Source organism: Pistacia vera, unplaced genomic scaffold (assembly GCF_008641045.1).
Source record: "Pistacia vera cultivar Batoury unplaced genomic scaffold, PisVer_v2 Contig359, whole genome shotgun sequence".
Classification (NCBI taxonomy): Eukaryota; Viridiplantae; Streptophyta; class Magnoliopsida; order Sapindales; family Anacardiaceae; genus Pistacia; species Pistacia vera.
In genome coordinates, this window is record NW_022196178.1 from 229,657 (window position 1) to 372,600 (window position 142,944).

Below are 142,944 nucleotides of genomic sequence, written 5' to 3' on the forward strand. Positions count from 1 at the left end.
GATAAATACTATCCGTCTCTACAATTTTGAAATCTAGCAAACAACCCTTGATTTGTGGTTTGAAATCTAGCAAAAACATCCCTTGATCTAGATTGACTTGACTTAGCCCTTGGGTCCTAGTTGAATCGACAGAGCCGGGTCGGTGTTTAAAACATTGGTTTTAATATTTTTTCTGAGTAAGAGGTTTAACCATAACTAACTTTACATACATAAAAGACCAATACACCAAACTGAGCCAGACTTATTATTTTTTTTTTCTTTTCTCAAAACGTTTAGTTAATGAAGAACGAAATAGCTTAATGGGATGTTTTAAGTAATAAAGATTTCGGTTATGACATAAATAAAGCACCCCTAAATGTGTCATAACTGATAACAACAATAATAATAATTTGAGCTCAGTATGCTTACATGAATTCAATAAACTAATTATTATTTTGTACTCGTTCTGTTTACTAACGATAAGAGGTTCCTCTTAGTGAGGATGTATCTAAAATGGTTTTGCTATGGTCATGATTTGGATTTTGGACCCTCCCTCTAAGATTCTAAAATTCCTCAACCGTATAGAACATATATCTGATGCTTTTGGTTGCCATCAATACTTGATACAGTACATCTAAAAGCACAAATATACAATTTTTTATACATGACTATCACTTAAAAAAAAATAATAAATAAAGATATGAAAAAGACGTTCTATCCCAAATAATATTTAATTATCAGTCTGATTTTTTTTTTTTTTTTTTTTTTATCTTATACTGATATACTTAATTTCTTGATAACAGAGTTCGAGGATGGAAGTTGTTGTGCTATTGCATCAAAGGTGGGAATACTTGGTGAAGCCGACAGTAAACCAAGTCCGTTATCTATTTTGTTTCAACACAATGTTGAAGAACTAAAGAACAGAAATCAATTTGAAATTGGCAAGAGACAACGTGAATAAGATGTTGAAACAGCCAAAATATACTGTGAAATCAAGGGAGATGTAAAAGTGGCTAACTGATCCAACAAATCCTGGCTGATGTTGAGGGTTGAAAGAAGAGACAGCAGTGAAAAAGACTTGCCATAATGGATGGTGTCCTAATTGGTTGGCGATATTGTTGGTAGGAAAGCAGCAAGAAGACAACACCATTATGTTGAAGCAACAGACAATGGCAAATTCGATGGAGTGGGTCATCCTACCACTCTACCAGGCGAATTTTTAAAGCCTAATCAATTCAGATTTTCGGGTCTCAAAATCTGCTATTGTGATATTATTGAGGCACTGAAAAATGATAAGATCTGTATGGTTGGATTGTATGGGATGGCGGGGCTGGTAAGACAACCTTGGCAAAAGAAGTAGGTACAGAGTGAAGGAGATCTTTAATGAGGTTGTGATGGTTACCTATTCTCAGACTCCAACTTCAAATATTCAAGGTCAACTAGCAAGTGAGCTACGGTTGTCACTGTTGGAGCAATGGAAGAAGAAGAGCACGGCGATTATTCAGAGATTCACAGAGCCAAGAAGAAGATCCTCGTAATCTTGGACGATGTTTGGAGAAAATTTGAGTTAAAATCGATATTAGGAATTCCACTTGATGATGATAACAAGAATTGCAAAATTCTTCTTACTCTCGACAAAAATTTGTATCGATATGGGGTCAGTCACGAATTCAACAAATGTTCTAAATGATGATGAAGCTGTGGCTCTACTCAAGGCATGCAGCATAGGTGATGCCTCCACTTTGAATCCTCTGGCATTAAAATGCTAAGGAATGTGATGGCTTGCCTTAGCACTTGTGCTATTGGATTGCTCTAAGAGAAAGGATTCTGACGAATGGAAAGTTTTGCATGACAAACAAGAGATTCAAAACTTGAAGATATGATTAGTGTTACAGGGGAGGACAGCATTGTTGCTGGAAAAGGTATTTATGCCACTCTTAAGTTGAGCTATGATTATTTGAGGGGTGAGCAAATCCAGTTTTGTTTCTTGTTGTGTTCACTGTTTCCTGAAGATTATGAAATCTCTACACGAATTGGTTAGATTGGAAAGGGTTAGACTTGTACCATGTTAACTCTATTGAAGACTTAAGGAAACAATTTGCGTTATGGTTAATAATCTGAAGGCTTCGGGTTTGCTAATTGATGCTGCGAAGAGGTCGTAAAAATGCATGACATGGTTCGTGATGTGCCTAATGGATATCATCGGGAAAACATGTATTCATGAATAAATCTACATGGGATTGACAGAGAGGCGTAAAAAGAACATGCCTGAACAATGCACAGCAATTTCCTTGATGGACAATGGTATTGACATAAATTTGCTTCCTCAATGCTTGGTCTGCCTAGGCTTGAAATTTTACTACTGAATTTTGGAATCGATGGTGATCCAGGTAAAATCAAGGGTTTCCAGGTGAATTTTTTAAAGACATGAAGGCACTTCAAGTTGTAACTTTAATTGATGGTGATCCGTTCATTTAAATCACTTGAATTTTGACGAATCTTCAAAGTCTAAAACTGAAAGGCTGCAAATGGCGAGACATCTCTTTTCTCGGAAAGTTGACAAGACTTAAGTTCTGGAGTTGGAAGTTCTTCTTTGGCTGGAGAATGGCCCAAAGAATTGGGGATCAACTAAGTCAATTGAGGGTACTGGACGTGCGTCATTCTGAACTGAGGATTCCACGAGATGGTTACGAAGATTTTCTCAACTAGAATTATACGCTGACAATTCTTTCCTTTGGCACTCAGATGAGATTACTAGTGTAGAAAGTTGTGCCACCGTCTGTGAGTTAAATTCACTTTCATGCTTGGTCTCACTGTCACTAAGAATTGATCAGAAATGCCTTCCAACGGATTTGCTTTCCCAAAACTGAAAAGGTATGAGAATGTTGTCAGAAAGTGGTTTTTTGTTTATCCAGCTGGATATATAAGGGCTTAAGTATATTGGTATCGAAGCGGCCTCACTGATTGCATTTGAGAATTGTTGCGAATCTACATCTCTTTATTTATGTAAATAAAAGGTTTGCAAAATATTTCCCAAGCGTTGATCAAACTTGCTTCAGTGAGTTGATTTATCTTAAATCTCGAAAATGTGAGGAGTTGAATGCATCATAGATACGTCGCAACGGCAGGCACCACCGCTGCATTCTCAAATCTGAAGACATTGATTTTATCTAATGAGCCATCTAGAAGGATATACAAAGGTGCAGAGCCTCCAAATACGTTTCTTGAAAACTGGAAAGAGTGAAATTTCAAATGCCACAGTATGTGTAACGTATATCCCCCCAATGTTGCTTCAGAGACTCCATCAATTGAAAAAGGCTGAGATCATTTCCGGCAAAACTATCTGAAGTTTCAAACTTGAAGCTTATCCAGACTAAGGGAGAAAATAGTGCAGTGCTTTCAAGTTTAGAATCATTAAAGTTGAGGGATTTACCAGAATTGAGTTTTATATGGAAGGGACCCATCCGACTTGTAACCTTCAAAAATCTTGCACATGTTGAAGTGCATGGCTGCAGTAACTTGAAAAATCTCTTCACATTGTCAATTGTGCGACGTCTGGTGCAGTTGAAGAACTCATAATAAGGGATTGTGAGAGGCTGGAGCATATTGTCTCAGATTATAACCAGGGCGACGAAATTGCAGGATAGAAATGGAAAAAATATCGTGCTCCCACCTAGTAAAGTTCACATTACAACTCCCAAAACTCATCAGCTTCTGTTCTGAAAATTATATCAACTTGTCCAATGTTGCAACTGTTAGAGTTGATGGTTGCCCCAATTGGACTACGCCATTATTGTTGAAGCTAATATGCAGGATCCGCCAGAGGTATGTTTTTCTTTTTTCAGAAATTACGAGTTTATCTGATGCCTTAAATCAAGTAAGAATAGATCTTGTTTTTATTTTTTGTTTCTCAAAATTTACAGTTTCTGCATTTGCAGATGCAATGATGATATAATCCGGTCACGTTGGTTCATGGCTTCACAAATTTGGAAGACGTGGAACTTATAGTTGTGTGCTGTACAAGTGGTTTCCAGCTTGAAGGTGTTGTTGCTGAGGAGCGAAAACACAAATTTCGTTCCCGATTTGAAGATTGAAATTAATTTTTTAGAGAATTTGAAGGCTTATGTATGGGTCTCAGTCTCACGAGCCTTCAAACCTTACCAATCTAGAAGTATTCATGCAGTAGGCTTAGATTTATCTTCTCGCTACTCTTGCTCGAAATATGATGCAACAATATCTACATATCACAGGTGCTGAATTGGAGCAAATCAATTTTGGGGAGGAGAAGAGTACCAGCCTTCTTGAACATAATCTCCACCCGAAACCTTTCGGAATCTTTTAAGATTGCGGTCGAAAGTTGTAGCAAATTAAATGTCTGTTTGCAACCACCATAGCCGAGGTCTTCAACAACTGGAAAACTTATATGTAGGAGACAACGTCCAATTAGAAGAAGTATTTGGACATAAAGATGTAGCTGGCATCATGGAAGCGAAAAATTGTGCCTCAGCTAAACTACTTGTCTCGGAGAATTACCAAGCCTCACTAACTTCTGTCCTGAGGGATGTCACTTCATATTTCCACTTTGCGAACATTGGTATTTGAGTTTTGGTGCACAGTTTCAATATTTCCTTACCAGAGATGAATGTGTGCAGGCTGATGAAAAGGTACAAAAACTACTTCAGATCCTTGACTCAATAGACATTAGCTCAGTTATTGTTTTCAAGATAAAGAGGTTAACATATTTTGACGTGAAATGGGACATAAAGGATAATGATTCATCTTATCTAATTAAATTATTTAGAGGCTATTTAGTTAATAATATTCAAAATCTAAGAAGTTTACTCAAAATTTCTAGTATTTTATTTATCAAAAGAAAATTTAAAAATTGTCAATAAGTAAATAGATTTAAAAATTTGGCTCTTTTTGCTTCCATGATGACCAAGGTTATGCATTGTTTTATGCTGGAATTTTCTAAACAAATTTTTGTGTCTTTCATGTGACTGGCATTAATAATAATATAATAACACGTCTGACTAGATAATACTTATATATTTATATGTATCCTATAATCTTATTATGCCTAAAAATTGAATTTAGATCTGATATTGAGAATATCTCTTTAGCTGAAGGCCTAGAATTTTCAAGTGTCACCATGGTATCAAGAATTAAAGAATGAAACTTGATTTTAATTTTGTAATTTTAATTCATAAATTTGTGAAAGTAATTATCTTAATCAAGGGCGTTTGGAATTTCTTTATCTAGCTATTTTTTTTTTTAGTGATACAACACTATTGATTAGTGACCTTTTTGAGCAAAACGTCACAATAGAAATTTTAATTGAAAACAAAAATGTGCATCTAGTCAGAGACATCATAAATGTTATTTCTCAAAATGCATTTGTTATACAAAAATATGTCTAATTAAAAATTACTGAGTTTTGGTTGAAAGTGGACAAACCAATTTCATAAATCATTGGAGTTGGAGTTCTTTCTCTAAAGAGATATTATAAATTTAAAACATAAAATATAATAACATTAAAAAAAATATAAATTATTGATTAAAGAACAATGACTTTAATAGTCAAATAAGTCAAATGAATGTAATAGCAAATGTCTCTTGTGTGCTTACCATATTAGATGATTAATTACTTTTTCACTTAAATAAATATATGCACAAAGTCTAGAATAAATATTCAATTTCAAACCAAATGGTAGTATTATCTCAGAAAATGCTTTAGTTTGACTAAAATCTAAATAGATTTAATTACAGAAGGTTTAATTATATAAGTTTGCTTTGTAAAATCAACTAAATCTCTTGCTGAAAGCATAATTTAAAGGTAAATACATTCGTTACCTAATTTAGTCTATTCTAATATGTTTTGTTTACTTGACACATTCTGGTATACAGACCATTGTAAATCGGTGAATATCCTAGGAATATTAGCTCCTAAGTAGAACTCTAATTGAAGGTTAAATTATCAACTGTAATTGGCTACAATCTAAATATCTCATTACACATTTTTTATTAATAAAAGTGAAAAAAGCTGATGGTGAATGTTAACATACAATAATTTTGATAAGATGTGTGATTTGTTTTCCCAGAAGTTACGAGATTTACGAATTGGGACTACAACAACTGTGTGGTGGAATTTCTCTGTTCAGTTGCGGCTTCAATAATTGGAATATTTAGAATTTTTTTCCTGTCATAAGCTGACGCATATCTTTTCAACTACTTTTGCTCGAAATATGCTGCAATTGAAAATTCTGTCAGTTGAAGATTGTATGGAATTGCAGCAAATCGTGGTTGAAGATGATGATGATGATCATCCCAATCTCTCTTTCCAAATCTCTCAGAAATTGATGTCAAATGGTGCGACAAATTAAAGTGTGTCCTCCTATCACCATGGCCAGGTCTTCAACAATTGGAATGGTAAAGGTGGCACGGCGAATCAACTGGAAGAAGTATTTGCCATACTGATAGAGTTGATGTCTGACTGACAATGAAATCCAGCTACCCCAACTTGATGGTTGTGTTTAAGATTTACCAAATCTTCTAACTCTTCCCATCGGATATCACTTCATATTTCCATCTTTGAATACATTGATAGTGAGGATGTCCGAGATGAATACAGCATTTTCCTCAAGTCAACAAAATGAATTTGTGCACGCGGAAGCCAAGGTACTTTGTGAGTCTTCTTAGCTCAATAGAATTTGGTTTATATTGTTAATCATCATAAGTCAATTTGATCATTTTTTTTATAAAAATTATGAAATATAAAAAATAAAAAATAAATTGTTTTTTTCCTTAACCAGAGATGAATGTGTGCATGCTGATGAAAGGTACAAAAACTTCTTAGATCCTTGACCATAGACATTAGCTCAAGTTTATTTATCAGATAAAGCGGTTACATGTTGTGACGTGAAATGGCATAAATGGATATGATTCATCTATCTAATTAAATTATTTAAGGGCTATTTAGTTATAAACCTTTGATTTAACTAACTAGTCCAAAATCTAAGAAGTTACTCAAATTTCAGTATTTTATTTATCAAAAGAAAATTTTATAAACTTTTCAATAAGTAATAGATATTAAAATTTGGCTCTTTTTGCTTCCAGTTATGACTCAAAGTTATGCATTGTTTTATGCATGGAAATTTTCTAAACAAATTTTGTGTCTTTCATGTTGACTGCATTATTAATATAAACAACGTCTTGACTAGATAATAACTTTATTATTTAATATCCTATAATCTTAATTAATGCCTAAAAATTGAATTTAGATTGATATTGAGAAATCTCTTTAGCGAAGGCCTAGAATTTTCAAGTGTCACCGTGGTATCAAGATTAAAGAATGAAACTGGATTTTTTATATCCTTGTATTTGTTTTACATTTTGTTATTTTAAATTCAATAATTGTGGACTAATTATCTTAGGCTCATGGCGTAGTGTTTAGAATTTTTCTTTATCTAGCTAGTATTTTTTTAGTGCTACACACTTATTGATTAGTGACCTTTTTAAGACAACGTCACAATAGAAAATTTTAATTGAAAAAAAAAAAAAAAAAATGTGCATCTAGTCATAAGACATCAAATGTTATTTCTCAAAATCTTTGTTTATATAAAAATTGTCTAATTTAAATTAACGGAGTTTGGGTTGAAGTGGACAAACCATTTCATAATCCATTGGAGTTGAGTTCTTTCTCTAAAGAGATATCAAAATTAAAATAAAATAAATAATATAACATTAAAAAAAATATATATAAGTATTGATTAAAAGCACATGACTTTAAATAGTCAAATAAGTCAATTGAATATAAATAAGCAAATGCCTCTTGTGTGCTTACCAAATTAGAATGATTAATTACTTTTTCACTTAAATAAATATATGCCCAAGTCTAGATAAACATTCAATTTCAAACAATATGGTGTTATGTTTTCTCAGAAAATGCTTTAGTTTGACTAATCTAATGATTTAATAGTGTAGGTTTATTTATAAGTGTGCTTGTTGTAAAATCAACTAAAATATTAATTCATTGATTTTTTTTATTAGACACCAATCTCTTGCTGAATAGCCTAATTTAAAGGTAAATACATTTCGGTTACCTAATGATAAGTCATTCTAATAGTTTAGTTTTACTTCCACATTCTGGTATACAGACCATTGTAATCGGTGAATATGACTAGGAATATATAGCTCCTAATAGAATCTAATTGAAGGTTAAGTTACCAACTGTAATTGACTACAATCTAATATCTCATTACCTTACCACATTTTTTATTAATAAACTGAAAACAGCCACAGGTGAATGTTAACATCCATAGATTTTGATAAGTTGTAGTGATTTGTTTTCCCAGAAGTTACTAGTTTAAGCATTGGAGACTGCAACAACCTGTGTGCCGGAATTCTCTGTTCATTGTGGCTTCAATAATTTGGAAGATTTAGTATTTGGTATTGCGGAGTAAAAGTGGTATTCAGCAACGGATGTTGCAGTTGATGGACAATCACATCATTTATCATTCCCAAGTTTGAAAAAAATTGGACTTGGGCTGTCTAAAGATAGAAGGTTTATGTACGGTTCCAAGCATGTTTTAACCTGCAAAATCTTCCACTTTAAGTATTTTTTCTGTCATAGGCTACACATATCTTTTCACTACTTTTGCCGAAATATGCTGCAATTGAAAATTCTGTCAGTTGCAGATTGTATGGAATGGCAGCAAATCGTGGTTGAAGAGATGATGATGATGATCATCCCCAATCTCTCTTTCCAAATCTCTCAGAAATTAATGTCAAATGGTGCGACAAATTAATGTCCTCTATCACCATGCCAGAGTCTTCAACAATTGAAAGTGGTAACTGTGGCTGGCAATCAACTGGAAGAAGTATTTGGACATACTGATAGGTTGATGTCATGACTGACAATGAATCCGCTACCCCAACTTGAAATGGTTGTATTTAAAGATTTACCAATTCTTGCTACTTCTGCCCCTCGTATTCACTTCATATTTCCATCTTTGAATCATTGATAGTTGAGAGAGTCCCGAGATGAATAAGCATTTTCCTCAAATCACAATGAATTTGTGCACGCGGATCACAGGTACTTTTGAGTCTCTTAGCTCATAGAATTTGGTTTATACATTGTTAACCATCATAAGTCAGAATTTGATCAATTTTTTTATAACATTATGAATAGAAAAATAAAATTAAAAATTGTTTTTTTTACTTAACCAGAGATGAATGTGTGCTGCTGATGAAAAGGTACAAAAACTACTTCAGATCCTGCCTCAATAGAACTATTTTGACGTGAAATGGCATACTGGATACTGTTCATCTCATCTAATAAATTTTAGAGGGCTATTAGTAATAATATTTCAATAATACCTTTTGATTATACTATGTCAAACACTAGAACTAACAGTATTTTATTTCAAAGTCACTAATATTAATAGTCCGAAGACATGTAATTTGTTTGTTTTTTTAAATTATATATATAAAAAAAGTTCTTAAATTCTTAATATAATATATCCTTATTATTGATTATAGTCTTGTACTCTATAATTATATTGTTAAATTATGATTGATTATGTCTAATGTATACATAATATTTTAATAACTAGAAATTGCTGAAAAAAATTATAGGTTAGATAGATGTTGCACAGCTGAACTTTAATACTAATATTTTTAAAATGTCATACTGAAAAAGTTTTTGTAATCAATTATGGCAGCGAGCTGCATTTCCACCCATTTTATCTCACCATACCTGAAGTCTTTTTTTTAACAATAAAATTGAAACTTATTTATTAGTTTTATATTAAATTAGTTTATCATGATAAGGTTATAGTAATTTATTATGTGCTTCTTAAAATTTTCAGTGTTTAAATTAAGTTAAGGAATTTGACTTGTTCTAATAAGTGATTTTATCAGAAATAGTAGTAATTTATGAAACAATAAACAATAAACGAATGAAACTATTTGGATTTAAGTGAAAAGGGATAAAACAACAACCTTAGCAGTCTAACTCCTGTTAATTCCATTAGCTAATCAAAGTTTCATAAGATTTCGTTTGAATCTCAAATATTGCAGGTTGAGGCAGATGCCGTATGATCTCATCTCTCTCATTTTTGAATCCACATACGTATTTAAATTGTGGATAAAGTGGTATTTAAGCAGGGAGATCTTGCAATTGATGAACAACCACAACAGATATCATTCCAGTTTGAAAATTCGGACTTGCACGGTCTAGAAGAACTAGAAGATTTATGTAAAGGTTCCCAGTGTGTTTTAAGCCTGCAAATCTTACCACTTTAATATAAGCTGCTATCGTAGCTGACAATATCTTTTCAGCTCTTTTTGCTCAAAATATGTTTGCAATTGAAAAGTCTCTCAGTTGAATTTGTAAGGACTTGGAGCAATATGGTTTGAAGTGATGTGTCATCTCCAAGTTCTCTTTCCAAATCTCTCACAATTCATGCAAAGGGTGCGACAAGTTAAATGTATCCTTCCGATCAGCGTGCCCGAGGTCTTCAACTGCAGAAAGGGATGTAGACAGACTTTCAATTAAAAGATATAATTTTGCCAACCATTTGATCTCACCTATGGGTTATGGATGTGAAGAATAATAAGGTTTTGGCTGAATCCTGCCAAATCTTGAACACGACTAGATCTTTAGACGGTTCTTATTTAGACGGTTCTTATTCTAAGTATTGTTCAAAAAGATTTAGTTTGAGATATTTCTGCAGTAGTATAGTCATTTAGAAATACCACTCAAATAAAGTGTATGAATACACTAAGGGTACGTTTGGTTCAGGGAATGTTAGATTACTAGAAATGCTGGATTACTGGAAAGTTAGATTACCTTGAAGATTACTGGGAATCTTTAGGAAAATGTGTTTGGTTAGTTGGTGAGTATGTTGTATTAATATGTTTGGTTGGTAGGAATAAATTGGTCTGGGGAATAAATGGCTAGATCTGTCGATCTAGCCATCACCGGCCAGATCAATGGCCTTTAATGGAGTCTGTGGCCGTTAATGGCCATTAATCTGGCCGGATTTGACCATTTTTGGCCATATCTCTGGCCCGAAATGGCCATATTGGCGCACAACGATGGTTACCGGCAGCCGGTGGGTGGGGTGGTGGCTTGGGTGGGTTGTAATTTGTTTTGAATTCAAGGGTAATTTTTTCAAAAAAGTTAATTAACTGGGGTGAAATAATAAAAGCCATAGTCAAGTAAATTAATTTAAAAATTAGGGTATTATTGTCCTAAAATTTTATTAATAAGGGATTGAATTGTAACAAAAAAAAAGATTTCCTTGGTAATCTTACAATATCTAAGAAAATAGAGGTAATCATCTCCAATTGGTATTTGAAGATAATCGGAATCCTATATTACTTGACAACCAAATGTGGTAATCAAGTAATATAAGATGACATTACCCCAATAATCCCACATTACCCCCAACCAAACGTCCCCTAAGAATTATCAGATATAATTCTATAAAATAAAGAAAAACCCACATTTGCTATTTTGACATATTCAAAAATATTTTCTCTCAATTTATTCAATTTTTTTTTAATGATTGGGGTGTTTGAACCAGTTTACGCACACCTCAACTAATTTCTTGAAACTATCAGTCAAATAAAAATTCTAATAGCTATCTCTATTAACTATCGATGAAAAAATATTCGAACTCAATACCTCTTAAGTAATTTACCTAAAAATCCATCTCAAACCGCTGTACCATCTAGATTTCCTTCTTATTTTTTTCCTTTTACTTCCTCTCTCGTCCTTTACCCTGACCCAACACGATACATATCCCCATAAAACATTTCCGTGCTTTTTCATTCTTTCTTTTTCTCTCATTTGTTATTTTTTTTTTTCCCTCTCTCTTAAGTTAGTATGTCACTGTCACCAACACGAACATATGGTCCAAGGGATGCCAACACATCACAAAATGATAAATTTATCACTTTTACAAGAATTTTTGGACCAACCATTAAGCAATTTGAGCTTAAAGGAGAATGATAATGATGAATGGTTGCCTTTTTCCTGTGATTCTTTCACCCAAAATCACCCTTGTCACCACTCACCACCATTTGAACCCCCATCCTTTTTTTTACAAAACCTTACCCTTCACAACCCCTCATCATTCGCCAACAGCCAGCCACAGCAACCGTATTGTGCGACTGCTTTTTGCCAGTTTCCGATCATTTTTAGCAATGAAAACCCCAACCACCACCATCGTTTGACTCCTCGCATTCCCCCCTACAAAACCCCTTAACCATCTCAGCCACGACAGCTCACTATTTGTCAGCCTCTGAAAAACGCGATGAACACGAACCTCTTGGCCAACAAATGATGACTAAACAGTTGCTAGAGACATAGGGGTTTTGTAAAGTTGGAAACACTGGTTGTAGTGGTGGTGTCCAATTGGATTTTTGCTCGTTAGAATCAACTGGAACCCGACGAAGAACAGTGTAACCCTAAACCTAATAGTGCCAACAATCAGAGAGGCCAATGAGTCAAGAACCAGAGGGGTTTTGGATGACATACTATGGGGAAGGTGATGGAGGTGACCAGGGGGTTCAACGCCATCAAAAACAGCCAAGATTGAGCAAAAACCTATAGGGTGCATAGTCGCCGAGGGTGTTGTTGAAAAAAATTTGAAAATAAGATGATTAATATAATTCTACTAATTTAGGGGTTAATAAGTAATTTATTAATTTACTTTTTAAGGGTATTATGATAATAATATCCTCTGTAACCTAAAAATTGTTAATAATAAGAGCATGAATTTAGAATAAATGTAATTAGAGATACCAATTTAGAATTTTGTTGAACCTTGGGTGGGAATACGTCGTTTACTCCTGATGTTAAGATGAAGTTTTTGATGGTAGTTGAATAATTTGAAATGTGAGTTAGTTATAAAAGTATGATCATGTGGTTAAAAATGAATGATTAAATTGAGTAAGAGTAATTATGGTTGCGTTTTCACACACGCTATTCAAGACAACCAACGCAACGCGTTTTCAACAACATCCATATCCATTTTATTATCATTCTGCTTTTTCACACCTACTTTTCTTTTCTCATTTGAGAAAAAAAACTTGCATTATTGAGTTCTTTATACTCATTTGAAGCTTGTCTCAAATTTCAGTGGGCGACGGTGGCCTAGTAAAGTTCCAACCAGTGATTGCGGCCGTCTTCGTCAACTTTTTTTAACTTTATTTCAAAAAAAAAATTCCTAAAAATGCAAATATGTAAACCAAACGAAGCCATTTTCTTCACTTTTCTCTCAATTTATTCTATTTTTTTTTAATGATTAGATTGTTCGAATTAATTTATATATACTTTAACTAATTTCTTAAAACTATTAATCGGATAAAAATTATAATGAGCATTCCTATTAACCATAGAAGATAACTCAAACTCAAGATCGGTCAACTAATTCACCCAAAAATCCATCTGAAACCACTCTATCATCCAGATTTCCTTCAATTTTTTTTCCTTTTACTTCCTCTCTCATCCTTTACCCTGACCCAACACGACACATATCCCCATAAAACATTTTCCTGCTTTTTCGTTCTTTCTTTTTCCCTCATTTGGTTTTTTTTTTTTTTTTTTTTTTTTTTTNTTTTTTTTTTTTTCCTTCTCTCTTAAATTAGTTATGTCACTGTCACCTACACCAACATATGGTCCAAGGGATGCCAACGCATCACAAAATGATAAATTTATCACTTTTACAAGAATTTTTGGACCAGCCATTAAGCAATTTGCGCTTTCTTTTTTCTTTTCTTTGAATGTGAAAAAAACCTGGATAATTAGACTCCTCGTAAGCTGGGAAGAAAGTCATTTCCACTTTCTCATCCCAATTTATTTTCACTCATCTTCTTGCTCTTAGGTCATAAAGATTTGAAGTTACAGAGTTCGGTGCATTTCGAAGTTACAAACTCTCGTTTAGGTATGATTTCATTTTTATTTTTTACTACTGTCAATTTTCTTCTGATTTTTTGCTAGATTAGATCTGGTGTTTCTCCACATTCCACATCCAATTATTTCAATTTGCTTTCGTATGAAAAAAAGAAAAAAGAAATCCAAAGATTAATGATGAGAAAAATACTTACGTTATTGAGTTCTTTATACTCATTTGAAGCTTGTCTCAAATTTTTGTGGGCGACGGTAGTCAGTCTAGTGAAGTTCCAAGCAGTGATTGCGGCCGTCTCCTTCACAAAAAGTAAATAATTTTTTTTTTTCGTTAGATATAATAATAATGAATAACAAACAAAATAATAATATTAAATTCTTCAATCATGTTATATAAACACAAAATTTTGATCCCATCGTTTTTTAAATATTTTAGCCAAAAGTTTCGGAAATAGCACTAAAAATTTCTCAAGATCTAAAGATTCAAGTTGAGAGTAGCATTGGGTCTTTATTTGATTATGATTAGTTATGATTTTTAAATATTATTTGATTATGATTAGTTACTGTATATCAATCACATTTTTAAATATTAAAAATACAAAAATATAATTCCAAATTTTACATCATATTTTAGTTTTTAGGAATTATTTTCTGATCAAAAAGCACCTGTTGCTAATTATCTCGTTTTCCACAATATATCTCTTTTCATGTTCATGGCAAAATACAACGGGTAGGATTTTTAAGGGGAATTTCAAAAAATAATTAAAAAAAGAGAGAATACAAAAAATAATAATAATAATAATAAATCATAGTTAAGGAGGGTTAGATTTAACATTTGGATTTTGGGTAAAAATTTAATTTGACAATTTTATAATATTTCACAATTATTTACAAATTTAAAAATATTTATTTTTAAATTTTTTTTCAATAAACTAATAATAGTTAAATATTAAAAAATTAGGAAATTTTCTAAATAAAGAAAAATAAATAAATAAATAAAGGGGGGCCAGGCCGAGCCACATAATGCTACCATCGACGAAGACTAAGTGAAGTTTTTCCACATATGAGGCCAAAGACTTATGCCCTGAAAATTCTACTTGAGCACTCTTTTTTCTAGGAAAAATTCTTTTAATGTAAAATAATCTGGAAAATTATTTAGAACATTTAGGCGACAATTGGTAAGAAATTAGGTGTTGGAGTGAGAGAGGTTTTGTAAAAAGGAGATTGGAGGTTCAAATGATGGTGATGTAAATAATTCTCGACACCGAATCGGGTTTGGTAGTAAGGAAATATTAACTTTGGGCGAGAAAGTGGTATTTGAAACTTTTTAGGTGGGAAAGTGTCATTAAGGCAAACCTGGGGTGGCCAAAAATATTTACTCTTATCTTTACTACTGTTAATTTTCTTCTGATTTTTGCCGGATTAGTTCTAGTGTTTCTACATATTCTACTTCCAATTATTTCAATTTGCTTTCGTATGAAAAAAGAAAAAGGATATTGGAAGATTAAAGATGAGAAAAAACATAGATTACTAAGTTCTTTCTACTCATTTGCAGCTTGTCTCAAATTTGTGCGGCGACGGTGATCTCTTGAAGTTCCAAGCAGTGATTGCAGCCATCCACTTCATAGAAAAGTAATTATTATTATTATTATTTTTTTTTTTTTGTGCTTTAGATATAATAATAATGAATAACAAACAAAATAATAATAATAATAATAAATTTTTCAATCATGTTATATAAACACAAAATTTTAATCACATCGTTTTTTAAATATTTTAGCCAATAATTTGGGAAATAGCACTAAAATATTTTCTAGATCTAAAGATGCATGTTGAGAGTAGCATCGGGTTTTTATTTGATTATGATTAGTTATGATTTTGAAAGTCTTATCATTTCCTTAGTTATTACTCTAAAAGTTACCAGTAATTTGATTTATATGTTTTGCAACTCTATTAGTACCAAAAAACAAAAACAAAAATAAACAAAAAAAAAAAATTTACAAAAATACCTTCAGTAGAAATTAGTTAAAGGCTCTGTTTGGTTCACTTTTTTGTATTTTTTAGAAATTTTTTTTGAAAAAAGTTAAAAAAAGTTGAATTGGGCGGGTATTACGATGTAGGATTTGGAAATTAATAAAAATACCCCCTATATTTGTTTATTTACTGAACACCCCTATAATAAAACTTTAAAAGTTAACAAAAACACCTCCAACCCACCCATTGAATAATCACAGCTGGCCACCACTGCCGGAGGGTGGCCGAAGTCGCCGTATCGACGCATGATCGGCTGGATCTTGCCGATCGTGCGCCGATATGGCCTTTGCCGGTCAGATCTGGCCGCATTTGCTAGTCAATAACGGCCAAAGATACGACCGTCGTTGATGGTCAATGACGACCATATGTTGGTCGTCGTTGACGTCTGGTTACGGCCAAAGATCTAGTCTTTTTCGGCCAGATCCATTGACGCACTACCGGCCATATTCAGCCGGTAGTGAGCCATGATATCAGATTCCAGTCAACTTCTAACAGTGGTGGTCGGAATCTGGTATAATGTGGGTTTAGGGGTGTTTTTGCAATTTAAAAAAATATTTAGGGGTATTTAATTAAATTAACAAATTTAGGGGATTTAAAAAAAATTGAATAATATTGGATAATATTATGAGTTTTTGGGTATTTTACTGTTTAACTTTTTTGGGAATACTCATAATAGTATTCTCAAAAACCAACCAAACGGAGCCAAAATGTTTTTGAAAACAATTTTTGGATACAATCCCAAAAACTATCTTAAAACTAGAGAAGATTGAAATTGTTTTTATAGTTTTTAATCTAAAATCTGTTTTCGAATTTTAGATCAAGCATTTTCAAATATTAAAAATACAAAAAATATAATTCAAAATTTTACATCATATTTTAGTTTTTAAAAATTATTTTCGGATCACAAACCACCTATTACTAATTATTTTGTTTTCCTCAATATAACTCTTTTCAAGTTCATGGCAAAATATAACGTGTAGGATTTTTAAGGGGAATTTCAAAATGCGAATAATTTTGTTCAGAAAATCATTAAAAAAACAGAGAATACAAATAAATAAATCATAGTTAAGCGGGGTTAGATTTAACATTTGGATTTTGAGTAAAATTTTAATTTAAAAATTTGATAATATGTCACAATTGTTTAAAAATTTAAAAATATTTTTTATTAAATAATAATAGTTAAATAATAAAAAATTAGAAAAATTCCAAAATACAAAAAAAAAATAATAATAAATAAATAAATAAAGGGGGTGCCAGCGGCCCAGGCCAAGCCACATGTTGACTTGACAATGCTGTTTACCACTGTTATTATTGTATTACCTTTTTTTATTTTTATCTTTCGGCTTTTTTAAAGTAATAAAAATAAAAGAGTTACAGAAACAGTAAGAACAATCTTCTGATTCAAGAGTGGGGTTTTACACCTCCAGTTTCTAAACAATTTCAAGATACTTATAATTATTTTATCTTTTTATGTTTTAATATTTGTTGTCAATGTTGCCTGCATGTGCAGTTTCAATGTTAATAGCTAACAGAGTCTCTATCCTTAATTAACAGGTTTTTAAATATTAACTATTAGCTACTCCCACCAATGATCTTAAAAAGCCCCAGTTTTAATCAATGTTTTTAAAACCAAACCGGTCAATGATCGGGCAGGCAATTGGGTCCCAAGTTGATTGGTCTGACCTATTAGACTGACAGTATCACCGGTCAACCAATAGGTTTGAAATTTAGTAAACACACTTTTGATAAATACTATCCGTCTCTACAAGTTTGAAATCTAGCAAAAACACCCTTGATTTGTGGTTTGAAATCTAGCAAAAACATCCCTGTGATCTAGATTGACTTGACTTAGCCCTTGGGTCCTAGTTGAATCGACAGAGCCGGGTCGGGTTTTAAAACATTGGTTTTAATATTTTTTCTGAGTAAGAGGTTTAACCATAACTAACTTTACATTACATAAAAGACCAAATACAACAAAACTGAGCCAGACTATTTTTTTTTTTTTTTCTTTTCTCTAAATGCCGTTTAGTTAATGAAGAACGAAATAGCTTAATGGGAGTGTTTAAGTAATAAAGATTTCGGTTATTGACATAAATAAAGCACCCCTAAATGTGTCATAAACTGATAACAACAATAATAATAATTTGAGCTTCAGTATGCTTACATGAATTCAATAAACTAATTATTATTTTGTACTCGTTCTGTTTACTACGATAAGAGGGTTCACTCTTAGTTGAGGATGTATCTAAAATGGTTTTGCTATGGTCATGATTTGGATTTTGGACCCTCCCTCTAAGGATTCTAAAATTCCTCAAACCGTATAGAAGCATATATCTGATGCTTTTGGTTGCCATCAATACTTGATACAGTACTATCTAAAAGCACAAAATATACAAATTTTTTATACATGACTATCACTTAAAAAAAAATAATAAATAAAGATATGAAAAAGACGTTCTATCCCAAATAATATTTAATTATCAGTCAATGATTTTTTTTTTTTTTTTTTTTTTATCTTATACTGATATACTTAATTTCTTGATAACAGAGTTCGAGGATGGAAGTTGTTGTGGCTATTGCATCAAAGGTTGGAGAATACTTGGTGAAGCCGACAGTAAACCAAGTCCGTTATCTATTTTGTTTCAACACAATTGTTGAAGAACTTAAAGAACAAGAAATCAATTTGAAATTGGCAAGAGACAACGTGAATAAAGATGTTGAAACAGCCAAAAATAATACTGATGAAATCAAGGGAGATGTAGAAAAGTGGCTAACTGATGCCAACAAGATCCTGGCTGATGGTGCGGGATTGAAAGAAGAGACAGCAGTGAAAAAGACTTGCCCTAATGGATGGTGTCCTAATTGGGGTTGGCGATATTGGTTAGGTAGGAGGCAAAGCAGCAAAGAAGACAACCATTATGTTGAAGCTAACAGAACATGGCAAATTCGATGGAGTGGGTCATCCTACCACTCTACCAGGCAGAATTTTAAAGCCTAATCAATTTCAGATTTTGGGTCTTCAAATCTGCTATTGATGATATTATTGAGGCACTGAAATGATAAGACTGTATGGTGGATTGTATGGGATGGGCGGGGCTGGTAAGACAACCTTGGCAAAAGAAGTAGGTAACAGAGTGAAGGAGATCTTTATGAGGTTGTGTGGTTACCATATCTAGACTCCAAACTTCAAAAATATCAAGGTCAACTAGCAAGTGGACTACGGTTGTCCATGTTGGAGCAGGTAGAAGAAGAAAGAGCACGGCGATTATTCAAGAGATTCACAGAGCCAGAGAAGAAGATCCTCGTAATCTTGGACGATGTTTGGAGAAAATTTGAGTTAAAATCGATATTAGGAATTCCACTTGATGATGATACAAGAATTGCAAAATTCTCTTACTACTCGTCGACAACAAGTTTGTATCGATATGGGGGGTCAGTCACGAATTCAACTAAATGTTCTAAAAGATGATGAAGCTGTGGCTCTCTCAAAAGGCATGCAGGCATAGGTGATGCCTCCACTTTGAATCCTCTGGCAATTAAAATTGCTAAGGAATGTGATGGCTTGCCTTTAGCCATTGTAGCTTGGGAGGTGCCTAAGAGAAAAGGATTGACGAATGGAAAGTTTTGCATGACAAACTAGAGATTCAAAACTTGAAGATATGATTAGGGTTACAGGGGGGGACAGCTTGTTGCTGGAGAAAAAGGTATTTATGCCATCTTAAGTTGAGCTATGATTATTGAGGGGTGAGCAAATCCAGTTTTGTTTGTTGTGTGTCACTGTTTCCTGAAGATTATGAAATCTCTTTACACGAATTGGTTAGAATTGGAATAGGGTTAGAATTGTACCAGTTAACTCTATTGAAGACTTAAGGAACATTTTGCGTTATGGTTAATAATCTGAAGGTTCGGGTTTGCTAATTGATGCTGGCGAAGAGGTCGTTAAAATGCATGACATGGTTCGTGATGTTGCCATATGGATATCATCGGGAAAACATATTCAGAATAAATAAGCATGGGATTGACAGAGAGGGGTAAAAAAGAACATGCTGAACAATGCACAGCAATTTCCTTGATGGACAATGGTATTGACATAAATTTGCTTCCTCAATGCTTGGTCTGTCATGGCTTGAATTTTACTACTGAATTTTGGAAACGATGGTGATCCAGGTAAAATCAAGGGTTCCAGGTGAATTTTTTAAAGACATGAAGGCACTTCAAGTTGTAACTTTAATTGATGTGGATCGAGTCATAAATCACTTGAATATTGACGAATCTTCAAAGTCTTCTAAACTGAAAGGCTGCAAATTGCGAGACATCTCTTTTCTCGGAAAGTTGACAAGACTTAAAGTTCTGGAGTTGGAAGGTTTTCTTTGGCTGGAGAATGGCCAAAGAATTGGGGGATCAACTAAGTCAATTGGGGTACTGGACGTGCGTCATTCTGAACTGAGGATTCACGAGATGGGTTACGAGATTTTCTCACAACTGAAGAATTATACGCTGACAATTCTTCCTTTGGCACTCAGATGAGATTACTAGTGTAGAGGAAAGTTGTGCCACCGTCTGTGAGTTAAATTCATTCATGCTTGGTCTCACTGTCACTAAGAATGATCAGAAATGCCTTCCAAACGGATTTGCTTTCCCAAAACTGAAAAGGTAGAGAGTGGTGTCAGAAAGTGGGATTTTGTTTATCCAGCTGGATATATAAGGAGTTAAGTATATATGGTATCGAAGCGGCCTCATGATTGCATTTGAAGAATTGTTGCAGAAAACTACAATCTCTTTATTATGTAAAATAAAAGGTTTGCAAAATTATTTCCAAGCGTTGATCAAACGTGCTTCAGTGAGTGATTTATCTTAAATCTCGAAAAGTGAGGAGTTGAAATGCATCATAGATACGTCGCAACGGCAGGCACCAGCCGCTGCATTCTCAAATCTGAAGACATTGATTTATCTAATATGAGCCATCTAGAAGGGATATACAAAGGTGCAGAGCCTCCAAAACGTTCTTGAAAAACTGGAAAGAGTGAGAATTTAAAATGCCACAGTATGTGTAACGTATATCCACCAATGTTGCTTCAGAGACTCCATCAATTGAAAAAGGTGAGATTTTCCTGCAATAAACTATCTGAAGTATTCAAACTTGAAGGCTTATGCCAGACTAAGGGAGAAAATAGTGCAGTGCTTTCAAGTTAGAATCATTAAGTTGAGGGATTTACCAGAATTGAGGTTTATATGGAAGGACCCATCCGACTTGTAAGCTTCAAAATATTGCATGTTGAAGTGCATGGCGCAGTAACTTGAAAAATCTCTTCACATTGTCAATTGTGCGACGTCTGGTGCAGTTGGAAGAACTCATAATAAGTGATTGTGAGAGGCTGGAGGATATGTCTCAGATTAAACCGGGCGACGAAATTGCAGAGATAGAAAATGGAAAAAATATCGTGCTCCCTACGCTAGTAAAGTTAGACTTACACCCTCCAAAACTCATCAGCTTCTGTTCTGAAAATATTATTCAACTTGTCCAATGTTGCAACTGTTAGAAGTTGATGGTTGCCCCAATTGGACTAGCCTATATTGTTGAAGCTAATATGCAGGATCCGCCAGAGTTGTTTTCTTTTTTCAGAAATTACGAGTTATATGATGCCTAAATCAAAGTAAGATAATAGATCTTAATGTTTTTTATTTTGTTTCTCAAAATTTACAGTTTTCGCATTTGCAAGTGGCAATGATGTATAATTCCGGTCACGTTGGTTCATGGCTTACAAAATTTGGAAGACGTGGAACTTATAGGTTGTGCTGTACAAGTGGTATTCCAGCTTGAAGGTGTTGTTGCTGAGAGACGAAAACCAAATTATCGTCCCACGTTTGAAGAATTGAAATTGAATTTTTTAGGAAGATTTGAAGGCTATGTATGGGTCTCAGTCTCACGAGCCTTCAAAACCTTACCAATCTAGAAGTGGATTCATGCAGTAGGCTTAGATTTATCTTCTCTGCTACTCTTGTCGAAATATGATGCAACTTAAAATACTACATATCAGCAAGTGTGCTGAATTGGAGCAAATCAATTTTGTGGAGGAGGAAGAGTACCAAGCCTTCTTGAACAATAATCTCCAACCCGAACACTCGGAACTTTTAGAAGTTGCGGTCGAAAGTTGTAGCAAATTAAAATGTCTGTTTGCAACCACCCTAGCCGAGGGCTCAACAACTGGAAAACTATATGTAGGAGACAAACGTCCAATTAGAAGAAAGTATTTGGACAAAAGATGTAGCTGGCATCATGGAAGACGAAGAAATTGGCTGCCTCAGCTAAACTACTTGAGTCTCGGAGAATTACCAAGCCTCACTAACTTCTGTCCTGAGGGATGTCACTTCATATTTCCATCTTTGCGAACATTGGTAGTTGAAGATTGTGGTGCGACAGTTTCATATTTCCTTAACCAGAGATGAAGTGTGCATGCTGATGAAAGGTAAAAAAACTACTTCAGATCCTTGACTCAATAGACATTAGCTCAAGTTATTGTTTATCAAGAAAAGAGGTTAACATATTTTGACGTGAAAGGGACATAAATGGATAATGATTCATCTTATCTAATTAAATTATTTAGAGGGCTATTAGTTAATAATATTCAAAATCTAAGAAGTTTACTCAAATTTCTAGTATTTTTATTTATCAAAAGAAAATTTTAAAATTGTCATAAGTAATAGATTTAAAAATTTGGCTCTTTTTGCTTCCATGTGACTCCAAGGTTATGCATGTTTTTATGCATGGAAATTTTCTAAACAAATTTGTGTCTTTCATGTGAATGGCATTAATAATAATAATAATAACAACACGTCTGACTAGATTTACTTTATATATTTATATGTATCCCTATAATCTAATTAATGGCCTAAAAATTGAATTTAGATCGATGATATTGAGAATATCTCTTAGCTGAAGGCAGAATTTTCAAGTGTCACCATGGTATCAAGAATTAAAGAATGAAATTGATTTTAATTTTGTAATTTTAATCTCATAAATTTGTGAAAGTAATTATCTAGGATCAAGGGCGTAGTTAGGAATGTTTCTTTATCTAGCTAGTTTTTTTTTAGTGATACAACACTATTGATTAGTGACCTTTTTGAGAAAACGTCACAATAGAAAATTTAATTGAAAACAAAAATGTGCATCTAGTCATGGACATCATAAATGTTATTTCTCAAAATGCATTTGTTATACAAAATATGTCAATTATAAATTAACTGGAGTTTTGGGTTGAAAGTGGACAAACCAATTTATAACATCATGGAGTTGGAGTTCTTCTCTAAAGAGATATTATAATTAAATACATAAAATAAATAATATAACATTAAAAAAAAATATAAATTATTGATTAAAGAACAATGACTTTAAATAGCAAATAAGTCAAATGAATGATAAATAAGCAAATGTCTCTTGTGTGCTTACCAATATTAGAATGATAATTACTTTTTCACTTAAATAAATATATGCACAAAGTCTAGAATAAATATTCAATTTCAAACCAAATGTAGTATTATCTCAGAAAATGCTTTAGTTTGACTAAATCTAAATAGATTAATTACAGAAGGTTTATATAAAGTTTGCTTGTAAAATCAACTAAATCTCTTGCTGAAAGCATAATTTAAAGGTAAATACATGGTTTACCTAATGATAGTCTATTCTAATATGTTTTGCTTTACTGACACATTCTGGTATACAGACCATTGTAAATCGGTGAATATGACTAGGAATATATAGCTCCTAAATAGAATTCTAATTGAAGGTTAAGTTACCAACTGTAATTTGACTACAATCTAAATATCTCATTACCCACATTTTTTATTAATAAAACTGAAAACAGCCACAGGTGAATGTTAACATCCAATAGATTTTGATAAGTTGTAGTGATTTGTTTTCCCAGAAGTTACTAGTTTTAAGCATTGGAGACTGCAACAACCTGTGTGCCGGAATTTCTCTGTTCAGTTGTGGCTTCAATAATTTGGAAGATTTGAGTATTTGGTATTGCGGAGTAAAAGTGGTATTTCAGCAACGAGATGTTGCAGTTGATGGACAATCACATCATTTATCATTCCCAAGTTTGAAAAAATTGGACTTGGGCTGTCTAAATGAATTAGAAGGTTTATGTAACGGTTCCAAGCATGTTTTAACCCTGCAAAATCTTACCACTTTAAGTATTTTTTCCTGTCATAGGCTGACACATATCTTTTCACCTACTTTTGCTCGAAATATGCTGCAATTGAAAATTCTGTCAGTTGCAGATTGTATGGAATTGCAGCAAATCGTGGTTGAAGATGATGATGATGATGATCATCCCCAATCTCTCTTTCCAAATCTCTCAGAAATTAATGTCAAATGGTGCGACAAATTAAAGTGTGTCATTCCTATCACCATGGCCAGAGATCTTCAACAATTGAAAGTGGTAACTGTGGCATGGGCGAATCAACTGGAAGAAGTATTTGGACATACTGATAGAGTTGATGTCATGACTGACAATGAAATCCAGCTACCCCAACTTGATAGGTTGTATTTAAAGGATTTACCAAATCTTGCTAACTTCTGCCCCATCGGATATCACTTCATATTTCCATCTTTGAATACATTGATAGTTGAGAGATGTCCCGAGATGAATACAGCATTTTCCTCAAGTCAACAAAATGAATTTGTGCACGCGGAAGCCAAGGTACTTTTTTGAGTCTTCTTAGCTCAATAGAATTTGGTTTATACATTGTTAATCATCATAAGTCAAGAATTTGATCATTTTTTTTATAAAAATTATGAAATATAAAAAATAAAAAATAAAAATTGTTTTTTTCCTTAACCAGAGATGAATGTGTGCATGCTGATGAAAAGGTACAAAAACTTCTTTAGATCCTTGACTCAATAGACATTAGCTCAAGTTATTGTTTATCAAGATAAAGCGGTTACATGTTGTGACGTGAAATGGGACATAAATGGATAATGATTCATCTTATCTAATTAAATTATTTAGAGGGCTATTTAGTTAATAATACCTTTTGATTTAACTAACTAGTCAAAATCTAAGAAGTTTACTCAAAATTTCTAGTATTTTTATTTATCAAAAGAAAATTTTAAAAATTGTCAATAAGTAAATAGATTTAAAAATTTGGCTCTTTTTGCTTCCATTATGACTCAAAAGTTATGCATTGTTTTTATGCATGGAAATTTTCTAAAACAAATTTTGTGTCTTTCATGTGACTGGCATTATTAATAATAAACAACGTCTTGACTAGATAATAACTTTATATATTTATATGTATCCCTATAATCTTAATTAATGGCCTAAAAATTGAATTTAGATTTGATATTGAGAATATCTCTTTAGCTGAAGGCCTAGAATTTTCAAGTGTCACCGTGGTATCAAGAATTAAAGAATGAAACTGGATTTTTTATATCCCTTTGTAGTTGTTTTACATTTTGTTATTTTAATTCAATAAATTTGTGGAACTAATTATCTTAGGCTCAAGGGCGTAGTTAGGAATGTTTCTTTATCTAGCTAGTATTTTTTTTAGTGATACAACACTTATTGATTAGTGACCTTTTTGAGCAAAACGTCACAATAGAAAATTTTAATTGAAAAAAAAAATGTGCATCTAGTCATAGGACATCATAAATGTTATTTCTCAAAATGCATTTGTTATATAAAAATATGTCTAATTATAAATTAACTGGAGTTTTGGGTTGAAAGTGGACAAACCAATTTCATAAATCATTGGAGTTGGAGTTCTTTCTCTAAAGAGATATCATAAATTTAAAAAATAAAATAAATAATATAACATTAAAAAAAATATATATAAATTATTGATTAAAGAACAATGACTTTAAATAGTCAAATAAGTCAAATGAATGATAAATAAGCAAATGTCTCTTGTGTGCTTACCAATATTAGAATGATTAATTACTTTTTCACTTAAATAAATATATGCACAAAGTCTAGAATAAACATTCAATTTCAAACCAAATGGTAGTATTATCTCAGAAAATGCTTTAGTTTGACTAAAATCTAAATAGATTTAATTACAGAAGGTTTAATTATATAAGTTTGCTTTGTAAAATCAACTAAAATATTAATTCATTGAAATTTTTTTATTAGACACAAATCTCTTGCTGAAAGCATAATTTAAAGGTAAATACATTTCGGTTACCTAATGATAAGTCCATTCTAATATGTTTAGTTTTACTTGACACATTCTGGTATACAGACCATTGTAAATCGGTGAATATGACTAGGAATATATAGCTCCTAAATAGAATTCTAATTGAAGGTTAAGTTACCAACTGTAATTTGACTACAATCTAAATATCTCATTACCCACATTTTTTATTAATAAAACTGAAAACAGCCACAGGTGAATGTTAACATCCAATAGATTTTGATAAGTTGTAGTGATTTGTTTTCCCAGAAGTTACTAGTTTTAAGCATTGGAGACTGCAACAACCTGTGTGCCGGAATTTCTCTGTTCAGTTGTGGCTTCAATAATTTGGAAGATTTGAGTATTTGGTATTGCGGAGTAAAAGTGGTATTTCAGCAACGAGATGTTGCAGTTGATGGACAATCACATCATTTATCATTCCCAAGTTTGAAAAAATTGGACTTGGGCTGTCTAAATGAATTAGAAGGTTTATGTAACGGTTCCAAGCATGTTTTAAGCCTGCAAAATCTTACCACTTTAAGTATTTGTTCCTGTCATAGGCTGACACATATCTTTTCAACTACTTTTGCTCGAAATATGCTGCAATTGGAAACTCTGTCAGTTGAAGGTTGTACGGAATTGCAGCAAATCGTGGTTGAAGATGATGATGATCATCTCCAATCTCTCTTTCCAAATCTCTCAAAAATTCATGTCAAATGGTGCGACAAATTAAAGTGTGTCCTTCCTATCACCATGGCCAGAGGTCTTCAACAATTGAAAGTGGTAACTGTGGCATGGGCGAATCAACTGGAAGAAATATTTGGACATACTGATAGAGTTGATGTCATGACTGACAAAGAAATCCGGCTACCCCAACTTGATGAGTTGTTATTTCAAGATTTACCAAATTTTGCTAACTTCTGTCCTGTCGGATATCACTTCATATTTCCATCTTTGAATACATTGATAGTTGAAAGATGTCCCGAGATGAATACAGCATTTTCCTTAAATCGACAAAATAAATTTGTGTACGCGGAAGCAAAGGTTCTTTTTTGAGTCTTCTTAGCTCCATAGAATTTGGTTTATACATTGTTAACCATCACAAGTCAAAAATTTGCTCTTTTATTTACACTAATATAGTTGGACCGAAATTTTAAATTTTTTTCCTTTGTAGCTAATTCATGTTTTCTGCAAACCTTGAAAAGCTTAATGATATTATTCGTCTTTCATGTTTCCATTAATTGGTTTTCCAGGCACCAAAAATAAGCTTGAAAAATAAAGGAGTAGAGTTCACTCTAGAGCCACCGGTTGAGATCAAGTGCTGGAAGTCTGATCACTTCCCAAAAGTATTACCGCTACGTGATGAGCAAACTGTCACCCAGCAAAATGATATTGAAAACTGACAAGCAAATTTGAAATAAACTCATGACTGTTAACCAGGTAATGTGGCTCTATTTTAGATTCTTTTTATTCTTTCTCTTGTCAGTTTTAGTGGTTCAGTTCTGTAACACCCTAATGGATTTTACTGTATATTTGAACAACTCAAGACCACTCAGTTTTAGCTACAAGATATAAAATAATACCACCCCTGGTTTCCCTAACTAACATGTTGTTGATGCTCAGTTTATGCACCAACGAATTTTCACGTGTATTATGCTGATTGGCCGTTCAATACACACAAAAATGAAATATATATAAAAGCGGTAGTAATTTAGAAACAATAAACAATAAAAAGAATGAAACTATTTGGATTTAAGTGAAAAGGGATAAAAACAAACAACCTTAAGAGTCTAACTTCCTGATTAATTCCATTAGCTAATCAAAGTTTCATAAGATTTCGTTGAATCTTCAAATATTTCAGGTTGAGGCAGAATGCCGTATGATCTCATCTCTCTCATTTCTTGAATCCACAATAACGTATTTAAATTGTGGAGTAAAAGTGGTATTTAAGCAGGGAGATCTTGCAATTGATGTACAACCACAACAGATATCATTCCCAAGTTTGAAAATCTCGGACTTGCACGGTCTAGAAGAACTAGAAGATTTATGTAAAGGTTCCCAGTTTGTTTTAAGCCTGCAAAATCTTACCACTTTAAATATAAGCTGCTGTCGTAAGCTGACACATATCTTTTCAGCTTCTTTTGCTCAAAATATGTTGCAATTGAAAAGTCTCTCAGTTGAAGGTTGTAAGGACTTGGAGCAAATAGTGGTTGAAGATGATGATGTTCATCTCCAAGTTCTCTTTCCAAATCTCTCACAAATTCATGTCAAAGGGTGCGACAAGTTAAAATGTATCCTTCCGATCAGCGTGGCCCGAGGTCTTCAACTGCAAGAAAGGGATGTAAGACAGAACTTTCAATTAAAAGAAGTATTTGGACATGAAGAGAAAGCAAACCTCATGGATGAAAATGTAATCATGCTTCCTCAACTTGAAGAGCTCACCATAGTTGATGCCCCTCAGCTGAAGTCAATCTTTTATTTTGAAAATGTTACTGAATGGTATGGAAAAGATATCCAGCTCCCTAAGCTAAGAAAATTGTTATTTTCTGGATTAGCAAACCTGATCAGCTTCTGTCCAGAAAATTGTCCTTCGACTTGGCCAGCTTTGGAAGAGTTCAGGATATATCATTGTCCCAATTTAACGATGCCTTTCCTGGATCAAGTTAGAGTTCAAAATCTGATGAAAGAGGTGTGTATATGTTTTATCATCTTTAAATATCTGAAGAAAAGTAGCAAGTCAAGTTTAACTTAAGGTTATAATTTATATTTTTTCAAAGAAGTAATGCCTTAGTTTGGCTAAAATCTAAATAGATTTAATTACAGAAGGTTTAATTATATAAGTTTGCTATAATTATAATATTAATTCATCGAAATTTTTTTATTAGACACAAATCTCTTGCTGTAAGCATAATTTAAAGGCAAATACATTTCGGTTACTTAATGATAGGTCTATTCTAATATGTTTAGTTTTACTTGACACATTCTGTTATACAGACCATTGTAAATTGGTAATTCGACCAAAATCTAATTATCTCATTACACATTTTTTATTAATAAAACTGAAAACAGTCACAGGTGAATGTTAACATCCAATAGATTTTGATAAGATGTATGTGATTTGTTTTCCCAGAAGTTACGAGTTTTACGCATTGGAGACTGCAACAACTTGTGTGGCGGAATTTCTCCGTTCAGTTGTGGCTTCAATAATTTGGAAGATTTGAGAATTTGGAATTGCGGAGTAAAAGTGGTATTTCAGCTAGGAGATCTTGCGGTTGATGGACAATCACATCACTTATCATTCCCAAGTTTGAAAAAATTGGACTTGGCTGGTCTAAAAGGATTAGAAGGTTTATGTAACGGTTCCAAGCATGTTTTAAGCCTGCAAAATCTTACCACTTTAAGTATTTGTTCCTGTCATAGGCTGACACATATCTTTTCAACTACTTTTGCTCGAAATATGCTGCAATTGGAAACTCTGTCAGTTGAAGGTTGTACGGAATTGCAGCAAATCGTGGTTGAAGATGATGATGATCATCTCCAATCTCTCTTTCCAAATCTCTCAAAAATTCATGTCAAATGGTGCGACAAATTAAAGTGTGTCCTTCCTATCACCATGGCCAGAGGTCTTCAACAATTGAAAGTGGTAACTGTGGCATGGGCGAAACAACTGGCAGAAGTATTTGGACATACTGATAGAGTTGATGTCATAACTGACAATGAAATCCAGCTACCCCAACTTGATGAGTTGTTAGTTCAAGATTTACCAAATCTTGCTAACTTCTGCCCCATCGGATATCACTTCATATTTCCATCTTTGAATACATTGATAGTTGAGAGATGTCCCGAGATGAATACAGCATTTTCCTTAAATCAACAAGATAAATTTGTGCACGCGGAAGCCAAGGTACGTTTTTTGAGTCTTCTTAGCTCAATAGAATTTGGTTTATACATTGTTAACCATCATAAGTCAAGAATTTGCTCTTTTTATTTACACTAATGGAGTTGGACGGAAAATTAAATTTTTTTTTCTTTTATAGCTGATTCATGTTTTCTGTAAAACCTTGAAAAGCTTAATGTTATTATTCGTCTTTCATGTTTCCATTGATTGGTTTTGCAGGCACCAAAAATAAGCATGAAAAATGAAGGAGAAGAGTTCAATCTAGAGCCACCGATTGAGATCGTGTGCTGGAAATCTGATCAGTTCCCAAAAGTATTACCGCTACGTGATGAGCAAGCTGTCACCCAGCAAAATGATATTGACAACTGACAAGCAAACCTGAAACAAACTCATGACTGTTAACCAGGTAATGTGACTCTATTTTAGATTCTTTTTATTCTTTCTCTTGTCAGTTTTAGTGATTCAGTTCATGTAACACCCTAATAGATTTTACTGTATACTTGAAAAACTCAAGACCACTCAGTTTTAGCTACAAGATATAAAATAATACCACCCCTGGTTTCCCTAACTAGCATGTCTTCAAGTTCAAAACAGAGAATGGTGACCATTAAAACTTTCGAAGGGATCTATCATGCCACAATTACAGGCTTTTTTGTTAACTAGGCTGTATAAATCTTACTCAAACTCTCATATATCAGATAATGATTCTGTGTTTTAAATTTCTTTTTCTGTTTTCAGAATTAAATCAGAAGATGAAAGGTGTTTACGTCAATTTGAACTTTCAGATGTGTTTTACACTAACTCTAATTGACCTCTGCTAGCAAGTATACAATGAAAGGTGAACCTGAAGATCGCTTGGCTCTTAGATCTAGCACATTCCCATGTGTATTCATTGAATTTGAACAATGCAGCAGATACTGATGAAATTCTCCTCCAACCTAGACTTTTTTTTTTTTTTTTGGACTCCTGTTATTATGCTTCTTGTTGGTTTTGTTTGAGTTTTAAGGCATTATGGTTGTTCTTAATTGTATTGCATTTTGAATTTCGTGGCACATAATCTCTAGACTTTTTCTCTAATACCAATATTTTATAAGTTGTTTTATTAAATTTTATTTTGTGATTTTTTGGGGAGTAAAGTGAAATAATTAGAAACTTGTTAGGGAGTAAAGTAATATCTAAAACAAGTGAGGACTAAAGTAAATATGTCAGATATTTTCGATGAACAGTGTTCCCCAAATAAGTGGTGGAAAGAGAGAAGAAGATGGGGGAAAAAGAAGAAAAGAAAAAGGAGAAGCGAACGAGAAACGGGTTTCAGCCGAGAAGAAGAGTGAAAGAGTGAAGAAAGGAAAAAACAAAATATGGAAGAGAGAGAGAGAAATAGGCGCCGACTAAGTGAAGAAGAAAAGGAGATCACTCAATTTTTGTAAGATTTGGTGAAAAGGAAGGAGGAAATCCGTGAGGAAGTGCTGGGCTTTTGGGTGGAGCACCGAAATTGTGAGTGGAATAGTATTGCATAAAAATTGGGTTGATTATGAATTGTGCTTGGTTGACTTATTTGATGATATTTGAGTTTATGAGGAATATTATCTATTTTCTGTACATAATTATTTAACATGCAAATGAGTGATATGAAGACTTTGATTTTCGGCCAAATAAGGGTGTATATATATATTGGGTAATTTGTATTGACTGTATTGATTTATGTGTAGAATCCTTTTGCTTGAATAGGGAAACCAAATTGTTGAGTGGTGAAATGGATTTTCTTCAGTTGTAGTGTCGGCAGTCATTTGGTTTTTCTTTTAATTTTTGGTTAATACTTCATTTTCATGCATGTTTATATGATGATTACATGTGCTGTGCTGGTGGTAAAAATATATGATGGGTTTTGTGAAATAATTTTGTTGGTGAGATGGTAAGGCGAAATGCCTTTGTTTGACTCTAAAATAATAAGTTTTATCTCCTTGGCATGGTATAATTATATATAAAATAAAATGGCTTTATATTTTAAATGAAATGTGGGTTGGTAGATTTGGGAGCAGTTTCATTATGGGTTGTTGTTTGAGCTCGGCCAATGGAAGAGTAAAGGAGGGAGAATGATTAAAAATGGGTCCAGACTTTGGTAATGGGAAGTGGTAGTTGGGTTGATATATTGGATTGGTCACAACTTTGTTCTTTTAGCAGGGGGTATATATGTTTATGTATATATATATTAGCTTATAACTTCATGTTATAGTAAAGTTACCTTATGAGAATTAGTGTGTTGGCTGCTGGAAAATTGTTGATAAATTAGTGAACTTGTGATGTTGAATTAATGGGTGGAGTCGGTCATGTGTAGTGAGTTGCAATGTTGAGGAAATTCCAAATCTGGGTTAAACTGTCAGTTTTGAAACATGTTTAGAAGTTTGTTTTTTTACCCCTGAATGACCATAATTCAATGTCCAGTGGACAGACGAAAGCTTGAGATTTCTGGCAGAATTTCCTGATACTAACTATAACGCGGATTACCAGCCCTTTGATCTCAACTCAACATTTGTCATCAAAGGGTCATGGGATGTGAATAATAATCAGCTTATTGCTATTGCCTGCCGAATCTTGAACAAAACCTAGATCTGTAGATAATTCTTATGTTGAGGATTGTTCAATAAGGTTTAGCTTGAGATTTCCTGCAGTATGGTCAATCAGAAATACTAGTAGTGTTTTAGGGCAGCTTTGGAGTAAGAAAACCGAAAATGATTCAGGCTACTTTGATGGGATTGCATTTCAAAGCACTGAGACTCAGGATCTCAGAATTCCAGGTTTGAAGTATATGTATGCTGAAATGGCGAAAGTAAGAAAGTTGTGCCCAAAGAAGAAGCATCAAGTTAGGAAAAGAAGAGGGTATTATCCAAATGGCTCTCTTAAAGAAATGTTGTTCCATGCATCGGTCAAAAGTTCTCCAGGAAAAATTGTAGAGTGCTATTCAAGTCCTCTCTTTCTTGGTGATCAGATGATTTCTCCCTGGTTTCAACCTTCCATTCCATCGTCAAGCTCAAAAACAGAAAAATCTTCTCTCGATGAATATCGCTACAAATTGAGCTTCACTTACAGTCTGCTGTAATTCAATGGTAACAGTCACTATTTCAGTTTTCTTCAGCCTCGCAAATGAGAGTAATATTGCGGATGAGGTGTTTTGATACTGAAACAGCTGTAGAGATATCGGCGCAAGCGATCAGATTGTAAAAATGATTATATGGCTGTGAGATCTTTGTGAATCTTCAATTTCCTCCACTCGAAGCAAAAAAAAATGCAGGTTACTAACGGGCCCATTCAAGTACAGGGGAAAAATCCGACCATCTTTACTTTGAACCCCTGCATTTGTCCTCTGCTGCACTTTATGCAGGAAGCTCAATACGGAAAATGGATTGACATCGTCATGGTCCTGACTCCACACTCTTGCAAGAAGCCCCTTTGCGCTTCTTTAATTTCAGCAATCATGCTTAGGGCTCATGGTTCCACTTGTTCATAAAATTCTCAATCACCAAAATGTCTTTGCTCAATGAAGGAGGATGGCTAGAAGTGAATAGTTGATCGCCTCACCAAATCCGCCTCAACAAGTTCCAGACCTCAAAGAATACCTCTGTTTTCTCTCTTTATTTGACATTATAATATGTTTCACCTGTTCCAAATGCATATGATCTTTACGGGGCAAATAGTTATCCCGAACCACTTTGATGGATCATACATATATGCAAATCCTGGTGCAGATTTAAAAGCAGCTCCGGAATTCCAATTCTTTGTTCAGCTTAAATCTAAAAAGGAGAAAAAACAGAACAACGAATCATATTGATAGAAACAGGTCCAGATTCCAATGTAGGACAAAAATAAGTCCAGGTTTCCCACTGTAAGACCCAAAGTATCTATCTCTTAACATTCCCAAATGATATAGAATGTCATACAATTTCTTTTCTTTTTTTTTTTTTTTTTTTTTTTTTCCAATGGTTTTTTTTTATTTATCAAAGGTAAATGGAAGTATTAACTATGACATTCATTGAAATGACATCAATCTATTCTTGAAAACTTGATGAATTGTTTTAACAATAGAAAATGATACAGTCACCAAAGGTAGTGCATCGAATGATATGGTAAAATTTTAATCATCGTTAATATTAAATTAAAATTAATCAACAGTAAGATTTTATCACATCATTCAATACATGAATTCGGTAACACAACTTTAATGGCTATAGCATTACTCTTTACCGATATCATAGAACTCCGCAAGGCACATTCTTGCCAAGTCTTCTGATCAGCCCGTTTCCTCAACGTGTCCTACTTTCTCTGGCCGCTAAAAACCCTAAACCCTTCCTATATTAACCCCCCAACCTCCTGTTCGCCTCCAGAGAAACACAACGAACTATTCTCAGTAACTTGAACTCAGCGCAAATGGTGTTACTCAAAAACGGCAGGTCTTTTCCCAACTTCTCCGTAGCCGACTTGTACGCCATTCGAGCGTCGACATTTGCATTAAAGAACAGCAACTTTTCAGTCTTTAATCAATCCAAAACGAAAGATATTCGAGCAAGAACCCATTTTGGGAGATGGGTTTAATTTCGTTGATTTCGTAATGGGGAAAGATCAGGCCTTGTGCACAGAGCAGATATAAATGCCGACTGGGGCTGCGCGTGGTGAGTGATAAAATTTAAGGAACTAGCATCCAGGTTTTGGATTGAAAGTGGTATTTGAATTTAGGTCGTGAAGCTGATGAACAACACAATTGTCATTCCCAAATTTAAATAGATTGGAGTTGCTTTATCTGGAAGAACTAGAGCATGTATGTAAGGGTCACATGCATGCTTTAAGCTGCAAATCTTACCCATTAACTATAGTATCCTGCTGTACAAATTGAGACATATCTTCTCATCTCTGCTATGCTCGAAATTTTTTGCACTTGCAAGATTTGAAAATTGCCTGGTGTTATAATAGAACAAGTCATACTTGAAGTGATGAAGAGGATCAAAACTTGCAATTCCAACTTATTTTCTTTGCAAATCTCCACAAATTGCAATCGAAGCTGCAGCGAATTAAAATGTCTATTTCCTATCACTGGCCCAGAGGCTTCAACAACTGAAAGAGATACGCTGATGTTATGGATGACAAGAAATCCTTACCTACCTCAGCTAAACCATTGTCACTCGGAGATTTAGAAAATCTCATGAATTCTGCCCCTGGGGTTATCACTTCATATTTCCATCTTTGAAGAAGCGGTCCCAAGATACTTACTACTTTTCCTTTGATCAACGAAATGATTTGTTCATGCTGAAGCAGAAGTATTTGCAGATTTTTTGATTTAGCAGAAGTTGAGTATGTGTATGTTTTGAGTCATAAGTTTGCTAATTCTTTACTTTAATGGAGTACTGGGGCCAAAAATTATAATTTACTTGTTTTTTGTAAAATCATGACAGGCTTAATACTATGCTTCCATTAATTGCTTCTGCAGGCACTCAAAATAGCCAAGGAACATGAAAGCGCACAGCCTACCATTGAGATCAATACCAAAGGGGATTCTTCTCAATCCGAATCTGCCATTGAGATTGATATTAAAGGAGGGGATTCTTCTCAATTCCAAGAAATATTACTGCCGTACAAGGAAAATGATGAGCATAGTGCCACATAGCAAAAGGAAGAAAAGAAATAAGAAGGATGCATGAAACATGCTCATGCTAACCAGGCAATGTGACTATTAATATTATTTTAGCTTGTAATGGTTCAGTTTCATGTAATACCCTAATAGACTTTTTTGTGTACCTGGAGAACGCTGACAACAGACAAGACCGATTCATTCTTAGCCACAAGATAACATCATCTCACCACCAGCTGCTGATCATTACTACTGAAGGCACCTATGATGCCGAGAAAAGAGGGTTCGTGCTAAGTAGGCTGCCTTCAAACTCTTTTTCGATTTCCAGAACGAAATCTGAAGAAGAAAGGGGTTTGTTTCTATTTGAACATTGATAGAACCAATGAAGTGCTGGTCTACAATAGGAAGGGTAAAGGTGCGAAATAGAGGATTGCAAGCTAGGACATGGGAGGGTGACAGAATAGTACAGGACAGATGGCATTTTTAGATAGGGAGAGTACAACATTTTGTTATGTGGGAGTGCTGGAGGAATTAAATAGGGAGAATGACAGGAGATACGGGATATTCAGAAAAGTTAGGAAAAAGGGGAAGGGGAGGAAGCTGGCCCTCGAAGCTCAGCGGTGTCTTTATTTTTCTTGAGTCTTTTATTTTATCTTTAAGCTGGCCCTCGAAGCTCAGCGGTGTCTTTATTTTTCTTGAGTCTTTTATTTTATCTTTGAGCATTGTGTGAGTTGGATAGGTAGTAGATTTGCATTCCAAAAGTGTAGTACTCTGATTTCTGTTGTCAATATACACATTTCCTTTGAATCTTGTTTTGAGTTATTGTTTGAGTTGCTTTAGATATAATTGGTTGCTTGAGTGTGTGAGTTACAGGGAAAGAGTTCTATCAAACATTCAGATGTGTATTTTTTTTTTGCTTAATTTGTTTGATTGGCGTCTGCTGACAAAGCATGTTTTTTGATTGAATTCGAATAGGTTGGAATTCTCCTAGATTATGCTAGCTTTTGATTCTTAATTCTTTTAGGCGACACGAACACCTCTCTTGTGCTAAAGTAAGAACTCCTTTCGTATTGCAGAATCAAGATAACTGTAATTGAAGTTTATTGTTGCTAATTATAATTTACAATATGGTGCTTGTTATGGTTAAACCCAGACAAATTTTGATACTCTGCTTCTCTTTCTCCCCTTCCTTTGCATCTTCATTTTGATTATGAGATGAATTTATGGATGCAATTTAGAAACTACAAGTGTCCTGTTTCTTTAAAGTAGCTGACTCATGAAATTTTTATTAATAAACCAGTTCTACTGCATTACTGAAGCTAAAATTACAAAGTTATCAGATAAAAGAAAGAGGATTCTTATCTGAAGCCATAGGAAAACTGGAAAACAAATCAGGCGATAATGGGAACTCTAAGCCCAGCTCATTTTTTTTTTTTTTTTTTTGGTTTTCTCACCTTCTTAAACTTCCTTTCAGCAGTCTACTGAGAATCTACATTGTAATAAAATTACAGCTGCTTACCTCTGTTAATTGGACCATCTCACACAACTACTTCAGTTCAATTGCTTAAGTAATAAAAAAATATATATTTAACTTAATCATCCGATGACCATTTCAATTAATAGATACAAGCATCATCCTGAATGGAGCTTATGATTTCTTATGCCACCAAGAAGATGAAGATTTGACTACATAATTACGGGTAGCGAAAACCTGCTATTTTTAGAAAGATTCGGGAAATAGTTGATGGTGGAGGCCGGGTAAATTACTCTTTCAAAACCTTATTCTCTTTTCCTAGAAGAAGAAGAAGAAGAAGAAACCCTGCTCAGCTGATATCGTTGACCCCATCTAAGTAAATTCTCTTTCAGTACTAGCATAAAAATTTGAAAGGCCTCAAAAGAAAACAATTTCTGAGAAGGAAGGGAGAATCCAAGTGAACTCTCTCTTCTCCTCCTCCATTTCTTTTCTCGAAGAAATACATGGTCATGGCTTTGAATTCTTCAACAGTCTCCACCTTCACAGAGAGGCCTGACACAGGGGTTGCTTAAGAATACATCAACTTCCCATTTACTCGATTGCAACATGGTTTCTACACTGGTAACAGATTTTTCAAATCAAAATTTATCGAATATCTCAAGAGGCCTGTTTTTTAGCACTAGACATTTCTACAGAACTGATTTTGAAGGCGTTTTCAAGGTTAACGGTGGCGTTTTGACACTCCGAAGCTTGAGCTTGTACGAACCTAGGCCCTTTGAGGGTAGGCCCTCAAATAAGTAAATAAAAATTTAAAAATTTTTACTTTTCATTGTATGGGATAGCCAAATAATGAGTGTGAAGAATCCAAGGATTCATTTTCGACAAGAATTCTCTTGAAGTTTTGCAGATTATCATAAAGTTCTCTGAAAATTTATGAAGAGTAAACTTTATAACATTAATCAAAAACCACTTCTACAAGTAACCTTTACCAATTTTCTAAAATAAAAAAAAGACAAAAACTCATACAGATAATTGAAAGAATGATCATTCTTTTAAAACCAATAATTGTCAATTTTATATAACTATATAAGACTTAACCTTTGAACACAAACTCACGCTCACTCTTCTCTTCAACTTCAATCTCTGAATTCTAAGGTATTCGCTCTTTTCAACTGTTTCTTGCATGTTTGGTTACTGAAAAAATGAGGTTGATTTTTCTACTTTTTTTTTTTTAATTGTTAGGTTATTTTATTTTATTTTTGTGCTTTGAATTAGTAGTTATTTTTTGTTTGACTTTTGTTATGTGTTTCTTTGATGAGAAAATGAGGCAAAGCTTTGTTCATTATTTTTTTTTTACTGTCTTATCTTTCGTAATTTTCTCTTAATTCTACGGTTTTTATTTTATTTTATTAAATTATTTTTAGTTTGTTAGGTTGATGACAAAATGATGCTAAATTTTGTTCACTTTTTTTACAGTCCTTTTGTTTTGTATTTTGCTCAGAATCCTACAGTTTCTTTTTTTTTTTTTTTTTTTTTTTTAATTTATTAAGTGTTTTTAGTCGGTTAGATTGATGAGAAATGATGGCAAACTTTGTTGTTTTTTTACCTCCTTTTCGTTTAGTAATATTGCTCTAAATTCTAATTTTTTTTATTTAAGTATATTTTTTGTAGTATGTTTGGCTGATGAGCAAATGAGGCAAAGTTTTGTTAAATTTTTAATCTCGATGGTTGAGTTTTGATTTTAATAGTTGGATTTGGAGTTATATAGCTTAAAGTTTGATTGGATTTTAATTTTTTTCTTTGTAAACATTTATGTATTTTACTTATGTTAGAGTTGTGTGATTGGACTCCAAATTTGTATGAAATATTTTTGGTGGATTGTGGTTGCTGTGAAGTCTTCTGATTATATTGAATTTAAGTAGATTGTTAGATTCTCATGGTTTTTTTTGCTCTCTTCACATTTAAGAGGTTTTTCCACATCAAAATTTTCTTGTGTTTCCTTGTGAGTTGGATGTGATTTTTAATATATTTACTCATGGTTTTGCTTCTCATAAATTTATTTAAGTATGATAGTATTGTGCTCTGCATCATTTCCTTTCAGCTTCTTGATATTGTATTATTTTCTTTGCTTAAGGTTTGGTGGTTTTTTTTTTAAGTGTTTACTAGTTGGTTAACAAAAAATGATGAAGCCGCAGAGGCCCCCCTCAACAAAAATCCTAGGTCCGTTACTGTGTACGATGCTGCACATAATTTTACTTATGACAGAATATCATATCTAGTACGTGTCGTCGCAAATCACTGAGTCTCAAATTTCAGGGATTTGGGTGAACCTTTTTTCTTTTTTTTTTTTTTGGGTGGTTGAAAGCTTTGCATGGTGGGATCAGATTGTAGGTTTAGTTTAGCTTGTCCCATAATCATTTATGGATCTATTTTCAAAATAATTAACTTTAGAAATAATTTATTAGGGTGTTTATTTTTGTTAATTTTAAAATTACTTTTATTTTTGGGGATTGATATATTAGTAATGTAAAATAACCAAAATAGATATATTCTGAATTAGTTTTTTTTTTTTTTTCCCTCTATTAGTAAACTATATTAAAATTAAGTTCTTAATAAAAGAGTTGGAAATTTAAAAAAATAAATAAATAAGAGAATTGAATTAGCTGGCAGTGGCAAGCTGTTGTCACCGATGAACCTGCATGCGGCGAGTGGATACACACGATCGACGTCATTGAGATCTTTTGCCGGCAAATTATGCAATAATGTCGTCATTTTGTCAAAATCCGGTAGCTTTATCCATAGAAAGTCGGAAAAGTTTGGCTGAAACTTTTTTAGCTTGTTGCAACTTAATACCACCAAATTTCAACAAACCTGCAACAACATTGCGTAGATTGTCGGACGGCGATTCCAACGATGCCGGAGGTGTTTCTTACTTGCCAGATCTGGTCAGCAGAGTTTATGCAATTTGTGTTTTCAAATTTTTTATTATTTTAATAATTTGATTTTACTATTTATTTAAATAAAAATTAGAATTTGTATTGAATAAAATTAGAATTAATGCTTAATATTAGGGCATTTTAGTAATTGACATTTGTAAAAGCTGATTTTGAAATTTAAAAGCTAGAAATAATTACTTTTGAAATCCTTCAATAAAATGGATTATTTCATAATCACTTTTAAAATGTGTTAACCAAACACATTTTAGATTATTACTTAACGTAGTCACATAAGAGAAACTACAGCAATCTCAAACTATTTCACGATACTCATTATTATTATTCTCTTAATTCATGAAGATCTTCAAAGATAACTAAATCTTATTCATTGTAAAGAAGGTAATTTGCTTAAACTATATGTTGTACTTACGCTTCTTGGTGTAAAGGATTCCAGTACTAGTTTGATTAGTGGAACTTTGGACAGCTTTAGACACCACTAGATGGTTCTTATTTTGAGTATTGTTCAATAAGGAATGTCTCGGCAGCAGTATATTCATTTAGAAATACCACTCAAATAAGGTGTATGACTACACTAAGAATTATCAGATATAATTCTCTCCTTATTATGTCAATATTATTTTAATTTTCAACTTTTTCTTTGTCATAATTCTATTTGTTTGTATGTGTATTTTCCTTATTATGTCAAAATAATTAACTTTTGAAATAATATTGTTAGGTGAGTTTAGAGATGGGCACAAAGCCCGCCCCGCGGGGATCCGCCCGACCCACCCTGAACGGGGCGGATTTTCCTCGAAAATTTCGGCCTATAGGCTGGGATCGGGCCCAATATTGGCCCCCGAATTCGGGGACGGGCCGGGGTCGGGATTGGCTTTGCCCCGTCCCCGGCCCCCATATTTTATATATATATATACATTATAAATATTTGAAAATTAATTATACATTATACAATAACAAATTATAATTGTGTAAGTATTTTATGAAACTATATACAAATAAGTAATAAATAAAACTAGATTAAATATAATAAATTATTATAAATATTTGTAATATATATATATAATACTATGAAACAAAAGTTATACATTTGACATTATATATTATACATTATATATGGTATACATTTAACGTTATACATTATATATTTAATATGATCAATTTAGTATGATGATTTTTATATTTAATATGTACATTATAGATTTAATTTTTTTATTTTTTTTTGATGATATATGGTCTTTATGTTTAATATGTATATTATATATTTAATTTCTTTTTGGTTGGTATATATAATTGGGAGAAAAGAATAATAAAAGTATAAAATTAAGGATTAAAAAAAAAAAAAACCCAAACGGGGAATTCGGGGAATCCCCGAATTCCCCGAACAGGCTTCGGGTCGGGATTGGGGAATTCCCTCAGGCTTTTAGGCCAGGGCCGGAGACAGTGGTCCCTGACCTCGCCCCGGCCCATGCCCATCCCTAGGTGAGTTAGGTGGTTATTACGAGGTATGATTTAAAAGTAAAAAATGAAATAATGTAGGATAAGATTTTGAGAATAGGAAAACAAATATGCATTTTGATTTGGAATAAGAATAGAATAATTAAACAAACGCACAATTCTATAATTTTTTTTTTTTTTTTTTTAAAGGGGCATTTGCTATTGTGACAATATTGAAAAATATTTTTTTCATTTTTCTCTCTATTTATTATTATTGTTTTTGTTTTTATGATTGGAGATATTCATACTAATTTATACACACCTCAACTAATCCTTAAAACTATCAATCGAATAAAAATACTAATGATTATCTTTATTAGCAACCAAATGAAGAATTTGAATTTAAAATCTTTTAAATAATAACAAAATATAACACATATAATATTTTTATATAATATAATATAATATAATAAAAGGTAATTAACTAAAAATTTATTTTTAATTTAAAATTTGTGAATAATTTTTATCATATCATATTATAATTGAAATGTTGTATAAACGAGATGTTATGTTACTGTCACCGACAGGAACATACGATCCAAAGGATGCCAACACATCACAAAATGAAAAATTTATCACAACACATATCCCTATAAAACATTTTCTCACTTTTTCATTCTTTCTTTTTCTCTTATTTATTTTTTTTATTTTCCTCCTCTCTTAAGTGAGTTATGTCACTGTCACCGACACGAACATATGGTCCAAGGGATGCCAACACATCACAAAATCAAAAATTTATCAGTTTTACAAGATTTTTTCGACCAGCCATTAAGCAATTTGAGCTTTAAGGAAAATTAACATTGACTTTTTTCTTTTAATGTGAAAAAAGCCTGGATAATTAGACTCCTCGTAAGCTGGGAAGAAAGTCCTTTCCGCTTTCCCATGTGCAGTTTCATCCTTGTCTTTCAAAGTGTGCGACTGTGTAAGTAATAGCTCATAGAGAAGTTAGCCGTGTGGTTTAACCGTGTGGTGAGGCTTGTGGTTTGCTAGTTAAAGTCTTAAAGGTATCTCCCAACGAAAAAAGGTATGAGAAATTAACTTTTGTTAAACTTACGTATATGAAATAATAATAATTCTTCGTTTTGTTAGTTATATAGTATTAATTCTTCAGTATTTATTTGACCAAATAAGTTAACGTGATTACAATATTGGCATTTTTCTTATGGAAAAGGTTTATTCATTGAAAACTTGTGGTTATACTCTGGAAATTCAAGTCTAAAAAGAACAAATGCACCCTTACCTACGATGAGAGGGTTCACTCTTAGTTGAGGATGTATCTAAAATGGTTTTGCTATGGTCATGATTTGGATTTTGGACGCTTACCTTTAAGGATTGTAAAATTCCTCAAAACGTATAGAAGCATATATTTGATGCTTTTGGTTGCCATCAATATATGATACAGCACTATCTAAAAGCACAAAATATACAAATTTTTTGTATATGACTATCACTTTAAAAAAAAATAAAGATATAAAAAAGACGTTCTATCCCAATTTATATTTAATTATCAGTGAATGATTATTTTTTTTATCTTATACTGATGTACTTAATTTCTTGATAACAGAGTTCGAGGATGGAAGTTGTTGTGGCTATTGCATCAAAGGTTGGAGAATACTTGGTGAAGCCGACAGTAAACCAAGTCCGTTATCTATTTTGTTTCAACACAATTGTTGAAGAACTTAAAGAACAAGAAATCAATTTGAAATTGGCAAGAGACAACGTGAATAAGGATGTTGAAATAGCCAAAAATAATACTGATAAAATCAAGGGACATGTAGAAAAGTGGCTAACTGATGCCAACGAGATCCTGGCTGATGTTGAGGGATTGAAAGAAGAGACAGGAGTGAAAAAGAATAGGGGTTGGCGGTATTGGTTAGGTAGGAAAGCAGTAAAGAAGACAACCAGTATGTTGAAGCTAACAGACAATGGCAAATTCGATGGAGTGGGTGATCGTACCACTCTACAAGGCATAGAATTTTTAAAGCCTAATCAATTTCAGATTTTCGGGTCTTCAAAATCTGCTATTGATGATATTATTGAGGCACTGAAAAATGATAAGATCTATATGGTTGGATTGTATGGGATGGGCGGGTCGTGTAAGACAACCTTGGCAAAAGAAGTAGGTAATAGAGTGAAGGAGATCTTTAATGAGGTTGTGATGGTTACCATATCTCAGACTCCAAACTTTAAAAATATTCAAGGTCAGCTGGTTGTCACTGGAGGAGCAAGGTGAAGAAGAAAGAGCGCAACGATTATTCAAGAGACTCACAGAGACAGAGAAGAAGATCCTCGTAATCTTGGACGATGTTTGGGGAAAATTTGAGTTAAAATCGATATTAGGAATTCCATTTGGTGATAATAACAAGAATTGCAAAATTCTTCTAACCACTCGTCGACTACAAGTTTGTATCAATATGGAGTGTCAGTCATGAATTCAACTAAATGTTCTAAATGATGATGAAGCTGTGGTTTTACTCAAAAGGCATGCAGGCATAGGTGATGCATCCACTTTGAATCCTGTGGCAATTAAAATTGCTAAGGAATGTGATGGCTTGCCTTTAGCACTTGTAGTTATTGGGAGTGCTCTAAGAGAAAAGGTTAGTGAGGAATGAAAATTTTGCATAAAAAACTAGGAGATTCAAAACTTGAGGATATGAGTAGTGTTACAGGGGAGGAGAACATAGTTGCTGGAGAAAGAGGTATTTATGCCACTCTTAAGTTGAGTTATGATTATTTGAAGGGTGAGCAAATCCAGTTTTGTTTCTTGTTATGTGCATTGTTTCCTGAAGATTCTGAAATCTCTTTAGACGAATTGGTTAGAATTGGAATAGGGTTAGACTTATACCAAGATGTTAGCTCTATTGAAGAGTTAAGGAAACAATTTCGCGTAATGGTTAATAACCTGAAGGCTTCGGGTTTGCTACCTGATGCTGGTGAAGAGGTCGTGAAAATGCATGATATGGTTCGTGATGTTGCCATATGGATAGCATCCAAGGGAAAACATGTATTCATGAATAAAGCTAGCATGGGATTGACGGAGAGGCCTAAAAGGAAAATGCTTGAACAATGCACAGCAATTTCCTTGATGGACAATGGTAGTGACATAAATTTGCTTCCTCAAAGCTTGGTCTGTCCTAGGCTTGAAATTTTACTACTGAATTTTGGAATCGATGGTGACCCAGGTGAATTTTTTAAAGACATGAAGGCACTTCAAGTTGTAACTATAATGAATGTGGATCCAGTGTCATTTAAATCACTTGAATTATTGACGAATCTTCAAAGTCTAAAACTGAAACACTGCCGATTGCATGACATCTCTTTTCTCGGAAAGTTGACAACATTTAAAGTTCTGGATTTGGAAGGTTCTTATTTGGCTGTAGAATGGCCCAAAGGATTGGGGGATCAACTAACTGAATTGAGAGTACTGGACGTGCGTCGGTTTCAACTGAGGATTCCACAAGATGGGTTACGAAGATTTTCTCAGCTAGAAGAATTATACGCTGACCTTTCTTTCTTTTGGCACTCAGATGAGATTACTAGGGCAGAGGAAAGTTGTGCGATAGTCAGTGAGTTAAATTCACTTTCATGCTTGGTCACACTGTCACTACAAATTGAACATAGATGCCTTCCAAATGGATTTGCTTTCCGAAAACTGGAAAGGTATGAGATAAAGGTGCCTCCACATGTTGGGATTTTACCAACTGGAAATAAAAGAAGCTTAAGTATATATGGTATCGAAGCGGCCTCACTGATTACATTTGAAGAATTGTTGCAGAATGTACAATATCTTTCTTAATTTATCTGACATAAAAGGTTTGCAAAATTGTTTCCTAATCGTTGATCAAACGTGCTTCAGTGAGTTGATTTGTCTTCAATCTGGATATTGTGAGGAGTTGAAATGCATCATAGATACGTCGCAACGGCAGGCACCAGCTGCTGCATTCTCAAAACTGAAAACATTGATTTTATTTAAAATGAGTCATCTAGAAGAGATATGCAAAGGGGCAGAGCCTCCAAATACGTTTCTTGAAAAACTGGAAACTGTGGAAATTTCAGAATGCCACAGTATGTGTAACGTATATCCACCAGTGTTGCTTCAAAGACTCCATCGATTACAAAAGGCTGAGATCATTTCCTGCAATAAACTATCTGAAATATTCAAACTTGAAGGCTTATGCCAGACTGAGGGAGAAAATAGTGCGGTGCTTTCAAGTATGGAATCATTAGAGCTGTGGAATTTACCAGGATTGAGGTTTATATGGAAGGGACCCATCCGACTTGTAAGCAGCAAAAATCTTGCACATGTTGAAGTGCATGGCTGCAGTAACTTGAAAAATATCTTCGCATTGTCAATTGTGCGACTTTTGGTGCAGTTAGTTGAACTCATAATAAGTGATTGTGAGAGGCTGGAGCATATTGTCTCAGATTATAACCAGGGCGACGAAATTGCAGAGATAGAAAATGGAAAAAATATCGTGCTCCCTACGCTAGTAAAGATACGACTTTAAAGGCTCCCAAAACTCATCAGCTTCTGTTCTGAAAATTATTATTCAACTTGTCCTATGTTGCAACTGTTAGAAGTTGATGGTTGCCCCAATTGGACTACGCCTATTATTGTTGAAGCTAATATGCAGAATCCACCAGAGGTATGTTTTTCTTTTTTCAGAAATTACGAGTTTATCTGATGCCTTAAATCAAAATAAAAAAGTTTTTATGTTTTGTTTTTCAAAATTTACAGTTTCGGCATTTGCAAGATTGCAATGATGATGTAATTCCCGGCACGTTGGTTCATAGCTTCCAAAATTTGGAAGACCTTAAACTTATAGATTGTGCTGTATAAGTGGTTGTTAGACCTCCCATGCATAAGGTCTATAAATCCAAGGGCAGGGGAAGGAATATGAATAATGGAACGTTGAGTGTGAGTTTGTTAACAAGTGGTGAGGTGTGCAATAAAGGTTGTTAGGATTGTTGAGGCTGTTATGAGGAACGACACGTGGCTGTCAACACTGTTACAGAAGCGAATAGTTAGCTTATAAAAGAGAGAGAGTGTGTGGAGAGTAGAAAACAAGAAATATATTCAGGAATTGTGTGGGAGGTCCCCAGCTTCTCAAACTGCTGGGCACTATCTATTATTTTCCTTTGGTCTTGTTTCATATTTACTCAGTATCCATTAATACAGTATGTTATTGTCTGTTTTGTGCATATTATTGCTGTTTGTGTGTGTTGTTTTGCTGTGAATCCCTGAATTGTAGGAGGGTTCCAACAGTTGGTATTAGAGTGGGGAATGGTCAAATCGAAGATGGAAGGTAGGATGGAAAATATGGAAAAAGAAATTAAGTCTGTGCAGGAGGATATGAGTGCAGTTAAAAACGATGTGGGTAGCCTTAAGGAGTACTTGACCGAGATGAGGGAATTAATGAGATTAAGAGAAGAGAGGGATGAGAAACCATACCGCGAAAAAGAGAAATATCAGTCAACTCCCGAGAATACAGAATTTGGGAATGACCGAGAACAGGGAAAAGAAACAAGCGGGGAAAGTGGGAAGGAAGAGAAGAAAGGCCGAAAGCTGGAACTTCCAATCTTCAGTGGAGAAGATCCCTTTGGATGGACTTTTCGTGTTGATCTTACTTCATTATCAACAAATTTGGATCGTCGGAGATGGTTGAGGTCGCGACAGTTTGCATGGAGGGTAGGGCATTGAACTGGTATCAATGGATGGAAGGGAGAGAACCTTTCAAATCTTGGGATGAGTTCAAGGCTGCTCTTATCGCCAGATTCCGGCCGTCATTCTAGGGTTTTGCGTATGAGGCGTTGGTGGCGCTGAAGCAACACTCCACCGTGACTGAATATAGAGAAGATTTTGAATCCCATATGGCATCGTTGAAGGACTTAGGTGAAGAGATATTGATGGGAGTCTTTATTAATGGGCTTAGAGAGGAAATACGGGCTGAGTTGAGAGTGTTAAGGCCCAACTCCTTGTAAGAAGTGATTGAGCAGGCCCATCGCATGGAGGAGAAAAACTGGGTCATGGATAAGTGTCGGTCAAACCATTCAAAGCCTAGGGATCCAGGGAAAGCTACTCACGGGTTTCCAGCAGCCCAGACCCAAACCGACCCACATGGTGATCCAATCCAGCGAAAGTACCTAGTAGCCCCGACCCGACCTGACCCGCCCCGTGGCCCAACTCAACAAAACCACCAGATCCAAGCCAGATCGCGTCTTCTCGCGCACCTGATAGGAAAGAGAGAACGCCAGAAAATGCAAGCGCAAGTTTCTAAGGGGGATCAGGAGGCAACTTTCGGCGGTTGTCCGAAGCCGATCTCTATTACAAAAGAGAAAGAGGCCTCTGTTTTCGATGTGACGAAAAGTTTGGCCCCAATCATCGTTGTTGGAGCAAATCCTTGTAGATCCTGTTGGTATTTGATGACGATGAGTCTGAGAAGAGTGAAACTCCACCGGAAAATGACGAAAATTACAGCCCAGAGGGAAACGACTTAGCTCTGTCCATGAACTCCATCATGGGTATAACGTCAGATAAAACCTTGAAGGTAAAAGGTCAAATTGGGGGTGCCGATGTGGTGGTGTTGGTTGACAGTAGAGCGTCGCATAATTTAGTTTCTCTGGAGTTAGTTGAGAAGCTTGGTATTGCAGTGGAAAAAGGGAAAGTGTTTGGAGTGATGGTGGGAAATGGTGTCACTGTGAAAGGAGGAGGGGTGTGTTGTCAGGTTACTCTAGATGTGCAAGGGATTCAGATTAGGCAAGATTTCTTTCCCTTTGAGTTCGGGGGAGCTGACATTGTTCTAGGTATCACGTGGTTGAGCTCCTTAAGGGACGTCTGTGCTAACTGGAAGAAGTTGACTATGAGTTTTGAAGTTTATGGGGTCAGAGTTAGTTTACAAGGGGACCCTTCTCTGGTGAAGTCAGTTGTCTCCCTGAAATCCATTTTACGGACCATCAACAACCATGGGGGAGGATTCTTGGTGGAATGTTATTCGCTAGGGGAAAAACTCACGACCACTGGAGACGAAATCAACCCACGAGTTCAGGCCACGACCACGCCATAAACCTTAAAGAAGGAGCACCAGTCCCTAACATCCGACCCTATAGGTATTCGTATTATCAAAAAAATGAAATTGAGAAGTTGGTGGAAGAAATGTTAGCTGCCCATATTATCCAGCCTAGTACCAGTCCATTTGCCAGCCCGGTGTTGTTAGTCAAGAAAAAGGATGGAAGTTGGAGGTTTTGTGTGGATTACAAGGCCCTCAACGAAATAACAATTCCCGACAAATTTCCAATCCCTACCATTGAAGAGCTGTTGGATGAATTGGCAGGGGCAACTATTTTCTCTAAGCTCGACCTTCGATCCGGATACCATCAGATCAGAATCAAGGACGAAGATATCCCTAAAACAGCCTTTCGAACACATGAAGGGCATTACGAGTTCTTGGTTATACCGTTCGGCTTGGAATCCCACATCAGACACCTACGACAAACTTTTAGGATTCTGGATGACAACAAATTGGTTGGGAATTTAAAAAAATGTTTATTCGGGCAGCAGAAGCTGGAATATCTGGGGCATCTAATTTCAGCCAATGGGGTTGAGGCAGATCTGCAGAAAATTGCTGCTATGGTTTTTTGGCCCACACCCACCAATGTGAAGAGTCTTCGCAGTTTTTTGGGATTAACGGGGTACTATCGCAGGTTTGTAAAGGGGTACGGAAGCATAGCCCAGCCACTCACAAGACTACTGAACAAAAATTCTTTTAGTTGGGACCAAGAGGCACAACAGGCCTTAAAAGAGGCCATGACCTCAGTTCCTATCCTGGCAGCCCCGGATTTCAACTCCCCATTCGAGATTCACACAGACGCCTCGGGTTATGGTATGGGGGCTGTATTAGTTCAGAACAAACGACCCATAGCTTACTTAAGTAAGGCCTTCTCCCCTCAAGCTAAACAGAAATCAGTTTATGAAATAGAGTTGATGGCTGTGGTTTTCGCGGTGCACAAATGGAGTCCGTACTTATTGGGTAGGAAGTTTATCACACGCGCGGAGCAGCGCAGCCTCCAATTCCTCAAGGATCAGCAGATTAAAACCCCGGAATAGTAGAAATAGGTGTCCAAATTAATGGGGTATTCCTTTGATATTCACTATTGGCCAGGAACCACTAATAAGGTCGCCGATGCCTTATCCCGGCGTGAGGAGGAACCAGAATTATCATCATTGTCAGTGAGTCAGTTTGCAGAGTACGAGGATTTGGCAACTGAAGCCCATCAGCACCCCAAGCTTAGACAGCTGATTCAAGATCTGGTTGTGGCACCCACCAGCCGACCAAACTACAAACTTCGCCATGGCTATTTATTGTACAAGGACAGATTGGTCTTGCCTAAAGGTTCTCGATTCATTCCGGCTTCTTCAGGACGTATAAAAGAGTAGCCAATGTAGCTTATTGGGTAGGAATGAAGAAGGATATTCAGAACTTTGTCAAGAGCTGTACCATATGTCAAGTTAATAAACACTCAGCCTTGAAGCTGACATGACTTCTATAGCCACTGCCTATACCCACTCAAGCATTCGATGACTTGACAATGGACTTCATTGGAGGACTCCCAAGGGCCAAGGGGTTCGATACCATTTTGGTGGTAGTTGACCAATTGACTAAATATGGCCATTTTCTACTCTTGTCACACCTAAAGGTGGAAAAGTAACCCGGCCCGCAGCAGGTTACTTTGTTTGGCGGGTCGGGCCTAACCCGCCCGCCAGCAAAGGCAAGCCGGGTTAGACCCGCCATTTTCTCCAAAATGGCTGGCCCAGCCCGGCCCGCCAGCCCTAACCCGCCGGGTTAGGTGGCGGGCTAGGCCGGGTTAGCTTGATTTTCCTTTTTTTTTTTGTTTTTTGTTTTTTAATTTAACTTTTCAAATAAATAATTATAAATATAATTGTTTTTAATTAACTTTTCAAATATCAATAATTCAATTCAATTTTTTTGTGTGTTAACATTTCAAATATTAATTCAATTTGATACAATAAATTATAATATACGAAAAATTATTCATTTATAAAAAAAAATAAGAAATTACAACATATTGCCTCGTTAAAAACTACCAAGAAAAACTCAATGGGAGAAAAACTTGGTAAAGAAAAAGAGTGCAATAATTGACAATTAATTTACAAATACATTTTACAAAACAACTAATTTGGGGTGGTCACTGGACCTCCCTATCTGTATCATCTACATTACAAAATTGAAACGATTCTACAAAGTATTGTCAATAACCTCGTATTGATCTTGATGGCGCGATCGTTCCCAATTCGAAGACATGTGAGGACTTCAATCATTTTTGGAGCAAGTTTAGTCCTCCTTTCATTAAAATCCTCCACTTGCACTAAATGTTTGTTGGATGAGACGGTTGAGACAGGAACAGCGAAAACATCCAAGGCAAGTCTTGATAATACCGGAAAAATACATTTTCTGGCTCTCCAATACTCTAAGTATCAAGGTGACCTGTTGAAAACGTTTCGGGGATTGTCAATATTGTTGAAGTTCATTACTCTGCGACTCCATGGAGGACAATATATTAGTTGTTGTTGTTGTTGTTGTTGGTGGTGGTGCTTCTGAAGAGGAGGTGCGGTTGTGCTTCGGATTGGGTCCTCTGGCCTATTCAGTGCATTCACGAGTATAAGTTTCATTTGTTGTTTCTTCTGCTACAACTTCTCTGGATATTTCGTTCTTTGCTACTGCGGGTTACATACCTGTTTTTATTTGGAAATAACTTCGAAAATATTATTTTTTACCTCTCATATTTGATTGACAAATGATGCGTTTGTAAATTTTCACTTAAATTGTCAAAACCATTTTCTAAACGTGCTAATTTAATTCAGGATCAAATATAGGACTGAACAATAAAGAAAAGGAATGGGTTCCCAATATTTCAAAAAAAAAATTTCTGCATTTAAAATTTCATTGTTTCTGTTTTTGTAAATAACTCGGAAATTTTAAATGTATGTTATACCAATGGACTAGTAGGATAATACACACTGAAAGTTGTAAAGTGGATTGGTAAAAACATTTGAGAAAGATGAAATACTTTAGCTATCTTCCAATCATTTTCAACCAAATAATGAGGACCTCTATTATTTGCTACAAAATAACTAATTATATTAGCATAAGGTAAACTGAATCAAGCATTAAATAAGTACTATTCCATCTAACAGGCATATCTAATGCAAAGTTCTAAGAGACATATTTGATTTTATACAAGCTTCTTGAAATTCAGCATTCTTTTATTACTACCAGTAATCCAAGCTAAAGATTCCCTAATCTATAATATTTTTTTTAATTGTTTTCATACCATTTTCACAATTAAATTAATAACATGATATGCACTAGTTGGTGAAAAAACTTCAAATTATATATAAAGGATAATTAGTTGAAAAAAATCTATAGCTTTACTATTTGAACTTGCATTATTTAAAGTTAAATTATCACTTTATCAATATACATAATCTTTAAAACTTCAACAATTTTATTATAGATTTCTAAACCAATATGATCCCATCCATTAATCTAAATCCTAATAAAGATTATTTAATTTAAATTCATTATCAAAATAATGACTAAACATAATATAATCTTGTTTAGCTTACCACTCAAATATCGACAGTTAGAGCCACACTAATATGACAAGTATGAAATTTATTTTTTAATTCTAATTTCATTTTTTTAAACAATTTTATTAAATCATTTCTAGTTGCAGTTTTAGAAAACTTTTAAATCATGAAAAAAATGAATTTGAACAAATCTTTCAAAATATTTATCTTAACCATATAATAGGTTGATCAGCTGCAGCAATATAAAGCTAACTATTCCCTATATACATCGAAATAACGCCAAGTAGTACCAATATGTTATTTGAGTTTGATTACTTTCTCTATTTCCATGTTGATTAATATGTTATTAGCATGCCTTTTTAAAGTACTAGTACCATACTGAATCAGCTTTATAAACATTTGCACAATATTTGCATCTTGCTTTTTGACTTGAACGCATTTTCTGCTCGTAAAACTTGTCGAAATGCGCCCAAACGTTTGATGTGTGTTTGTCTTCGCTTTCGACGGTAGTTGATGATCCCGCCTCAGCTTGAGATGAAGTTGGACGAGGAGACTTCTAGAACCACCGGGAGCTGTTGGAATCGAAGGCATATTTTGAGGTGTATCGGATTCTGAGACTGGGAGTGGACAGGGGACATTTGAATCTCTGCATTCATAGTAAAATCAGCGGGATAGGACTAGGATAGTAGTTTCTTCATCATTGAAATGAGGGGAGAGAAATATCTATCCATTGTAGTTGAAAAAAAAATTGATGTAGAAGAAATAAAAATTAAAGAAAGAGAATTGGCATAGGAAATTGGAATTGGAAAATTGGAAATATGAATTGAAAATTGCAAAATCTATAAAAATTAAATAAGAGCAAATTGATAACAAAAGATTAAGAGAATAAATGAATAAGAGAGAGAATATGAGAGAATGAGAGAATTTGAGTTGTGAGAAAATTAAGAGTTTAGGGCAATTTATAGAAAAAAATGGGGTAAGAAAATGACGAAAAAGACCCCTCCAACGGCTATAAAATGGCTATATTTCAAGGGTAAAGTGTAATTTAAAAAACTAAATAAATTTTGCATTTTTATTTTATTTTTTTTGGCCAACCCGGGGGTTGGCCAAACCAACCCGCCTGCAACCCACGGGTTGCGGCTCCTGCAGAGAGGACAAAATAGCAACCCGCGGGCCGGCGGGTTGCCATTTTGCAACCCGACCCGCCCGGGGGTTGCTGGCAGGTTGGGCTCAACCAATGGCGGGCTGGGCTGAACCTCTTCTTAAGGGTCGGGTTAGGGTTGACCTGCCTAACCGACCCATTTTCCACCTCTAGTCACACTTTATATCGCCAAAGAGGTGGCCCTAATATTCATGAAAGAAATAGTGAAGCTTCACGGTTTTGCTCAGTCCATCATTGCCGACAGAGACAGACTCTTCATGAGTCATTTTTGGTAAGAGTTTCAGGGTATCGGGGACAGCTTTGAAGTTTAGGCCGCGTATCACCCATAAACGGATAGCCAATCTGAAGTGGTAAACAGGTGCTTGGAGGCATACCTTCGCTGCTTTTGTAGCTCACAGCCCGTCAATGGCCGAATTGGCTGCCAGGGTTGAATTTGGACAACACGACATATCATCGATCCACCAAGATGACACCTTCAAGGCCTTGTACGGTCGTGACCCCCCAATTCTCTGAAGTTCACAGACTACCCTCTCAGGTTGATGAAGTAAACCACTAGATCTGTGAGTGAAATGCCATCCTTCAAGACCTCAAACACAAATGGAAGTAGTACAAGTTCACATGAAAGCCCAAGCAGACCGTCGTCGAAGGAATGTGCAGTTTTCTCCAGGAGATCATGTGTATCTTCGACTATAGCCTTACAAATTTAAATCTTTGGCCACGAATGAATGAAAAACTAAGTCCTGTTTTGTGACATTTCCGGGTTTGGAGAAAATCGGTAGGTGGATACAAGTTAGAACTACCCCCGCAGCTGTATTCACCTTGTTTTTCAAGTATCCTAGTTGAAGCACAACCTGCATAGCTCAGTTCCTGTACAGCCTCTGCCTACCTGTCTTACCGATGACCTGGAACTGCAGGTTCAACTGCTGAAGTGCTGGATGTGAGGTTTCTTGGATGGATCCACAGAGGTTCTAATTCGATGGCTCGGTTTGCCTACTTTCGATGCCACATGGGAACCCTTTGATGTCATCAACAGCCAATTTCTCAATTTTACCTTGAGGACAAGGTGGCACTTCGACGGCGGGTATTGTTAGACCTCCCATAATAAGGTCTATAAATCTAAGGGCAGGAATATAAATAATGGGACGTTGAGGTGAGGTTGTTAACAAGTGGTGAGGTGTGCATAAGGGTTGTTAGGATGTTGAGGCTGTTATGAGGAACGACACGTGGCTGTCAATACTATTACAGAAGTGAATAGTTAGGTATAAAAGAGAGAGTGTGGAGAGTAGAAAACAAGAAATATATTCAGGAATTGTGTGGAGGTCCCCAGCTCCTCGAATGCTGGGCACTATCTGTTATTTTCCTTTGGTCTGGTTCATATTTACTCAGTATCCATTAATACAGTCTGTTATTGTCTGTTACGTGCATATTGTTGCTGTTTGTGTGTGTTGTTTTGCTGTGAATCCCTCAATTGCAGGAGGGTTCCAACAGTGGTATTCCAGCTTGAAGGTGTTGTTGCTGAGAGACGAAAACACAAATTATCGTTCCCAAGTTTGAGGAATTTGAAATTGAAGTTTTTAGAGAAGTTAGAAGGCTTATGTATGGGTCTCAGTCTCACGCATGTTCCAAGCCTTCAAAACCTTACCTATCTAGAAGTGGATTCATGCAGTAGGCTTAGATATATCTTCTCTGCTACTCTTGCTCGAAATATGATGCAACTTAAATATCTACATATCAGCAATTGTGCTGAATTGGAGCAAATCATTGTTGTGGAGGAGGAAGAGTATCAAGCCTTCTTGAACAATAATCTCCAACCTGAAACCTTTCGGAATCTTTCAGAAGTTGTGGTCGAAAGTTGTAGCAAATTAAAATGTCTGTTTCCAACCACCATGGCCCGAGGTCTTCAACAACTGGAAGAATTATATGTAGAAGACAACTTCCAATTAGAAGAATTATTTGGACATAAAGATGTAGCTGGCATCATGGATGACGAAGAAATTGTGCTGCCTCAACTAAACTACTTGACACTCAAAGCATTACCAAGCCTCACTAACTTCTTCTGTCCTGGGGGATGTCACTTCATATTTCCATCTTTGCGAAAATTGGTAGTTGAAGATTGTGGTGCGACAGTTTCAATATTTTCCTTAACCAGAGATGAATGTGTGCATGCTGATGAAAAGGTACAAAAACTACTTCAGATCCTTGACTCAATAGACATTAGCTCAAGTTATTGTTTATCAAGATAAAGAGGTTAACATATTTTGACGTGAAATGGGACATAAATGGATAATGATTCATCTTATCTAATTAAATTATTTAGTTAATAATATTCACTAATACCTTTTGATTTAACTAACTATTCAAAATCTAAGAAGTTTACTCAAAATTTCTAGTATTTGTATTTATCAAAAGAAAATTTTATAAATTGTCAATGAATAAATAGATTTTAAACCTTTTGATTTAACTAACTATTCAAAATCTAAGAAGTTTACTCAAAATTTCTAGTATTTTTATTTATCAAAAGAAAATTTTATAAATTGTCAATGAGTAAATAGATTTTAAACCTTTTGATTTAACTAACTATTCAAAATCTAAGAAGTTTACTCAAAATTTCTAGTATTTTTATTTATCAAAAGAAAATTTTATAAATTGTCAATGAATAAATAGATTTTAAACCTTTTGATTTAACTAACTATTCAAAATCTAAGAAGTTTACTCAAAATTTCTAGTATTTTTATTTATCAAAAGAAAATTTTATAAATTGTCAATGAGTAAATAGATTTTAAACCTTTTGATTTAACTAACTATTCAAAATCTAAGAAGTTTACTCAAAATTTCTAGTATTTTTATTTATCAAAAGAAAATTTTATAAATTGTCAATGAATAAATAGATTTTAAACCTTTTGATTTAACTAACTATTCAAAATCTAAGAAGTTTACTCAAAATTTCTAGTATTTTTATTTATCAAAAGAAAATTTTATAAATTGTCAATGAGTAAATAGATTTTAAANAATTTGGAAAATTGGAAATATGAATTGAAAATTGCAAAAACTAATAAAAATTAAAATAAGAGCAAATTGATAACAAAAAGATTAAGAGAATAAATGAATAATTGAGAGAATAGAGATTAGAGAATATGAGAGAATGAGAGAATTTGAATTGTGAGAAAAATATGAGAGTTTAGAGCCAATTTATAGAAAAAAATGGGGAAAGAAAATGACGAAAAAGACCCCTCCAACGGCTATAAAACGGCTATATTTTAAGGGTAAAAGTGTAATTTAAAAAACTAAATTAATTTTGCATTTTTTTTTTTAATTTTTTTTTTTGGCCAACCCGGCAGGTTGGCACACCCAACCCGCCTGCAACCCGCCGGGTTGCGGTCCTCCTGCAGAGAGGACAAAATAGCAACCCGCGGGCCGGCGGGTTGCCATTTTGCAACCCGCCCCGCCCGGGGGTTGCTGGCGGGTTGGGCTCAACGGCGGGCCGGGCTAAACCCTCTTTATTACGGGCCGGGTTAGGGTTGACCCGCCTAACCCGGCCCATTTTTTCCACCTCTAACAGAGACCAATATACACCTCTGAATGCATCTGTATCAGCTATTCTTGATAAATCAGAAGAAGCCAGCCTGCTCGGAGAGCTCGAGCCCAAGAAAACTCCTGCGTCAGCCAGAAATAATAAAAAGTACTGTCACTTCCATCGGGATAATGGGCATCACACCGATGAGTGCCGAGCTCTCAAGCAGGCAATCAAAGAACTATCAAGAAGGGGCATTTCAAGGAGTATATTGACGACTCCACTCCCGTACAAGAGAAAAGTCAAGGGGAGCAAGGAAAGAAGTGTCGTGATCGCAAAGGATATTGCAGTGTCAACCTGATCTTTGGGGGGCTACACCTCTTGGGGAACACGCGAGGTGCCCAGGAAAGATATGCTCGCGCGGCTCATCATGACCGAATCAGTGTGATGAACACGTCGCAACGACCACAAAGGGTTCGCAAAGAGGAGCCAATCACCTTCTCCGAAAAGGATGCAGCCCATTTGCATCATCCCCACGACGACGCTCTTGTGATCACGCCCCTCATAGGGCACCATAACGTCCGCAGGATACTAGTAGACAATGGAAGTGCTGTGAACATCCTTTTCCAGACTGCTTTCGAAAGAATGAACTTAGACGAGGCTGACCTAAAGCCCGCCTCGATCCCTCTTTATGGTTTTACGGGGGACCACCTGATCCCCAAAGGAACGATCCAACTTCCAGTCACGTTGGGTGACTTTGACGAAGTGACCAAGGTTACTGAATTCTTGGTAGTGGATTGCCCATCTGCTTTTAATGGAATTCTGGGGCGACCTCTACTAAGAAACTTCAAGGCAGTCATTTTGGTATACCATCTCAAGATGAAGTTCCCCACCCAGACGGGGATAGGGGAAGTTAGCGCATCTCGCGACTGTTACATAAAAGTAGTGCAGATGGTATGCAAAGGGAAGGGTATCTCGCGTGGCATTCCCCGGCAGACTATGACGATCAGTCGGATCGAGCCCTAGCCAGGTCCAACCAAGGATAATATGGATCCTCGAATCTAGGAAAGCCCTTCCAGTGGGCCAGTTAAGGATTTATCCGAGGTATCGGTTGACCAGGGAGAGCCGAGCCGAATGCTAAGAATTGGGAGCAATCTCAACCCCCAGCTCGCCTCCGAGCTGATTAGCTCCCTCAAGGAAAACATCGATATGTTCGTCTGGTCGCACACAGATATGGCAGGGATCAGCCCAGATATCATCTGCCATGCGTTAAACATCGACAGCGAAGCCAAGGCAGTTCGCCAAAAAAGAAGGGCGATGGATCCGGAACGATATGCCGCCTTAAAGCTAGAAGTGGATAACCTCCTCCGAAACGGGTCCATCCGGGAAGCATTCTACCCAACCTGGGTTGTCAACCCAGTTCTGGTAAAAAAGCCCAATGGCAAGTGGCGAACCTGTGTCAACTTCAGCGACCTCAACAAAGCATGCCCGAAAGATAGCTTCCCCTTACCCAGAATCGACCAGTTTGTGGATGCCACCTCGGGGCACGAGCTGCTAAGTTTTATGGACGCGTACTCTAGATATAATCAAATTTTGATATATGCGCCGGACGAAGAGCATACATCTTTTATTACATATCAGGGACTGTACTGCTACATAGTTATGCCTTTCGGCCTCAAGAATGATGGTGCGACCTACCAACGATTGGTTAACCGGATGTTCTCCGACCAGATCGGTAAATCAATGGAGGTCTATGTAGATGACATGTTGGTCAAATCCCATGTCGCCTCAGATCACATAGCGCATCTCGCTGAGATGTTTGATATCCTCCGACTATACAGAATGAAACTGAATCCCCTCAAGTGCTCATTCGGAGTATCCTCGGAAAAATTCCTAGGATACATGGTTAACCAACGAGGAATAGAGATCAACCCCAAGAAGATCCAAGCTCTCCTCGATATGGAAAGTCCGACCAGCAAAAAGCAGGCCATAAGCCTTAGTGGGCGAATAGCGGTGCTAAGTCGCTTCATATCGAGGCTAACAGGTCGCTGTTTGCCATTCTTCAATGTTCTGAAGGCCAATAAGAAGTTCGAGTGGACTCCCGAGTGTGAACAGGCATTCCAAAGTATAAAAGAACACCTCGGGAAGCCACCTCTCTTGTCCAAGCCACTTCCACAAGAGATCCTGCTCCTGTACTTGTCCGTCTCTCAATTTACGGTCAGTGCAGCCTTAGTTTAGGAAAAGGAAAAGATCCAATGGCCAGTATACTATGCGAGCAAGAGTCTGTTGGATGCCGAGATGCGGTATCTAGAAATGGAACGATTAGCCTATGCCCTGCTGATCGCTTCCAGAAAGCTGCAACCTTACTTCCATGCCCATACAATTTATGTAATGACTAATTACCCCCTCAGGCAGGTCCTCCAAAAGCCATAAGCATCGGGTAAATTGCTTAAATGGGTCATGGAATTAAGTCAGTTCGATCTAAAGTACAAGCCAAGATCGACTATCAAAGGGCAGGCTGTTGCTGACTTCATCTCAGAATTCTCCTATCTTCCAAGTGAGTAGGAGCAACAGCCCAGCAAAGCCATTCAGGAAACTGCTCAGAATCTGTCGACCTGGAGCCTCTACGTCGATGGATCATCGAATAAAAAGAGGGCCGGTGCAGGTCTTCTCCTTTTAAGTCTCAAAGGGGCTCGCGTTCACGGTAACCTCTGGTTCAGATATAAGGCAACCAACAATGAGGCCGAGTAAGAAGCTCTGCTCGTCGGATTGCGGTTGGCCAGAGAAATGGGCGCAACCGTGATTAGCATCCACAGCGACTCCATGCTGGTCGTTAACCAGATCTTAGGAGAGTACCAAGCCAAGGAAGAAAATATGATCCGCTACCTGAAGGAAGCTAATGCCGCACTCAAGCCGTTCAAGCACTTTGCGATCACCCAGATTCCTAGAGATAGCAACTCTATGGCAGACGCCTTGGCAAGGATAGCCTCATCGCTGGACTCAGAAGCATCGGATAACATTCCTGTTCGATTCATTAAGACCCCCAGTATCAGCCCGATCGAACAGGCCGTGAATGTAACAGAATCAAATTCCTAGATGACTCTCATTTTCCAATACCTCAAGGATGGGATCTTGCCTGACGACAAGGTCGAGGTGAGGGTTCTGCAAATAAGATCAGCTCGTTACACACTCATCAGAGACCAACTGTATAGGTGACGGTTTATCGCCCCTCTCCTCTGATGTGTAACCAGCGAGGAAGCAGATTACATCATGAAGGAAATACATGACGGGATTTGCGGTAATCACACTGCCGCACGATCTCTTGTGAACAAGGTTGTTCGTCAAAGGTACTATTGGCCCCGAATCCAAGAAGACACCTACAACTTTGTGAAAAGGTGTGACAAGTGTTAGCGGTTAGCGAACATACCGCGAGCTTCTTCTCACGAACTGATAACAATGACTATCCCCTGGCCATTTTCCATGTGGGGAATCGATCTCATCGATCCCATGCCAGTCGGTAGAGGGGGAGTCAAATATGTTGTAGTCGTGGTAGATTACTTCACCAAATGGGTAGAAGCCGAACCGCTAGCCGCGATCACGACCAAGAAACTCAAAGATTTCATTTTTAAGAATATTGTGTGCCGCTATGGAATTCCTCATACTCTTATCTCGGATAACGAAAAACAGTTCGACAACGAGGAGTTCCAGCAGTTTTGCGACGAGCTGGGCATCCATAAAAAATTCGCCTCAATCGCAAGACCACAAGCAAATGGTCAAGTTGAAGCTGTCAACAAAACCATCAAGCACACTCTAAAGGCCAAACTTGGCGCAGCTAAGGGGAATTGGGTCGACGACCTCCCCGAAGTCCTATGGGCGCACAGGACAACTCCGAGAATTTCTACCTCAGAAACCCCTTTTTCGCTAGCATACGGTTGCGAAGCGATGATCCCTGTAGAGGTAGGGATCGGTTCGCTATGGAGGAACTTGTACAACGAAGCCGCCAATGAAGCACTTATGCGAGCAAGTCTAGACCTTGTTGAAGAACATCGCAGCAAGGCATCGCTAAGAATAGCAGCCTATCAGCAACGCGCGAAGAGGTTCTTTGATTCGAAGGTCAGACGAAGAGACTTCCAGGTCGACGACCTTGTATTAAAGGAAGTTCTTCTCAGTACTAGGGAATCAAGTGCGAGAGTGTTATGACCGAACTGGGAAGGTCCGTACCGCATCGACAAGGTGATAAGACCGGGGAGTTATCATCTGAAAAGGCTAAATGGTTCCAAAGTACCTCAAGCTTGGAATGTTGAGCATCTTCGACCTTATTATCAGTAATTTCGAACTCAGTTTTCCTTGCAAAATGGTACAACTGTTAGCCCTAATCTGACTTCTGGGGGACCGACCTCATCATCCTAAGGCTGGTCGGCTGGGGGCTTCTCTAAGGCGTGTCCCAAACCCTCTATCTGATCGGATTTTTGGGCGGTCGCCGCTTCATCATCCTGCCACGCCATGGACCTGAGAGTTTCCTGCCAATCCTCCGGGAGGTCAGAAATATCGATGTGCGGATTCTTCGGCCATAAGGTATAGATAGACTCGATCGCCCATTCGGCTACCTTTTCCTCGACCTCCGCTACCTGATTCTGCATCTCTTCGGTCAAGGAAGCAACTTTTCCCTGACTAGTGGAGTTCGGCCTCGAGAGCTTGTCTTTGCTTCTCAAAGGCATCCCTCTCTTGTTCTGCTCGCGAGGCCCGCAGAGAGGTCGTTTTCAGCTCCCGGTCCCTCTCTCCGATCTATTTGGAGAGTCTGGCTATAGTCCTTTGGAGTTCCTTTATTTCTTCCCCATGTTTCACAAGCTCAGCTTTTTGGAAGTCCACTGTACGAAGAGCTGTGTCTCTTTCGCTCAGGTACCAGTTCGTCGACTCAGAGGATAGGTTCCTTTCTGCTTCGGCGGCTTCCAGGCTTTGCTTGAGTTATGCGTTCTCTTCCTTCAGTGCGACATCCCCCTTTGCAGCTCCCAGCCGAACCTTCTCCAAGGACAGTTGCATGGAAAGCAAGGCCTGCGAACAAGAAAAGATATCAAGTTAGCTTATCAAAAAGAACTAAGGAAGTCCTCGCCGAGGACAGTTCGTTTACCTTGCTTAAATGCTGGAGCGATGTGGACATTAGATCCACATCGCTAGAACCTACGAACTCCTCGAATGCCTCCGAGAGTCTACAGTCCAATAAAGTGTAGGCTATCGGCTGTAGGTACTCCGGCAGGTTCCCCAGCGAGTCCAGCACTGGAGTTTCCTTCTTCGCACCTTCAGCAGAGATCGTGTCGCCCGTCGGTTCCTTACCCGACCTTTTCCCTACGTCTAGCTCCGACCTCCCGAGTTGATCGCCCTCGGATTCGGTCTCTGACTCTTTGACCTGAATTTGCCTTCTCTTTTTCTTCGCTCACTGAGCCGTTGTCTTTAGCCTCGAGCGAACAGCCGATGCCTGGGAAGTTTTCATAGGACGGATTGGTGCATCCTCCGAAGGCTGATGCTGAGAAGCTCCAGCAGGTCGCACCGGGGGGCCCGATGTGGCACTTCAGCCGGGGGATCGGTAGGACCAACATCGATCGCCTTGGAAGTCCTTAACCGTAAAAAATTGAATTGCCTTCGTCGCAGCGGCTCTGACTCCTTCGGAGGCATGGTTGCTGCATGCAAGCATTGTTAGCAAAAGTACTTCATTTCACGACCAGAAAGGAACCAATTAGCAATACTTAATGGGGGCTCTAAAGACACGTTTGCGTTGAAGAAACCGTATTTTCGCATATCCGCGGTCGTCACGAGCTTCTTCGCATCACGACTGGCTTCAGGCAGGAATCCGAAAGATACTATCCTATCTGAATCGAAGAGCAGCCCTAAGTCGGTCGTCTTGTTAACTGCTAGAACAGAAACAGGTCGTCAGAAAGAAAACGCATTCCAAATTTAATGAGTTCGCCAAGGGAAAAGAGCCTACTCGGGTCCTGAAAGCGACAATGGCCGTCGTAACGAAAGAAGAAAAACTTCGTTTCGTAGGCCCCCGCGTTGCTAGGGTAGCTGTGTATCCCCTCAGCTATGGAAGGTCGCCTAGACAAATAATAAGAATCCTTGTCCTTGCTCTTTTTTAAGAAATACGAGCAGCCGAGCTCCGTCGCAGTTAGCTCGTCCAGCCCGTTCTCACGACACACGATGTACATAGCAATAGCAATAACATACGCGTTGGAGTGAGCTGCATCGGTGCTATCCCGAAGTGATCCAAGATCGACCTGATAAAAGAGTGGAAGGGGATCAACCCCCCACCCTTGATGATCTCCTCGGAGATTGCGGCCATCCCGTTTGATGGGTATCGCGATGAGTGGGCCACATCGCGAAAAACATCCACCTCGATACCGTACTGTTTTATCACCCTCTCGAGCTCTTCCCCGGTAAGTACCGAGTAGACCTCAGGAGTGACTAGACCTAGCAAAATGGGCGGGTGGGCCGGGTACGGGTCGGGTCTCGCGGGTACAGGTCTCACGGGTACAGGCCCAAATCGGGTCGATTTAAACGGGCCCAATATTTTGGACCCACACCCTACCCTATACAGGTATGGGTGGACCCGCGGGTGCCCGTACTGTTCACACCAGTTTTAGATTTTTGCAGTTACACCCCCAAATCTTCCTAAAATCTTTATTTTTGAGCAAAATTTGTCACCAACCAAACAGAAAAAAGAGACCCACGTTTTCTCCCAAGTTTTCTCACCAGCCAAACAGAAACCCAGAACCTAACAAAGAAAAAGATTAAAAAACTTTATTGATTGTCCTTTCATTCCTCATCAACCAAATAAACCCACATAAAAAAATCTGAAAAAAGAAAAAAATTACAGAAGAAAAGCAACAGTTTGAGAATGAATTGACTCTGCAAACAAGCAAAATTGAACAGATTTGAGTATCCTCTTTTACTGTTTAGTTTTTGAAACTTCTACCGCAAATTCTCCACTCTCCAGTCTTCATCCCAACCAAAACCTAACTTTGACTTTAATCACTTCCACTTCCACCCACTTCCACTCCATATGTCCCACATGCCACCTGCTGCCCCTGCCTCATCACTGATCACTGCCCCTGCCTTATCACTGTTCACTACCACGAATATCAACTTTTAAGTTTCGCCTCTCTCTTCACAGATATAATACAAGAGACTTACAAAAATACACCTCAGATTATACACAACTATCGAAGATGTCTGAAGGTAAAAGAACGGAGCCAGAGAAGAGGAAACTGGGGCAAAACGACGACGACGAATCTGGGTCACAAAAAAAGGTGCGAGAAGTTAATAGAGAAGGGACGACTGTGACAGAGGAGAAGTGAAACGAAGACATGAGAAATGGCGACGATGAGTTTGAGAGGAGAAGCGGCGACGATGAGTTTGAGAGAGTTAGGGATTTTGTGATTTAGGGCAAAAACATGGCCAAACCCCAATTTAAAATTTAGGTATCCCTACAAAATGAAAAGGGTAAAAAGAAACGGGTGCTCGCGGGCACCCGTGGGTGTACCTGTTTAACCCGTTGGAAAACGGGTTGGGCCGGGTACGGGTAGAAGAAAAATGGGTCTAATATTAAAGACCCACACCCTATATTTTTTACCCGGGTTTAGGGTCGACCCGCGGGTCCAGACCCATTTTGCCAGGTCTAGGAGTGACACTCAGAGCACCCTGCGAGGACGAACCGGTTCCTTCCTCGGATCTGGTCGTTGAGGGGTCCATTCTACTGGTCTGCAAAAGCGACAAGCAGGGGGGTCATTTAGCCATTGTACGCTACTCCGTACGATGACATGGAAGGAAACAAACTCCCTAAAGCCTAAAGAAAACCCTAACAGAATGATTCAAGCCGCCACTCATGGCTCGAACCCGACATGAGGGACTCGTCTCCGATTAGCTACCGGAAGACTAACGCCATTTATCAACCACGGGAATAGAAAACAAAAACAAAGAAAGATTCTTACCTCTCGGAGTACAAAAATAGCCTCTGCTTCAAATATCAGAAAAACGCTGGTTTGGAAGGCAAAGGTTCCAAGCTTGCTAAAATCTCTTGCTCTCTGTGAAAAAAACGAGTGTGGTGACATTGCCTGAGAAAGATCTGAGTTTTTATAGCACATGAAACGACGCTTGTTTTCTCGGAATCAAAACGACGTTTGGGCGGCAAAAATTTCTCACCGTTGATCACGACCACGTGTCGCAGATCAGTGAGGAAGAGTGAGCGTCACGATTATAGAAAATCAAACCATCATCGTTTTCCGTTGAAAAAACTCAAGCGACGGCACTCTTTCCCTCAGCATTAATTGCGCCCCAATCTGCATTTAATGCACTGATAAGGGGTGTCGTTTCAGCATGTCACACATTTAATGTTCTGATAAGGGATACCGTGTCAGCATACAACGTATTTAATACGCCTAGCTAGCACTTATCACACACAGGACACATCTGTCAGCGCAGAGACTGCTTCATTAAATGCATCCATACCTAAAGTACAACAGATAATGCCTGACGAAGTCAAGTCGCTCATCCTCTGCAAACAATGACCATACGAGGTCGTGTTCGCAAAAAGTGCTACCCCGACCTATTTTCAAGCAGGTCGAAGTCACCGGAATTTCCAGAAATCATCCAATCGCAGCATGACTTATAGTTTCCAAGGTTCGATCCTCAAACCTTAAAAACTGGGGGACTTCTGTTATGCCTGAAAAATATAGGGCTGACGTAAGGTCCAGTCAGCGTGCAAAAGTCAGAGCATGGGTACACTCACAGTCGAGTCACGTGAGGAAAGTGGCAGCCTGCTTCTGTCAGAATAGTAGGTGCGCGTCAGACTAGCTAGAAGCTGTGGTGATTCCACGTGTCCAATCCCTGCTCCAAATCGCGTAAATCACTCTAGAAGATGGGCAATGTGACATAAAGAAGGATTTGTACACTTAATCCCACCAACTCATAGATTCAGTAATCATTAGCCCAATGTATCCCACTATAAATAGAGAGCTCATCTCCCATTCAAAGGATTCGCTCATTTTTACTCTTAATTAGCTACCCTCTGTCTCTATAATATAGCTCTCTCTCTCTCTTGTACTATCATTGGTAAGTCAATCCGCTAACGCGACCTGACCCTTATCATTAATATAAACATCAGTGGACGTAGGACTTGCTATCTTAGCATCCGAACCACTTTAAAAGCTATCCCCATTGCATTTATTCTCATTTTTCTTGCATTCATGTGTGTCTTCTGAGCCAGCTCAACATTGCACACGTGCATTTAGTTGGTGTAAAAATCACGCATCAACAGTTTGTAACAAAAAATGCTACAAATTTTTAAGGTTTCAGCAAAAACTTGTTCTATGAATTGAAGGAATACAATGTTTAATCTAACTGAGAATCTTTAAGATTAAACACAAAAAACAAACAATAGGTGGTCACTAAAATATTCCATGAACCACCTCTAAGTGGTCAAGTGATTCAATAGGGACTTTTGGATGTACTCAAGAGGTCTTGAGTTTAAGTCCCTTCTCAGTTGTTAATAGGGATAACCACTGGAGTTATTATAGGGTCGGTAGTTCTAGGATACCAGGGGATTCGTTGAGGTGTGCGTAAGCTGACCTGGATACCCCCGATTATAACAATATATATATTCCATGTACCTAAGAATTTTATTTCACATCCTTTGACTAGATCACCTAAAGTAGGAAAAGCATATTTTATTTGTTAAGAATTTAAAAAAAAAAAAAAAAAAACCAGAAAAGAATCAAATTCTTAATGACGCTTGGTCATGTCATTTGGCTACATATTAAATTTGGTTCAAATGTTTAATGATATATACGCTTTTGAGGTTTTAAAAGAAACTTGAAGCTCATTCCTGGGCACTAAGGCCAATTCAATTGGTTGTTGAAAAATTGTGCAAATAGCTTATCAAACGTGATGTCTTCTGTACTATTTCTTAATTTCTCTGCATATGATGCAACCATGCGCTATTTAAAGCCTTGGAGAAAAAAAAGTGCTTTTAATTGTTCTGCGAATCAAGGCCTAAGAAAAATAAGAGCTCAGGAATGCGCAGAGTAGAATAATCACCATGTTATCAGTATAGTTTTCTTTTTTTCAGTTGAAAGAACTATTCCAAATAAGATTGATTCTGTNTGGCGCTTGGTCATGTCATTTGGCTACATATTAAATTTGGTTCAAATGTTTAATGATATATACGCTTTTGAGGTTTTAAAAGAAACTTGAAGCTCATTCGTGGGCACTAAGGCCAATTCAATTGGTTGTTGAAAAATTGTGCAAATAGCTTATCAAACGTGATGTCTTCTGTACTATTTCTTAATTTCTCTGCATATGATGCAACCATGCGCTATTTAAAGCCTTGGAGAAAAAAAAGTGCTTTTAATTGTTCTGCGAATCAAGGCCTAAGAAAAATAAGAGCTCAGGAATGCGCAGAGTAGAATAATCACCATGTTATCAGTATAGTTTTCTTTTTTTCAGTTGAAAGAACTATTCCAAATAAGATTGATTCTGTGGAATTTCCCAAAAGCACCAAACCTTTTTCTTTTATCTCAACAGGAGTAGCCACTATAACTCTTCTGTGGTTCTGGCCCCTACCATAAAAATAAAAAAAGCCTATCTGGGTTTACAGCTGATGAGAAACTTGCCCATAGACAAAACAAAGAGGCCTTAAAATTTCAGACGTTTCCCTCCAAATGATTCGTTTAGTTTAAGTTGGACAAGTTATTGGTGCTCTTATAATTATATGGTGTCCAAAATACAATCTGAGAAAGAGTGAAGGGAAATAATTCAGGGGGAATCAGAATAATCCCATGAAGATATGATTCAAAATAATCAATTTGAAAAGCAATGGAAGTAAACAGTATCATAAGACAAAAGGTCCAAAAATGAGTTAGATTAGAAGCCAGTTCAATATCTGAATCCAATATCTTTTAGAAATTAATGCTGTCCACTCTGTATGCCATTGACATTGAACTCTTAATTTGTATCATTTTATGGTCATTCAATGAACCTGCTGCCATTTTTATAAAGGTTCACTTTCGTTTGAGGATCATTAAGTTGCTTGTCAGTAACATCTAACATGTTTAGATTCGTGTAAATCATTGGATTTTGAAAATTAAAAGTAATGTTGTACTATAAACAAATTCAAAAAAGAAATTCCAAAAGGGAGGAAAATGTAATAATAGAATGCAGGAGAGATTAAAACTTGAATAGAAGAAGAATAGAAAAAATTTATCGGTGCTTTCTTCTATAGCTTATTCACATGGGATATCAAATGCAATTCGGCCAAATGAATAAAAGAGAAAATTTGACAAATATATAGTGACACATAATATTATATTATTAGATGATCTTATCATGTCAACAAAGTAAGGTGATACTGTCTTAAATAAGTTTTGTCAAATAAAAGAATACCATTTAAAGTCTTGTCCACATGTAAAATAGGTGGAAAGACATATCACAATTAACTATATATACTCTCTTTTACATTCAATTCAACTGTTGAAATGAGCTGTTACAGTACATTATGAATATCACATCAATAATATAACAGTTCATCAGTTAGTCTATAAAAGAGGACATTTCTCAAGTCTCATTGGATATATCGTTGACAGCCATTGTAAAGCTTGAGAGAGTGTGGCTGTGAGTAAGAGACAGAAGGAAAGAGAGATGGGAGGAAATCAAAGGACGAGCAGTAAGATATCAAAATGGTTGCAGGAGATTAAAAAAGTGAGAGCATATTTGTTGGAAGTGTCCATTCAGTGTGGCTACGCAGGGATGTTTGTAATCACCATGGTTTCTTTGAATCATGGAATGAGTCACTACGTGCTTGCAGTCTATCGCCATGTGGTTGCTGCACTTGTTATTGCACCCTTCGCTCTTGTCCTCGAAAGGTCTGTACACCATTTTGTTTCTGTTCCTGCTTAATATCCTTCTTTTTTGGCTCAAATTTGATGATAAAAATGGCTGCATCATTGAGTGATAACGTTGATGATAATGTTTTGGCGCTTTATGCAGAGGAAGAAGGCCAAAGGTGACACTCCCCATCTTCCTTCAAATAATGCTGCTTGGTTTTCTGGAGTAATACTCTTAACAACTTGTTTATAATTATAAAAACTTTTAATTACATGTTTAGCTGACCAATCAATGTTTAAACGGGTATGATGTAAATCACTAAATTAATCTTGGTGATGTTTGGATTATGTATAGGCCAGTGCTTGACCAGAATTTATACTATCTGGGAATGAAGTATACCACTGCAACATTTGCATCTGCAACTGTCAATCTTGCTCCTGCATTCACCTTCATCATGGCAGTTCTTCTCAGGTTAATTTAAGTTTTAAATTATTAGTTCATTATTATCTTAGATCTTCAGCAAAAATGCTAAGGCATAAGATCCCAGAAAGAGCAACTTTTCAGAAAGGCTCGTTGTGCGCAGATGCCAGCACAGTGGGAATAATAGCTCTAGACTTTCAGTAGTCAAATCATACTGCAACATCTTAATCAGTGCTATATTAATATTCAAATCTAGTTTATTAGGACTATATCATCATATTAAAATGCAAATGGACGCATTATATATATGCATTACCAAATAATTCCCACTTTTTATATGTTATTATTTTTTCATAGTAATGTTATCTTTTTCTTAATTTCTATATTTTAACATTATATAAGATATAACTCACTTTTGCTTCTGCTGTTAGTACGATAATAATAGAAGTGGGAGACAGAATCATCTTACTACTTAGAAAAAGAATGGCTTCAAACAACTTGCTGCACAACAAAGATCCCCCACAAATAAAAAAATATCATATATATGTATAAAAGCGTGTAACCACTCTTTATGATCAAAATGCTCACCATATATACATGCTTGCAAAATTGAATATATAATAAATCAAGTGATCTTATCCCTCATAATTTTAACTTTTTGGTAATGTTTCCCCGATTGATATGCCAGTAACAGGCAATAAATCGAGAGAATCTGAGAGAATTAGTAAATGAACAAAAGAAAATGTCAGTATGAGAACCATAACTGAGATGAACTATATGCATTAATTTTATCAGTGGATTTTACAGCATAGTAATTTGTTGATGAACAGGTTAGAAAGTGTTAATATTAAGAAAATTCAAAGTCTAGCCAAGGTGATTGGAACTGCAATAACGATCATAGGAGCCATGGTGATGACATTATACAAAGGTCCCATCATTGATTTTATAAAATCAGGAGGAGGAAGCCACCACAGTGCCAGCAATGAATCAGCTACAGGCAAGCATTGGATCAGCGGAACCATAATGCTCCTAATCGGTTGCTGCGGCTTTTCAGGCTTCTTCATACTGCAAGTGAGTAGGAGACTCAAAAAATATATATTCTTATTAGGTGTTTATTTATATATTAATGAATACGTTTTCTTTTTCCCAGTCAATCACGATAAAGAAGTATCCGGCGGAGCTGTCTCTTACAGCTTTGGTATGTTTAATGGGAGTGGTGGAAGGCGCTGCTTTGACACTTGCGATGGAACGTGACATGAATGCCTGGAAAATAGGCTGTGACTCCAGGCTCCTCGCCGTTACTTACTCGGTCAGTAACAAATATATATTCAATTATTATATGTTGCAATTGAATCTGATCTCTTTTTTCTTGTTCTTGTTGGTTTATAATTAAATTACTGGGAAGGTGAATGATTAATGAATTTTAACATGAGATTAATCAATTAATCAGGGGCTGGTATGTTCTGGAATTGGATATTATGTACAAGGTGTAGTGAACAAAGATCAAGGACCAGTGTTTATAGCGGCTTTCAGCCCTTTAGCCATGGTTGTCACTGCAGCTTTAGGGGCCATATTTTTGGCTGAGCAACTCTATCTGGGAAGGTGAAAATGTATTTTTATTATTACCAGAATTTGATTATGGATCAGTACTATTACTTACAACTTGTACATGTGGTTATATAATTATTTTCAGCATAATTGGAGCCATTTTCGTAACTTTGGGACTTTACACTTACGTGTGGGGCAAAAGCAAAGATCTTCCAAGCTCAGCAGCACCATTCACAGTTGAGAAAGGCGATCATCAACAATGTGAACTTCCTGTTACAAACAATGATACGTCAATCAAAGTTGAAAATTCAATCGATGGGGCCTGCCACAATTCCACCAAATAACACTTCAGTGCTTCACTTTATATATATATATATGTTCTCAACAGGAACCAATTTTTACTTTGTTGGTTTCGGCATTGGTAACAAATCAGTTATTTTTCTTCGTTTATCCAAAGAGTATAAGTGGATGAAATTTGATGTATAATTTTCATGTGTAATCGGGAAGATAATAATTGAACAATTACCTTTTGGTATGGCTTGAACATTAATTATATTTCATCATATACAATAGCAGTAGGCAAGATTCTCTGTCATTTATGGATTATAAAGAAGGCGTAAGCCAGAAAAGAATCAAGTTCTTTCCTTGTATTTGACCATGAATAGAAAAGAAAATAACCTACTTTAATCTTACTAGTGAAGAATTTGAATCAAATTCTACTGAGAAGCAATTGTGAGAAACTGAGAATAAAGAATGTCACATGCGCATAACCTCTATCAAAAACACCTGAGAGAAACTTTTTATTCTAATCACCCTTGGATGGTCGGATGAGACAATAGAGACTCTTGAGTATGAGAAGTCTTGAGTCTGATTTTTTTCAATTGTTCATAGGAATAGTCATTAAAGGGTTTATCTGGTTATTAATTTTATGGTCCTGAGAGATTAGTTAAAATATGCATAAACTAGACTAGACACCCCCTATCACCAAAAAAAAAAAAAAAAAAAATTGTTCTTTTTGGCGACCAAACATAATCAATAGTTCAATACCAATCAAATTTTTTCTAATAAAAATTATTATCTTTTCACGCTCTTTCGGTAAAAGACGAAGCCCACTTCATAATTTACAAGAACAAGCCCATTCAAGTCACAAAAACAGACCTGGCCATGTTTATTAAAAGATAAAATAAAATAATACAAACAGCGTCAGCGATACTGATTGGCCTCTTTCTTGTTTTTTGTCATCGTTCTGGTATATTATAAGCGAAACAATACATTTGATTTGAGTGAGGAGACAAAAAATGGTGATGTGGGTATTTGGGTACGGGTCTCTAATATGGAAAGTTGGGTTTAACTATGATGTTCGTCTTGTCGGTTTCATCAAAGGATATCGCCGTGTCTTCTACCAAGGTACTTTTTTTTTCCCTTCAATATCTGTGTACGTGAACGCTGAGTTAACTCTTTTTTATGATTAGGCAGTACTGACCACAGAGGCACCCCCGAGAATCCTGGAAGAACAGTCACTTTGGAACCTGCCGACGGTGAAATCTGTGTTAGTTTTTTCACTTTTGAACCTTTCCTTGTTACTGTTGTTAACGTCAGAAGATTACATCATATTACTTACAAGTGGCAAACACCATGCAATTGATCCCCAACAATGTGGGACTTTTCATTTCATTCGATCGTGTATTGTCTACATGGTGTATTGCACAATTGTGGGGTGGTTTTGATGCATTGAATTTATGTTTTGATGATTTTGATTTATGTTTATAGTCTTATAGGATGCTTGACTGCAATGATTGTTAAGTGTTGAATGATTTTTATTTGATGGGTCAAAAATTTGCAATGTTGTTGTTCCTACATAGAAATGAGGGGCAACATCAAAGATACAGGTGATTCAATTATGTGCGAATGCTTTGCTGTATCAAATGAGACCAATTTGTGACATAGTTCTTTTGTTTTGCGAGGTGATAGTGGGGAGCTGCATACAAGATTTCCAGGGAAGAGGACAAAGAAATTGCAATAAATGTATGGTTCATTATTTAAAATTTCAGGAATTTCTTTGTTGCCTTAGTAATCATATGCCTTATTATGTTAAGAACGAAAGATGCCATTTGTCATACTCAATATAAACCAGTGTGATTGTGCTCTACAGTTTATTGTATAATTGCTTTGTTGATTTTGCAACTATCAATTGTGAGTGGCAAACCAGAGATTTTTTCAGATCGAGAAGTACTTTCAGTAGAACTAAGATAATTTTCATATACCGATAGCCTCAAAAAGTGTTTTTGTTGATTTGCTCATCCTGGTAGTGGTATACTGAAGAATTTGTTGCCTATGTTTTTTGATTTGATTCTTGATTATGGAAGAGTTTGTATTATTCTCAGCATTGCCTCTCTATGATGAACATAATTGTTGCTCGTCTTTTAAATCCAAATTTATCAATTTTGCTTGCCTATTATTAGTGCAAGATGCAATATTAATTTTGAAGATCTTACTGATCCCCAGACTAATTACATAATACATTGGACCACTGCCAATAAGTACTATGAGTATGACGAATGAAGCCAAATTTTGGTTGAGAGGCTAGAAAAATTATTTTTTAGTTATTGCATACATCATTGTCAGTTTGTGTAGCACTTCATCCTCCATAAATTCTTTACTATGCCTGATATGTTGCAACTATACAGGAATCGGTGTTTTATTTTAACTGGGAGCTTGTAACTGTTTGTTGATGCAATTAATAATTTGTTCCCTTCTTTCTCTTTATGGCACAGCATTTAGAAGTGAGGGAGAAACAATATGACCAGAAAGCTTACATTGATTTCTTTACCGTGAGTTCCAAATGTGAAACTCTATTAGCTTTAAATGCAGATATTGTTTTAAGTTTAATCAGTAATGTAATATCAACTGAGTTTGTTTTTTCAGGACCCCACAGCCACAACTCCTGTTGTCACTGGAGTAATGGTGTAAGTGGAAGAAACATCATTAAACTGTCAAACTTATACATGTTAGATTTCCAAAATTAACCAGATTATAATTACACCATCATTCTCTAGATACATTGCGTCTGCAGACAAGAAGCAGAACCAAAACTATTTGGGGCCTGCATCTATTGAAGATATTGCCAAGTATGTCTCTTCTGCCTCTTTACCTTTGCTTAACTTTATGCAGTTACATGCTTCTTATTCAATTCATTGAGCAATTTTTGAACCTCAGTTCCACTTGTATGAATGTCACTTGAGAGACATTGGTTTAAGTCATTCTTGACCTTTTTTTTTTTTTTTTTTTTTTTTTTTTTTTTTTTTTTTGGGTTCAATTTGCAGACAAATTGTGAATGCTGAAGGCCCCTCAGGACCCAACAGAGACTACCTTTTCCAACTTGAAAAGGCTCTTCTTGAATTTGGTAAGTTTCTTCATGACCCCCCTTTGGATTTGTGTATGACCAAAAGTAACATTATTAGTGTTTGTTTTACCTGAAAATACCGTATTTGTATGCACAGGATGCAAAGACGAACATGTAATTAATCTTGCAAATGAAGTGAGGCGCATTCTTTCAGAGTCAGAACAACTTTCGAATTAATCTAAAGTCCGCTTGCTGTTGAGTTTCCAATTGTCCATCATTTGCATCATTATCCATTCTGAGGCTGACCGCATTATTTTTTTTCTTATTTATAAGGTCATATCAATAATGCTCCTGATAATGGCCCTGCTTTCTTATGCCATTTGGCAGTGACTTCTACGCGGTTTCATTCATGTATCTCTACTCGTTTATTGTTCAAAGCATCTTATTGATAAATAGCACCTACCATAAATGATATATCATATCTGTTTCCTTTATATTAGATAATGATATAATAAATCTGTCTCATCTAAGATATTTTGGTTTTGGAGAATATCACTTTTCATAAATAATTGTTCAAAAAAGCAACCCCTTTTCACTAATTAATTATTTCATGTTTTCTTTTCAATCTTTAAAAAACCATGTAATGTTATAAATGAATCAGCAGAAGTAAGCTCATCTTTTACACATAATAGTGCAGTCCACCCCGGCAAATAGAAACCAAAATAAACAAGTATTTCATATTATAGGAAGAACATTCAAGAGGGCCTCGACGTCTTTTATACATTTATAACTAAATATAAGTCATGACTGAAATGTTAACATACAACAATCTACGCTTAAATCTACTCTACCTTCTATAGGGAAGATAGCCTTAAAAATTACTAAATTGACTATAGTCTAAAATTCCTAATAGGCAAAGGTGTCAACAGGTTCTCCATCAAAGGTCGCATGTTGCCACACCCAGTACAAAGTAAAATCAAATTAAAAGGATTAATACATGATACATCATTATTCTCCATAAAAAATTGAAGCTCCTCTCATCAATCATCTACCAACTCCTACCGCACGCAATATTTAATCACTGTCCTCGGCCTCCTCTGCAACTATTGGGTAAATATGATGTTAGGGAACAAACAAGTATAAGCCAAACCAGCAATCACAGGATCCAAGTCCTTGTATCCATTGAGTGTGTTGATAATCCATTGTTCCTGATGTAAATAACAAACAAAATAAAGTGGGCAGAATAGATCCTTAAGACTTACCCTCATTTCCTTCTTCACTCTTGCTACCGTGATCACCGCCATCATTATTGTCATCATCATCATTGTCACTGTCATCATCACCATCATTGTTGCTGTGTTCAGTATCACTACTATCGCTTACCTCTGGTATTTTGGGCTTTGGTGGAGGTATGAAACTGGTTGTGGACCTTCTTCGTGAACTTGTCACAATGTTACTCATGTCAATGCCTTCAAGTTCTCTTGCTCTTTCCTTTCTCTTTTTGACTTCCTTGATTTCTACGGATATATTGTTCCAAAAACAAAAGAACACAACTTATCAATCTTAATGCATCGAACATGCTGCATACATGTTAGGGTCTGTGCAATCCCATTAGTAAAACAAGGACCAGTTTCAGACCAATATTAACCTTCATAACAACAAGACTCTAAAATCTGACCAGTAATGACCATTTTTCTACTCATGGACCAAGGTCCTGCAACCTCAAAGACCCTAGATGCCTTAAGCATCCATATGAAGATGCCATAGATCTTATGAGAACACAAGGACAGGGTTGGCCCACAAATCTTCTTTCAATGCCCAGGAGAGGATGCATATCAAGCAATTAACAAGAAAGAAGAAGATTCCACCCAACTTCAGCTCTAATGGAAGAGGAAAGAAACACTGTTTCAGTTTGTAAGACAAAATCTGATCCTATTTACCTTGGGGATTATAAAGAGAAACCTGCAAACTTCAAATCTTCTCATGTGACCATTTATTACTACACAAGTTATTCTTTGAAAGACAGTTAACCCTTCAATGCTTTTCAAAAATCCTAGCTCTGTTTGTGGAAATGTGAGAACAAATGTTACTCAACCTAAATCATACTTAGCTTGGGTGAGTGAAGATTGAGAAAGTAAATAGGCCTGTATCTGACTTTTTTTTTCCCCTTTATTTTTGCTTGAAACAAGTGACAAGATAACAAACACTTAACTCTCATTCTGAATGTCTGCCATCAGCAAACATAGTACCTCAGACTGACAGTTTGCATGTAAAGCTAGGAAATACAATAGGAATGCGTACCTTTTTCAGAAGGATTTGAAGACAGTCCTTCCCTAGAAAGTATGTCCTCCAATTCCTTTATTAGTTGAGTTTCACGTTTATTCTCAGGAACCTGCTTGACCTTCTTGTAAATTGAGGGAGGAACACTGTAAAAGAAGTAAACAATGTGAAGGCATCAATCTAGACAACAATGTAAGCTCACAAATTATGAGTTTAAAGTAGAACCTCATCCCACATGATTTGATTACTGTTTTTAGATGCTCTACGCGTTTCCCGTATGCTGGAGTTGAAACTTCTTTTTTCTGCATTTGCAAACAAGATGAAAATAGTAAGATGGGTCTGATCAGCCTTCAGATTTTGGAGAGATCTTAGAAAAATAAAAAGGACGACCTTCACAGGTTTCTCAGCAGATGATTGTGATGGATCATCTTCAGACACAATCTCACTCTCTTCTGCATCACTATTATCCTTTGACACTGTTTTTGTAGCCTTGATATGCTTCTTGCCAGATACCTTGGTTTCCTTTTCCAGTCTTTTCCGTTTTTTAAGCCCTTCAGAATTCTGCAACTTTCCTTTTGAAACAATTTTCTTTCTGGGTTTTACATCATCTTCTTCCTCTCTGGTCTCACTTTCTGATGAATCAGAACTTCCTTGACTAGTGACCTTTTTCGATGCTTTGTTATGAGAATTGTTCTTGAGGTTTTTCTTCTTTTCCACAGTTGAAGGTTTCAAAACTTCATCGGATCTCAGTACCTGATAAATACCAGAGGTAATTACTGGATAGTGAATTATATAAAGTACCTCTAATAGATATATGATGCATCTTCAACAACTCACCTCATCTAATTTCTCACTAATCAACTTCTTATATGGATCAAGAGCATATTTATCAAGTTTAAAATCTTCCTCCAACAATCGACGAAGTCCAGCCATTGTAATTGTCCTGAGAGAAAGCAAGAGATAGGTATTTGTTTCAATCACCTGAACCCCAGGAAAATATACAGCAAAAAAATGATTCGACTGAAAACTTATATGTTTCATAAGCATAGGGAAAATGAACATAAATGCATATTATGATCAAAGAGGCTGTATACAAATGAAGCAATAGTAATACAATTAATGACATTTCAAGTGATGAAGTAGCATACTCAGAATTAGCTTTGATGTAAGCAGCTCTTTTTCTGATGGCTATCTTTATTGCGCTCTCACTTGGAGGTTCTTTATCATGGCCTTGAGTTTCCTCAGCTTCAGATTTAGGTGTTTTATTTCCGGTCAGAAGGCCCAATACAGGAGAGTCTTCCATTTTCTCTGCATCTTCGGAGCAAGGTTCCTTTACATCTTTTGTTGACTGACGACTTTCAGGCGATTTTTCTCCTTCTCCTCCTTTTGTTGAACAAACATTTGGTTTAGCAGTTTCCCCAGAAGTATTTGAGGCATTGTTGTCACCAGCAACATTCATGCACTAAAATTAAGAATTTATCCAACACAAGCAAACATGAGATATAAATAATACTTTGGACACCTTTTATCAACAGTCAGAACTCAAGAATGAAAAATTGGTTAGCATGTAAAGTCTAGTATAATGATGATGATGAAATATTTGTGATAAGAACAACAGGAATGGCAACTTAATACAAGTCATAACAACGAAATGATGATGATAATATAACCTACCAGAGATTTTTATAAGACTAAAAGAACTATTTGCAAGCAACATTAAGTTGCACCAAATTGCCAAAACCCAACAAGAGTATGCACATCTTTTCCAAATCTCTAAGATTCAATGTTCACGTATTGGAAGGTCAAATAAAAGAGATTTTAAGTTTCACTAGACTGTACCCACAAACAAGCAATTAACAATTTCCAATAAACTGAAGACTACCAAAATTTATTTTCTATGATAAATGATAAGTAATTACCAAATCACTTTACTCAAAAACAAGCAATTAGAAGAGATATTTAAAGCATAACTGAATGTGCAAGAAAACAAAAAATGAACATCATGACACATGCTTTCTAATATAACCACTAATATAATACATGGATAAAGACTGAAGAAGTATTTGGATATAAAAAGGGTACCTCCGCCAAACATTGCTTTATAAATTTCTTATACACATCCAGAGCATATGTCTCTACCCCGAGGTCCTTCTCTAACAATCTCCGAACCCCCTCAAGAGTCAAAGAACTGCAATTGGGAACAAATTGTGACAACTATTCAACCGCTCTCATTTTTGGTACATAGAGTAACAATTCAAGCTAAGGTATTAATTAAGATACCATGGAATAAATTGAATCAGGATCACCACATATATTGTAATGACTACACGATAATCATAAAATATTAAGCACAACCCAAAAGAAAAAAAAAAACATGAGATTACATAGCAAGGACCATTTGCATGCAAAACTATATTTGGCCACAAAAGAATGAGGAAATCAAGGAAGCTAAACAGAAAGTAGTAAGTGAATCACCAAGAAGGCAACAATCTTCAATCAACATTTAACGTTATCACACACAATGGATTTTCTCATCCTCATTTCTTTATTTAGACATTGAATTGAACTTCGGCACATCCTATAACCTAGAAAGAGGAACCAGAGGAATATCATTTAGAACACAAGACTAAAAGAAATAGGGAGGTCAAAAGCATTTATTAACTCCTTTAACTCTATTTTTCCATATCATATAGAAGACAAAACTAAATAACATACTTTTCATCACCAATTGACAAGAGACCATATTCAAACAAGAGTCTTTCTTTCACTTCTTCCAAAAACTCTTTTTAATTTCCATCAAGTTTATTTCCAACAATTTTTTCTTTCCATACATCCGTAGTGGATTTCACCCCAAAAAAAAATGGCAGTTGGAATATCAATGGCGGCTCCATTGTCAATAAGGCAAAAGCCAAAAAGATACCAATGCTCTTTTTCTAATCTGCTGCGTACAATCTTCTACCCTCTGCTTATGTGCAAAGTGGATTAAACATAGTACTTGTAGTGAACCATCAACGCAACATTCAACATCAAAATATCATCCATGGCCGGTCCCAGGACCCTCCCTTGTTCAACTATCCTACAACCCACAAACTTCTGTAACAAATAGAATATAACAATTATTCACCCTTAAACCCCCTTGAGAAAGCTTACACCAGCAAAATCACCTTTCAGTCATTAACACAAAAGTCCAGACAAGGATCCATTTCCACTTCGAACCAAATTCAATCATAGGAAGTGAAAATCTTACACACATAATGCTAGCTCAAAACACCTATAGCACACTTGAGCAGCACCGTCCACAAGATAAAAACGATTCACGGCCTTAATTTTGTGAACAAGGTCAATTTTTTTTTTTTAATCAAAAGTAGGATTATACTCAGCCTTGCATTGTTTCTCTTTCACGTTTTTTATTGCTTCTCTTTTAATTAATCAATGTCTCAGAATTAAATTAAACATAATCCCCTAGCAGTCCCCAACTTTCTCCAACAATCCCCGTTCAATAGTAAAACAAATTAAACCACAAAAATCAATTTTCTAAACACGATATGCACATAATTGAGCAAACAAATCACTCAAAAAAAAAAAAATTTGACTTTCTACTCCTTCATTGAACAACTAAACATAGATATGTACAGAGAGTGAGAGTTTATAAGTGTGTACTCGGCTTGTTCTTTGAAGTGAGAAATGCGAGAGTGCATGGCACCCTTAATTTGGGACTCCATGTTATCGTGCGCGTCGTTCTTCACAGTCTCGCTATCTTGCGCTTCTTCGGTCATTCTCAGTCGGCTTCGAGTGTGTGCGAGTGTTCTCTTCTAAGTACTCAGAAAAAAGTCTAATGGAGCATGAAGGGAAGAAATACTGAGAGGAAAGTTTACTGTGTATCAACCGTATGTAACCAGAGTTTCTTTAAGATCCGGACCGTTGATTTTGTTGTGTTTTTTGATTGACTGGAGTACGATGCCAATTGCGTACGTCACGTTTACTTCAAGTGATATTATTACTGTACATCACAGCAGTCCAACTTAAAGTCGTAAATATTTCAACCCCATAACTTAAGAGTGTTCATTCCGGGAGCCTTGTATTTTTTGAAGGAATCAGAATCAGAATCGAAATTGACGGTTTCAGTTCTTGGATACCTAGAACCAGAACATATAACAATGGTTTCGCTTCCAAGTACCTTGTAAATTCAGTTACCCCCAAAAGTTTTTAAAATGATAAAAAACTCTTAAAAATATACAAATATCCCCCTCCCCCCTCCCCGCGGCACTTGTTAGTAAAAATAAAATTACAATTACAAATTCTATTATTTTGAAAAGGTAGATTCTCAAAAGTCAAACTAACTTTTTTAAATATTATGAAATATAAATACAAATGTATTCACGTTACTTTTTCTATAAAATTTTTTATTAACCCCCCTCTCTTTAATTTTATTTTATATTAGTCTCGGTTTCCAATTTCCGTTCCTGACTGTAACCGGAATCGGAACCGTACAGTGACGATTCCAAAAATTTAGAATCGAAATCTACCCGTTGACGAAGAATTCCGGGTAGGAACAGGAACCAAACCCCGGATACCCATCGGTTCCAGTTCCAATCAGTTCTTTTGAACACCTGGCATAACTAGTTAGCAATCATTAAGAAAAATAAAGGGTGAAGTATAAATTTATAACTAAACCTTATGGGAAAATTATATATTACAGGACTTGAGGGGTCACTTTAAAAATACAGACTTTATCCCCAAAGGCAGCAAAATACATTACTATTTATAATCGCCTCCCTGCCGTACGCTGTTCCAAATTTTACTTTCAGACACGCAACGACAACCATCACGAACTTAAAACGACATCAAGAACAAACTCGAACGGCTTAGGGTTCCTACAAACATTTCTCCGGATCAAAAATCATGGGAGGCCACGAGGCGATAGAGGTAGCGAAAACCGTCATTGAGGTGGCTGACGTGGCATGGAAAGCCGTCGAATGTTGCCACCACCACCACGAGGAGACGGAAACCAAGGCCGTCTGTAGAGGAGAATTGGAGTCTCTTAAATCGGAGAATCTCCGTTTAAGAAACTTGCTGGAGCAGAACCTTAAGTTACTTGAAAATTTGTCAGAATCGCCTTGTTTGTCAAACGACTGTCCTCCTGATGTATGTGTTTGTCGTTTTGGAGCTTTTTAATATAAAGATGTTTTTTTTCCTTTAATTGATGTCTATTTACTGTGATTTTCAATCTGAAAACGGCTTGAATTAATGAGAATTTGTTTTGTAATTGTAGTTGTATGCACGGCTAGTGGCTACCGTGGATTCTGAGGAATTCTTGTCTAGGCTAAAAAAATTTCGTCAGGAATCGATTAATGGAACTGGGATTGAGTTTCCTTTCAAGGAGGCTACAGGTTTCCACATCTGTCCAAGTTAGTTTTTAATGCTATAGGTTTGGAACTTGGTAATGACTTCATTTGTGGTTTTTTTTTTTTTTTTTTTTTTTTTTTTTGTTTTTGGTTATTTACTCATATGATTACGTGCGATCGGCTGGAATTTTGATTAATGTTGACCAAGAAAATCCCAGTTGGTGGGTTTGGGTGACGGATGAAATGGTACCGAGTAATGTCGAGGAATGGAGTGGAATTGATGATGAGAGTTATGTAGTTGTTAGCGAGGAGCATGTGGTTGATGGGGTTGCTAATTTCATGGCTAAATGCATTTTTTCTAACCCAAAAGCTCAGGTATATTACCACTCAAATGTAAATGGTCATGGTTTGTTTTGTATGATGTAACTCACATCATTTGGTTACATGGAATTGCAGAATGTGACACCAGAGGAGCTGCAGAAAAGTAAGTCTGCCTTTGAACTGTTTGATTTTGAAAGTTATTCTCTTTGTGATTTTTGTTTTCAGAATCTAATGAAGGTTGTATATAGCTCCCGTTTTGTTGCAACTTTGTCATAGTTTCTTGTAGTAGGTGAAGGTTTACTGAGTGATATGAAACTAGTTTCAAAGCGCCAACGTGTGTTGTTTCTTTCTTTCTTTTTTGAGAATTGATGCTTTGAAACTAGTTATCTATTTTCTGTGTCTGGTGCTTGACAGTTTTTCAAATCTTCCTAAGTTTAACTTCAAATGTGTGGCACCTTTCTCACAAATTTAGAGCTCTCTGCTTCTAGGTGCTGCCTATGTGGCACTCCAATGAACTGAGTTTTACCCAACTTTAAATGATTATTGATCTTTTTAATATTATTTATTTGCAGTTCTGGCAAAAGCATTAGGTGGTGGGGGCAAATTGAGCAAATTAGAGAAGATTTTTGGTATCTGGCATGCTGGAAAGATGTTTTATGCTCTTTCCACCTGGGGACTTGCACTGACAGGGTGAGTTTTGCCTGGTTCTTTTGTTATTGTATACATGCTTTTGAGATTGCCACTCTGAATCCTCTGCTTCCCTTCAAGCCAAAAGTAGTGACCTCATATGTTAAAAATTTTGGTTACTAGTAATAATACCTGAAGTTGATTCATGATCTGCATTAACGGGGAGGGGACAGCATTAGTAGGTTGTGGTGTAAACTGAGGCAGCTATCTGCATTATGTACTAGTACATGTGTGGATCTGGTCTAAAAAAGCTTCAGTCTTAAATCTTTTACACAGTGTCACAACCATTCACTGGCAAGAAGGCATTTTTCATCTCTTCTTAGATATGTTATAGAAATCCTATAGACATAGGTTGCAGGAGTTGCTGTGTCTAGGGTTGTGAATTTGGAAATTGGATTAGTTTTGGTTTGGATATTCTTGTTCACCTGAACCTGGTTCCAAAAAATAAATTGACAAAACAAGCGCCAGATCAGCTTGGGTTGCTCCCTGTTCCGCTGAAGTAACAGACTGAGCCTTTTTAGTTCTTTGAAATTGTTCACATAACTGAATAAAATAATACTTAGGAATGGAATCAAACCCACCAAATTAGTGGGGATGTTTTTGAAAGCGGAAGGAAAAGAATATGCTATCTTATATTTGTGATGCTTCTTTTTCCTAATATGAGTTTGGTTTGCAGGTTGTATAGGAGTCGTGCTGTACTGAAACATGCTGCAATGGGTGCTCACATGGCCAGCAAAGTTGTTCTGAAGGCCCTCTGAAGATATCCACTGAAATGAAATCACGAAATGGTGTAAATGAACTATATTAATGGTAGGAACCGGGTTATCAATTTGTTTGGGGAGCAACAAAACTTGATAATTCTCGATTTATTGTCAAGTGTGCATTATTTTAATTTGTTAATGCTGTAAATATGTTGGCTTTGTGTCATGTTCTGTCAATGACATTTATATGGATTGATTCAAACTCAATTCTTGGTAAATATATTGAATCTTTTGTTTATTGCGAATTATTAGTCAGTTAAAAAATGGTAAATCATCTTTCCTGGATTATCATTTCAATTGAATTTCTTTCCTCGGTTTTAATGGGCCACCCAGGTCTCGAAATTTGTGAAGCGAAAATACAGTTATGGATTTAAGCTATTAAATGAGGTAAATTTATTTGCCATTAAATGGTTTATGATCTATATTTATAGAACCTATATATAAAACGTGAGATATGTTAATTATCTAGCGCTTAATTACAGGTCTTTTTGAAAGCTGAAACCAAGTATAATCATTTCATCGAACAAGATTAAAAAATAAAAGCTAATTTTACATGAATCTCATAAGCTTACCCAGGCTTATTTTAGCATTAGACAAGTTGGCGGGATGATAACATCATTATACATATATTAACAAAATTTTCATATTTGTTTCAACTTTCAATCGTCTAAATAAAACCCTTCATCATTGACCATAACAAACTATACATTGCTCAAATTTGCATGACTATTGTATAAATTAGCTTCAACTGTTTGGCGGGGCAATAAATAGAAAGGAAACAAGACACCACCCATACTCAAAAATGTTCAATAGTCGGCACAAGATTTCATTAAATCGGAATCTTCTTGTGCTGATTGCACCCATTGTTGACAACTTCTGTTCCCCTATTGATGTCTCTCCATGCAAGCTCTGGGAAAAGAGAAATAATCACATGATAGCTCAGGAAAGACCGAAAGAGGACTGTGTGGCTTTTCTGGTGATAACAGCTTGATCTGCTTTACCTATAAAAAAAAAACTTCGAACCATCCATTTCTTTTCCTTTTAAAACTATAATGCCCGAGTTCTGTTTAAGAATTTTAAACCCTCTCCATCCACAATATTTTGATAAACATCAATTCTGTGACTTAATCTTCTGAACAAACCGCAGCTCTCCGAGTGCTTTATCAAAAACTAGATATATGAAATCTACTTGGGAAGAAAATTGTAACAGAAAAACCAATTAATATTAACTTTATGAGTTCTAACTTTTAATGTATTTTCAAGTGTATTTTATTAAGTATAAAAGATGCATCACGTATAATCCAATATAATAATTTATTATACCTTTCAAAGACTATAACATTATGAATCTGGAGCCTTTCTCTTCCGATTTTCTGCAGAGGCATCATCTGATTGGGCCTGACCAAATACAGACCTGAAGCATGCATAAAGCCATGATCATAAGCTAACTTAGGTACAATGATTATGGAAAAGTATCGCAGCAAAATGGAGATCATCTCCTGTGCCTTTAACTTTTAGTCTCACCGACAAAACAATTAGAAGTATATCTCAGAGAATCATTTCTGCAGCAATTACAATCACTAATAGCTCATGCAATATTAACTTTATAAGCTCCCAATAGATGAGTAAAATTTTTGCTCAGGTTTATCATGTCCACAACTAAAATAGCATTCCTGCCTCACCATAATTTGACCAGCAGCACTGGTATAGGTTATTATTTATTTTATTATTATCCTGCATATTCACTTAAATTCAAATAGATATTGCAGATGATCAAGTATTGACCGTGCCTTTTCCTAACGGCAAAAAGTCTAATCAGTGGCACAACATTGATTGGTGGGTACAGGCCAAGTCTGGCCTAAGGGGCAAGGGCTATGGCCAACAACACATGACAATTTTTGTTTTTGGAAGTGTCGCTTCTTCGTCATCACACTGGAATCCAAAAAACTCCAGTACAAAGAACTTCAAAATATAGTTGTCAGATCAGTTATGCATCATAGAATTGAAAGTAAGTTCCAACTTCCAAACAATTGGCATATATTCGCATTAAGGGAATTAAACACAGTAAAAACTTGAGAAAACAGCATATGAAATTTCATGAAACAACATGTAATTTCTGCTTACCCGCATGTTGAACATTTCTTGTGATGCTTACAAAATATGGACAAACACACAGAACATATGTAGCCCATGTCAATTGTATTTTTATGACAAAAACACCTGCAAATTGTAAAATTGTGATAAGATGAACTGCAAATTCCATCAAAATAAAAATGAGGTAACAGACAATCAAATAAATGAATGTAAATAGATAAACTTATGAGGCATGAAAATCAATGCCATCAAAATAATAATGAGGTAACAGACAGTCAAATAAATGAATGTAAATAGATTAACTTACGAGGCACGAAAATCAACGCCAACAGGCTTAGGAAGTTGTAAGGAATTGCGAGAATGTAAATCAGTTCCAAAAATGGTCTGCATATTTCAAAGACATCACATTAGACACATGCAATTGAAACTAAAAGGGAAAGAAAAATAAAAATGGCTCTCTGAGTCACATGGACACAAGGAGATCCTGGTCAAAGTATAGTACAGAGTCATACAAGACAAGAACAATGAACCTTTAGACATTTAGTCAATTGGTAGATTTTGGATTTTCTAAATTATATTGTAGCTAATTTCTAATTAAGACTAAAAGTATGCAGTTTTCAGATTAAATCAGATATGAATGTTCTTTCTAATTTAATGATCTTGTTCAAATTTTCAACCCACACAAATAAAATATTTTTGCACAAAAACCTCCAGTTTCCATTTCAAATTTAAGCAGACCACTCATGGACATGTTAAAATTGGTGAGAGCAAGGGAGATTAAAAGATTACAACTTTAAATTGCTAAAAAGTCATGCTATTTAAATATATGATATACCATGAGATATTGAAAGAGCCCATCCAATTGCTGAGGCTTATGATGTACACCGCCAGTTATGTAAGAAGCCTGTTACTCTCATGCATCAAAACCAATCAGGAGAGAGATGGAAGGCAGACGCTTGTGTCTGTTATAAAAACAATCCAATCATAACAAGAACCATTAATATGTTACCTGCTGCAGGAAGGCAGAATTTTGAACCCCAATATAGCAAGAATCTATTGGAACCTGCAAAAGGAAGCATATTAATGCTAAACAAACAGTTCTTAAACCTGAAAAGGCCATAAATCCAAGTACTGATAGTAATACGTTAAAATAATAAGAGGAAGAAGCCAATTCACAAACTCAAACATTCTAAACCTACTAATGTATTGTATATTATGCAATGTACAAATTGTCTCCTCCTAATTTCTATTCAACCTCACTAACTTCACATGCTAGTTCTATCAGCAGAGATTGCTCCATTTAATTTGAGGGATCATTGAGTCAATATGTGTCTTATAAACTCAAGAAGATTCCAGTTGAGAGGTTTAGATTCCACTTGGTAGGTTTGACTGAGGCAAGCATAAACATTGTAGAATGTTAATTTGCAAAATGGATCCGGTAATATGCAGCTCACTGAAAAGGTGGTTAACTTGTAATTACTTCTATGTTTCAAATGAACTTAATCTTGCAACAAGGGCAAAGTGGAACAGGAATGAGGAGACTAATATCAAGATAACGAAAACATTAAATCTAAAAAATCTAAAAGCAACATTCAGTACCATAGAGCGTTGGGCAGAGAATATTGCATTCATGATTGCAACATATCTGAAAAGAAGAAAACCTTTCAGAGCACAGGTTGACACAAAACAAATGAAAATCGTGCAAATAGTCATAAACAACATACTGTTCAGGTCCATCTGGAGATCCCTGCAAGCATAAAATCTGCTCTCATAATGTTAGGAAGATCATTAGTAGCAAGCCAAAAAACTAAAAGTCAAATAACAAGAATGTAAAAAAGGCAAGAAAAAAAGTGCAAAATGTCTATGTATCCATAAAAGTAAACAATGGGCCAAACAGCTGCAGCATAGGGAAAAAGAGAAGTGAATGAAACTACAGATAGAAGAGGAAAACAATTTGAGCGTTAGTGAATGATAAGTAATATGAGTCCAGTTGAATATATTTGAAATTTGTATAATACTTTTCCATATTCCATATGGTCATTGAAATCTAATATTTTTCTTATATCAAGACAATTTCCAAATCTTTAAATGTATATAAAAATGATAAAATCACAATATAGTTTCTGCAGAGAACCACTATGCTGCCTTCAATCAACTTTATCCAATAGTAGATTCATCTAGAGAACATATACAGTCCACATCGATGATTAACTTCAAGTGGGTAAATCATTTGTAAGGCTATGCAGTTAAAAATGAAAACCACAATGAGTAATTAAGCACTATACAGACATGATCCACCAAAAAAAGAAGATTAGTCCATGCATCAATTTTATGTACATAAGAAGCATATGGTATGGAAATTTTATTAAAAAAAACTACGCAAACTTGCACAATAATAGAATAATATCATGCCCGAATAAAAATCATATGATGTATTGTCCATATGAAATCAAGCAAAGTTGGTTTGAACTATTAATTCAGGAATTCAGATTGCATCTAAACCAAAATGATTGATGTAAAAAACATAAATACTCACTCGAGGTTGTGGATGGAGTGATCCCGAGCGGAAAACCCTCTGTATGTCTAGTCAGAGAATCAAATCAAACAATCTGCAAAATCATTTTCCCAAAAAGTGATACTGCCTCACTCTCTTTCACGTATTCATTAAAAAAATATATTTCAAAATAACCACAATTCACACAGAATCTAGAAATGCATGAGAGTAACAGGCTTAAAAGAAAATTCAAAGACAACTCAGATCAGCCAATATTCACCGTTTTTGTTTTCTTAAGGAAAAAAAAAAAAAAAAAAACCCACTTGAGACAATGTGTCTACTTTTCTTAAAATAACCCCATTTTGGAAAGAACACCAGAAAATTCAAATGTTGCATTACATGCAATAAACCCATTCAAACCAAAAGGATACAACAAAGAGCCATTGATAATGAGCCGGACAACAGGGAATAAGAAATCCTTCCNCACTCTCTTTCACGTATTCATTAAAAAAATATATTTCAAAATAACCACAATTCACACAGAATCTAGAAATGCATGAGAGTAACAGGCTTAAAAGAAAATTCAAAGACAACTCAGATCAGCCAATATTCACCGTTTTTGTTTTCTTAAACAAAAAAAAAAAAACCAACCCACTTGAGACAATGTGTCTACTTTTCTTAAAATAACCCCATTTTGGAAAGAACACCAGAAAATTCAAATGTTGCATTACATGCAATAAACCCATTCAAACCAAAAGGATACAACAAAGAGCCATTGATAATGAGCCGGACAACAGGGAATAAGAAATCCTTCCGTCCGTCTCTTGTTTACCAAGATTCTCATCTTTAATCAAAAACTCCTCCAAATTTTGCAACAAAATCCCACATAATGCACGCATTCTACTATTTCCAAAGCTCTGATTGCTCGTTAAAGACGAATCATATATGTAGTCACATGTATTATAGCCCGTAGCAATAACGACAACTTGGTTGAGTTGATTGAGAGTCAATATGGCATTCAAAAACGCAAGCACCTGTATAATTAAAACAAAAAAAAATATATATATATATAAAATATTTAAGCCCAATTAAAAGGTTTAATAAAGATCTTTACACCAAAAATTTAAAGGCTTCCTTGACCAAGAGAATTGATATAGCGAGCAAGCAACTGTAGGAATAGAAACAATAAAAAACTAAAATAGAATGAAAAATTAGGGTTTACATGAGAGAGGAACTGAGTGAAGGAGAAATAAGAAGAGTTCCAGAAGAAAGGATTAGTGTCGAGTAACACCACTACCAGGCTAACATCATCTGCAATTAAACAAACAGACGTTATTTTAACGAACATTATAGAAATCTAATCTGCTTATATGTAGAAAGAAGGGGAATGAGTGAGACCTGTGTAGAGCTTGGAGGGAGCTGAAGCCATTAATCTGTAATTACTAATTAGGAGTTGCTCAACGCAGCTAGGTGGTTTGGTTTTGGTTATGTAATGTTTCCTGCCAAAATTAAACTTAGATCTGTAACTGGTTAAAAGTCGAGAAAATTCCCCTAAACCCCCTCAACTCAGCTTATTAAACCCCTCTGGTTCTGGATATTGCTACGAACCCCTTTGTTTGTCTACCATTAAGGATTTTTTTTTAATTCTGTCTTATCAGGGCTAAAAGTATAACTTTGTAACTCACAATTATAAAAATAAATAAAATTATATAATGAAAAGTGAGTTTGTAGATAATCTCATATTATCATGCATCTGTAAATTGCATAGACTCTGACAAACAGCAAGGGGTTTCTAGCAATATCCAGAACCAGAGGGGTTGTTATAGATATCGTTGAGGGGGTTTAGAGTAACTTTCTCTTAAAAGCACGCATTTCTCCAAAATTCATTTGAAATTTATGTCGGAGATTTTAAAAACCTCCATCATTTAAAAAGAAGGCGTTTATACTTTATATGAATGAAGCAAAAATTACCGTCAGAAATGGAATATTCGTCGGGGCTTGATCTTAGGTTTGATTAGCCACCAAGAAATATAAGGGAGACTAAATATTCGAAAGGTAAAGATTTGAAGTTGGCAGTTGGTGAATACTCAATAAGAGGCTTGGACTATTTCCTAGTCAGTAGTAATGAATCAGCATGCTATTTTGGAACATTCAAAAGTATATAATATGCATAGCATATTGGTTCTTTATCATCTTGCATTTGTGTAGTGGAGTAATGTGAAGATGGAAGATTTGATTCAGTACCTGCCTGGTTATACAGTAAAAAGTATATTACGTTTTCCTTTACATCCCCAGCAACCTACAATTACATGTATCCTTCCAAATCATGGCATTTCCTCTTCAATGGTTTGCCATGTCAATTGAACCCTTAATATGTGCGAAATTAGAGGTTGTCTTAGACACAACAAACCCTCCAGAGTCCCCACCATCCAGACATTGCTCTCCAAACCCAAAAATAATCCTCCCAAAGAAAAATGATAGCAAACAAAATAATAAACCAACTGTAAGGAACAAAATGTGGTACTTCCAGCCTATTCCATACAATAGGTGGTAAAGAAAGGCTTAAGATATGTAAATTTCATACGTTTCATAAGTTTAATTACATCTGACAAATAATTCCTAACCTTTACTTAAAATCTAAGGTGGAAGACACACTATTAAACAAAGAAAACAATCTGAAAATATATGGTGAAAAACGGAGAAAATTCCTACCTAAAAGCACACAGAGAACAATTAAGTTATTAGAGCAGGATGTAAACACAGCCACAACAATCCTAAAATTCCCCCAGTGACAATGCTAATGCAGTCGACAAGGCAACTTACTCAAATCAAGATAACTGATAGCGAGAGGGAATTGCCCATAACTCTCATTTCATGATAAGGCAAATAAATAAGTAAAAAAAAATACTAGGTGCAATAAGAAAAAAATCCTCTGGTTTGCTGCATGTTTAACGTTGTCATAAAATAGACAGATTACATACAATAGACTGGTGGGACTGGTTAAAAAACCAACCAAACAGAAGAAAAAACCCACCATCTAGGCAAACAGTTGATGGAAAAAATTAGAATGAAATAGACATCATGAACTTGACAAATGAACATAAGATGAATGCCATGGGAAACGTGGCTAATGAATTCATCAAGGAGCTAGCATCAGAAATACTCCCAGAAGGACCACTTGCAGGGGGAACGCCAGGGAGTGACCCAGTTGATGGCACCAAAGAAGACTTGGGTGTTGTCGATCCAGCACCATCTGACTCGGGTGCAGGAGCTGGAGCACTAGATAAATCTCTGATTACTGATGAAGGTGGAGCTATAAGAGGCGGAAATTGCTGAGGTCCTGCATCATTTTACAAAATGCATAGCAAAGAATAAATAAATAACTATGACACAATTGCATGATTATTTGAACTGATTTGAACATCATTAATGGATATAAAATAGTAACTTCAACTTGATAGCACTTTAAACTTATGAATTCATCTGGCACATATAGATCATCACCAAAATCAACAGAGCAAAAGCTGATAATGGAAAATAAAGATAATTCATTAATTTCCTAAGAACACATTTCTTATGAGAATATCAAATTCCAGGATATATTGTCTAGATTGTCTGAAAAGCAGAGAACCAGCCAAGAGAAATCAATCATGCCACTACAGCAACTATAACATATAAAAAACATTGCCGGCATTACTGAAGAAAACTAGAAAAACAAAAATCTGCAGCAATCCCTCAAAAAATTCGGAAAAAAAAATGGGCATATCAATGTTGAGAAATGGAGTAGAAATTAAAAATAGATAACCAGTGGATCTTCAGCTCTCATGCACCTCCAAATACTCCATAACAAAAAACTACTTAACAAATTTTACCTGGGCATCGAGGTTGAAGAGATGTAGACAGCCTGCAGGGTAGAAATACGATTCAAAAGGTTCAACCATCAGTCTGAAACTAGATTCCAAAATTACATGTCTAAATAAACATCAAAGAAACAACATAAGAAACAGAAATAGCATACGTAGTGATGATGGTGCCATTGACGAAGCCACCATAACTACATGAAGTGACATTACACCCAGCACTACTCTGTTGCATCGAAACGTTTCCAAGCATAAGATTACTATTTTTACATTGCATGCTAGAGCACGAAACTGCCAAAGAAGCAGGCATGCAGTACAAACTGTTTTAAACAGAAAATGAAGCTGATTAGCGCCAAACTTATACACAAAAAGAAAAAGAAAATTCATATACCTAAACCAACATGCAGGTAAGATTTACTCATTTACTTTTGATTCCCTGGCCCACAACTGCATTGTACACAATGGCTCGCTGTGATAGCATAGCTCCCATTTGGCACAATCAATGCATGATCTGAGGCATATCTGGGAAAATTTGCTGCACAAGCTGCAATTTAAGAAGCAAAGCAAGGAAACCATTAATCAATGTTCAAAGACAAAACACTCGAGCATAAACTCAAATTGCATCAAGAAAATACACATTGGGGCAACTATAAGACATTCCACTGCAATAAAAAAAACAGGAAATATAGCCAAAACACGATGATATTCGCAACAAAACAACCATAAGCATACTAAAATAAGCAACAAATGTCTCAATTTAATCAAACGGCTCTAGCTTTAAACTCATAAATCTCATTCAGGACTTCAAATTCATCAAAAATGAATTTAAAAAAAAAAAAATTACCTGGCAATGGAACAGCAAGAATATCAGCAGCCTTGATGGCCGTGCTCCCCATAGCATTAACATTCATCAAATCCGTAAGGGTCGTTCTATATCTAGCCGCAATTCCCGCAAGTGTATCCACTTCCTTGACAACATAACTCAAATAAACAGCTGGCAACGAATTATCCGTCCCATTAAAGCAAGTACACGGGAGCGGCACCAGCAAGCTCACTCCCACATCCAAAACATCCGGGTCCTGTATCCCATTCGCCTCCCTCAACTGATCGGCCGAGACAAGACCCGAGTAAACTTGGTTTGCAATCGACGCCAGCGTGTCCGAGGGCCGAGTCTTGTAGTGCGTGGACACGGACTTCCGAATCCCGTCCACGCAGGAGCAAGTAACCGGAATCTTCAGGAAGAGCTGAGACGGAAGAATGTGGTTCTCCACGTCTGGGTACGAAATGTCGATGGCGTTAACGGTGAGAACCGAAACGGGGTCGACGTTGAAGAGAGATCCGACCTCGGAGACTTTGAGGTCGGTGTAGAGCGTGTAGCCGAGTAACGCGCTGCAGTTGTCCGAGTTGGAGCAAGGCTCGATGGTTGATTTTGAGAGGACTAGAGCCACATTGGTTAGAATCAAGAAGAAGGAAGCAATGGCTGTAGGGTTTTGGTTAGACATTGCTTCTGTTTTAGGGTTTTAGAGGTTGAGTTTCGTGACTATGGTTTTTGGATGGAGAGAGAGAGAGTGGAGTGAAGAGGAAAGTGAGAGAGCTGAGATTGAGGGAGGAGACAAATGTGTTACATGGAGTGACCAGACATTAGTCAGTTTCTCGATCTTTGAGTCTGTAGAGGCTGCTTTTTTTGTTGGACCAATTTGTCCCTTTCTGTTTTTAATTTCTCTCTTTTTGAAATTTATGCCTTTAAGTTATAAAGGAGCGTTTTCACTATGATACAATGGAATAGGGTGTTTACTTACGGATTTGCCCTCTTTGGTTGCTTCACTGATATGATTTTTCGAGGGAAATTATTATACAGTATTACCGATTACGCAAGGCAGTAATTTATTTTATTCATGAGTTCAATTTACTAATTTTATATAGTGTTTTAAACAGTAAAAATTCATTTACCTCACTAGTTTTATAAAAAAATTACATTCAAATAATCTAAAACTATTAAAAAATACATTATTTTAAACCTTACATCTTTTAAGCTAAATATTGTCCNATTCTTAAGGATCCGAGAGTTAAATGATATCATGGGTTGGGTTGAGATCGAGAGATGAAAACTGATTTATCTAAGGTAATAAAACCATAGATTGAGCGAACGCTAAAAATAGGTTACCGCGATCTGTGAAGCTCTGGTAAATTCTATAGAACTTAGTGATCTCTTAACTCCTAAATCCAACTTAGAGATATTTTGGGTTATTGCTTAAGGGTTAGTTCACTAATTGTTCGAGAGAAAGTTAGTGGAATATCAGGGAGTTTGGCCTTTAGAATAAGTTTAATTAGGTTAGCAATAATTGTCAATACATAGGATTAAATTGGTGTGAAATCTGTACCCTAGGTTTAGTCATATTGATCTTTATATCATAGTGTTTATAAAATTCTGCATTTATTTAGTTTTTTGTTTGTTTACTTTTTCATTAAATTCATTCTTAAAATTCAGTTTAATCAAATAGCAATAAAATATATTAGTTTAGTACTTGGAAGGTAGTTCTCTTGGGATTCGACATTCGTTTAGTCGAGCTTTATTACTTGCACGATTTCATACACTTTCGAATAATCTGTCACATCACTGATATGATTTTTCGAGGGAAATTATTATATTACCGATTACGCAAGGCAGTAATTTATTTTATTTATGAGATCAATTTACTAATTTTATATAGTGTTTTAAACAGTAAAAATTCATTTACCTCACTAGTTTTATAAAAAAATTTCATTCAAATAATCTAAAACTATTAAAAAATACATTATTTTAAACCTTACATCTTTTAAGCTAAATATTGTCCTTATTATATTTTAACGGACAAAATCCTATATAATCAAACCCTTAACATTCACTTTCTTTCACTCCTCCAAATAATTTATGCAAACCCTTTAATATTTACTTTCTCACTCTTAGCCCCGCCTCTGCCCCCACAACAATAAACATAAACATAACCGTTTACTTGGCTGCAAGCCTACAACCTTGTTTGAGCCTGTTACTACCTCGCAAGGCCACGACCTTGCTTGAGGGTATCGCCTCACAAGGTTAGGCTTCGCTGCCACCTTGTAATGCCATAGCCTCTTTGGAGGTTGCAATCTCTCTTGAAAGTGGTCGAGTGGAGGTTAGGATTGGGGTGGATGTGGGTTAAGATGAGTGTTTAGGTTAGCTTGATAATTTCCTAAGGGTTTTTTGATAATTTCAAATATTAAAATAGATACAAGTTATTTAAATTTAGGTATAAGGGTGAAATAGATAATTCTCACCCAAATCTAACAACATTTTGACTTTGTTAGGTTTAGCAGGTGTACCGTGCAGGTGGTTTATTTTTAAAATAATTATGCAGAAAGTTTAATTAAAACTATAAAAAATGCCATTTAGGTGATAATTTTCTATAAAACTTCTAAAGCCATTAGAGGGTTACTATTGAAGTGTTTCTTTTTATTTTAAAAAATTATTTCTGGAAAATATTGTATATGTTGTGTTATTGAGTAAGGGTATTTCGGTGAATCAGTGAGTTGCTTTTTAGATTTAGGAGCATCTACTTGAACCCCACTCACCCCTATTTGGGTTTTCTTTTCAAGAGTGGCGGAAAAGAATTTCTGGATTTCTTGTTGTTTCGGACATGAACATACCCAGATAATCCACGCGAATAATCAGCGCGTATCCTATACTTGTCCACAGTTCACGTGTTCACAGTCTCAACTTGGTTGTTGTTCATAAAGGTCAACGGCCGAAACCAATTAGATGCTCTCTATTATCGTTACTCCAATTTATATTTACATAATTTGTTGAAATTAATTTAATTCGACCCCCCACCACCCCACCCACCCATTGAGTTATAAAGGAGCGTTTTCACTATGATGACAATGGAAATATGGTGTTTACTTACGGATTTGCCCTCATTGGTTGCGTCATGTTGATATTTTGTTAGTGATTTAATTAGTTTATTTATGAAAAAATGTGTTTAAAGTATGGAATTTAGATTAATTCTTTCATAAATATCATTTATAGGATCACGAGTGCATTTTGAGTGTTTTCAGGCTCAAACAGGTTTTTGAAGGGAAAAGAATGATATCGATGGGACTCACAACGCGTAGGAACAAACGACACAGGAATCAGAGTTAAAACGAGAAAGTTGTGGCGCCTCGAAGACGTTATGTAAAATCTGAAAATCCTTTATCATGAGCATGTTTCGATGTTTCTGTCATAACTTGAGCTGTAAAAGTCAGAATTCGACGATTCTGGTGGCATTGGAAAGCTTATTTAGAGAGCTACAATGTTTGTGTTGATGATTTTATCAAATTCTAAAGATTACGGATGCCTTGGATAGAAAGAACGATCGCCACAGTGACCATTCTTACCACCGTTGCGATGGGTCATGGGTGTGTGTTAATTCATTATCCTAATCCGAATCTGAATGGGCTAAGTTTTCTAATCTTTTTCCTAAGCAAGACCAGAACCCTAGGGATATAAAAGAGGGTCTTTAAGAAGTTAAAAGGGAGATTATTGTAAGAGAAAGAAGATGACGACTACTATTTTGGAGATCGGAATTCTTGCGATTCTCGTTCACAAATTAGAGAAGTGTTTTTATTTTCTGTTCTTGAACTCATGTTATTCAATACAATGGTTGTTTTCATTACTGTATTTATGAACTAAATCTCTTTTCTAGGGCTAAGATGTAGCCCAATTTATGAATATATGTTGACTTAAATTGTTGTTAATTCTTAGTGAACATTTAATTCTAAGTTTTATTATTGTGCATAATGCTTTCAATTCTTAAGGATCCGAGAGTTAAATGATATCATGGGTTGGGTTGAGATCGAGAGATGAAAACTGATTTATCTAAGGTAATAAAACCATAGATTGAGCGAACGCTAAAAATAGGTTACCGCGATCTGTGAAGCTCTGGTAAATTCTATAGAACTTAGTGATCTCTTAACTCCTAAATCCAACTTAGAGATATTTTGGGTTATTGCTTAAGGGTTAGTTCACTAATTGTTCGAGAGAAAGTTAGTGGAATATCAGGGAGTTTGGCCTTTAGAATAAGTTTAATTAGGTTAGCAATAATTGTCAATACATAGGATTAAATTGGTGTGAAATCTGTACCCTAGGTTTAGTCATATTGATCTTTATATCATAGTGTTTATAAAATTCTGCATTTATTTAGTTTTTTGTTTGTTTACTTTTTCATTAAATTCATTCTTAAAATTCAGTTTAATCAAATAGCAATAAAATATATTAGTTTAGTACTTGGAAGGTAGTTCTCTTGGGATTCGACATTCGTTTAGTCGAGCTTTATTACTTGCACGATTTCATACACTTTCGAATAATCTGTCACATCACTGATATGATTTTTCGAGGGAAATTATTATATTACCGATTACGCAAGGCAGTAATTTATTTTATTTATGAGATCAATTTACTAATTTTATATAGAGTTTTAAACAGTAAAAATTCATTTACCTCACTAGTTTTATAAAAAAATTTCATTCAAATAATCTAAAACTATTAAAAAATACATTATTTTAAACCTTACATCTTTTAAACTTAATATTGTCCTTATTAGATTTTAACGGGCAAAATCCTATACAATCAAACCCTTAGCGTTCACTTCTTTCACTCCTCCAAATAATTTATTCAAACCCTTTAATATTTACTTTCTCACTCTTAGCCCCGCCTCTGCCCCCACAACAATAAACATAAACACACCATTTACTTAGCTGCAAGCCTGCAACCTTGTTTGAGCTGTTACACCTCGCAAGGCCAGACCTTGCTTGAGGGTACTGCCTCAAAGGTTAGGGGTTCGCCACCACCTTGTAATGTCATAGCCTCTTTGGAGGTTGCAATCTCTCTTGAAAGTGGGGAGTGAGGTTAGGATTGGGGTGGATGGGGTTAAGATGAGTGTTTAGGTTAGCTTGATAATTTCTAAGGGTTTTTTGATAATTTCAATATTAAAATAGATACAAGTTATTTAATTTAGGTATAAGGGTGAAATAGATAATTCTCACCAAATCTAACAAATTTTGACTTTGTTAGGTTTAGCAGGTGCACTGTCAGGTGGTTATTTTTTAAATAATTATGCAGAAAGTTTAATTAAAACTAAAAAAAATGCCATTTGGTGATATTTTCTATAAAACTCTAAAGCCATTAGAGGGTTATTAATTTTTTATTTTAAAAAATTATGGGCGCGTTGTGGTTTAGTATTTTGGTAGGATTTTGAGGATAGTATTGGATAGTTGGATAGGGTTATGATTACGAGAATATGATTTTCAGAATATGTGTTTGGTAGAGTATTTTGACCTTGATATTTGTGTTAAATATTGATTAATATATTTGTTTATAAATGATTTATTAATATAATATTTATTGTATTTTGTTAAAATAATGTATTATTATATATAATATATATAACTTATCACCTCACATTTTAATAATACTAAATATTTTATTGGTAATTTTGTTACCGTATATATTAAAAAACAAAAACCCATATTAATTTCAAGTAGTAATCCAACTGTTTAAAAACATCACATTAATACATATATGACAAAAATACTAATTATCAACCCTTACAATCATTATTACACGTATACTCCATTAACAACTATGACACGGTCCACTGTGCTACCCACAGTGCATTCGTTATGTTATCCCGTACAGTCATCATGTTGTCTATAATACCTTGTGCGGTTGACTCGATCCTTCCATTTGGCCATATTCTGTCCCGTTTGATGATCACAATATGCTTGCTCATTACCCGTAATATATTGGTTTGTTCGAAGATACGGTCGTCCATATTGTACATTCTTATAAAATTATGAAGTACACAAACATGCCATGACAATCTTCCCTTGTTTGTCCAACGGATAATTGTTCATTCCATTTAGAATACGAAACCGTTTTTTCAAAACCCAAAGGTTCTCTCGATAACATTGCGGAGTGAAGCATGTCTGTAATTAAACAACTCTTGTGGCCCCCTTCGGTTACGGCGGGTGATCAGAAATATGGTAAGCCACTTGCCTATGAGGGGCGAGGAACCCATCCCTATTTGCATAACCCGCATCAACCAAATAGTATTTCCCTGTAATAATACAACATTTTATTTGAATACAGGGCCTCAACAGTGGATGTAATACGCTATAATACGTCAAGAAAATATTTATACCTGGTGGAGGATATGGGAATCCTGAATTAGGATCATCAATAATTGAATTTAAAACTCTTGAATCATGCGCTGATCCTTCCCATCCAGTAACGACATAAAGTGAACATCATGTTAAAGTCGCATACAGCCATTATATTCTGTGACATCGATCCTTTGCGATTCCGGTACCTAATGGCAAATTCACGTGGAACCGAAGCGTATACATGTGTGCCATCTATGGCTCCAATACAGTCCTATCATGAAAATGAGTCATTTCACTAATATAACCTACTAAACAAATTAATAACACAATGAACTTAACTATCTACTAATACCAAACATAATGAACCAGTACCTTAAAGAAAGGGTAATATTTTCTGTTGGCTGATATTTCCCTGGAACATCATTGAAGTCAGGTGGTCTGATAAAATCTGTTTTCAACTCACAATATAGCATCGCAAACTGCGCGGTAACATGTCTAGAGATCGTCTCACCCGAATGTTGGAAATCCTCCATCATCGTTCTGATTGTCTCATTTTTTCCAACGATTGTTAGAAATATCATAACTTGTTCTTCTAAACTGTCCTCCTTGTTGGTTGCAATTTGCCTTGATCGGACAAAAATTCACATAACAATGTAAAACAGTCTTGTCCATGCGGCACTTGTCATAGATCCGTCAGGATGACCGTTGAGTACTTCCACAATGTAATGATGACCAGTTAATACAGATGTATGTCGTGGTTGAGGTCGACTTGCTTCTAACGCGGCAACACCGATAGTGCAATGGCTATATCTGTCAGTATTTCTTCTTCGTCCCTCTCATCTGTAGCACGTTGTCTTCTTCCTGTACGGCTAGACGACGCCATTTAAACCTACACATTTGCAAAACATTATCAACAATAATAGTGTTGTACTACTTTGAAAAATATAACAGTCAATATTTAATTGTAATGACAATCTAAAACAGTGTTTACACATTACAATATCACATAAATAAGTTCATACAGTAGCGTTATAATTGTAATTGTAATGACAACTGCCCACTGACGCATACAAAATTGTTGCCAAACAATTATGAAAATATGTGTCATCTACGAATTATTTGAAAAAGTTTTGTGAATCCTTAGCCTTTTCGTCCAGTGGGAGTTTCACAAATATCTCCCGCCACCCTGGATTTTCATACAAGTACGTGACAGTCGGCAGAAAAAAAACTGTGTCGGTACTTGCATGGCCGTCTGATGTCAATACAATTGCTCATGGAGAAAGGATCAGATGGGGCACTGGTGTTCGCTTCTTCCCTCTCATCTCTAGGACGATCGGAAGCCCTGGATCCCATTGTCCGCTTTTCCGCAAGCTCATCCTCAAGCTAAAAATGGCATCCGCAATTGTATGTCCGGGCCCCCTTCTATGCCTACGATTTCTGCTCTCCATGACCAGATGTGTTTGGCCGTTTTTCCCCTGTCAAACGATCAGGATCAGGTTCAAAGTCGCTATCATCCATAGGAACCGAGCCGGGATTGGAATAACTGGAGGGCTCCACCTGTTGGGATGTAGATGTGTACGCATATCTTAGTGGCAGTTGCTTCTCAAAATTATTTCATAAAGTTCCTTGTGGGGAAGTCCTTGTGGTAAAATTGTTGCGCAGTGGGTTTTGCTGACAAGTTAAACGAATAATATATTATATTTAGCAGTCCGAAAAAATGCGTATATTTACAATGACGTTGAATAATAATAGTTAAAAAATATGATAATTTACCTTGACATATTCTTGCCAAACTCAACGGGACACGTTGGACTTTGTGACTCCTGATCCCACCCGAATCCTGTGTGTTGCAGCAATTTCCGCCATGCTTGATAAAGTTTTCGCAGGCGAAAGAACTTAGAGGCTAATTGTGTCACGTTGAGTCTCCTGCCAGCCAATGATGATAGTGTCGCCAACATTTCTTGGTAATCAGCTGTTTTTATGCCGTACCATGTGAAGTTTTCGCCGCCTCAGATAACAGGACCAGAAATCTGTGGGTCATCTCAGCAGACCAAGCCACAGAATCACCCATCTAAGGACAGTACGGTGAGGGACAACCAACATTGGGGCACCATACGAATCACCAAGCACATTACACAATATAATAATCACATGTTAACGTAATCAACTAAACACATATAAAAGTATACCTCGTTCGATCCGACACTGCTTGAAGACGTCAATGCAGGGGAAGATACAGACACTGTCGACCAACAGGGTGTATGACGAACTCCAACTCTAGAAAAAAGTCGAAACTTTCGCCTCTGTTGCAAGTAATACGATCCTGCGACGTCGAGATAAATTATGCTGACATTTATGCATATGAGCGTAATTTCTGGGTACGATTAAAGAACGACGTCAAATCTATAAACAAATAAATCATTAGTGAAACCGGAATAAAATATTTCAGTTAACCAAATACAAAACGCATTATTAAAGTCCAAATTCAAAGGATTAATGAAAAGAAAAAAAACAATACTAATACAAATTATTTCCAAAAAAAAATTGAAAAAAATAGCGGCTCGGTGTCTTGAAAACAAATAGATAACGGAAACTTACAAACTTGATTTGGATACGTCGTGAGTCTCTTCCCTTCTCTGAGTCAGATAAAACATCCAAATACAATTAAATGGATCCGTGTGTACACAAGATTAAAAAGCTGTCAAACAAAACAAAAAACCCAATTAAAACAATCCTGTGCCAATTGCCGAATAAAATAAAAACCGAATTAACAATTATATCCAATAACTAATCAAATAAAAACTGAATTAAAACAAAATCCCAAATAAAACAAGAATTGCCCAAAAAAAAACCCAATTAAAAGCCGAAAAAAACCCAATTGCTTTAATACATATAAGGTGGGTTTGGGTTTGTTTTATAGTGGACACATTTTCCACAAAACAAAGCATGTTATTTGAAAGAAAAAATGCAGTTTAAAATGCAGTGAGGGTGCTTACAGTCGTGGTGGTGCGTGGTGCTTGGGTGGGTTGTTGGGGTGTGGTTGGGGTGGTGGCTTGGGTGGGTTGGTGTGGGGTAGATCGGGGTCATGGTGGTGCGTGGGTGGTTGGGGTGGTGTGAGTGGTGGATGGGTGGGCTGGGTTGGGGTCGTGGTGGTGCGTGGTGGCTGGGTGGGCTGGGTTGGGGTGTGGTGGTGGGGGTGGTTGGGTGGGCTTGTGTGGGGTAGATCGGTGGTGGGTGTGGGGTGGCTGGTGGTGGTGGGTGGGCTGGGTGGGGTGCGTGTGGGGTGCGTGGTGGCTCGGGTGGGCTGGTTGGGTCGTGGTGTGGTGGGTGGTGGGTGGGTTGTGTGGGGTAGATCGCGTGGGTGCGTGGTGGCTCGGGGTGGCTGCGTCTGGTGGTGGTGGTGTGGGCTGGGTGGGCGTGGTGGTGGGGTGGGTGGCTGGGTGGGGGTTGGGGTCGTGGTGGTGCGTGGTGCTTGGGTGGGTTGTGTGGGGTAGATCGGGTGAGTGGTGGTAGGGGTGGTGGTGGTGGCTCGGGTGGGGGGTTGGGCGCGTGCGTGGTGGCTAGGTGGGCTGGGTTGGGGTGTGGGTGGTGCTTGGTGGATCGGCGTGGGGCTGGGGGTGGGGTAGATCTCGGGTGTGGTGGTCGGGTGGGTGGGTTGGGGAGAGTCGGGTCGTGGGTGGTGCAGGGAGGCTCGGGGTGGGCTGGTTTCCGGGTTGACGGTGGGTTCACGTTGGGTTAGAATGTGAGTTTGTGACAGAGGGCATTGGGGGTTCACGGTGCTGGTACTGGAAACTGGAAAGGGAGATGGTGGTAATGCAAACTGGGAAGTGAAGCATCGAACCTGGTAATGGATTATCAGAAACTGAAATGGTGGTGATGGATATTGAGAAAGTGAAGCACTAAAACGGTAATGTGAATTGAGAACTGAAGCACGGAGAAGAAAGTGAAATGGTGAGGATGCAGTGAAAAAAAAAAAAGAAAAAATAAATGTAACGGTCAGAATGTCAGGATTGTGTCAGGATTCTATTATCAGGGTTGGACTCTTCAAGTAATAAAACAAACACAATTTCAAAAATCCGGTCTAAAATACAGATAAAAATAGTTAGCCAAACACGCACTATATTTCTGAAAAATATATGTTGTGTTATTGAGTAAGGGTATTTCGGTGAATCAGTGAGTTGCTTTTTAGATTTAGGAGCATCTACTTGTACCCCACTCACTCCTGTTTGGGTTTTCTTTTCAAGAGTGGCGGAAAAGAATTTCTGGATTTCTTGTTGTTTCGGACATGAACATACCCAGATAATCCACGCGAATAATCAGCGCGTATCCTATACTTGTCCACAGTTCACGTGTTCACAGTCTCAACTTGGTTGATGTTAATAAAGGTCAACGGTCGAAACCAATTAGATGCTCTCTATTATCGTTACTCCAATTTATATTTACATAATTTGTTGAAATTAATTTAATTCGACAGCATGTAATTACATGTGAGTAATCTAATCAAAATCAGGAAGAATGAGATGTAACTTGAAATTTTTTTGTTAATTCATAATAATACAACTCCTATAATAATTTTTAAACAAATAAGGTTCAAATCTAATAACTAAACTTTCGTATATCTAAATTATTAATTAAACTAAAGACAACTACAACTTTTTAAAAAGTATAAATCATGATCCATTGATGATTGCAGTGTACATATTATGTGTATCAAACAAGCAAGACATATTTAATAAAATTTAATTAGTTAATTGATAGATTATTAATGCTTATAAGTATCATTCTCCAAATGTTTCCATAATAATGAATAAGCATGTAGAAACCTTATTAGTAAATGACATATTCCCACCGAAGGTTTAGCGAAATAGAAAGTTTTCACCCATGATTACATAAATTTCAAATTCTCACCCTTAAAATAATGTTGGTAATAATTATTGGGTTTTGACATAGATGCAGAGGGTGCTATTATCAAACTATCCTCCATCTTCTTCTTCATCTCCCCCACATCTGCTATTACCAAACAGTCGACGCCGACACCGACCATTTGTTGCATTTTTCGGTGATAGTTCACCTTCCATTGAACTGTGCGGTTTACCCTTTGCCTTGATTCATCTTTCCCAACTCAAATTTGGTCATTTTTAGGCCAAAATTGTCAATTTAAGTGACCAAAACCACCAACGCATAGCCGCCATCTCAAGCCAATCCAGCCTAATTCTAGCGTCATTTGATGCCCCCGACAACACCAACACAATCCCCTTAGCCCACTCACCAAAATCCCTTTCATCCCCCACCCAATGGCACCACCATTTGCCAACCACCACCTACTGTCTTAACACTGGGTTTCAAGCCTTTCTGGTCGAATCTATCAACGAAAATTGCCCTTCGATCCCACCATTAGCCTCACCAGAGTCCCCCCACCAAAACCTTCAACCTCCTCCACTATAATTGCGTGTCGACTGATGTAGCCAACTCCTTAGGATTTCGTGCAATTATCAAACCTTCCTAGCAAAATTTCGACCACTCCTGTCACCATAAATTCCCCCCACCACCGCCTTTTGCACCACCGGTGTTCCCTCTCAAAAACCCCCTATCATCCTCAGCCTCGATCGTGTCGACCACCTCTTCCCTTTGGGTTTTATGATTTTGGTGAATTTTGGGTTTGATTGGTGTTTGTTTCGGAGGTTTTTGAAAGGAGGTTGAGGTATGTGGTTGTTTGGAAGTTGATTGTGATTTATCTATAAGTGTTTGTGGTAATTTTTTATGGGTTTTAGGATTGATCCTGACTTCGGTGATTGAACAAGAGGGTGTGGTGGCGTTGGTTAGGCAGTGGATGGGAGAGATATTTTTATAAAAATGAAAATACTAAAATATAGTAAATGGCCATTTTATTCTTTAACTGTTAAAAACAAAAAAAAACCAAACAGTATTGATTTAAGGGTGTAAATCTAGAATTTATGAAACCGGGGGTGAGAACTTGTCATTTCACTAACCTTGCGTGGGAACATGTCATTTACTCAAATCTTATTTTTTATAGAGCAAACGACATGTTCTCACCTGAGATTTAGCCAAATCCCAAGTTTATACTCCTGGTTTCATTTATTATAAATTCTCACCCTTCAACTAACATTGTAAGTTAACTTTGAGTTTTGACTTCTGCAATTACCATCCGGCCCCCTTCACTTTTTATTTCACATTTTCACCCCACCCACCCACCATGACCATCACCATCCAGCCACCACCACCCACCAAACCCACTCGATCGCCGTCCAAACCCGATCTAGCTTAATTCTGAAATCGATTGACCAATCTAACACCACCATCAGGATTCTCTCATCTCCCACTACAAAACCCCTCTCATCTTCGACCACGTGTTGCCGCCATTTGTTGACCATCGCAATCTTTTTGTTCGCGTGCTTTAAGCAAAGTTTTGGTTGCTCCCAACACCGGAAATCAACCCCATTACTACCAATAGCTTCACCGGCATTCCAACTCAAAAACTACCAACAGCCCCAATCCTAATTCCCTGTCATTCACCGTCCGTTACTCCCTTTAGGGTTTTGTGATTTCGGTGAAAATTAAGATTAACTGGAGGTCAATTTAGGGTTTTATAAGGAGTTTGTGGGTGTGTGATTGATTGAAGGTTGATTACGTTGGTTTTTGAAGTGTTTTTATGTTGGATTGACTTTTGGGTGGGTTTGGAATGCGATGGTTTGGTTGCAAATTATAGTAGGTGGCGGCCAGTGATCGGGAAGCAATGATGGTTAGTGCTGGTAGGGGTTTTGTTTAGGAGGAAGTGGAGAGGCTAATAGTGGTGAGCGGTAGGATTTTGGAGCCGAAAAACCGTCGAAATCGAGCCTAATAGACTGTGACTTGGAGCCAGAAGTGAAAGGGTTTTGGAGAGGGAGAACCACCAGAATTAGAGCCGAAAGTGGATGGGTTTTAAAGGTGGCTGGGCGGGGTGAAAATGTGAAATAAAAAGTGAAGGGTAGGATGGTAATTGTACAAGTCAAAATTCAAAAGTAACTTACGGTATTAGTTTAAGAGTGAGAATCTGGAATAAATGGAATCGAGAGTATAAACTTTGGATTTGGCTAAACCTCGGGTGGAAACATGTCGCTTGCTCTTTTTTTATAAAGTTATTAGAGCATCTTCAATGGTGCTCTTTATTTTAAAGAGCATCTTCATTAATTTCTAAATATAAATAATAAAATTTTTATAAATTTGTATTCAAATCCAATGAACTCTTTAAATTAAATGAAGATGTTCTTTATTTTCAAGAAAAATACTTAATGGGAGATAGAATTAATAAATAAAATGCATATGAATATGTAGTTTATTAATTAAAATTAGGATAGAGAGTGAAATTTGACTCTCTAAATGTGGAGAGTCAAACTCACTCTTTAATTTATATTTAAAATATAAAGAATTTATTAGACTCTTGTTTTTATAGATAGACTCTTTATAATAAATAATTTTCATCATATAAAGAGTCATTTGGAAATGCTTCTACAGTATACAATGTGTTATACTTGTATTTGACTTTCACCGTTATAAAAACACTTGTAAATTGTTACTCAAATCATAACAAGCCACTAATACAACATTTGTTTATTTGAGCAGTAAAAATCTATTCCAACAAAGGCGGGAACTGTAAACTTTGAATTTGTTGGCAACCGGCTGTAACCGTAGGGCTGACCAAATATTTTGTTCTAAGTCAATACGGAATCTGTAATTTTTTTAACTATAAAATAAAATTTAAGTAATTAATAATTTATCGTTACCAAGGAATCACTCTTCATATTTTAAGGCGGGAACAAAATCCAATTTCCCTCCATAAATCTGTCTCCAGATCACGTTTTCTGTTATACTTTCACTCTCTCAGTCTGTCCAACAACAAAGTCCCAAATTATCAAAACCCCTAAAATCTTAGAAAACCCTAATTGTGCGAAATTAGTCTAATACTCTAATTCAATGGATCAATTAGCCGAGAAAGGCGAGCTTGAGGCCGGAAGAAGGAGCGTTCGGCGGAGGCTGGTTCAGTCGACGCTGTTTCCGCAGAAATCGCCAGAACAAGAATGTGACGGCGGAGATCAAAATGCCGACAAGGAATGTGAAGTGGAGGGTGATAATGAGGATGATCAAGAATTCTGTTGTGGTAGTCAGGGCAAGAAGATTAGAAAGCGAAAGGGAAAGGCAACGCCTCCGGCTACTAAAGCTTCTAAAATGGCAAGTTTACCTGCAATTACAAATCAGTTGTTATTTCATTGGATTAATTTAAAAAATAATGGATTAATTACATTTATTTTTATTTACAGATGAAAGAGAAATCTCCAAAGAACTCTACCCCGAAGAAAAACGGGAAGTCTCCAAAGAACACTACCCCGAAGAAAAACGGGGTTCGTAATGGGAAAGTATTGAGTAATGTAATGGAGAGTGAGGAGGCATCTCCGCCCATCCCTAATTTAAGACTAGAAGCTAAATTGACAGCTGAGGTCGGTAACAGTGCATTGCTTTGCTGTCAATAGTTTAATTAATTGTTTCAAATATTGTTGTCGTCTTGATCCTTTTGGCTAGATATTTATCCGTAATTAGCAAAAGTTGCGTGTTGAATGTTGTGTATGCTTATAATCAATTTGTCGGTCAAATTAGAAGCAATTATTGGAAATTGAGTTATAATAAGACTTTGGTTTTTGGTGTAATGAGTTAGATTTGTACAAATTTATCTTACCAGGCTATAGTGAGAGAGAACGAAAGCAAAGTAATGGAAGAAAAAGTGGATTATGCAGTAAATTGACCTCGTAAAAATCTTAACATTTAGTCACTTAATGATTAGAGGATGTAATACTCTTTTATGAACTTTATTACATCTTTGATTAGGAAAATACGCGGATGTTTGCCGGAAAGCAGATACATCCTTTTTTCGCAGTAAGGAAATCGGGAAAGAAAAATCTGGAGATGACTGAAGTAGACAGTAATTGTTGTTCAATTGGCAGAAAAGATAATACTATTGGTCCTATTCATGTATTTGAAAGGATTCAGGATGAAGTTGTGTCTATTAATTGGGGAAACTGGACCTTTTGCGAGAAAACATCTACCAGTGGAAGTTGTAGTCTGGAGGGCACAATCTCCTCTGTGTTTGAAAGCTCTGTGGAGTCCTTAAATTTTGAAAAGCTTCCCAGTGATTCACATCCTGGTGATGAGTCCCTTCTTCAAGATAAAGTGTCTTCGGATCGTTGTTGTATTAAAAAAGAACATGTGATTGAAACATCACCAAAAGTCTCGGTCATGGTAGTTGATGAGCAAGAGGCATGCTGTCAGATCTTGACTGGCTCAGATACGGTACATATAACAACATCTTAGTTTACATACATTCTTTCTTCTTCAGTTCCTGTTTTTCTGAATTACTTCTGCAAGGCATTTTCTATTAGCTCATTTGAATTTTCTGTTATGTACTTCATAAGTCATGCTATGATCTTGAGTCATTCTAGTGACATTGTTAGCAGGACCATCAGCTGGATGAAAATAGATTTCCTGGGAATGCTGCTTCTGTTAGAAAATCTGATGTGGAAGAGAAATTTATATTTCCTCAAGAAAGGTACGGATTTTCTGGGTAACAAACTTACTGGAAATCGTGTTTGCAGGAATCTCTTTAACCATCTGTATTTTATTTATTCATCTTTGGGACAAGAAACGCATTCTGTTTGTCAATTTAGCTTGATACTCACAAATACTTTTACAGTTTGTCTGAGTGCTTCTATTATTACCATGTAAACTGCTTTTAATAATTTTGTAGCTTACTTTTGATGTTCAGAATCATCCTGCTTTTAATAATTTTGTAGCTTACTTTTGATGTTCAGAATCATCCTGCTTTTAAGATCAAGATAAGGCTTTTGTGATTTTGTTTTTTTTTTCTTTTTTTTTTTTTTTTTCACTTAAAACAGATACTACTACAAAATTGCACCCTGGTACTAGTCTCAAGTTTTACTTGATACTAATTTGAAACATGATTATTCATTTAATGCATGTTTTTATTCATTTATGCACTTTTTTATTTTTTTTCTGTTATCAATTTCTGTGTTTGCACTGTGAAATCCATTGATTATATTGTTTTACTAGCAGGTTGATGTCGTACTATAATGGTTGTGGTAATCAGCCCAAGGTTAGCTTATGGACAGATAAATACCGGCCAAAAAATGCCACAGAGGTTAGCTATTTTGAATAAGCTAGTTCTTTTGATCCATTCTGGGGCTGAATCAGAAACAATTTCCTGCAGGTATGTGGTAATAATGAATCAGTAAAGTTTCTAAGTGATTGGCTGCATCTTTGGCGTGAAAGAGAATTTCGAACCATCAAAGATTCCTCCGGTAGTGACAAATGCAGTTTGCAAGATGATTATGAAATTGACTCTGATTCAGAAAATATAGATGAAGATGGCTTGAAGAATGTTCTTCTAGTTACTGGGCCTGTTGGGGTATGTTATATGTTTTGCTACTGTATTATCTTTAATCAATTACTATTTGAAGTTTGTATTGTGCTGTTTTCTGTTTGTGAACTTACAATGGGAACTGTCAAAATTGCATTTAATGAAGTATCTTCTTATCTTATGTTACGACTGGTGCAATGATATTTCTTTGAATACATGATAAGTTCGTGTTCAATATTTTTGAAGGTCCTTGATAGTTGGTTTTCTAGTCTATGAGGTTCACGAAAGTGATGTCTTTTTCCTTTTTTTTTTTTTTCATTCGGTTTTGATTTTAAATTATGAAAAAATGTACTATTTTGAGAAATTGCTTTGTCGATGATCGCAAATGGAATTGAGTATTTCAAACGTTTTGTTATAAAATGCAAAACACTTTCTGATATTCTTTGATAATTTGCATATCCATAGCTCAAGTAGTAATCCTCTTAGGTTTACATGCATTAGCTGATTGTGGGAACTGGGAAGGTAAGATCACATTGCTGTCCTTTGGTAATCTACATCTAGATTTCCTTTTTATTTCTTGAATGGACATATTTGCATTATGGAGTGATATATAATTACACTATTTTAATAATTGTTCAATGCAATACCTTTTGGTTTATATATGGGTGGTTATAGTGTGTCTTTCTTGTTGCAGAGTGGGAAATCTGCAGCTATTCATGCTTGTGCAGTTGAGAAAAGGTTCAAAGTTCTAGAGGTACTTCTAAATTTATGGAATATTGTTGAAACATTTTTACAATTTTGTTTGGCCAGCTTAATGATCCCAACATGAATAAACTACCAATCAAAACGCAAAGATAGTTGGGCATGTAGTGGAACTTTTAGATGCTTATTGAATATTATGTTCTTTTCACATAACCACCACTCAGATCCCTTTTATTATGTGCATTTTGGAACTGTACTTGAATCTGTAGTTTCTTTAGACTTGAAGGTTCTTTTTGGCTATTGGGAACTTTAACTGCAGGGGAAAGGAAATTGCAGAGTTCTTGAGAAACCCAATTTCGTAAGAAAATAGAATAACCTTTCATTCCATTACATACCCAAACCAAGGGGAACTGTACTTGCATTATTGCAAAAAAAGTCAGATATAACCGCTCTATTATTGTTCCGTATGGTTTGGGCCGTTTGGCAATATCCCTTTTTGGTATTCAGTGTGGATTCTTTCCTCCTATCATATGACTATCCTGTCATTTCACTAAATAAAAGGAGTGCAATATGATAGTTTAACAATGAGCTATTAAATGAAAAGTTAAATTTGAATTTGACTGATCTAGTGTGTTTTATAGAACAATGCATCAGATTGTCGATTTGGAGCCGTTGTGAAGCAGAAATTTGGAGAGGCTTTAGAATCACATTGCCTGGACAGGTTTGTCCCTTTATGATCTGCAGTGATGCTTTACTTTTTCTTCCTAGTAGTTCTACAGGCAATTGTTTATGAAAGATTGAAGCTCTTGCAAAAATCAATTATTAAGAATATAATTGTCTATCCGACATTATACAATGTATTTCTTCCAGGTCAATGGGAAATCCTCTGGATTTGCAGAATAAGAATATCATGGAATCTACCAATATTTTATGCAATGGTGAAGCATTGCAGCAAGTTGATGATGAGATGATCAAAGTGATACGTACATCAGATAAAGAAAATTCTCGTGAAGTCTTGGGAACTTTAGGGAAGTATGTCTGCAAAGAGAGAACTGTCTATGATAGAGCAGTTATTAAACCCTTGATTCTTTTTGAGGATGTGGATATCATTTTTGCTGAAGACCGTGGTTTCATTGCCGCCATTCAACAAATTGCAGAAAAAGCTAAGGGGCCTGTAATATTGACTAGCAATAGTAAGAGGACATTCTGTTTAAAATTATTTTCATTTTGTCTACTTTCATATAGTTTCATGTTGTTGCTCATTGTTTGTGTTAATACCCAGGTAATGATGTCATTCTGCCGGACAATTTGGACAGGTTCGAAATATCTTTCACCATGCCATCGCCAAAGGATCTGCTTTCCCATTTGTTTATGGTATGTGCTTCTACTGCTATTTTTTTTTGGCTGTGCTTTCGCTTATGGAAGTTTATAATCACTTGACTTCATTCTGTTATTGCTCTATAGATCTGTGCCGCTGAGAAAGTGGACATTGAACGTCATTTACTGGAGCAGTTGATTGAATACTGTGATACAGATATCCGGAAAACCATTATGCATATCCAGTTCTGGTGCCAGAATAAAAGATCTGGAAAAGGTTAATCATGCAACACATGTATGCATTCTTGGATAGTACAGGCATGCATGCTTATTATTGTTTTTTGCTTTATTTGTTGTTTCCCCAAATTATAGATCTGGCAATTAGTTCCCGTTACTGCTACTTCAAGAGATCTCATACAACCGTCTTCGATGGTTTTCTTTCCTTTTCTATTTAGTTTGGTTCGTGTGTGGGAGTTTGTTGATGAGTAGATCAATCATAAAAGAATCCATTCAGTTTGTATGATGGATTTGTGCCTGCAAAGGCTTTTCCCAAACATTCCGAATGGTTTCTGTTATGCTTTGTTCAAATGCTTGCCTGTTGCATGAAAATCACAAAAACCTCTGATCAAATACATGATTTGCATGCATAATAATTTTTTTTTTTTTCCAGTCATTAACATTGTATAGGCTCTAGAGAAAAGGCCTAACTTTTAACATTAACTTATTCAATTTTCAGATAAAATAATGCAGAAAGTGTGTTGTCCACTACTATTTGATGCTGACGCTGGCCATCAAATGCTTCCAAAGATAATCCCTTGGGATTTCCCATCTGAGTTATCTGAACTGGTTGAGAAGGAGATCTCTAAGTCGCTATCCTTGATGGAAGAAAATACAATTTTGAGGGAGTTAGCAGAGGGGGAAGGACATAAGCAAATGCTAAGTAGGCAGGATATGCATAATATTGAAACAGACAGCATAGAGGCCAAGAAGAAAGCAATGTTAAGCTTGAATTGCTCTGTTCACACTAACAATGAATTCGAAGATCCTCCCAATACTGCCTGTGGGCTTTCCAGTTTCCCTGGTACCCCAGTTTCATTTGCTCGGCGAGACATTAGGAGAAAAGTGAATGTAGTTACATCTTCTGATTCTGAAGATGATCTCTTCCTTGATAGATGTCCTCCAATGGCAGAGAAGAGTACTAACAAAGAATTATACCATGAAGATTATAGTAGTTTTCATTTTTCAAATACACAAAACTGCATAAAACCACCAACTGACAAGCTACTTCATTCTGAAGCAGAAAACATTGAGGAAAACCATAATCAATGTTCAGAAATAGCAAACAACAGCTATATTAATGGTACATGCAAATCAGTTGATATATCAGGTGTGCCAGAATCAACAATTGTTCCAGAAACCGAAATTGTTGATGGAGTAGAGTTGTTATCCGGGACAGTGTGTAGTGGTGATGTTGCTGAAACTGTAGAAGTTTCTGTGGGAAATGGGTTTGATCTTAACCTTGCACCTGTTGAAGCTGATTATGAATCTCCAGTCAGATTACCTGAATTTTCAGATATGTTGGGAAATATTTGTGATCTTGCAGAACCATCTCAAGGAGAGGATGTGGAAGATTCCCAAAACGAACATGGGGAGGCTGTGTCGAGAGGGTATCAAGTTTTGGATGAGTGTAGCCGCATAGATTTTGAGAAGAGATCTGAACCCATGGAGAAGCATAGGTGCTGTTTGGCAGTTGATCAAGTAAAAGAATCATGGAGTAAACTTCGTCACAGCCAAATAGACCTAAAACAGTATGTCACCTCAGAAAAGACAGATGCTTTTCAAATTGTAAAACTTGCTAATGGGATGTGCAAACTAATTTCTGATTCTGATCTGTTACTTTCAAAGTGCCAAACTCTAGTAAGTTATATGACACTATAAAGGATCTTTTCCTTTTACTTTTTTCATATGTGGTTCATGATAATGATTTGGTACTTCTGCAGGACTATTTGGAAGTGTCAAAGTTTCCTTGTGAGGAATCAGATTCATCCAGCTGGCGTGATGAACACTCACAGATGACTTCCACAATAGCACAGCATGGATTCCACTTTGCTGCAAAAAGTGTTTCAACTGTAGGATCAAATCTAGCCGCTGACAGAATGAAGGATTTGAGTTGGGAAATGTTTTCTTGCACAACTAATATGATGGCATCCGGTAAATTACCCAAAAGTAAAGCATTGTCAGAAAGGTACATCCATATACCTTCATGCTTGTAATATCATTTGCATGTTTTGAACATTTTGACTGGGATGAACCATGAATCCAATCTGTGTGCTTCCTACCTCTTGACAGATGGGAGACATTTTGGAGAACAGGGCTTAAGTATTCAACTTTTTCTAACCTGTTGTATTATGTAATAAAGCTGCATACATGAGTGTTTCTTGAATGAGATTATACAGTTGTGTGTGTTAGAAAATTTACATACCATGCTTCACTTGTGCTATAGCATCATTTCTTTATGCGTGTGTGATCATAATTGCAAACGCATGTTCCATTTCCATTTCAATTCATTTAAGCTAAAATTTGTTGTAAATGTAGTTTTATTAACACTTTTATTTTTTTATCAATACAAGCTGGTAGTATATGCATTTCGTTGATATAATGTAATCACACCTGTAACTTCTTTGGTTGTCTGCAATGCAGTGAGGTGAAGTCAAGTCTTTTCAATACAATTAAGTCCATAGTTCCAAGGAAATCTTACTTAGCACTGAAAGGTGATGCATTTCATGAATATCTTTCTTCATTGGGCTGCATTTCAAGATCAGAAACTTCTCGTTTATCAGAACTCAAGAATAAGACAAAGAGACGGAGGTACTTTTGATCTCTGCTTGGCATTCTTGCAAAATTCTAATAAATTAAAAATTATTCATATACAATCTTGGCTGTAGCGTTCAATTTAGTGGCATAATTTTGTGTTGCAGGGCTCGAGGTGCTCGGCATTATTTGAGTACTGGTGCACTAATGTTGTCTCCTGAAGATATTTCAGTGCTGGGTCAATCTAACTTATATGGGAAGAATTGATCCCAAATTAAGGATGATGGTAGTTTCAGATAGAGAATAATCAAATCTAATCTAACTAACCTTTTGAATTTTACTAAAATTTAGTTGGCTTGGCTGAATTTCCACCAGATAGTAGAAAAATGCACAGACGTGGTATCGGAAACTGATCACAGTTCATTGAAGAATGAATTTGCAGGCAATTGCCAACCATGACGTTATCTGGGATGTGATTCCATCCTTTTGATTCATTGTATAGTTGACAGTTAAAGCGTTCTCCTTGTATTGATAACAGTATTTAAAGCAAAATGATATTCAAATACAAAGTATTTGAATTATAGTATCATCTCCAAATGTTTCCATAATAATGAATAAGCATGCAGAAACCTTATTAGTAAACACATATTGCCAATCGAAGGTTTAGCGAAATAGAAAGTTTTCACCCTGATTACATAATTTCAAATTCTCACCCTTAAAATAATGTTGGTAAAATTATTGGGTTTTGACATAGATGCAGAGGGTGCTATATCAACTATCCTCCATCTTCTTCTTCATCTCCCCCACATCTGCTATTACCAAACTCGACGCCGACACCGACCATTTGTTGCATTTTTCGGTGATAGTTCACCTTCCATTGAACTGTGCATTTACCCTTTGCCTTGATTCATCTTTCCCAACTCAAATTTGGTCATTTTTAGGCCAAATTGTCAATTTAGTGACCAAAACCACCAACGCATAGTCACCATCTCAAGCCAATCCAGACTAATTCTAGCGTCATCTGATGCCCCTGACAACACCAACACACTCCCCTTAACCCACTCACCAAAATCCCTTTCATCTCCCCCAGAATGGCACCACCATTTGCCACCACCACCTATGTCTTAACACTGGGTTTCAAGCTTTCTGGTCGAATCTATCAACGATAATTGCCCCCGACCCCACCACTAGCCTCACTACGTCCCCCACCAAAACCTTCAACCTCCCCCACTATAATTGCATGCCACTGATGTAGCCAACTTCTTAGGATTTCGTGCAATTATCAAACCTTCCTAGCAAAATTCTGACAGCTCCTGTCACCAGAATTCCCCCCCCACCACGGTGTTCCCTCTCCAAAACCCTTTAACATCCTTAGCCTTGATCGTGTCGACCCAGCTCTTCCTTTGGGTTTTGATTTGGTGAATTTTGGGTTTGTTTTGGAGGTTTTTGAAAGGAGGTTGAGATATGGGGTTGTTTGAAGTTGATTGTGATTGATCTAGAAGTGCTTGTGGTAATTTTTTATGGGTTTTAGGATTGATCCTGACTTCGGTGATTGAACGAAGGTGTGGTGGCGTTGGTTAGGCAGTGGATGGGAGACATATTTTTATAGAATGAAATACTAAAATATAGTAAATAGCCATTTTAGTCTTTAACGTTAAAATAAATAAAATAAAAACAGTGTTAATTTAAGGGTGTGAAAAAAAATTTATTAAACCGGGGTGAGAACTTGTCATTTCACTAACCTGCGTGGGAGCATGTCGTTTACCAAATCTTATTTTTTATAGAGCAAACGACATGTTCTCACCTGAGATTTATCCAAATCCCAGTTTATACCCTGGTTCATTTGTTATAGATTCTCACCCTTAAACTAACATTGTAAGTTAACTTTGATTGATTTTGACTTGTATTACCATCCGCCCCTCACCTTTTATTTCTCATTTTACCCACCACCCACCCACCATCACCATCACCATCCAGCACCACCACCCACCAAACTCACTCGATCGCCGTCCAAACCGATCTAGCTTAATTCTGAAATCGATTGACCAATCTAACACCACTATCGGGATTCTCCATCTCCCACTACAAAACCCCTCTCATCTTCGACCACGTGTTGCCGCACTTGTTGACCATCGCAATTTTTTTGTTCGCATGCTTTAAGCAAAGTTTTGTTGCTTCTGACACCGAAATTAACCCCTTACTACCAATAGCTTCACGGCATCCCACCTCAAAAATGCCAACAAACCCAATCCTAGTTGCCTATCGTTCACCGTCCACTACATCCCTTAGGGTTTTGCATTTCGATGAAAATTAAGTTAATTGGAGGTCAATTTAGGGTTTTACAAGGAGTTTGTGGGTGTTGATTGATTGGAGGTTGATTACGTTGTTTTTGAAGTGTTTTTTATGTTGGATTGACTTTTGGGTGGGTTGGAATGCGATGGTTTGGTCGCAATTATAGTAGGTGGCGGGCAATGATCGGAAGCAACGATAGTTAGTGCTAGTAGGTTTTGTTTAGGAGAAGTGAAAGGCTAATAGTGGTGATGGTAGGATTTTGGATAGGAAAACCGTCGAAATCGAGCCTAAAGACTGTGACTTGGAGCCAGAAGTGAAAGGGTTTTGGAGAGGGAGAACCACCAGAATTAGAGCCGAAAGTGGATGGGTTTTAAAGGTGGCTGGGCGGGGTGAAAATGTGAAATAAAAAGTGAAGGGTAGGATGGTAATTGCACAAGTCAAAATTCAAAAGTAACTTACGGTATTAGTTTAAGAGTGAGAATCTGGAATAAATGGAATCGAGGTATAAACTTTGGATTTGGCTAAACCTTGGGTGGAAACATGTCGCTTGCTCTTTTTTATAAAGTTGTAGAACATCTCCAATGTGCTTTTTATTTTAAAGAGCATCTTCATAATTTTTAAATATAAAGAATAAAATTTTATTCAAATCCAGCAGACTCTTTAAATTAAATGAAGAGTTCTTTATTTTCAAGAAAAATACTTATGGAGAAAGAGAATTAATAAATAAAATGCATAGGAATTGTAGTTTATTAATTAAATTAGGATAAGAGTAAAATTTGACTCTCTAAATGTGAAGAGTCAAACTCACTATTTAATTTATTTAAAATATAAAAGTTTATTAGACTCTTATTTTATAGATAGACTCTTTATAATAAATAATTTTGATCATATAAATAGTCATTGAAAATGCTACCACATATACAATGTTCTATACTTATATTTGACTTTCACCGTTTATAAAACACTTGTAATTGTTACTCAAATCATAACAAGCCACTAATACAACATTGTTTATTTGAGCAGTAAAAATCTAGCCAACAAAGGCGGGAACTGTAAATTTGAATTTGTTGGCAACCGCTTAACCGTAGGGCTGACCAATATTTTGTTCTAAGTCAATACGGAATCTGTAATTTATTTCTATAAAAAAATTTAAGTAATTATAATTTATCGTTAATCACTCTTCTATTTAAGGCGGGAACAAAATCCAATTTCCCTCCATAAATCGTCTCCAGATCACGTTTTTGTTATACTTTCACTCTCTCAGTCTGTCCAAAACAAAGTCCCAAATTATCAAAACCCCTAAAATCTTAGAAAACCCTAATTGTGCGAAATTAGTCTAATACTCTAATTCAATGGATCAATTAGCCGAGAAAGGCGAGCTTGAGGCCGGAAGACGGAGCGTTCGGCGGAGGCTGGTTCAGTCGACGCTGTTTCCGCAGAAATCGCCAGAACAGAATGTGACGGCGGAGATCAAAATGCTGACAAGGAATGTGAAGTGGAGGTGATAATGAGGATGATCAAGAATTCTGTTGTGGTAGTCAGGGCAAGAAGACTAGAAAGCGAAAGGGAAAGGCAACGCCTCCGGCTACTAAAGCTCTAAATGGCAAGTTTACCTGCAATTACAAATCAGTTGTTATTCATTGGATTATTTAAAAATAATGGATTATTACATTTATTTTTTCTACAGATGAAAGAGAAATCTCCAAAGAACTCTACCCCGAAGAAAACGGGAAGTCTCAAAGAACACTACCCCGAAGAAAAACGGGGTTCGTAATGGGAAAGTATTGAGTAATGTAATGAGTGAGGAGGCATCTCCGCCCATCCCTAATTTAAGACTAGAAGCTAAATTGACAGCTGAGGTCGGTAACAGTGCATTGCTTTGCTGTCAATAGTTTAATTAATTGTTTCAAATATTGTTGTCGTCTTGATCCTTTTGCTAGATATTATCCGTAGTTAGCAAAAGTTGCGTGTTGAATGTTGTGTATGGTTATAATCAATTTATCGGCAAATTAGAAGCAATTATTGGAAATTGAGTTATAATAAGACTTTGGTTTTGGTGTAATGAGTTAGATTTGTACAAATTTATCTTACCAGGCTATAGTGAGAGAGAACGAAAGCAAAGTATGGAAGAAAAAGTGGATTATACAGTAAAGTTACCTCGTAAAATCTAAACATTTAGTCACTTAATGATTAGAGGATGTAATACTCTTTTATGAACTTTATTACATCTTTGATTAGGAAAATACGCGGATGTTTGCCGGAAAGCAGATACATCCTTTTTTCGCAGTAAGGAAATCGGGAAAGAAAAATCTGGAGATGACTGAAGTAGACAGTAATTGTTGTTCAATTGGCAGAAAAGATAATACTATTGGTCCTATTCATGTATTTGAAAGGATTCAGGATGAAGGCTGTGTCTATTATTGGGGAAACTGGACCTTTGGCGGAAAACATCTACCAGTGGAAGTTGTAGTCTGGAGGGCACAATCTCCTCTGGTTTGAAAGCTCTGTGGAGTCCTTAAATTTTGAAAACTTCCAGTGATTCACATCCTGGTGATGAATCCCTTCTTCAAGATAAAGTGTCTTCGGATCGTTGTTGTATTAAAAAAGAACATGTGATTGAAACATCACCAAAAGTCTCGGTCATGGTAGTTGATGAGCAAGAGGCATGCTGTCAGATCTTGACTGGCTCAGATACGGTACATATAACAACACTTAGTTTACATACATTCTTTCTTCATCAGTTCCTGTTTTTCTGAATTACTTCTGCAAGGCATTCTCTATTAGCTCATTTGAATTTTCTGTTATGTACTTCATAAGTCATGCTATGATCTTGAGTCATTCTAGTGACATTGTTAGCAGGACCTCAGCTGGATGAAAATAGATTTCCTGGGAATGCTGCTTCTGTTAGAAAATCTGATGTGGAAGAGAATTTAATTTCCTCAAGAAAGGTACGATTTTCTGGGTAACAAACTTACTGGAAATCGTGTTTGCAGGAATCTCTTTAACCATCTGTATTTTATTTTTCATCTTGGGACAAGAAACGCATTCTGTTTGTCAATTTAGCTTGATACTCACAATATTTTACAGTTTTTTCTGAGTGCTTCTATTATACCATGTAAACTGCTTTAATAATTTTTGAGCTTACTTTTGATGTTCAGAATCATCCTGCTTTTAAGATCAAGATAAGGCTTTTGTGATTCCTTTTTTTTTTTTTTTTCATTACAACAGATACTACTACAAAATTGCACCCTGGCACTAGTCTCAAGTTTTACTGTACTAATTTGAAACATGATTATTCATTTATGCATGTTTTTATTCATTTATGCACTTTTTTATTTTTTTCTGTTATCAATTTCTGTGTTTGCACTGTGAAATCCATTGATTATATTGTTGCACTAGCAGGTTGATGTCGTACAATGGTTGTGGTAATCAGCCCAAGGTTAGCTTATGGACAGATAAATACCGGCCAAAAAATGCCAAGAGGTTAGCTATTTTGAATAAGCTAGTTCTTTTGATCCATTCTGGGGCTGAATCAGAAGCAATTTCCTGCAGGTATGTGGTAATAATGAATCAGTAAAGTTTATAAGTGATTGGCTGCATCTTTGGCGTGAAAGAGAATTTCGAACCATCAAGATCTCCCGGTAGTGACAAATGCAGTTTGCAAGATGATTATGAAATTGACTCTGATTCAGAAATATAGATGAAGATGGCTTGAAGAATGTTCTTCTAGTTACTGGGCCTGTTGGGGTATGTTATATTTTTGCTACTGTATTATCTTTAATCAATTACTATTTGAAGTTTGTATTGTCTGTTTTCTGTTTGTGAACTTACAATGGAAACTGTCAAAATTGCATTTAATGAAGTATCTTCTTATCTTATGTTACGACTGGTGCAATGATATTTCTTGAATACATGATAAGTTCGTGTTCAATATTTTGACAGTCCTTGATAGTGGTTTTCTAGTCTATGAGGTTCACGAAAGTGATGTCTTTTTTTTCCTTTTTTTTTTTTTTTTTTTTTTTTTTTTTTTTTTTTGTTCATTTGGTTTTGATTTTAATATGAAAAAATGTACTATTTTGAGAAATTGCTTTGTCGATGATCGCAAATGGAATTGAGTATTTCAAACGTTTTGTTATGAAATGCAAAACACTTTCTGTATTCTTTGATAATTTGCATATCCGAGCTCAGTAGTAATCCTCTTAGGTTTACATGCATTAGCTGATTGTGGAACTGGGAAGGTAAGACTACATTGCCGTCCTTTGGTAATCTACATCTAGATTTCCTTTTTATTTCTTGAATGACATATTTGCATTATGGAGTGATATATAATTACACTATTTTAATAATTGTTCAATGCAATACCTTTTGGTTTATATATGGGTGGTATAGTGTGTCTTTCTTGTTGCGAGTGGGAAATCTGCAGCTATTCATGCTTGTGCAGTTGAGAAAGGGTTCAAAGTTCTAGAGGTACTTCTAAATTTATGGAATATTGTTAAACATTTTTCAATTTTGTTTGGCCAGCTTAATGATCCCAACATGAATAAACTACCAATCAAAACGCAAAGATAGTTGGGCTGTAGTGGACTTTTAGTGCTTATTGAATATTATGTTCTTTCACATAACCACACTCAGATCCCTTTATTATGTGCATTTTGGAACTGTACTTGAATCTGCAGTTTCTTTAGACTTGAAGGTTCTTTTTGGCTATGGGAACTTTAACTGCAGGGGAAAGGAAATTGCAGAGTTCTTGAGAAACCCAATTTCGTAAGAAAATAAATAACCTTTCATTCCATTACATACCCAAACCAAGGGGAACTGTACTTGCATTATTGCAAAAAAAGTCAGATATAACCCTCTATTATTGTTCCGTATGGTTTGGGCCGTTTGGCAATATCCCTTTTTGGTATTCAGTGTGGATTCTTTCCTCCTATCATATGACTATCCTGTCATTTCACTAAATAAAAGGAGTGCAATATGTAGTTTAACAATGAGCTATTAAATGAAAAGTTAAATTTGAATTTGACTGATCTAGTGTGTTTTATAGAACAATGCATCAGATTGTCGATTTGGAGCCGTGTGAAGCAGAAATTTGGAGAGGCTTTAGAATCACATTGCCTGGACAGGTTTGTCCCTTTATGATCTGCAGTGATGCTTTATCTTTTCTCCTAGTAGTTCTACGGCAATTGTTTATGAAAGATTGAAGCTCTTGCAAAATCAATTATTGAGATATAATTGTCTATCCGACATTATACATGTATTTCTTCCAGGTCAATGGGAAATCCTGGATTTGCAGAATAAGAATATCATGGAATCTACAAATTTTATGCAATGGTGAAGCATTGCAGCAAGTTGATGATGAGATGATCAAAGTGATACGTACATCAGATAAAGAAAATTCTCGTGAAGTCTTGGGAACTTTAGGGAAGTATGTCTGCAAAGAGAGAACTGTCTATGATAGAGCAGTTATTAAACCCTTGATTCTTTTTGAGGAGTGGGATATCATTTTTGCTGAAGACCGTGGTTTCATTGCCGCCATTCAACAAATTGCAGAAAAACTAAGGGGCCTGTAATATTGACTGCAATAGTAAGAGGACATTCTGTTTAAAATTATTTTCATTTTGTCTACTTTCATATAGTTTCATGTTGTTGCTCATTGTTTGTGTTAATACCCAGGTAATGATGTCATTCTGCCGACAATTTGGACAGGTTCGAAATATCTTTCACCATGCCATCGCCAAAGGATCTGCTTTCCCATTTGTTTATGGTATGTGCTTCTACGCTATTTTTTTTGGCTGTGCTTTCGCTTATGGAAGTTTATAATCATTGACTTCATTCTGTTATTGCTCTATAGATCTGTCCGCTGAGAAAGTGGACATTGAACGTCATTTACTGAGCAGTTGATTGAATACTGTGATACAGATATCCGGAAAACCATTATGCATATCCAGTTCTGGTGCCAGAATAAAAGATCTGGAAAAGGTTAATCATGCAACACTGTATGCTTCTTGGATAGTACAGGCATGCATGCTTATTATTGTTTTTTGCTTTATTGTTGTTTCCCCAAATTATAGATCTGGCAATTGTTCCCGTTACTGCTACTTCAAGAGATCTCATACAACCGTCTTCGATGGTTTTCTTTCCTTTCTATTTAGTTTGGTTCGTGTGTGGGAGTTTTTGATGAGTAGATCAATCATAAAAATCCATTCAGTTTGTATGATGGATTTGTGCCTGCAAAGGCTTTTCCCAAACATCCGAATGGTTTCTGTTATGCTTTGTTCAATGCTTGCCTGTTGCATGAAATCACAAAAACCTCTGATCAATACATGATTTGCATGCATATAATTTTTTTTTTTTTTCCAGTCATTAACATGTATAGGCTCTAGAGAAAAGGCCTAACTTTTAACATTAACTTATTCAATTTTCAGATAAAAGAATGCAGAAAGTGTTGTCTCACTACTATTGATGCTGAGGCTGGCCATCAATGCTCCAAGATATCCCTTGGATTTCCCATCTGAGTTATCTGAACTGGTTGAGAAGGAGATCTCTAGTCGCTATCCTTGATGGAATAAACTGCATGTAATTACATGTGAGTAATCTAATCAAAATCAGCAAGAATGAGATGTAACTTGAAATTCTTTTGTTAATTCATAATAATACAACTCCTATAATAATTTTTAAACAAATAAGATTCAAATCTAATAACTAATTGTGCGTTTGGTTTATTATTTTGGATAAGATTTTAAGGATAATATTGGGTAGTTGAATAGGGGAGTATTATGAGTTAAAATTTAAAAATTTATAAAAAAACCCCTAGGTTTGCTAATTTAATTAAACACCCCAACATATAAAATGACAAAAACACCCCCACCACCCGCAGTGCCAGATTCCAGCCACCACCGCCGGAATCTGGTCGAAAAATTACGTTACAACATAGACCGGTCGGATCTATGTCGTAACGCGTCGCTATAGCCTTTTCCGGCCAGATCCACCACGAATCTACTCGGAAAATGTCAGATCTACGGCTAGATGTGGCCGTCGATGGCCAGAAAAGGCCAAAGAAGTCCATCTTTGGCCGTCGGCGACGGCCAAAGATATGGCTGTCGTTTTCGGTCAACAATGGTCATTTCTTTAGCCGTCACTGATAGCTAGATCGGTGAACTATCGACCAGTTTTGGTCGTGGTGTAGGCCGTCATACAGATTCCGACTACCACCAACGGTGGTTGCCAGAATCTGGCAAGTCTGTGTTGATGGGGGTATTTTTGTTAATTTTTAAATTTTTTTGAGGTATTTAATGAAATTAATAAACTTAAGGGGTCTAAAAGGAATTAAAAAAATATAATAATATTTCTGAAATAATATATCAAATAATATTTGGAGAATAAGATTAGAAATATGGGTAGAAATAAAGAGTCAAACACACCCTAAACTTTCGTATATCTAATTATTAATTAAACTAAAGACAATTACAACTTTTAAAAAAGTATAAATCATGATCCACTGATGATTGCAGTGTACGTATTATGCGTATCAAACAAGCAAGACATATTTAATAAAATTTAATTAGTTAATTGATAGATTATTAATGATGTATAAGTATCATTCTCCAAATGTTTCATAATAATGAATAAGCATGAGAAACCTTATATAACACATATTCCACCCGAAGGTTTAGCGAAATAGAAAGTTTTCACCCATGATTACATAAATTCAAATTCTCACCCTTAAAATAAAGTTGTAATAATTATTGGGTTTGACATAGATGCAGAGGGTGCTTATCAAACTATCCTCCATCTTCTTCTCATCTCCCCCACATCTGCTATTACCAAACAGTCGAACGCCGACACGCATTGTTGCATTTTCGGTGATAGTTCACCTTCATGAACTGTGCGGTTACCCTTTGCTTGATTCATCTTTCCCAACTCAAATTTGGTCATTTTAGGCCAAATTGTCAATTTAGTGACCAAAACCACCAACGCATGTCACCATCTCAAGCCAATCCGACTAATTCTAGCGTCATCTGATGCCCCTGACAACACCAACACACTCCCCTTAACCACTCACAAAATCCCTTTCATCTCCCACAATGGCACCACCATTTGCCAACCACACCTATGTCTTAACACTGGGTTTCAAGCATTTCTGGTCGAATCTATCAACGATAATTGCCCCCCGACCCCCACCAAGCCTCTAGCGTCTACCAAAACCTTCAACCTCCCCCACTATAATTGCATGCCACTGTGTAGCCAACTTCTTAGGATTTCGTGCAATTATCAAACCTTCCTAGCAAAATTTGCAAGTCCGTCACCAGAAATTCCCCCACCCACCGGTGTTCCCTCTCAAAACCCTTTAACATCAGCCTGATGTGTCGACCAGCTCTTCCTTTAGGGTTTTGTGATTTGGTGAATTTGGGTTTGTTTTGGGGTGTTTTGAAAGGAGTGGAGATATGTGGTTGTTTGGAAGTTGATTGTGATTGATCTGAAGTGTTGTGGTAATTTTTTATGGGTTTTAGGATTGATCCTGACTTCGGTGATGAACAGAGAGGGTGTGGTGGGCGTTGGTTAGGCAGTGGATGGGAGACATATTTTTATAGAAATGAGAAATACTAAAATATAGTAAATGGCCATTTTAGTCTTTAACTGTTAAAATAAAATAAAATAAATAAACAGTGTTAATTTAAGGGTGTGAAAAAAAATTATTAAACCTGGGTGAGAACTTGTCATTTCATAACTTGCGTGGGAGCATGTCGTTTACCAAATCTTATTTTTATAGAGCAAACGACATGTTCTCACCTGAGATTTATCCAAATCCCAAGTTTATACCTCGGTTTCATTTGTTATAGATTTCACCCTTAAACTAACATTGTAAGTTAACTTTGAGTTTTGACTTGTAATTACCATCCAGGCCCTCACCTTTTATTTCTCATTTTTACCCCACCACCCACCTCACCATCACCATCAGCACCACCACCCACCAAACTCACTCGATCGCCGTCCAAACCGATCTAGCTTAATTCTGAAATCGATTGACCAATCTAACACCACTACGGGATTCTCTCATCTCCCACTACAAAACCCCTCTCATCTTGACCACGTGTTGCCGCCATTGTTGACCATCGCAATTTTTTTGTTCGCATGCTTTAAGCAAAGTTTTGGTTGCTCTGAACACGGAAATAACCCCATTACTACCAATAGTCACGGCATCCCACCTCAAAAATGCAACAAACCAATCCTAGTTCCTATCGTTCACGTCACACATCCCTTAGGGTTTGCGATTCGATGAAAATTAAGTTTAATTGGAGGTCAATTTAGGGTTTTAAAGGAGTTTGTGGGTGTGTGATTGATTGGAGGTTGATTACGTTGGTTTGAAGGTTTTTATGTTGGATGCTTTTGGGTGGGTTTGGATGCGATGGTTTGTCGCGAATTATAGTAGGTGGCGGGCAATGATCGGGAAGCAACGATAGTTAGTGCTAGTAGGGTTTTGTTAGGAGGAAGGGAGAGGCTAATAGTGGTGAGGTAGGATTTTGGAATAGGAAAACCGTCGAAATCGAGCCATAGACTGTGACTTGGAGCCAGAAGTGAAAGGGTTTTGGAGAGGGAGAACCACCAGAATTAGAGCCGAAAGTGGATGGGTTTTAAAGGTGGCTGGGCGGGGTGAAAATGTGAAAAAAAAGTGAAGGGTAGGATGGTAATTGACAAGTCAAAATTCAAAAGTAACTTACGGTATTAGTTAAGAGTGAGAATCTGGAATAAATGGAATCGAGGGTATAAACTTTGGATTTGGCTAAACCTTGGGTGGAAACATGTCGCTTGCTCTTTTTTATAAAGTTGTTAGACATCTCCAATGGTGCTTTTATTTTAAAGAGCATCTTCATTAATTTTAAATATAAAGAATAAAATTTTTATTCAAATCCAGGACTCTTTAAATTAAATGAAGATGTTCTTTATTTTCAAGAAAAGACTTAATGAGAAGAGAATTAATAAATAAAATGCATAGGATTGTAGTTATTAATTAAAATTAGGATAAAGAGTAAAATTTGACTCTCTAAATGGAAGAGTCAAACTCACTATTTAATTTATATTTAAAATATAAAAAAGTTATTAGACTCTTATTTATGATAGACTTTATATAAATAATTTGTCATATAAATAGTCATTTGAAAATGCTACCACAATAACAATGGTCTATACATATTGACTTTACCGTTATAAAAACACTTGTGTAAATGTTACTCAAATCATAACAAGCCACTAATACAACATTTGTTTATTGAGCAGTAAAAATCTAGCCAACAAAGGCGGGAACTGTAAATTTTGAATTTGTTGGCAACCGGCTCTAACCGTAGGGCTGACCAAAATTTGTTCTAAGTCAATACGGAATCTCGTAATTTATACTATAAATAAAATTAAGTAATTAATAATTTATCGTTAGAAGAATCACTTTCATATTTTAAGGCGGGAACAAAATCCAATTTCCTCCATAAATCTGTCTCCAGATCACGTTTTCTGTTATACTTCACTCTTCAGTCTGCCAAAAACAAAGTCCCAAATTATCAAAACCCCTAAAATCTTAGAAAACCCTAATTGTGCGAAATTAGTCTAATACTCTAATTCAATGGATCAATTAGCCGAGAAAGGCGAGCTTGAGGCCGGAAGACGGAGCGTTCGGCGGAGGCTGGTTCAGTCGACGCTGTTTCCGCAGAAATCGCCAGAACAGAATGTGACGGCGGAGATCAAAATGCTGACAAGGAATGTGAAGTGGAGGGTGATAATGAGGATGACAAAGAATTTGTTGTGGTAGTCAGGGCAAGAAGACTAGAAAGCGAAAGGGAAAGGCAACGCCTCCGGCTACTAAAGCTTCTAAAATGGCAAGTTACCTGCAATTACAAATCAGTTGTTATTTCATTGGATTAATTTAAAAAATAATGGATTAATTACATTATTTTTATCTACAGATGAAAGAGAAATCTCCAAAGAACTCTACCCCGAAGAAAACGGGAAGTCTCCAAAGAACACTACCCCGAAGAAAAACGGGGTTCGTAATGGGAAAGTATTGAGTAATGTAATGGGAGTGAGGAGGCATCTCCGCCCACCCTAATTAAGACTAGAAGCTAAATTGACAGCTGAGGGCGGGAACAGTGCATTGCTTTGCGTCAATAGTTTAATTAATGTTTCAAATTGTTGTCGTCTTGATCCTTTGCTAGATATTTATCCGTATTAGCAAAAGTTGCGTGTTGAATGTTGTGTATGGTATAATCAATTTTCGGTCAAATTAGAAGCAATTATTGGAAATTGAGTTATAATAAGACTTTGGTTTTTGGTGTAATGAGTTAGATTTGTACAAATTTATCTTACCAGGCTATAGTGAGAGAGAACAAGCAAAGTATATGGAAGAAAAAGTGGATTATACGTAAAGTTACCTCGTAAAAATCTTAAACATTTAGTCACTAATTGTAGAGGATGTAATACTCTTTTAGAACTTTATTACATCTTTGATTAGGAAAATACGCGGATGTTTGCCGGAAAGCAGATACATCCTTTTTTCGCAGTAAGGAAATCGGGAAAGAAAAATCTGGAGTGGCTGAAGTAGACAGTAATTGTTGTTAAATGGCAGAAAAGATAATACTATTGGTCCTATTCATGTATTTAAAGGATTCAGGATGAAGTGTGGTCTATTAATTGGGGAAACTGGACCTTTTGCGAGGAAACATCTACCAGTGGAAGTTGTAGTCTGGAGGGACAATCTCCTCTGTGTTTGAAAGCTCTGTGGAGTCCTTAATTTTGAAAAGCTTCCAGTGATTCACATCCTGGTGATGAATCCTTCTTCAAGATAAAGTGTTTCGGATCGTTGTTGTATTAAAAAAACATGTGATTGAAACATCACCAAAAGTCTCGGTCATGGTAGTTGATGAGCAAGAGGCATGCTGTCAGATCTTGACTGGCTCAGATACGGTACATATAACAACATCTTAGTTTACATACATTTTCTTCAGTCAGTCCTGTTTTTCTGAATTTTCTGCAAGGCATTTCTATTAGCTCATTTGGATTTTCTGTTATGTACTTCATAAGTCATGCTTGATCTTGAGTCATTCTAGTGACATTGTTAGCAGGACCATCAGCTGGATGAAAATAGATTTCCTGGGATGCTGCTTCTGTTAGAAAATCTGATGTGGAAGAGAAATATATTTCCTCAAGAAAGGTGGATTTTCTGGGTAACAAACTTACTGGAAATCTGGTTTGCAGGAATCTCTTTAACCATCTGTTTTTATTTCATCTTTTGGGAAAGAAACGCTCTCTGTTTGTCAATTTAGCTTGATACTCACAAATATTTTTACAGTGTTTTTCTGAGTGCTTCTATTATACCATGTAAACTGCTTTTAATAATTTTGTAGCTTTTTTTGATGTTCAGAATCATCCTGCTTTTAAGATCAAGATAAGGCTTTTGTGATTTTCTTTTTTTTTTCATTAAAACAGATACTACTACAAAATTGCACCCTGGCATAGTCTCAAGTTTTACTTGATACTAATTGAAAATGATTATTCATTTAATGCATGTTTTATTCATTATGCACTTTTTTTTTTTTCTGTTATCAATTTCTGTGTTTGCACTGAAAATCCATTGATTATATTGCACTAGCAGGTGTGTCGTACTATATGGTTGTGGTAATCAGCCCAAGGTTAGCTTATGGACAGATAAATACCGGCCAAAAAATGCCACAGAGGTAGCTATTTTGAATAAGCTAGTTTTGATCCATTCTGGGGCTGAATCAGAAGCAATTTCTGCAGGTATGTGGTAATAATGAATCAGTAAAGTTTAAGTGATTGGCTGCATCTTTGGCGTGAAAGAGAATTCGAACCATCAAAGATTCTCCGGTAGTGACAAATGCAGTTGCAAGATGATTATGAAATTGACTCTGATTCAGAAATATAGATGAAGATGGCTGAAGAATGTTCTTCTAGTACTGGGCTGTTGGGGTATGTTATTATTTGCTACTGTATTATCTTTAATCAATTACTATTTGAAGTTTGTATTGTGCTGTTTTCTGTTTGGAGACTTACAATGGAAACTGTCAAAATTGCATTTAATGAAGTATCTTCTTATCTTATGTTACGACTGGTGCAATGATATTTTTTGAATACATGTAAGTTGTGTTCAATATTTTTGACAGTCTTGATAGGTGGTTTCTAGTCTATGAGGTTCACGAAAGTGATGTTTTTTCCTTTTTTTTTTTTTTTTTTTTTTTTTTTTTTTTTGTTTCATTGGTTTTGATTTTAAATTATGAAAAAATGTACATTTGAGAAATTGCTTTGTCGATGATCGCAAATGGAATTGAGTATTTCAAACGTTTTGTTATGAAATGCAAAACACTTTCTGGTATTCTTTGATAATTTGCATATCCAGTAGTCAAGTAGTAATCCTCTTAGGTTTACATGCATTAGCTGATTGTGGGAACTGGGAAGGTAAGACTACATTGCGTCCTTGGTAATCTACATCTAGATTTCCTTTTTATTTCTTGAATGGACATATTTGCATTAGGAGTGATATATAATTACACTATTTTAATAATTTCAATGCAATACCTTTGGGTTATATATGGGTGGGATAGTGTGTCTTTCTTGTTGCAGAGGGGGAATCTGCAGCTATTCATGCTTGTGCAGTTGAGAAAGGGTTCAAAGTTCTAGAGGTACTTCTAAATTTATGGAATATTGTTGAACATTTTTACAATTTGTTTGGCCAGCTTAATGATCCAACATGAATAAACTACCAATCAAAACGCAAAGATAGTTGGGCATGTAGTGGAACTTTTAGATGCTTATTGAATATTATGTTCTTTCACATAACCACCACTCAGATCCCTTTTATTAGTGCATTTTGGAACTGTACTTGAATCTGCGTTTCTTTAGACTTGAAGGTTCTTTTGGCTATGGGAACTTTAACTGCAGGGGAAAGGAAATTGCAGAGTTCTTGAGAAACCCAATTTGTAAGAAAATGAATAAACTTTCATCCATTACATACTCAAACCAAGGGGAGATACTGCATATTCAAAAAAGTCAGATATAACACCTATTATTTTCGATATGGTTTGGGCCGTTTGGCAATATCCTTTTTGGATTCAGTGTGGATTCTTTCTCCTATCATATGACTATCCTGTCATTTCACTAAATAAAAGGAGTGCAATATGATGTTAAAATGAGCTATTAAATGAAAAGTTAAATTTGAATTTGACTGATCTAGTGGTGTTTTATAGAACAATGCATCAGATTGTCGATTTGGAGCCGTTGTGAAGCAGAAATTTGGAGAGGCTTTAGAATCACATTGCTGGACGGTTGTCCCTTTATGATCTGCAGTGATGCTTACTTTTTCTTCCGTAGTTCTACAGGCAATTGTTATGAAAGATTGAAGCTCTTGCAAAAATCAATATTAAGAATATAATGTCTATCCGACATTATACAAGTATTCTTCCAGGTCAATGGGAAATCCTCTGGATTTGCAGAATGAAATCATGGAATCTACAAATTCTATGCAATGGTGAAGCACTGCAGCAAGTGATGATGAGATGATCAAAGTGATCGTACATCAGATAAAGAAAATTCTCGTGAAGTCTTGGGAACTTAGGGAAGTATGTCTGCAAGAGAGAATGTCTATGATAGAGCAGTTATTAAACCCTTGATTCTTTTTGAGGATGTGGATTCATTTGCTGAAGACCGTGGTTCATGCCGCCATTCAACAAATTGCAGAAAAGCTAAGGGGCCTGTAATATGACTAGCAATAGTAAGAGGAATTCTGTTTAAAATTATCATTTTGTCTACTTTCATATAGTTTCATGTTGTTGCTCATTGTTTGTGTTAATACCCAGGTAATGATGTCATTCTGCCGGACAATTTGGACAGGTTCGAAATATCTTTCACCATGCCATCGCCAAGGATCTGCTTTCCCATTTGTATGGTATGTGCTTCTACTGCTATTTTTTTTGGCTTTGCTTGCTTATGGAAGTTTATAATCACTTGACTTCATTTTGTTTGCTCTATATAGTCTGTGCGCTGAGAAAGTGGACATTGAACGTATTACTGGAGCAGTGTGATTGAATACTGTGTACAGAATCCGGAAAACCATTATGCATATCAGTTTGGTGCCAGAAAAAAAAGATCTGGAAAAGGTTAATCATGCAACACAGTATGCATTCTGGATAGTACAGGCATGCATGCTTATTATTGTTTTTTGCTTTATTGTTGTTTCCCCAAATTATAGATCTGGCAATTAGTTCCCTTACTGCTACTCAAGAGATCTCATACAACCGTCTTCGATGGTTTTCTTTCCTTTTCTATTTAGGTTGGTTGTGTGTGGGAGTTTGTTGATGAGTAGATCAATCATAAAAGAATCCATTCAGGTTGTATGGGATTGTGCCGCAAAGGCTTTTCCCAAACATCCGAATGGTTTCTGTTATGCTTTGTTCAAATGCTTGCCTGTTGCATGAAAATCACAAAAACCTCTGATCAAAACATGATTGCATGCATAATAATTTTTTTTTTTCCAGTCATTAACATTGTATAGGCTCTAGAGAAAAGGCCTAACTTTTCATTAACTTATTCAATTTTCAGATAAAAGAATGCAGAAAGTGTGTTGTCCACTACTATTGAGCTGAGCTGGCCATCAAATCCAAAGATAATTCTTGGGATTTCCATCGTTATCTGAATGGTTGAGAAGGAGATCTCTAAGTCGCTATCCTTGATGGAAGAAAATACAATTTTGAGGGGTTAGCAGAGGGGAAGGACATAAGCAAATGAAGTAGGCAGGATATGCATATATTGAAACAGACAGCATAGAGGCCAAGAAGAAGCAATGTTAAGCTTGAATTGCTGTTCACACTAACAATGAATTCGAAGATCCTCCCAATACTGCCTGGGGGCTTTCCAGTTCCCGGTACCCCAGTTTCATTTGCTCGGCGAGACATTAGGAGAAAAGTGAATGTAGTTCTTCTGATTCTGAAGATGATTCCTTGATAGATGTCCCCAATGGCAGAGAAGAGTACTAACAAAGAATTATACCATGAAGATTATAGTGTTTCATTTTTCAAATACACAAAACTGCATAAAACACCACACGACAAGCTACTTCATTCTGAAGCAGAAAACATTGGGAAAACCATAATCAATGTTCAGAAATAGCAAACACAGCTATATTAATGGTACATGCAAATCAGTTGATATATCAGGGTGCCAGAATCAACAATTGTTCCAGAAACCGAAATGATGATGGAGTAGAGTTGTTATCCGGGACAGTGTGTAGTGGTGATGTTGCTGAAACTGTAGAAGTTTCTGTGGGAAATGGGTTTGACTTAACCTTGCACCGTTGAAGTGATTATGAATCTCCAGTCAGATTACCTGAATTTTCAGATATGTTGGGAAATATGTGATTTGCCGAACCATCTCAAGAGAGATGTGGAAGATTCCCAAAAGAACATGGGGAGGCTGATCGGGGTTAAGTATTTTGGATGAGTGTAGCCGCATAGATTTTGAGAAGAGATCCGAACCCATGGGAGACAAGGTGCTGTTGGCAGTGATTAGTAAAAGAATCATGGGGAAACTTCGTCACAGCCAAATAGACCTAAAACAGTATGCACTCAGAAAAGACAGATGCTTTCAAATGTAAAACTTGAAGGGATGTGCAAACTAATTTTGATTCTGATCTGTTACTTCAAAGTGCCAAACTAGTAGTTATATGACCCTATAAAGGATTTTTCCTTTTACTTTTTTCATATGTGGTTCATGATAATGATTTGGACTTTAGAAGGAATTTGGAATGTCAAAGTTTCCTTGTAGGAATCAGATCTCATCAGCTGGCGTGATGAACACTCACAGATGACTTCCACAATGCACAGCATGGATTCCACTTGCTGCAAAAAGTGTTTCACTGTAGGATCAAATCTAGCCGCTGAAGAATGAAGGATTTGAGTGGGAAATGTTTTCTTGCACAAACTAATATGATGGCATCCTAAATTACCCAAAGTAAAGCATGTCAGAAAGTACATCTATACCTTCATGCTTGTAATATCATTTGCATGTTTTGAACATTTGAGGGATGAACCATGAATCCAATCTCGTGTGCTTCCCTCTGACAGATGGGAGACATTTGGAGAACAGGGCTTAAGTATTCAAATTTTTCTAACTGTTGTATATGTAATAAAGCTGCATACATGAGTGTTTCTTGAATGAGATTATACAGTTGTGTGTGTTAGAAAATTTACATACCATGCTTCACTGTGCTATAGCATCATTTCTTTATGCGTGTGGTGATCATAATTGCAAACGCATGTTCCATTTCCATTTCAATTCATTAAGCTAAAATTGTTGTAAATGTAGTTTTATAACACTTTTATTTTTTTATCAATACAAGGTGGTAGTATACGCATTTCGTGATAAATGTAATCACACCTGTAACTTCTTTGGTTGTTGCAATGCAGTGAGGTGAAGTCAAGTCTTTTCAATACAATTAAGTCCATAGTTCCGAAGAAATCTTACTTAGCACTGAAAGGTGATGCATTTCATGAATATCTTTCTCATTGGGATTTCAAGATCAGAAACTTCTCGTTTATCAGAACTCAAGAATAAGACAAAAGACGGAGGTACTTTTGATCTCTGCTTGGCATTCTTGCAAAATTCTAATAAATTAAAAATTATTCATATACAATTGGCTGTGGCGTTCAATTAGGCATAATTTTGTGTTGCAGGGCTCGAGGTGCTCGGCATTATTTGAGTACTGGTGCACTAATGTGTCTCCTGAAGATATTTCAGTGCTGGGTCAATCTAATTATATGGGAAGAACTGATCCAAATTAAGGATGATGGTAGTTTCAGATAGAGAATAATCAATCTAATCTAACTAACCTTTGAATTTTACTAAAATTAGTTGGCTTGGCTGAATTTCCACCAGATAGTAGAAAAATGCACAGACGTGGTATCGGAAACTGATCACAGTTCATTGAAGAATGAATTTGCAGGCAATTGCCAACCATGACGTTATCCGGGATGTGATTCCATCCTTTATAATGTATAGTGAACAGTTAAAGCGTTCTCCTGTATGATAACAGTATTTAAAGCAAATGATATTCAATACAAAGGATTTGATGACCATCAACCTCTAATATTTGGGGCTTTTAATAGGACAATGGATCCAGGTGGAGACATAGCAATGACTGAACTAGAATTCAGGTTCATTGGTAATTGCTCCCAACAATGAACTTGAACTGATTCTTTATTTGTTATAAATAATTAGGGGTGAGCATGGGTTAAAAGGTAGAATTGGGAAGATGGACTTGGGTGTATTTAGTAGGAATTGGGATTAAATTAAATTTTTGTGATATTGGGGGGTATGTAATTTTTTAAATAGGGGTAATTAAAATTTACTGAGTTTTGAAATCACAATCAAAAACTATGTTTATCATTTATGTTCTGATTCTAGGTTTTAGGACAGAACTAAAGGTTTTGGTTCTAGTTCAATTTCAAATCTTAAGAATTAGTCGGTTTGGTTTTGATAAAAAATACAGAGATATCGAAACTAAAATGCAACAGTAATGTTACATTACATCAGATCTTTTAAAAAAAAAAAAAAAAATCTCGCGTGAAGAGAAGTTTTATTGATTTTTTTTTTTTTTTTTGTAATTATATTTTATCTATATGAAAGAGATGTGATGTGGAGACTGGGGGTTGGTTAGCAGATGAAAAGAGTAAATTGAAATTAAAGTTTAACGCGCTCATTGCAATTTTTAAAGAGGCAACTCCCAATGGCCAATGCATCTGAAAATTAATGAGAAATACATGAAAAGGTGGCGCACCGGCCAAAGCCAACCAAGATATGTTTATGGTAATTGTATATCACACACACAATGTATGGTTACAGTTACAGTTCCACTATTCCCGAGAATCAAAACAAAGAAAAAAAAGAAAAAGCTGGTGATGAATTCATTTCGTCTCTATTCTCTTAGTTTAGTATCAGTCTTCCTCTGTCTATATTTTATTTTTTTTAAATAAATCGAACTAAACACTGTCCATTTGGCCTTTTCAATGGCTTGCCTCAATTTGCACAAAAATCTATGACCCCAAATTTTTTTTTAAAAACAAGCAAGGCATTTGGATTGTCAGATGATTCGTGATGCCTAGATTTTCATTTTGTGTGCCAAGCCTTGTCAATCAACTCGCTCACAGATCGCCGCTTGAACCTTTTGAAGTAAATGATTATGCTACTTGTTTACGCTAAAGGGGGAGAACTACAGTTGCTAATTTTCATGCTTTTGCAAGAATTTTTTTTTATCAAAGTTTGATTTGCCATTTGGGGTTTGGATTAGATCTTCACTCCTGACCTTAAAATTAGACCTCGAGAAAGTTTTACTCAAAATATTGTCTACAACTAAAAAATACTGTCTTTTACTCTTCTTGAATACTCAAAATCTTTCTTTAGCAAAGAAGGACTCTATGATGCAGATACTTTAAACAAGTCAATGAAAAATAAATTCTATCAGATATTAAGATACTGAAGTGGGCGAATTGCTTTTTTACTTCACTGATTTTCCTAATTTAAACCCTGCTGTTAAAACTACTCATCCTGTTACTGCGTTCTCAACTATAAGATCTTGAACAACCATATTTTATTGGACAAAAGAATGTTGACAGCCCGTCACACTCAAAAGGATAATGAAAAAGACTAATAGTTCTTTTTTTTTTTTTCATAAATGGGTTTTAATAACATTGGAATTGCTAATTAATGGACATTAATGGCACTGTGAACGTGAAGGTGGACTTTTATAATGCCTTCTGACTACAGTATTCAAGACTCAATGTGAAAGATAAACATCCTGCCACGATTTATTATCAATAAGTTATCTTTTGGCAATTTTTGTATGTTAAGTTTTAGGTAAATTTAATTTCATATGTGATTCTGCTAAAACAAAGGAAACTGCTTTGATATTGGTTTCATGAACAATTTTATAAACAACTTAAATTCGACTCAATTAAACAAGATATAGAATTATATACACAAAATTTTAAAAAAAGAAAAATTATTCCTTGGAATTGAAAGATTTTGTCAACCCATGACTTGTAAATTGTAATATAGATACAAGTTGAAACTAGTGAGATCAAATTTATTTGGAATGAAGGATATAATGGTAATTTTGGTGATAAGGCCAGACTCAGCGATTAACTCGGGAGCAATTATTCGCAAGTACGACCATCTGACTGTATTATCCCAATTCACGAGGGACCCAATTCTGACATTTCCCTAAATTTATATTTATTATTAATAAATAATAAAAATTAAAAAAATTATAGGCTGTCTGTCAGATCAGGATTCTTTATAGTGGGTCTGATTTTCTGATCAGTGATCAGTCATTGTGATGAGGGAGAAGCAAAGAAAAGAGAGTGAATTTATTTCTCTGTAGCTGAAGTTACCTGTGTTTATCAATTATCATTACTAACTTACCCTTTTAAAAGTTTGTGGCTGACCGATCTCAATAATAGTACCAACTCATAGTTTCGAACCTTAATGTCTAAATTAACCTTCAAACATTAAGGCCATCCAACTTCATTCAATTTTGGCTTTGAACCGCATCATGTTGAAGATAAATTACTATCCGGGTTGGGTGAATAATTTTACAACTATTATTTGGATTGCATTCACTGCTATTTCAGCACAGTTATTTCATTCTAACCATTTGTAATGTACCAAATTAAATGAATTGCCAGCTACGTATTTATAAAATTCAAAAATTCTGAAGCTTTTAACATGCCCATCAAATATAACTCTTTGATTGATTGATGATTTTTTTATTTTAGGGTTTGTGAAGTTAGCGCATACCTCAACTAATCTTCAGAATACATTAAACATCCTACAAATCAAATATTTCAAAGTAACTCACAAATGTAATGGGTAAATATTAAGGTGATTCGAACTCAAAATGTCAATAAATAGAATAAACCTTCTTGACCGACTAATCTCTTTAATTAAAATTTCAAGATATTTTATATGTATATATATATATAATGGTAGCAGCTTATCTTGAAGAACCTTCTAAGGGCTCACGCAATCAGAAATTCAGTGTAATTTCTCTTTTCTTTCACATATACTAAGTTGGGTATGGTTTGAGAGAGTCTCCAGGCTGTGGTTCCTTTTGCATACCATAAAAGGGATCCCATTTTCAGGAACTTGTTATCTAAAGAATACAACTGTTGTTTTGTCCCATTAATCACAAGTTGAAGAAGCCTATCGCATATGGGGTTCGCCTGAAAAGTGACCGATCAACTTAAATGGAATGGCCGCTACAAGTCGATCGGCTAGCCGGGGCCCTAGTCTACATAGATATTAATCTTTCACAAACATGGACCACCGTGCCCATATGCTATGCAGACTACCTCTCATTGCATATGGCTTATTTATTAGTATTTTAAAGAAATCACAGTTCACATATATATATATATATATAAGAAATTTAAAGGATTTGTACAAAAGAATCTAATCATCAATATTTATAGTTCAGACTTCAGAGAATCCTCCCTTTCATCATCAAAAACTGAACGCAGAGATTGTTTACTATTTCTTTCTCTCTACTGCTACAATTTTACCCTGCAGTGATACCCGTGACTTTAACCTGCACAAAGATAAAAAATCTTGGCTTTGCATAATCACCTTAACTCCCCATTCATCCCTCTTTTTGTCTTTTTCTTATCTCATTTATTTTCATTTTCATTATCTTCTGCATCAACACTCAAAAGCTTTTCCCTTTTTTCATCTCATTACACTATTAAAACACACAACCTCCCAGCACAAAACACTCTTTTTTTTTTCTCTCTCTTTTAGTACTTGCACATGCATGCTAGTTTACACCGGTGAAGCGTTATAACTTTCTCTTTACATTTGGCAAAGTGTGTAGCAAAATGCCAACATCGGTTTCGTTTTTGAGGCAACTTAGCGGAAAAGAAGCTTGGAGATCATCATCTTGGAGGTGGGGAACTGGCGGTGGTGGTAGCAACAACCACTATAGTGAAAATAGGTACTGCGGTGAGGGAAGTTTGAAACAAATGGAAGGGCTAAACATGTATGGTGGAGATAATGGTGGGTTGGTGATGAGGAAGAGAGTGATGGTTTTAGTGGATCAAACCTCTCATTCCAAACATGCAATGATGTGGGCTCTTACTCATGTAACCAACAAGGGTGATTTACTCACTCTTCTTCATGTCATTCCTCCTTCCCACCACCATGACACTTCTTCAAATTATTCTCCTTACCTTGCCAACTCTCTTGGCGCCCTCTGCAAGGCCTGCAAACCTGAGGTATGTATAATGTTTGTTTCTTCATGTTAAAGTTCCTATGTTAAGTAAGATCATTGTTTCTTTTTCCTTGAATTTTTTTTTTTTTTGTTTGATAGATCCAACATCATAATTTGAAAAATAAGATTACATCTTATTGTGCTTTTTGTGAGAGGCTATTTTGAGGTGCATTTGGGTTACTCCTTTTGCCTTAGAATATTGTTAATATTCTTGAAATGAAGAAGAGGGAACATGTTTACCCGCCAAATTTCTTTGTTCAGCTTTATCTTTTTCTTCCCAGGATCCAGAGTAGAAATCTGGGTTTTTTTCTTCAGTCACTTTAACTTTTTTGTTTGTGATAGCACGCATTTCTGTCTCTTTAGTTAAAGTGGTGTTGTGTTTTCTCTGCTTTTGGGGGCAATGCAGGTGGAAGTTGAAGCATTAGTGATCCAGGGACCAAAACTAGCTACTGTGATAAGCCAAGTTAAAAAGCTAGAGGTATCTGTGCTAGTACTGGGTCAAAAGAAGCCATCTCCACTCATTAACTGGTGGGTCTAAAATTAACAAAAGTACCCCATTTTCTTCATCCTTAGATCTATGGTTCTTTTTCATCATGATCTCTGATTAAGATCTATATGATGGTTGTGGGTTTATTTTGTAGCTTCTGTGGGACCAGCAGAACCGAGGAGTTTGTGGAGCAGTGCATAAAAAATGCAGAGTGCTTGACTGTTGGTGTGAGGAAGCAAAGCAAAGGCATGGGTGGATACCTTATCAGCACTAGATGGCAGAAGAACTTCTGGCTTCTGGCTTAATTATGTATTAAATTATTAATAATGAGTCTTATAATATTATAAACTAAGCATATGGGAGCTCTGTAATAATAATAGCACATCTAATCTAATATTAATATATGTATCTGCTAACTTTCTACTTTGTCCTTCTCTCTTGAAAATTGTATCAAGTCAACTAATGTTATTACCATTTGCAATCTTGGTTTCAATGTGTGTTGGTATGAAAATTGATTGAAAGCAATGTTTTGCCTAGAGGTGCTCACCTTGTTGCTTGATTTTGGGATACAATTGGGGGAATTTTCTGTTCCAATGCCATTGAGCCGTGTGCGTCGGTTGTTGTTACTTAATTAGTTAACATCAAAGTCGATAGGAAATGAAAAATGATCCCACCAACCAAGCAAACGCCATAAAGCCTGGGCTCTCTGGTCGAGTACTTTGACAGAAACTAGGCCAGACTGGTGGGCTTTTGTGAATCATGGCCCAATTTTGTTATTATAAGAGTGAGAAATTTCTTTTGGTCTATGTCAAATTTCATAAGAATCTTCTCTCTAAAAGATCATTGCAGTGTGAGTTTAGTTTGAGATTGAGTTCACAATCGAACTTTAAGCTCCTTTTTTAACTTAAATAGTTTGTATTGACAATATTTATATGAATAAAAAGTTAATTAATTAAAAATTTTATAATATGATTGAATAAAAATAAGGAAATCATTTTAAACCATTCTACACCAAGAATAAACACTTTCTAAACCTATACTTTGTTTTACCTTTTACAACAAGAAGAATTTTTCTGCTAGTTACCCACTTTTACTTTCTTTACCTCACCATACACACCTTACAACAGCCTATATCAATCCTCGAGAAAAAAGAACAAGAAGATATATCTCATTCTCAAATGTTATAAAATATCACCATTCCATCTTTATATATACACCCTTTTTCTCCTTTGTTTTATTACCTTTTGAGGCATGCCAACCAAAATCTCTTTTAGTAGTAAGTAAATGCTCAAAATAGTCGCATCATTGCTCAACAGAGCCATTAACTAGCAAATGCTGAACGAAGTCGCCAACTGGCAAATGCTCAACAGAGGGACATCCTTTCTGGTTTTACATCATAAGTTGGATAACCTTCGTTTACGTCTTTGCCTTTTCTAACCCTGCCATTGCTCAAACTTTTTTGTCAACTATGTCATCAAAACCAACTCAACCATATTGGACTTGCACCCGTGCTTCCGATTCCGCTTTCCCCTCAAACACAATTTCATCTCCATACTCCCCTCAATCCTATGCTACTAATCTCACTCCTAAGTCCACTCAATGCCCAAAAAACTCTCTTGCGCGTAGACTATAGAGATGGTAATGGGCCGAGCCAGGCCGGGTATCCCTTGGCCCGGGACCTTGGCCTGTGTTCGACTCGTTACGAGGATGGCAGGTAATGCCCAGGCTCGACCCAACGGGCATTTTGTAACTCCCAGTCCCGACCCATATTAATTTCTACAATTTATTTTCTCATGAACAATCTTTGATATGTCTTTTTTTTGTTAATCACCATATTTTTTATGTGTATATATTAATATGGTGGACAATGGATCTTGAGTTTGATTAAAATCGCAATTTATTGTTATTATAAATTCATTTCAAAATCGTAATCAAATAAAATAATTTTTTTTAATGTTGTGCGGTCAATTCCCTATTAGGAGATAAGATATTTAGATTGGCTTAATTTGGAAGGAAGATATTCAGATTGACTTAGACTCCAACTAAGATAGTTGAAGATCATGCAACTTCCTAATTCTACGTATTTGAATCTTATCTCAACTTTATCATGTAAATGGGTGCTATATAAACTGATCATGTCTTGTTTTCAAGGGGGTTGGGCAATTGTTCTAAGCAAATTTTCCTAAAAATTATACTGTTATTTGTAAGCTCTAAAAAACAATAAGATAACAGTGGACGTAGACTCAAGTTCTAACTTGCTGAACCATTTTAAAAATCTCTTTGCCATTTACTTTATTGCATTTATTATTCATCCACTGTTGGTTATTCGTAATCACGTGCACATCCAATCCGGTTTTGACAAGGTCAATCGGAATTCTCTGGTTGGTGCAGAATTATGTATCAACATTTTGACGCTAGAAGGAGGGCCTGATTCACAACAGCTCTCCATGTTTTCCCCTCAAGTCTCAACTTCTTCAACAAATCCCAACTTCTTAATCTAGAATCATGTCATCAAATGTGAAAATCTGAGTAGGATAAAGTTTGAATCTGGCTAAGTGGTAAACACAAGAATTGTAGCCCTCCGAGTTAGCTTTCCGACGATCTAATAATCATCCAAATATGAGGTCTACAACTCAAGTTATTATCAAAATACTGAAGCCCGTTCCAAATAAGAGTTCTCAGATAGCATAGCCAGATCGCTCAGATTGCACGCTTAGATCACTCTGATTTTCAGCTTCAGATCGCGTGGCTAGATCGCTCATTTCGCGTGCTCAAATCTCTTAGATTAGAAAGAGCTCACTAGCTCTTTAGCTCTCAAGCTCTCCAAGCTTTATGATCGAGCAATGCTCTCAAATCAAACTCTCCATCAATACTCTCAGATCAATCTCTCCAAGCTTTCTAATCGAGCAATGCTCTCAGATTAAGCTCTCCATGCTTTCTGATCGAGCTGTGCTTTTAGATTAAGCTCTCCAAGCTTTCTGATTAAGCAATGCTCTCAGATAAAACTCTTAATCGTTTTCGATCGAGCAATGCTCTCAGATCAAGCTTTTCATGCTTTCTGATCGAGCAATGCCCTCAAATCAAGCTCCCCATGCTTTCAGATCGAGTAGTGCTCTCAGATCAAACTTCCCATGCTTTTGGATCGAGCAATGCTCTCAGATCAAGCTCTCCATGCTTTTTGATCGAGTAATGCTCTCAGATCAAGCTCTCCATGCTTTTGGATCGAGCAATGCTCTCAGATCAAGCTCTCCATGCTTTTTGATCGAGTAATGCTCTCAGATCAAGCTCTCCATACTTTTTGATCGAGCTATGCTCTCAGATCAAGCTCTCCAAGCTTTTTGATCGAGCTATGCTCTCAGATTAAGGTCTCCAAGCTTTATGATCGAGCAATGCTCTTAGATCAAGCATTCCATGCTTTCTGACCGAGCTATGCTATTAGATCAAACGCTCTATACTTTTTGATCGAGCAATGCTCTCAGATCAAGCGCTCCATGATTTCTGATTGAGCTAGACTCTCAGATCAAGTTCTCCTTGCTTTCTGATCGAGCTATGCTCTCAAATCAAGCTCTCTATGCTTTTTGATCGAGTTATG

At 36.1% G+C, this 142,944-nt stretch overlaps 10 protein-coding genes and 1 long non-coding RNA gene across 15 annotated transcripts; 7 read left to right on the plus strand and 4 right to left on the minus strand.

Moving 5' to 3' along the window:
• Positions 1–29,630: 29,630 nt before the first annotated feature.
• On the plus strand, positions 29,631–30,935 carry LOC116139778. Its single transcript, XM_031425434.1, has 3 exons — positions 29,631–30,008; positions 30,222–30,408; positions 30,741–30,935. The coding sequence occupies exons 1-2, from the start codon at positions 29,718–29,720 to the stop codon at positions 30,369–30,371; spliced, it is 441 nt and encodes a 146-aa protein (XP_031281294.1). The 5' UTR covers positions 29,631–29,717; the 3' UTR covers positions 30,372–30,408; positions 30,741–30,935.
• A 12,179-nt stretch (positions 30,936–43,114) lies between these two features.
• On the plus strand, positions 43,115–46,049 carry LOC116139737 (probable disease resistance protein At4g27220). The gene is made up of 4 exons (XM_031425402.1): positions 43,115–43,770; positions 44,024–44,138; positions 44,282–45,201; positions 45,398–46,049. Exons 1-4 carry the CDS (start codon positions 43,115–43,117, stop codon positions 46,047–46,049), a joined length of 2,343 nt encoding a protein of 780 aa, XP_031281262.1.
• Positions 46,050–68,444: 22,395 nt separating this feature from the next.
• On the plus strand, positions 68,445–70,531 carry LOC116139738 (WAT1-related protein At1g21890-like). Its single transcript, XM_031425403.1, has 6 exons — positions 68,445–68,732; positions 68,857–68,919; positions 69,049–69,165; positions 69,945–70,185; positions 70,265–70,423; positions 70,520–70,531. The coding sequence occupies exons 1-6, from the start codon at positions 68,509–68,511 to the stop codon at positions 70,529–70,531; spliced, it is 816 nt and encodes a 271-aa protein (XP_031281263.1). The 5' UTR covers positions 68,445–68,508.
• A 1,311-nt stretch (positions 70,532–71,842) lies between these two features.
• On the plus strand, positions 71,843–74,458 carry LOC116139717 (gamma-glutamylcyclotransferase 2-3). 2 transcript variants are annotated; one of them, XM_031425375.1, is made up of 8 exons: positions 71,846–72,069; positions 72,135–72,211; positions 72,634–72,687; positions 73,437–73,493; positions 73,588–73,628; positions 73,719–73,790; positions 73,986–74,065; positions 74,163–74,458. In XM_031425375.1, the coding sequence occupies exons 1-8, from the start codon at positions 71,961–71,963 to the stop codon at positions 74,240–74,242; spliced, it is 570 nt and encodes a 189-aa protein (XP_031281235.1). In that variant the 5' UTR covers positions 71,846–71,960; the 3' UTR covers positions 74,243–74,458. The 2 variants fall into 2 exon arrangements, with proteins under 2 accessions (XP_031281236.1, XP_031281235.1); XM_031425376.1 differs by lacking the exon at positions 72,634–72,687 and having other exon boundaries at positions 71,843–72,069.
• Positions 74,459–74,716: 258 nt separating this feature from the next.
• LOC116139716 (uncharacterized protein DDB_G0283697) lies at positions 74,717–80,158 on the minus strand. Of its 2 annotated transcripts, none has more exons than XM_031425374.1 (9): positions 79,946–80,158; positions 78,368–78,473; positions 77,434–77,747; positions 77,123–77,228; positions 76,676–77,038; positions 76,511–76,587; positions 76,307–76,431; positions 75,268–75,522; positions 74,717–75,102 (listed from the first exon to the last, which is right to left on the minus strand). In XM_031425374.1, the coding sequence occupies exons 1-9, from the start codon at positions 80,059–80,061 to the stop codon at positions 75,080–75,082; spliced, it is 1,485 nt and encodes a 494-aa protein (XP_031281234.1). In that variant the 5' UTR covers positions 80,062–80,158; the 3' UTR covers positions 74,717–75,079. The 2 variants fall into 2 exon arrangements, with proteins under 2 accessions (XP_031281234.1, XP_031281233.1); XM_031425373.1 differs by having other exon boundaries at positions 74,717–75,108; positions 79,946–80,156.
• A 913-nt stretch (positions 80,159–81,071) lies between these two features.
• On the plus strand, positions 81,072–83,623 carry LOC116139779. The gene is made up of 6 exons (XM_031425436.1): positions 81,072–81,430; positions 81,558–81,675; positions 81,794–82,005; positions 82,087–82,114; positions 82,524–82,641; positions 83,315–83,623. The coding sequence occupies exons 1-6, from the start codon at positions 81,188–81,190 to the stop codon at positions 83,394–83,396; spliced, it is 801 nt and encodes a 266-aa protein (XP_031281296.1). The 5' UTR covers positions 81,072–81,187; the 3' UTR covers positions 83,397–83,623.
• Positions 83,624–84,128: 505 nt separating this feature from the next.
• On the minus strand, positions 84,129–89,423 carry LOC116139724 (general transcription and DNA repair factor IIH subunit TFB4). 2 transcript variants are annotated; one of them, XM_031425386.1, is made up of 12 exons: positions 89,386–89,423; positions 89,210–89,298; positions 88,751–89,021; positions 88,030–88,076; positions 87,218–87,255; positions 87,093–87,138; positions 86,503–86,556; positions 86,329–86,397; positions 85,801–85,877; positions 85,524–85,619; positions 84,723–84,813; positions 84,129–84,308 (listed from the first exon to the last, which is right to left on the minus strand). In XM_031425386.1, the coding sequence occupies exons 1-11, from the start codon at positions 89,414–89,416 to the stop codon at positions 84,741–84,743; spliced, it is 891 nt and encodes a 296-aa protein (XP_031281246.1). In that variant the 5' UTR covers positions 89,417–89,423; the 3' UTR covers positions 84,129–84,308; positions 84,723–84,740. The 2 variants fall into 2 exon arrangements, with proteins under 2 accessions (XP_031281246.1, XP_031281247.1); XM_031425387.1 differs by having other exon boundaries at positions 84,129–84,400.
• A 1,472-nt stretch (positions 89,424–90,895) lies between these two features.
• On the minus strand, positions 90,896–93,505 carry LOC116139723 (lysM domain-containing GPI-anchored protein 1-like). The gene is made up of 5 exons (XM_031425385.1): positions 92,692–93,505; positions 92,274–92,391; positions 92,006–92,167; positions 91,860–91,891; positions 90,896–91,327 (listed from the first exon to the last, which is right to left on the minus strand). Exons 1-5 carry the CDS (start codon positions 93,347–93,349, stop codon positions 91,050–91,052), a joined length of 1,248 nt encoding a protein of 415 aa, XP_031281245.1. The 5' UTR covers positions 93,350–93,505; the 3' UTR covers positions 90,896–91,049.
• Positions 93,506–98,946: 5,441 nt separating this feature from the next.
• Positions 98,947–99,418, minus strand: LOC116139715. The gene is made up of 3 exons (XR_004129507.1): positions 99,378–99,418; positions 99,044–99,276; positions 98,947–98,959 (listed from the first exon to the last, which is right to left on the minus strand). It is a non-coding gene; the product is annotated as an uncharacterized LOC116139715 (long non-coding RNA).
• A 7,380-nt stretch (positions 99,419–106,798) lies between these two features.
• LOC116139808 lies at positions 106,799–114,829 on the plus strand. 2 transcript variants are annotated; one of them, XM_031425461.1, is made up of 15 exons: positions 106,799–107,231; positions 107,321–107,497; positions 107,883–108,344; positions 108,506–108,600; positions 109,125–109,209; positions 109,279–109,476; positions 110,123–110,182; positions 110,772–110,851; positions 111,001–111,323; positions 111,413–111,504; positions 111,595–111,724; positions 112,184–113,364; positions 113,448–113,692; positions 114,148–114,315; positions 114,426–114,829. In XM_031425461.1, exons 1-15 carry the CDS (start codon positions 106,977–106,979, stop codon positions 114,523–114,525), a joined length of 3,651 nt encoding a protein of 1,216 aa, XP_031281321.1. In that variant the 5' UTR covers positions 106,799–106,976; the 3' UTR covers positions 114,526–114,829. The 2 variants fall into 2 exon arrangements, with proteins under 2 accessions (XP_031281321.1, XP_031281322.1); XM_031425462.1 differs by having other exon boundaries at positions 108,509–108,600.
• Positions 114,830–138,175: 23,346 nt separating this feature from the next.
• On the plus strand, positions 138,176–139,804 carry LOC116139810. Its single transcript, XM_031425464.1, has 3 exons — positions 138,176–138,869; positions 139,272–139,393; positions 139,507–139,804. Exons 1-3 carry the CDS (start codon positions 138,474–138,476, stop codon positions 139,655–139,657), a joined length of 669 nt encoding a protein of 222 aa, XP_031281324.1. The 5' UTR covers positions 138,176–138,473; the 3' UTR covers positions 139,658–139,804.
• Positions 139,805–142,944: the final 3,140 nt, after the last annotated feature.

Excerpts from the sequence above, each read along its gene's own strand:
- LOC116139778 (XM_031425434.1), top strand. The coding sequence starts at position 29,718 with ATGGCCAGAGGTCTTCAACAATTGAAAGTGGTAACTGTGGCATGGGCG. Across the intron at positions 30,009-30,221 it reads TTGTGCACGCGGAAGCCAAG|GCACCAAAAATAAGCATGAA; the intron begins GTACGTTTTTTG and ends TTGGTTTTGCAG.
- LOC116139737 (XM_031425402.1), top strand. The coding sequence starts at position 43,115 with ATGGAAGTTGTTGTGGCTATTGCATCAAAGGTTGGAGAATACTTGGTG. Across the intron at positions 43,771-44,023 it reads GTTGTCACTGGAGGAGCAAG|GCATGCAGGCATAGGTGATG; the intron begins GTGAAGAAGAAA and ends TTTACTCAAAAG. Across the intron at positions 44,139-44,281 it reads GGAGTGCTCTAAGAGAAAAG|GGTGAGCAAATCCAGTTTTG; the intron begins GTTAGTGAGGAA and ends GATTATTTGAAG.
- LOC116139738 (XM_031425403.1), top strand. The coding sequence starts at position 68,509 with ATGGGAGGAAATCAAAGGACGAGCAGTAAGATATCAAAATGGTTGCAG. Across the intron at positions 68,733-68,856 it reads TTCGCTCTTGTCCTCGAAAG|AGGAAGAAGGCCAAAGGTGA; the intron begins GTCTGTACACCA and ends CGCTTTATGCAG. Across the intron at positions 69,166-69,944 it reads ATCATGGCAGTTCTTCTCAG|GTTAGAAAGTGTTAATATTA; the intron begins GTTAATTTAAGT and ends GTTGATGAACAG.
- LOC116139717 (XM_031425375.1), top strand. The coding sequence starts at position 71,961 with ATGGTGATGTGGGTATTTGGGTACGGGTCTCTAATATGGAAAGTTGGG. Across the intron at positions 72,070-72,134 it reads TCGCCGTGTCTTCTACCAAG|GCAGTACTGACCACAGAGGC; the intron begins GTACTTTTTTTT and ends TTTTATGATTAG. Across the intron at positions 73,629-73,718 it reads GTTGTCACTGGAGTAATGGT|ATACATTGCGTCTGCAGACA; the intron begins GTAAGTGGAAGA and ends ATCATTCTCTAG.
- LOC116139716 (XM_031425373.1), bottom strand. The coding sequence starts at position 80,061 with ATGACCGAAGAAGCGCAAGATAGCGAGACTGTGAAGAACGACGCGCAC. Across the intron at positions 77,229-77,433 it reads TACATCAAAGCTAATTCTGA|GACAATTACAATGGCTGGAC; the intron begins GTATGCTACTTC and ends GCTTTCTCTCAG. Across the intron at positions 75,523-76,306 it reads TTCAAATCCTTCTGAAAAAG|AAATCAAGGAAGTCAAAAAG; the intron begins GTACGCATTCCT and ends ATATATCCGTAG.
- LOC116139779 (XM_031425436.1), top strand. The coding sequence starts at position 81,188 with ATGGGAGGCCACGAGGCGATAGAGGTAGCGAAAACCGTCATTGAGGTG. Across the intron at positions 81,431-81,557 it reads CAAACGACTGTCCTCCTGAT|TTGTATGCACGGCTAGTGGC; the intron begins GTATGTGTTTGT and ends TTGTAATTGTAG. Across the intron at positions 81,676-81,793 it reads TCCTTTCAAGGAGGCTACAG|ATGATTACGTGCGATCGGCT; the intron begins GTTTCCACATCT and ends TTATTTACTCAT.
- LOC116139724 (XM_031425386.1), bottom strand. The coding sequence starts at position 89,416 with ATGGCTTCAGCTCCCTCCAAGCTCTACACAG. Across the intron at positions 87,256-88,029 it reads CACTCCATCCACAACCTCGA|ATTTTATGCTTGCAGGGATC; the intron begins GTGAGTATTTAT and ends TTATGAGAGCAG. Across the intron at positions 84,814-85,523 it reads AAGAAATGTTCAACATGCGG|GTCTGTATTTGGTCAGGCCC; the intron begins GTAAGCAGAAAT and ends TGCATGCTTCAG.
- LOC116139723 (XM_031425385.1), bottom strand. The coding sequence starts at position 93,349 with ATGTCTAACCAAAACCCTACAGCCATTGCTTCCTTCTTCTTGATTCTA. Across the intron at positions 92,392-92,691 it reads TCTTGCTGTTCCATTGCCAG|CTTGTGCAGCAAATTTTCCC; the intron begins GTAATTTTTTTT and ends CTTAAATTGCAG. Across the intron at positions 91,328-91,859 it reads TCTTCAACCTCGATGCCCAG|GACCTCAGCAATTTCCGCCT; the intron begins GTAAAATTTGTT and ends AAAATGATGCAG.
- LOC116139808 (XM_031425461.1), top strand. The coding sequence starts at position 106,977 with ATGGATCAATTAGCCGAGAAAGGCGAGCTTGAGGCCGGAAGAAGGAGC. Across the intron at positions 109,210-109,278 it reads GGCCAAAAAATGCCACAGAG|GTATGTGGTAATAATGAATC; the intron begins GTTAGCTATTTT and ends AATTTCCTGCAG. Across the intron at positions 113,693-114,147 it reads AGTAAAGCATTGTCAGAAAG|TGAGGTGAAGTCAAGTCTTT; the intron begins GTACATCCATAT and ends TCTGCAATGCAG.
- LOC116139810 (XM_031425464.1), top strand. The coding sequence starts at position 138,474 with ATGCCAACATCGGTTTCGTTTTTGAGGCAACTTAGCGGAAAAGAAGCT. Across the intron at positions 138,870-139,271 it reads GCAAGGCCTGCAAACCTGAG|GTGGAAGTTGAAGCATTAGT; the intron begins GTATGTATAATG and ends GGGGCAATGCAG. Across the intron at positions 139,394-139,506 it reads CCATCTCCACTCATTAACTG|CTTCTGTGGGACCAGCAGAA; the intron begins GTGGGTCTAAAA and ends TTTATTTTGTAG.